The sequence below is a fragment of the Neoarius graeffei genome, chromosome 15 (genome assembly GCF_027579695.1).
Source record: "Neoarius graeffei isolate fNeoGra1 chromosome 15, fNeoGra1.pri, whole genome shotgun sequence".
Taxonomy (NCBI): Eukaryota; Metazoa; Chordata; class Actinopteri; order Siluriformes; family Ariidae; genus Neoarius; species Neoarius graeffei.
The window spans coordinates 18,833,392-18,977,570 of NC_083583.1; the positions used below are offsets into that span (position 1 = coordinate 18,833,392).

The following is a 144,179-nucleotide window of genomic DNA, read 5'->3' on the forward strand; positions in this document are numbered from 1 at the left end:
TGTCTTAGCCTAATTTAATTGTACAGCAAAGCATGTAGTCAGGGCGCGATTTGTCAAAAAAAGTGGGGTGGGGTGGTGGTTGTTAATCATGAAACAATAAGCGCTCAACAGTGGTTCGCCCTGTCTATAGTGTGTCTTCGGGCGCGCAAGTGCGCATCCGCGGCTATTCTCTGTTTTGGCCAATTGCCTAGAGCGCAAAGTGTGCCCAGGGGCGCCAAGGGCGACCAAAACCCCACCAAAAAGGAGGGATGGAGTTATTGAATGTTACCAAGTGCATCAGTGGTGTACAGTGTTTTCAACCACTGTGCTGCTGAACTCTAGTACCGCGGAACACTAGTGTGCCGTGAGAGATCACCAAGTGTACTGTGGAAAATTATAGAATGACTGTATATTGTAAATATTGGCAACAGCGTTTTAGTTTCAGTCAACATTTTCTACTGGTGATGTGCCTTGAGATTTTTTCTTTGAAAAAAGTGCGCCCTGGCTCAAAAAGGTTGAAAAACAAGTGTAGCCTACGCAGTAGTGGTCGGTGATTTCCTCTCGTCTCGTCTCGTCTTCTTCCGCTTATCCGGGACCGGGTCGTGGAGGCAGCAGTCTAAGCATGGAAGCCCAAATGTCCCTTTCCCCAGACACCTCGGCCAGCTCCTCGGGAAGAACACCGAGGCGTTCCCAGGCCAGCCGAGAGACATAGTCCTTCCAGCGTGTCCTGGGTCTTCCCCGGGGCCTCCTCCCGGGGGGACATGCCTGGAACACCTCCCCAGGGAGGCATCCAGGAGGCATCCGAAAAAGATGCCCGAGCCACCTCAGCTGATTCCTCTCGATGTGGAGGAGCAGCGGCTCTACTCCGAGCTCCTCCCGAGTGACTGTGCTTCTCACCCTATCTCTAAGGGAGCGCCCAGCCACCCTGCGAAGGAAACTCATTTCAGCCGCTTGTATCCGCGATCTTGTTCTTTCTGTCACTACCCAAAGCTCATGACCATAGGTGAGAGTTGGAACGTAGATCGACCGGTAAATTGAGAGCTTCGCCTTTTGGCTCAGCTCCTTCTTCACCACGACGGACCGGTAAAGTGACCGCATCACTGCGGAGGCTGCACCGATCCGCCTGTCGATCTCACGCTCCATCCTTCCCTCACTCATGAACAAGAGCCCGAGATACTTAAACTCCTCCACTTGAGGCAGGACTTCTCCACCAACCTGGAGAGGGCAAGCCACCCTTTTCCGGTCGAGAACCATGGCCTCGGACTTGGAGGTGCTGATTCTCATCCCAGCCGCTTCACACTTGACTGCAAACCGCCCCAGTGCATGCTGAAGGTCCTGGTTTGAAGAAGCCAACAGGACAACATCATCCGCAAAAAGCAGAGATGAAATCCTGTGGTTCCCAAACAGGATTCCTTCCGGCCCCTGGCTGCGCCTAGAAATTCTGTCCATAAAAATTATGAACAGAACCGGTGACAAAGGGCAGCCCTGCCGGAGTCCAACATGCACTGGGAACAGGTCTGACTTACTGCCGGCAATGCGAACCAGACTCCTGCTCCATTCGTACAGGGACCAGACAGCCCTTAGCAAAGAGCCCCGAACCCCATACTCCCGAAGCACCCCCCACAGAATACCACGGGGGACATGGTCGAATGCCTTCTCCAGATCCACAAAGCACATGTGGACTGGTTGGGCAAACTCCCATGAACCCTCGAGCACCCTATGAAGGGTATAGAGCTGGTCCAGTGTTCCGCGACCAGGACGAAAACCGCATTGTTCCTCCTGGATCCGAGGTTCGACTATTGGTCGAATTCTCCTCTCCAGTACCCTGGAGTAAACTTTCCCTGGGAGGCTGAGAAGTGTGATTCCCCTATAATTGGAGCACACTCTCCGGTCCCCTTTCTTAAAAAGAGGGACCACCACCCCAGTCTGCCACTCCAGAGGCACTGTCCCCGACCGCCACGTGATGTTGCAGAGGCGTGTCAACCAAGACAGCCCCACATCATCCAGAGACTTGAGATACTCAGGGCGGATCTCATCCATCCCCGGTGCCTTGCCACCGAGGAGCTTGCAAACGACCTCAGTGACTTCGGCTTGGGTAATGGACGAGTCCACCTCTGAGTCATCAGCCTCAGTCTCCTCAGTGGAAGACATGACGGTGGGATTGAGGAGATCCTCAAAGTATTCCTTCCACCGCCCGACAATGTCCCCAGTCGAGGTCAACAGCTCCCCACCCGCACCGTAAACAGTGTTGGCAGAGTACTGCTTCCCCCTCATGAGGCGCCGGACGGTTTGCCAGAATTTCTTCGAGGCCGATCGATAGTCCTTCTCCATGGCGTCCATGGTGATTTCCTTATGCCTACTAAAAATGCACAATGATAGGTTATAAGGGGGGCAGGGGGAGCGGTGTTCATCGGGGAATGAGAATGGCTATCCACTGCAAAAAGTAGCCCAGACTACAAGTGCTTAAATGAAGAAATCCAAACTCTCGGGTGCGCAAGGGCGCAAACGAAGGCTACAGGAAGAAACAAATAGAGCCAAGTATAGAGGTAAGCAGAGTGCGAATTACCCCACCATAATTGGGGGGTACCATCATGGTCCACTATTATATCAATCGCCCCCCCGGTCCTGTCCCGTCTCGTCTATGGAAGTCGGTGTCAGTAACTCAACACAATAACTCTGAACAATAATTTTTAATGTCATTAAGAAGCATGACAAACCATACAGCACTACCACAGAAGAAAAACAGCAGTACAACCTGATAACCTTCTTTGTCAGAACAAACTGGGTATCAACACTACAAATGAGTCACATACAGTATATACACACATGCAGAACAGTCCTGCTGAACGTCTTGCTCTCTTTCGTCCTGCTGTGCCTCTCCTGTCTGCTGGGAACCCATTTTCTTTATTCACATGAACAGTGTATAAAACCTAACTGCACCTACACTTGTACTGTAATTGTCTGTAGATCTTAGTGCTAATATTTACTACTTACTCTTTTAGCACCAAAAAAATGCCTGATGTCTGGCCCTTTTCTTTTCCTCATGTTTGGCCTACTGTCTCTGTGAATAAACTCAAACAGGGTACTCAGATGAAACTATGACTATCTTAAAAATAATACAAAAGGAATGTAAGTAAAAACAATAGAAAACATCCATGTACTAGGCTATTTTGCCTAGGCTAGCCTACTACCTGGCTCTTTTTATGTTGCCCCCAGTCCCCAGAGGTTCTGATTGTAATTTTACATAGGCTTAGCTCGGCCTACATCAGAAATTCTTGTGCCTTATCACACACACAGGATGGGCCTATGTGCCAAATGAATTTCAGAAGGGCACAATTTATTCATGATAAAATGAGAATGGAAACATATGGAGTTCTTCTCCTTTGAAATGAGAATCGTTTCTATACCACACTGTAATAAGCTTGATTTAAATAGAGACTTAGCTTATCTTGCTAACTAACGTTGGTAACTAACGTTAATGTCTGTCCACTGTAGCCTTCTGGCCTCAGTGGGTAAGTAATTCAATGTATAAAGATGTGACATGAGCTGAAAGAACAAATCACTTTAATAAATGAAACTTGTAAAATAACACATTTTCAACAGGCTAAAAGTTGGTTAGCAACTAACATTACCAATGCACGTCTTCTGCTGCAAACCACAGACTGTATAAATTGCTGCAAACCCATGGACTGTATCTGATGAATCAACTGAATACGGTGTGGAGTAGAAGCTGTTGCTTCTAGCGCAGGGTTTTTCAAAGTGTGGGGCGTGTCTCCCCTAGGGGGCGCCAGAGTTCTTCGGGGGGGCAACGTGAGGAAAAATAAACCAGAATAAGTTACTATTGCGGACATTTAGCGAACTTCAGCTAGCCTTTGCCAGAGACAAAATGGATCGATTTTTAGTACCTAAAGCTACAGTGAGTGAGGAGACAGAGTCTGGGCCAAGCAAAAAAAGAAGGAAGTATGACCACGATTATTTAAAGTTTGGATTTTCATGGACTGGATCTGAAGATGCTCCACTGCCACAGTGTGTTGTCTGCCAAGAGGTGCTAGTTAATGATGCTATGAGATGTTTAAAATGTGTAAAACAAGATGTTTAAAAAAAGCACAGATGTTTAAAATGTGTAAAAAAAAAGAGGTTTTCAAAAAGCACAGATGTTTAAAATGTGTAAAAAAAGATGTTTTAATAAAGCTCATATGTTTTAAATATGTAAAAAAAAAGATGCTTTCAAAAAGCACAGATGTTTAAAATGTGTAAAAGAAAAAAATAAAAATGTGTACAACACCCATTTTTTAAAATACGAATGGAACATTAAGTATAGCAACAACAAAAATTGGCGGCACGGTGGTGTAGTGGTTAGCGCTGTCGCCTCACAGCAAGAAGGTCCTGGGTTCAAGCCCCGGGGCCGGCGAGGGCCTTTCTGTGTGTTCTGTGCATGTTCTCCCCGTGTCCGCATGGGTTTCCTCCGGGTGCTCCGGTTTCCCCCACAGTCCAAAGACATGCGGGTTAGGTTAACTGGTGACTCTAAATTGACCGTAGGTGTGAATGGTTGTCTGTGTCTATGTGTCAGCCCTGTGATGACCTGGCGACTTGTCCAGGGTGTACCCCGCCTTTCGCCCGTAGTCAGCTGGGATAGGCTCCAGCTTGCCTGCGACCCTGTAGAAGGATAAAGCGGCTAGAGATAATGAGATGAGACAACAAAAATTGTAAAGGGGGGGGCTGACTCTCCCACACTTTGAAAACCCCTGTACTAGCGCATTCTAGCGCTGCCGTGACTAAAAATGGTGCGGTCCACAATAGGGGTGTCTGTCTGAAATCAATTTACATTAAAATGTTCCTACAATAAGAATGCCGAATGGGAGTTGGTTTGAATTATATATTCCTTTTCACAATATCAGAAAAAATATCGGAACCCCCCCCCCCCCCCCCCCCCCCCAAAAAAAAAAAAAAAAAAAAAACTTATATTTTTGTCTCTTTGGGGGGGTACTGGGTCTTCATTGGGGGGTATAGTACCCCCCAGTACCCCCCGTAATTCGAACTATGGAAGTCTGATCTAATCTCTCCTATCAACCATTATAGTGGCAAATTAATATTTTAGACGCCTGAATCAATGTCTGCCTAGCTAACTAGATGCAAACAGCAGTAGACTTCAATAACAAAGTACCCATAATTGCACTTTTGTTTGAAAATACAGCCCATTGATGTCCTAACAGGGTGCTTAAGTTTGCACAATTTAGAATTGTAGAATTTTTTATTCATTTAATTTGTTAATTCTTCAGAGATGACTTAACTTTTAATAGCAAAAAGGGAACTAAAAATAATTTCTTGTTTATTGTCCATGCACTACACTTTGAACAGGGTGCGGAAGAGTTTTTGCCCATTATATGGAGATATGTATTGAATTTGTGTGGTCATTTTACTTTGTGACACTTTATGTTAATAATGATAACAATAATAACAATAATGAAAAAGATAAAAATGACTTCTTGTTTATTGTCCATGCACCATACATTGTTTAATAGTAATAGAATAGAGTGATTAGATTAAAGTGTTATTTAGATGTTATTAGAGGTTTTTTTTCTTGGGGGGGGGCAAAACTCACTCTCGCCTAGGGCAGCCAAAGACCTAGAGCTGGCCCTGGGTATACCATACGTTCTTAAAAAATCAGAGTATTCATATTGTCTACCATTGGAATCAAAAAGCTACACTACCGTTCAAAAGTTTGGGGTCACCCAGACAATTTTGTGTTTTCCATGAAAAGTCACATTTTTATTTACCACCATAAGTTGTAAAATGAATAGAAAATATAGTCAAGACATTTTTCTGGCCATTTTGAGCATTTAATCGACCCCACAAATGTGATGCTCCAGAAACTCAATCTGCTCAAAGGAAGGTGAGTTTTATAGCTTCTCTAAAGAGCTCAACTGTTTTCAGCTGTGCTAACATGATTGTACAAGGGTTTTCTAATCATCCATTAGCCTTCTGAGGCAATGAGCAAACACATTGTACCATTAGAACACTGGAGTGAGAGTTGCTGGAAATGGGCCTCTATACACCTATGGAGATATTGCACCAAAAACCAGACATTTGCAGCTAGAATAGTCATTTACCACATTAGCAATGTATAGAGTGCATTTCTGATTAGTTTAAAGTGATCTTCATTGAAAAGAACAGTAAAGCAAAGGGGAGTCCCATATACGATTCGTACATTGGGGGAGTGCCTGTTAGAGAGCGCACTTGTCCTGGGCCATCGGCATAGTGAGGTAGGGTGGCCAGTTCCTTTCCTCGCCGCCTTTAACTTCCCCAGTGTTTCCACCAGGTCCCCATTCACTGCTGGGTGGACAGGGAGCGAGCCCCAGATCCCCGTCAAGCCAAGGCTCGAACCAGGGACCGTTCGCTTAGCGGTCAAGCGCTCTAACCACTTGGCCACCTGCGCTCCGAAAAGAACAGTGCTTTTCTTTCAAAAATAAGGACATTTCAAAGTGACCCCAAACTCATAGTTCGAATTACGGGGGGTACTGGGGGGTACTATACCCCCCAATGAAGACCCAGTACCCCCCAAAGAGACAAAAATATAAGTTGTTTTTTTTTTTTTTTTGGGGGGGGGGGGGGGTCCGATATTTTTTCTGATATTGTGAAAAGGAATATACCTATAATTCAAACCAACTCCCATTCGGCATTCTTATTGTAGGAACATTTTAATGTAAATTGATTTCAGACAGACACCCCTATTGTGGACCGTACCATTTTTAGTCACCGCAGCGCTAGAACGCGCTAGTACAGGGGTTTTCAAAGTGTGGGAGAGTCAGCCCCCCCCGCGTAGAGAGCAAATAAACAACAGCGCCCCCCCCCCCCCCCACAATTTTTGTTGTTGCTATACTTAATGTTCCATTCGTATTTTAAAAAATGGGTGTTGTACACATTTTTATTTTTTTCTTTTACACATTTTAAACATCTGTGCTTTTTGAAAGCATCTTTTTTTTTTTTTACATATTTAAAACATATGAGCTTTATTAAAACATCTTTTTTTTTTTACACATTTTAAACATCTGTGCTTTTTTTAAACATCTTGTTTTACACATTTTAAACATCTCATAGCATCGTTAGCTAGCACCTCTTGGCAGACAACACACTGTGGCAGTGGAGCATCTTCAGATCCAGTCCATGAAAATCCAAACTTTAAATAATCATGGTCATACTTCCTTCTTTTTTTGCTTGGCCCAGACTCTGTCTCCTCACTCACTGTAGCTTTAGGTACTAAAAATCGATCCATTTTGTCTCTGGCAAAGGCTAGCTGAAGTTCGCTAAATGTCCGCAATAGTAACTTATTCTGGTTTATTTTTCCTCACGTTGCGCCCCCCCCCCCGAAGAACTCTGGCGCCCCCTAGGGGAGACGTGCCCCACACTTTGAAAAGCCCTGCGCTAGAAGCAACAGCTTCTACTCCACACCGTATTCAGTTGATTCATCAGATACAGTCCATGGGTTTGCAGCAATTTATACAGTCTGTGGTTTGCAGCAGAAGACGTGCATTGGTAATGTTAGTTGCTAACCAACTTTTAGCCTGTTGAAAATGTGTTATTTTACAAGTTTCATTTATTAAAGTGATTTGTTCTTTCAGCTCATGTCACATCTTTATACATTGAATTACTTACCCACTGAGGCCAGAAGGCTACAGTGGACGGACATTAACGTTAGTTACCAACGTTAGTTAGCAAGATAAGCTAAGTCTCTATTTAAATCAAGCTTATTACAGTGTGGTATAGAAACGATTCTCATTTCAAAGGAGAAGAACTCCATATGTTTCCATTCTCATTTTATCATGAATAAATTGTGCCCTTCTGAAATTCATTTGGCACATAGGCCCATCCTGTGTGTGTGATTAGGCACAAGAAGTTCTGATGTAGGCCGAGCTAAGCCTATGTAAAATTACAATCAGAACCTCTGGGGACTGGGGGCAACATAAAAAGAGCCAGGTAGTAGGCTAGCCTAGGCAAAATAGCCTAGTACATGGATGTTTTCTATTGTTTTTACTTACATTCCTTTTGTATTATTTTTAAGATAGTCATAGTTTCATCTGAGTACCCTGTTTGAGTTTATTCACAGAGACAGTAGGCCAAACATGAGGAAAAGAAAAGGGCCAGACATCAGGCATTTTTTTGGTGCTAAAAGAGTAAGTAGTAAATATTAGCACTAAGATCTACAGACAATTACAGTACAAGTGTAGGTGCAGTTAGGTTTTATACACTGTTCATGTGAATAAAGAAAATGGGTTCCCAGCAGACAGGAGAGGCACAGCAGGACGAAAGAGAGCAAGACGTTCAGCAGGACTGTTCTGCATGTGTGTATATACTGTATGTGACTCATTTGTAGTGTTGATACCCAGTTTGTTCTGACAAAGAAGGTTATCAGGTTGTACTGCTGTTTTTCTTCTGTGGTAGTGCTGTATGGTTTGTCTTGCTTCTTAATGACATTAAAAATTATTGTTCAGAGTTATTGTGTTGAGTTACTGACACCGACTTCCATAGACGAGACGGGACAGGACCGGGGGGCGATTGATATAATAGTGGACCATGATGGTACCCCCCAGTTATGGTGGGGTAATTCGCACTCTGCCCAAACTTTTGAACGGTAGTGTAGCTAACTAGGGTGATGTTGTTTCTGAACCAGTTATCAAAGAATAACCTTGTTATTCCATATGTAATATCTATGCGGTGAGAAATTGTGTTTATATAGGAGAGACCAACCCAAGAGCATCTGTTTGTGAAAATTTGACATGGCGGACGTATCTACTGCCTCTTTTTTATTTATTTATTTATTTATTTATTTATTTTTATTGTCAGATAGCATTGCATACATTTTGTATAAAAAACATATATAACAGTCTGCCAGGGGTTATGGCATGGAAATAATAGTAAAACAACAACAACAACAACAACAACAACAAATAAACAGAAACAGGAAAATAAATAAATTGACATGAATGCATTGTACAGCACAAAAAGGGAATAAGACTTCACAGCTTTCTTATTAAGAGAGCAAGAGATGGACGCTATATAATGATTTACATAAATGGAGAATTCAATAAAGGTTGGCTTTACATTTTGAAATTTTGACTTGTGTATATAATGTTTGGTTAAAATGATAATGAGGTTAATTAAGTAAAACTCAGAAGTGGCATTCCTGTCTTGAGTAACAAAACCAAAGAGTACATTTTCCCCACTTCACGTATCTACTGCCTCTAACAGAACCATAGCGACAGAGTGACGTCATATTTGTGCGACGACAGTCGTCCGGGTATGACTTTTGCTATCAAGTTTCTTGGCGTTCTGTGAAGATATTTATTTTGTTTTGTTTAATTATATCAGTGGGGACAGCGGGCAGGTTCGGAATGTCTCTTCACAGGCTACTAAGATGCAAAGTAAATATCTGGAGTGACATTTATTTATGGCTGTTTGCTAGTTTGCTAGCTAGGAAGCTACAACTGTCTATGGAAGATTACTGTTAAAGGGTCGCACGTGCTTATTTATGTTTGTGCACAAAAGCCTTGTACAGATTAAATCACACATAAAAATCCTGATACTAATTTTGTGTGTTTTAGTGAGAATACACCTTCAAAATACCACCGTAAGCGCGTGTGTATATATATATATATATATATATATAACTCCATAATGGGAACTATGTTGCTGTTTTGGATATTTCAGGAGCTACTTAGCTACTTTGCATAGCAGTCAACTTGCTATAATATAAAATAATAAATTGTATATTATCAGAATCATGTTTATTGGCCAAGTTTGTTGACACACACAAGGAATTTGGTTCTAGCAGTTTGTCTCCAGAAAATACATAATATACAGTACCTACATTATATACAATATGTCTAAGATATCTGTATTAGGAGTTTCTGTGTTTATCAGTACAGTTGAATCGTTTAACCCTTGTCATCGGCACACACAGACTCTTAAGCTGTCATCGTGCAGACAGATACAGAGATCTTTTTCGACCAGCACTGAAGGAGAGGTCCGCATTACCAAAATACTGAAAGAGAAGTTTCCCCAAGCCTCATCTCTCAAAGTTGTGGATATATCTGGTAAGCATTTGCATTATTAACATCTCATCTCATTATCTCTAGCCGCTTTATCCTGTTCTACAGGGTCGCAGGCAAGCTGGAGCCTATCCCAGCTGACTACGGGCGAAAGGCGGGGTACACCCTGGACAAGTCGCCAGGTCATTACAGGGCCGACACATAGACACAGACAACCATTCTGACACACATTCACACTTATGGTCAATTTAGAGCCACCAGTTAACCTAACCTGCATGTCTTTGGACTGTGGGGGAAACCGGAACACCTGGAGGAAACCCACGCGGACACGGGGAGAACATGCAAACTCCACACAGAGAGGCCCTCGCCGGCCCCGGGGCTCGAACCCGGACCTTCTTGCTGTGAGGCGACAGCGCTAACCACTACACCACCGTGCCGCCCATCCTTATAAATATAAGGATAAATCCTTATAAGGATTTATAAATAAATATATATGCCATGTATGATTCACCATAATCGGGTGGTCCGTGCCGTCCCATTATTAACATCTATGATCTGCAATATTTTGTAATAATTTGTCTGCTTGTACCTTTGGTTGATTCCAGGTGGCTGTGGAGCGATGTATGAAATCCATATCGAGTCTGATGAATTTAGAGGGAAAAGAATAGTGCAGCAGCACCAGGTAGTGAATCAGGTATGTTCCAAATACAGATCTGAAATAGAAGTCTGTTTAAAATCAGGGGCACAAAATGTGTGTAAGCATGTCTAGTGCTGCATACAGTGTTGTCAACTTTTTTCAGGGGAAAGTAGCTAAAATATGCTCCAGAACACGTCACAAATTTGCATATTATTTGCTTCGTCATGATTATTTGCATATTAAATGTGTTGCACGAAGAAAGACAGACAGTCTTTTTCAGGATATTTTTTTTGGAAGACACTAATTTGAACAGAGTAGTTTTATTAGAATACAATACTTTATCCCGCACGCCATCAGACTGTACAACTCCTCTCTGGGGGGGAGGAGGGGTAACAGGAGGACCGAGGATGGGAAGGAGCAGTAGCCTAGCCTGATAAAAAGCAATACTGGGCAATGTGCAATATAATGTGCATTACCTCTCCTGCTAGATTTTTTTTTCATATTTTATTTTTTATGTTTGTATATCTCATCTCATTATCTCTAGCCGCTTTATCCTTCTACAGGGTCGCAGGCAAGCTGGAGCCTATCCCAGCTGACTACGGGCGAAAGGCGGGGTACACCCTGGACAAGTCGCCAGGTCATCACAGGGCTGACACATAGACACAGACAACCATTCACACTCACATTCACACCTACGGTCAATTTAGAGTCACCAGTTAACCTAACCTGCATGTCTTTGGACTGTGGGGGAAACCGGAGCACCCGGAGGAAACCCACGCGGACACGGGGAGAACATGCAAACTCCACACAGAAAGGCCCTCGCCGGCCCCGGGGCTCGAACCCAGGACCTTCTTGCTGTGAGGCGACAGCGCTAACCACTACACCACCGTGCCGCCCATGTTTGTATATGTTAATACTTTTTTAATTTATCTAGAAGTTTTTTCTATTTTCTGTTTATTTGGTAATGATGCTGCTGGAATTTTAATTTCCCTGAGGGAACCCTCCCAAAGGGATCAATAAAATTTTATCTAATCTAATAGAATAGCACTTTATTGGAAAAGAATCGTGTCTTTTCGAGTCTCATAGACTTCCATCATAATAAAATAGTTTTATTCGAATAGAATATGTTTTTATCAGATCAGAATATAGAATGTAAGTTTGGGCAAAACAGAATAGTGAATAGAACCAAACAAGCATTGATTGACTGAAGATACAAGAAGGCCATGAAAATTTCTGGCGGATGGAAGGACAGGAGGTTACATGGTCATTGTTCATCTGTGTGCAGTGTTTGGCTCCCTGAAATTTCATTAAAAGTCGCTAAATTGGCAACACTGATGTTCTGTTACTGTTGCTTTGGTCTGAGTGTGTAAGACATCCATGCCTCATTCATTTGAATATAACACATGGAAATAAAAAGAGCTGGGAAATAAAATCCCCTGAAATAAATAATGCCGCTTTTCCACTACAAACGCGGCTGAGCCGTGCCGTGCCGAGTCGAGCTGAGTCGGGCTGAGCGGGGCTGTTGGAGTTGCATTTCGACTACAACCGCGCTGAACCGTGCTGGCTGGAAGTGGGTGGACACATTGGGTGGAGTTAGCGAAAGTGGGTGGACGTCATGTGATGTCGTTAAGCAGCGCAAACAGTGACATCAGTGACAGTGGCGGAACAAGTCAGAGCCGGGCCGGGGGCGGGGCAAATGACCGGGCCCTTTATTAAAGCTTATCATAACATCATTTTAGGCTACAAAATGTCCGCAACTGCGGTGTTTACCAATTTCAACACTACCGGGTGCAACTATGTTATTTAGTACATCAAGTCCTTCAAACGAACATGTAACTCAGAAACAAAAAACATTAGGATACTGTACATGGCTCATAATAAAACATCAATAGCCTATACTGCGCACATTATTTGAAGGGCATACGAATGAGCGCTCAGAGTGGTGACAGGAAGAGTCAGAAATAAAAGGAGGGCGGTGCAAACCTCACTGAATGCACTGTGTTTACCAATTTCAACACTACGGGGTGCAACTATGTTATTTTGTACATTAAGTCCTTCAAACGAGCATGTAACTCAGAAACAAAAAAAAACATTAGGCGACATACTGTACATGGCTCATAATAAAACATCAATAGCCTACTGCGCGCATTATTTGAAGGGCATACGACGAGCCTTGCGCTCCGCGAACTCGTCCACGATGCTCTGTATTATATGTCACTGATTCAGTGAGCTTTTAAGCGGTAGTCTCACGACCCGAATAGTAAACAATAAACATGGAGGACATGGAGTCGTTAGTGTTGCTGGTCTTGGTGCTGTGGCTTGACAACGCCAACAGATACTGGCAAGAGCGTATAGATGAGGCGAGGCGCATAAGGCTTCAGAAATTCTCGTAATTCGTAATTCTTCTCCTTCCGGGTTTGCGGTGTTTACAGATCCCAGCACGCTTGCGGGGCGTGTGTGGGCATGTGAGGACACTCCTCCTCACCAATCAGTGCACAGGGGAGTGTCTGCTCACGCCCCCAACCTCAGTCAGCACGGTTTGGCTCGCTTCAGCCCCACTCCAAAACGGTGCGAGTTTTAGGGGCTAAGCAGGGCTGAAACGAGCTGAGTCGTGCTGGTTTTTGGTAGTCGAAACGCGAGCCGTGTCGGGCTGAAGCGAGCTGAAGTGAGCTGAAAAAGGGTAGTGGAAAAGGGCCATAAATGTTTTGAATTATGAAATAAATGTTCCCTGCAATAAATAAAGGTAATCCTTTGAAAAATATCATTTTTAAATAATTAAAAAAACCCTTTATTTACTGAACTATATCGACTCATTTATGTATGTATTTACATTTATTTATATATTTCTCATTTACAACCCTGATTCCAAAAAAGTTGGGACAAAGTACAAATTGTAAATAAAAACAGAATGCAATGATGTGGAAGTTTCAAAATTCCATATTTTATTCAGAATAGAACATAGATGACATATCAAATGTTTAAACTGAGAAAATGTATCATTTAAAGAGAAAAATTAGGTGATTTTTTAAATTTCATGACAACAACACATCTCAAAAAAGTTGGGACAAGGCCATGTTTACCACTGTGAGACATCCCCTTTTCTCTTTACAACAGTCTGTAAACGTCTGGGGACTGAGGAGACAAGTTGCTCAAGTTTAGGGATAGGAATGTTAACCCATTCTTGTCTAATGTAGGATTCTAGTTGCTCAACTGTCTTAGGTCTTTTTTGTCGTATCTTCCGTTTTATGATGCGCCAAATGTTTTCTATGGCTGAAAGATCTGGACTGTAGGCTGGCCAGTTCAGTACCCGGACCCTTCTTCTACGCAGCCATGATGCTGTAATTGACGCAGTATGTGGTTTAGCATTGTCATGTTGGAAAATGTAAGGCCTTCCCTGAAAGAGATGTCGTCTGGATGGGAGCATATGTTGCTCTAGAACCTGGATATACCTTTCAGCATTGATGGTGTCTTTCCAGATGTGTAAGCTGCCCATGCCACACGCACTAATGCAACCCCATACCATCAGAGATGCAGGCTTCTGAACTGAGCGCTGATAACAACTTGGGTCGTCCTTCTCCTCTTTAGTCCAAATGACACGGCGTCCCTGATTTCCATAAAGAACTTCAAATTTTGATTCGTCTGACCACAGAACAGTTTTCCACTTTGCCACAGTCCATTTTAAATGAGCCTTGGCCCAGAGAAGACGTCTGCGCTTCTGGATCATGTTTAGATACGGCTTCTTCTTTGAACTATAGAGTTTTAGCTGGCAACGGCGGATGGCACGGTGAATTGTGTTCACAGATAATGTTCTCTGGAAATATTCCTGAGCCTATTTTGTGATTTCCAATACAGAAGCATGCCTGTATGTGATGCAGTGCCGTCTAAGGGCCCGAAGATCACGGGCACCCAGTATGGTTTTGCGGCCTTGACCCTTACGCACAGAGATTCTTCCAGATCCTCTGAATCTTTTGATGATATTATGCACTGTAGATGATATGTTCAAACTCTTTGCAATTTTACACTGTCGAACTCCTTTCTGATATTGCTCCACTATTTGTCGGCGCAGAATTAGGGGGATTGGTGATCCTCTTCCCATCTTTACTTCTGAGAGCCGCTGCCACTCCAAGATGCTCTTTTTATACCCAGTCATGTTAATGACCTATTGCCAGTTGACCTAATGAGTTGCAATTTGGTCCTCCAGCTGTTCCTTTTTTGTACCTTTAACTTTTCCAGCCTCTTATTGCCCCTGTCCCAACTTTTTTGAGATGTGTTGCTGTCATGAAATTTCAAATGAGCCAATATTTGGCATGAAATTTCAAAATGTCTCACTTTCGACATTTGATATGTTGTCTATGTTCTATTGTGAATACAATATCAGTTTTTGAGATTTGTAAATTTTTGCATTCCGTTTTTATTTACAATTTGTACTTTGTCCCAACTTTTTTGGAATCGGGGTTGTATTTCATGGCCATATTTGTTTATTTCATAGGCATATTTATTTTTCTTTATTTTATATTGACTAAAATTGCATTCTGTATTATTTTTGCCCTGAACTAATAATGTCATATAAAGTTGTTAGTTATTCACTGTTGAAATGTGTTATTTACTGTAACAGGCACTCAAAGAAGAGATTAAAGGAATGCACGGACTGCGGATATTCACAGCTGTTCCCAAAAAGTAGACTCTGCACTAACGTTCTTCATCAAGATCAGATTCATCGGATCAAACCTGATTATCGCACGCATACACAAAAACTATTACACGATGATATTACATGAAAGAAGTCAGAAACATCAGGGAAACCTTTGAAAGAAAATGTTTAATGGGCCTCATTTATCAATCGTTTAATACAGCTGTGTGTAAGCCAGTTAGTCGTAAATGACCAAGTCTGCTCATGACAGAACTGATTTACAGTTAGTGATGCCCACAAAACTGCATAAAAAGTAAAGCTCACAGAGCTGAAGATGACCAAAAATGATGACTAAACGGTGAAAGATCACCTCCTGATTATGGCGTGCAGTAAATCTCCCAGTATTTCAGCTCTGCCGCTGCAGCATGTAAACACAGCACTATAAAGACACACTACACTCCCCCCTTTTATAGAGTGTCATTACTTTTGTCCTAATTGAATGGCTAGGCTTATTCGTCTTAATTTATGGATTTGTTGTAGACTGTTTTCTTTCAAATTCATTAATCTGAAGTGACTAAATATACATACACACACACTCACTGGCCACTTTATTAGGAACACTCATCCACCTGCTGTTTCGTGCAGTTATCTAATCAGCCAATCTCTTGACAGCAGCACAATGCATCAAATCATGCAGATACAAATCAAGAGCTTCAGTTAATGTTCACAATGTTCAGACATCGGAATGGGAAAAATTGTGATCTCAGAGTGTGACTTTCAATGTGGCATGGGTATTGGTTTGAGCCAGATGGACTGGTTTGAGTATTTCAGAAACTGTCAGTCTCCTGGGGTTTTCACACAAAACAATCTCTAGAATTTACACAGAATGGTGTGAAAAACAAAAAACACTGGGTGAGCGACAGTTCTGTGGGTGGACATGCTTTGGTGATAAGAGAGGTCAGAGGAAAACGGACAGTGCCGAGTTTCCCAAAAGCATCGTAGCACAAAGATCATTGTTAAATGGTAGAGCGAGCAGCATAATGAACACTCGCTCTCCTGGTTAAGATGTTCTTAGCGCTAAGAGGCTTTTGGGAAACCCACCCCAGATTGATTCAAGCTACCAGGAAGGATATAGCAACTCTTTCAACCGCAGCAAGCAGAAAAGCATCTCAGCAGGCAACAGCAGAAGACCCCATTGGGTTCCAATCCTGCCAGCCAGTAACAGGAATCTTAGAATCAAGAATAAGTTCCTATTAAAGTGGCCGGTGTGTATAAAACAACAAAAAAATTCTATATATCCAGTTTGATAAATGAGGCCCGTTGTTGTTGCTGGAATTCTACAATACGCACAAAATATGACTTGAATGCTGCACTGCGCACAAAAATGCCACGATATCTTAAAGCCACTGTTGTAACCTGGAAAGCAACTCAGAATAGCTATGTGTTATTCATAACACCAGTGATACTTGACTAAACATAAATAATTGCTTTCAAACACTTCTGTATTTATGACACTTCTATGTTTTTCTCTCTGCTTTAACGGATTATGATGATTATGAACCAAAAGCCATTAAATCCCATTTCTTTGTGATTTTCTTGATTCTTATATATGATCAAATTGTATGGATCCTGGAAAAATATAATGTGTGCACTGATAAAACATATAATCATGAACAAGCATGATGTGAATGACACGTCTATCCACTAGATGTCAGGTTTCCTTTCAAGTCCTGAAATGTTAATGTTCCTGGAATCATCTACTGAACTTATTTTCATAAGGATAAAACATTACAGAATAAATTGTATTTGGTTAAACAAGTGCACTTTTCTTCATCTCATCTCATTATCTCTAGCCGCTTTATCCTTCTACAGGGTCGCAGGCAAGCTGGAGCCTATCCCAGCTGACTACGGGCGAAAGGCGGGGTACACCCTGGACAAGTCGCCAGGTCATCACAGGGCTGACACATAGACACAGACAACCATTCACACTCACATTCACACCTACGGTCAATTTAGAGTCACCAGTTAACCTAACCTGCATGTCTTTGGACTGTGGGGGAAACCGGAGCACCCGGAGGAAACCCACGCGGACACGGGGAGAACATGCAAACTCCACACAGAAAGGCCCTCGCCGGCCACGGGGCTCGAACCCAGGACCTTCTTGCTGTGAGGCGACAGCGCTAACCACTACACCACCGTGCCGCCCCGTGCACTTTTCTTTTCAGTAGTAAAATGGAAACCTGACATAATTGGATGACTTACAACTCGGTGACCCCAAGATTCATTCATTCATTAGTGTCGTCGTCTTCTCCAGAAGGTCGACAATCATGGATCTCTATTTCTGTCTTGAGCTGTCCGGACACATTGGACATAGTTCATTTTTGTCCAGTCTGTAATTTCACTCATCCATGTCCTTCGTTGTTTCCCTCTTCTCCGCTTACCCTCTACTTTGCCTTCTAAAAGCTGCCGTTGCATCTCATCTACTCTTATGATGTGTCCAATGTATTGTATCTTCCTTTCCTTAATGTCACATACCAGCTTTCTCTTTTCTTCCACCATATCCAGGACTTCTTCATTTGTCTTTCTTTCAGTATATGAGATGCACATCGTTCTTCTGTATGTCCACATTTCAAAAGCCTCCAAATTATCTATAGTCTTCTTGTTTGCGGTCCATGTCTCTGATGCATACAATAGAGTAGATAACATGTAGCATCTGAGCATCCTCTTTTGGAGAGCTAACTTGAGCTTTCTTGATGTTAACCCATCTTTTTTTCTTGTTGAAATTTGACCCCAAGATACTACATGTTCAAATGATCCAGAAGAGAAAATCAGTGTGACCATCTCAGTCTGTGGCTTTGAACCCGATTAACTGCTCTGCATGCTTTTAAAAGGTTTCCTAGAAGTTTATGTACTGTACATGTCCAAAGGTAAGAAGGAGTTTGTGATGATGTATAGTACAGGGAGGAGTGCTTCCAGATTCTTTTCAGGTGTCTACATTCTCATTAACTAAACCAGAGGAGGCCTCGCCCGTTAGCAGGGGGAGGAGGCACGCCGCGCACTGTTCCACCGGCCACCCCGAGGCCTCTGCTGCTTGTTCAAATAGCGTGAGGAAGGCCTCGGGGTTGAGGTGAGGTGGAGTGGGCCCGCAGCGGTGGAGATGGTGGACCCCACCGACGCGAGGAGGTGCCGGAATGCCTGACGATCTTCCTGTTGCGCCAGCACAAGGGCCTCGAACCGTTGTCCTTGCTCCTTTCAGAGGGCGAGCAGCACCTGGTGCTGGCTCTATTGGGCCATGGTGAGGGCGTGGATCAGGTCTGCGAAGGGGGAGGACTCCATGGGGCTGTTCTCTTCTGTGCTTGGTCCCGAGTTTCAGCACCACTGTAGAAGTCAGAGCGGGTGGGTGGAGCACAGAAGGACAGCAGGCCAGAACTGAGCTCCAAAACACTTTTTATTTGCACTTTTCAGTACTAACATTCACTCTCCCAGCCACACACGTCATCTGGTGCGGGAGAGACCTCACTTCCTCTGCTCTCTCTCTCCTTATATAGGGTGTGGTTGCTGGGAAGACACACAAACACAGGTTAATTCACATCAGGTGTAGTGATTCTGCCACTTACCTTCCCTGACTCCGCCCTCCAGTCACAGACTGACGCTTGACCACACCCCCACTGCCACACATTGTTTTCAGTTTTAATTTCAATTTTGCAAGGTGCTGTTTTTGGAAACAAAGAAACATTCGTGTTGTCACAGTAACTCCTCATCACATTGGAACAGCACTTGTGCCATGTTTAATTCCTCACTTGTTACAACCAAAAAGATTATTTATCCAAAAGTATTGCTTTACTGGGGTGTGACACGGTGGTGTAGTGGTTAGCGCTGTCGCCTCACAGCAAGAAGGTTCTGGGTTCGAGCCCAGCGGCCGGCAAGGGCCTTTCTGTATGGAGTTTGCATGCTCTCCCTGTGTCTGCATGGGTTTCCTCTGGGTGCTCCGGTTTCCCCCAGTCCAAAGACATGCAGGTTAGGCTAACTGGTGACTCTAAATTGACTGTAGGTGTGAATGTGAGCGTGAATGGTTGTCTATGTGTTAGCCCTGCGATGACCTGGTGACTTGTCCAGGGTGTACTCTGCCTCTTGCCCGTAGTCAGCTGGGATAGGCTCCAGCTTGCCTGTGACCCTGTAGGATAGGATAAGCAGCTACAGATGATGGATGGATGGATTGTTTTACCGGGCGAGCTGACTAAATGAGGAAGCAGTGTCAATTGATTTTTTACTTTGAGGCAGCCATTAATCCAAACACTATTGATCTTAATAGAGCGAAATTAGGTGCTATTTTCTCTCCTTTCATCAGATTTATTATGGGCGATTTATTTATTTATTTGGAGAAAAGTATTTTAAGTTTTTGCTGACAGTCCACAGAACCAGGCTGTGTATAAATACGAATAGTGAGAAACCTTGAGGGAGAGTCTATCACAAGTCTGTGAAGAACATCTCATCTCATTATCTCGCTGTAAAAAAGAATAGTTGAGAATACTTGAAATTTCAAGGCAACAGTCTGCATTAATAATTTTATGTTTTGCCAACGATGTGCCCATGATAATCCAAACTATGATAACACTGTTATCTTTATTAAGAATTCTTAATTAAGTCAATTTTCAATTCCTCATTCTGCCAACATAGATTTCTCTTTTTGCTGAACAGTGGCATTCACAGTAGTACAAAAAGGCAATTGAGGTTATCACAATTTTTTGGGGGGCTTTTTTCACCTTTCACACAGGGAGAACATGCAAACTCCACACAGAAAGGCCCTTGCCGGCCCCGGGGCTCGAACCCAGGACCTTCTTGCTGTGAGGCGACAGCGCTAACCACTACACCACCGTGCCGCCTGTGAAGAACATAAGATTTCAATTATTTTTATCTCAGGCAAAGTCTATTATATGGACACGAGTGTTTTACTGGGAAATACGCCACTCATATTTTTCATACGAGCTACATCTGGGACACGGAGAACCAAAACTGTGACATAAATCTCTATGTCACTCGTGAGGAAATCAATTAATTGTTTTGATAAATTTGGATACTTTTTGTTTGTGAATGTGTTGATATAATAAAAAAAATCACATGTTGGCTTGAAGATATGAAGTTTATCCTCTTGTGTTGAAAATCTCACATTTTTCATATGAAACACATTGCGGATCTGAGTGACATATTTAAATAATATTGGCTGGCTTTTTTCATGGTATATTAGATATATTCCATTCAGCTAGCATGATATTGAACGAGTCTTTGACTCGTTCAATATCATGCTAGCTGAATGGAATATATCTGACATACCATGAAAAAAGCCAGCCAATATTATTATTATTATTATTATTATACATACACGCTCTCTTTTCCAGTTTTTCGATCTCCGTTGGTATGTTTTTCTCTTGTAAATATGCGTGAAGAATATCTAATGAAGTTTTGGTAGCCTTTCAGGTGTTCAATGTGTCTTTCTCTTTCTTGGTGAATAAAGAAATGCTTCTGCGCATGCATAGCAGAAAACTTTCTGATTGAATATTCGCATCAGTTCCGACGTGTGATGTCATGTTGTCTTGAAACCATACAATATCGGAAAGCATATTCAACGCTCATTCTCCATTGGGCAGAGTGACATAATACACATAGGATAAGCGATAAGCTAACAATATTGCATGCTATCAAACCAAATGAGTGAAACTCTCTAGAAGGGAATGGAATACATGTTTTTATTCCATTGAAAAGGTGTCCTGTATGTATAATAGTTCCTGATATTTCACTCTGATGATGTCACTACCAGTGTTTTCCTGCTGACTAGACATGTGTTGTCAAAATAGCGAACCGGTTCAAAATTAAAATTCTTTTGATTAACTTGTGTTTTTTCTTTTTGTGGATGTGTCCGTATAATATAAAGAACATTATGAATGAATAAATGAATTTATTTATTTTCGAACATGTATAAAAAATGTATGTAACTATTTGTACATACAGAAGAAAGAAAACGAGAAATAAAAAAAAACAAAGAGCTAAGACATTACAAAATACCGCACATTGTTCGAAAAAGGAGTGGGAAGAAGTACAATACTTTTTTAATTTCCCACCCCTTATTAACTACCCCGAAATCCTAACTACATTAATACACCTATAAAATATATACCATCTATACAATTCATGAATATCTATATAATTACAAAAATAAATATATACTACATACATAGCCCTGTAAATATAAATATATAAACTATCCCCATAAATAAATATATACCATATATACACTTCATGAATATCTATATAAATATACACAGCAAATTCCTCAGTGTTGAATTAACACTTTCAGAGTTAACCTGGGTCCAGTTGGACCTATATAAACACTCTGGGTGTTAATTCAACACTGGGGATTTTGCTGTGTATAATTACAAAAATAAATATATACTACATACCATATATACACTTCATAAATATCTACATAAATATATAATTACAAAAATATATACTACATACATAACCCTGTAAATATAAATATATAAACAATCCCCATAAATATATACCATATATACACTTCACAAATATCTATATAAATATATAACTACAAAAAAAATATATATATACTATATACCATATATACACTTCATGAATATCTATATAAATATATAATTACAAAAATAAATATATACTACATACATAGCCCTGTAAATATAAATATATAAACTATCCCCATAAATAAATATATACCATATATACCATATACTAAGTTAGTTCTAATATAACAATCAACCCTATTCTATTTGTAGATTTATCCCTCATCATCCTCCGTTAACATACTTCCTCTTCCATGTACTTGTTTAAAATATTTTTTGTACCTTTTTTTTAAACAGATTTATATTTGCACTTCGTTTTATTTCTGTCTCCAGTCTGTTCCATAAAGTCACCCCACAGCTCGATACACACATGCCTTTCATATTTGTTCGAACCTTTGGTTTTTTAAAATTTAGGTCTCCCCTTAGATTATATCCCCCCTTTCTCTCACTAAACATTCCTTGTATATTTTTTGGCAATAGATTATTTCTCGCTTTGTACATTATTTGTGCTGTTCTGAATTTGACCAGATCCATAAATTTCAACGTGTGATTTTATGAATAGTGGGTTTGTGTGATCTCTGTATCCTGTTTTGTTTATTGTCCTTATTGTTCTTTTCTGTATTGTACAGTGGTGCTTGAAAGTTTGTGAACCCTTTAGAATTTTCTATATTTCTGCATAAATATGACCTAAAACATCATCAGATTTTCACACAAGTCCTAAAAGTAGATAAACAGAACCCAGTTAAACAAATGAGATAAAAATATTATACTTGGTCATTTATTTATTGAGGAAAATGATCCAATATTACATATCTGTGAGTGGCAAAAGTAAGTGAACCTCTAGGATTAGCAGTTAATTTGAAGGTGAAATTAGAGTCAGGTGTTTTCAATCAATGGGATGACAATCAGGTGTGAGTGGGCACCCTGTTTTATTTAAAGAACAGGGATCTATCAAAGTCTGATCTTCACAACACGTTTGTGGAAGTGTATCATGGCACGAACAAAGGAGATTTCTGAGGACCTCAAAAAAAGCATTGTTGATGCTCATCAGGCTGGAAAAGGTTACAAAACCATCTCTAAAGAGTTTGGACTCCACCAATCCACAGTCAGACAGATTGTGTACAAATGGAGGAAATTCAAGTCCATTGTTACCCTCCCCAGGAGTGGTCGACCAACAAAGATCACTCCAAGAGTAAGGCATGTAATAGTCGGCGAGGTCACAAAGGACCCCGGGGTAACTTCTAAGCAACTGAAGGCCTCTCTCACATTGGCTAATGTTAATGTTCATGAATCCACCACCAGGAGAACACTGAACAACAGTGGTGTGCATGACAGAGTTGCAAGGAGGAAGCCACTGCTCTCCAAAAAGAACATTGCTGCTCATCTACAGTTTGCTAAAGAGCACGTGGACAAGCCAGAAGGCTATTGGAAAAATGTTTTGTGGACGGAGGAGACCAAAATAGAACTTTTGGTTTAAATGAGAAGCGTTATGTTTGGAGAAAGGAAAACACTGCATTCCAGCATAAGAACCTTATCCCATCTGTGAAACATGGTGGTGGTAATGTCATGGTTTGGGCCTGTTTTGCTGCATCTTGGCCAGGACGGCTTGACATCATTGATGGAACAATGAATTCTGAATTATACCAGCGAATTCTAAAGGAAAATGTCAGGACATCTGTCCATGAACTGAATCTCAAGAGAAGGTGGGTCATGCAGCAAGACAACGACCCTAAGCACACAAGTCGTTCTACCAAAGAATGGTTAAAGAAGAATAAAGTTAATGTTTTGGAATGGCCAAGTCAAAATCCTGACCTTAATCCAATCGAAATGTTGTGGAAGGACCTGAAGCGAGCAGTTCATGTGAGGAAACCCACCAACATCCCAGAGTTGAAGCTGTTCTGTATGGAGGAACGGGCTAAAATTCCTCCAAGCCAGTGTGCAGGACTGATCAACAGTTACCGCAAACGTTTAGTTGCAGTTATTGCTGCACAAGGGGGTCACACCAGATACTGAAAGCAAAGGTTCACATACTTTTGCCACTCATAGATATGTAATATTGGATCATTTTCCTCAATAAATAAATGACCAAGTATAATATTTTTGTCTCATTTGTTTAACTGGGTTCTGTTTATCTACTTTTAGGACTTGTGTGAAAATCTGATGATGTTTTAGGTCATATTTATGCAGAAATATAGAAAATTCTAAAGGGTTCACAAACTTTCAAGCACCACTGTACATATCGGCTGCAGAGTGGTTTTGTAGGTGTTTCCCCAGACTTCGACACAGTAAGTCAGATATGGCAAAAATAATGAGTAATATAGAGTATGCAAAGATTTGCAATCAAGAATATGTTTTGTTTTCCACAGAATTGCCGAGCACTTTGCTAGTTTTGCTGGTACGTATCCTACATGAGGTTTCCAGCAGACTTTATGATCCAAAATCACACCAAGAAATTTAATTTCCTGTACCATTTCTATCTTAGTATTGTCTATTATCAATTCTACATTACAATCTATTTTGTGTCTCCCAAACAACATGATCTTTGTTTTGCTTAGATTTAATGATAATTTATTTTTGTCAAACCATAGTTTTAGTTTATTTATTTCAGTTGTGATTGTCTCCAAAGTCTGCTGCAAATTCTCACCAGAACAAAAAATATTGCTGTCGTCTGCAAACAAAACAAATTTCAGTACTTGCGAAATTCTACATATGTCATTGATATATAATATGAATAATTTCGGACCTAATATTGACCCCTGTGGTACCCTGCATGTAATGTTCATGAAATCAGATTTATGGTCACCTATCTGCACAAACTGTTGCCTGTTTCTTAGCTCGACAGCCAGCTCCACCCAACTCCCCTAACACCACACTTTTCTCATCTCATCTCATTATCTGTAGCCGCTTTATCCTGTTCTACAGGGTCGCAGGCAAGCTGGAGCCTATCCCAGCTGACTACGGGCAAAAGGTGGGGTACACCCTGGACAAGTCGCCAGGTCATCACAGGGCTGACACATAGACACAGACAACCATTCACATTCACACCTACGGTCAATTTAGAGTCACCAGTTAACCTAACCTGCATGTCTTCGGACTGTGGGGGAAACCGGAGCACCCAGAGGAAACCCACGCGGACACGGGGAGAACATGCAAACTCCACACAGAAAGGCCCTCGCCACCAACAGGGCTCGAACCCGGACCTTCTTGCTGTGAGGCGACCGCGCTAACCACTACACCACCATGCCGCCCACCACACTTTTCTACTTAATAATGTACTGTGATCAATGGTATCGAATGCTATTTTGAGGTCCACAAATACTCCAATTGCTATTTTCTTATTGTCTACACAGTTTGTGATTTCTTCTATTAGTTCCATTAGTGCCATCGATGTTGATCTGTCCGTTCTGAATCCATACTGTCTGTAAGGAGGTTGTGTTTTTCAATGAATTTGTCCAGTCTATCTGAAAAAAGTTTTTTGAGTATTTTGGAGAATTGGGGGAGTAAAGAAACAGGCCTGTAGTTTGTGAAATGGTGTCTATCTCCGGTTTTAAACGATGCTATCACTTTTGCAATTTTCATTTTGTCTGGAAATGTACCTGATTGAAAAGATAAATTGCAGATGTGGGTGAGTGGTTTCACAATTCCCTCAATAACTGTCTTTACTGTTGACATGTCTATATCATTCCAGTCTGCAGAGGTTTTGTTTTTACATTTTCTTACAATTTGCATAATTTCTTCATCATCAGTTGCAGTTAGAAAAATTGTACTTGGATTTCTGTCCCCCATATCTTCTATGTCCCCACATTGTGTTGTCTCGGGTTCCTTTATTTTTGCCGCTAAATCTGGTCCCACATTTACAAAGAATTGGTTAAAACCATTCACCACATCCTCCATATTATTTATGGTCTTGTCATTTTCAGTGTAGTACTCCGGGCAATTTGTAGTTTTGGATCCATTTCTCACAATGCCATTTAGTACAGTCCGTATACCTTTAATATTGTTTTTATTTTTCTCCACTAATTTATTATAATAGTCTTTCTTACATATCCTTATAATATTAGTTAATTTATTTTTATATTTTTCCTCTGCCTCTATAGTTCAATGCTTTAAGAATTGTCTGTATAATATATTTTTCTTTTTGCAGGCATTTTGTAGCCCCTTGGTGACCCATGGACTATTTGTATATTTATGTATATTACTGTATTTCTTTATAGGACAATTTTTATTATATAGTTCATGAATAGGGGCAGCACGGTGGTGTAGTGGTTAGCACTGTCACCTCACAGCAAGAAGGTCCGGGTTCGAGCCCCGTGGCCGGCGAGGGCCTTTCTGTGTGGAGTTTGCATGTTGTCCACATGGGTTTGCATGTTGTCCGGGTGCTCCGGTTTCCCCCACAGTCCAACGACATGCAGGTTAGGTTAACTCAGTGGTTCCCAAACTTTTTGGCTGGGGACCCCCTTTTGGACTTCAGAATATTTTTGGGACCCCCTGACATCGACCCCCCCCCCCCCCCCCCCCCCACCACCCATTATGCAGTGTGTAGTGTAGTAATAATAACCATAATAATAATAATAATAACCAGACGGATATTAAAGTTGCTATTTTTTATTCACAGAAGAGCATTATCCACAAAAGAGCATTGCACATCATAATAAAACAGAACATTACACAGAACATCAGAATATTTTTTCAGTGACTTGTGTGTGCTTGCTTTTCAGTACAGAGTTTTTCAAATCTTGGTGATAACTGTGAGATCGCCACCCTTAGTTCGTTTTCAATGTTCAACTTTGCCCTGTATTTGGTCTTGATGGAGGCCACTGCAGAAAAGCCCACCTCACAGAGGTAGGATGTGGCAAAAGGGAGGAGTATGGCCACAGCCTTTCCACCCAACAGTGGGTAGTCTTTTTCCACCCCAATCCAAAAGGCAGACAGTGACTTGGCCCTAAACTGCTGTTTGTATCCTATGTCTGAGGTCACATCAATGAACTGTTCCTGTTCAGTAACACTGAGATGAGCAGGTGGCCTTGTATTGAAGGGGTCTGTGATCCATTCATCTCATCTCATCTCATTATCTCTAGCCGCTTTATCCTGTTCTACAGGGTCGCAGGCAAGCTGGAGCCTATCCCAGCTGACTACGGGCGAAAGGCGGGGTACACCCTGGACAAGTCGCCAGGTCATCACAGGGCTGACACATAGACACAGACAACCACTCACACTCACACCTACGGTCAATTTAGAGTCACCAGTTAACCTAACCTGCATGTCTTTGGACTGTGGGGGAAACCGGAGCACCCGGAGGAAACCCACGCGGACACGGGGAGAACATGCAAACTCCACACAGAAAGGCCCTCGCCGGCCCCGGGGCTCGAACCCAGGACCTTCTTGCTGTGAGGCGACAGCGCTAACCACTACACCACCGTGCCGCCCTGATCCATTCATAGTGTGCCAAATCCATAACAGGAAAGTACCTCTGAAAATGTTGTTGGAGGGCAAAAATGTGTGAACGAATGCATGGCATGATTGTGTTGTGACTGTTGGTGTTATGGAGAAATGAATGCAAGTTCTGAAACCAATCTGTTGTTCCGTCCTCAATCATCTTTCCCCACAGTTCCAATTTCCTTGTAAATGACTGCATTTTAGCGACAAGCTGAGGGAGATGGGTGTTGGGTCCTTGCATTTGCAGATTCAGTTCGTTCAGTTTTTGGAAAATGTCACTGAGGTAGGCAACTGTCATCAGGAACCATTCGTCGTTGTAACAGAGTGCCAGTGCATGATTCTCCTCCTCGAGAAAAATCCGTATCTCCTCTCGCAGCTCAAACACCCTGTTCAATACCTTCCCACGTGACAGCCATCGCGCTTCGCTGTGAAACAGAACTGCCGTGTGTTTGGAGCCCATTTCTTCACAGAGAGCAGCAAAGAGTTGAGCTTTAACAGGGCGCGTTTTGATATAATTGACAGTGGCGATTACGTCCGTCATCACCTTGTTCAGTTCGGGACTCAGCTGCTTCGATGCCAATGCTTCTCGCCGAATCATACAGTGGGTTCACTGCACATTGGGGGACACACGCTTTATGAGTGCTTGTAGCCCACTGCGCTTCCCAGCCATAGCCTGAGCCCCGTCCGTACACACTCCAACACAGCACTCCCACTTCAATTTTGCCTCTTGCAAATAAGTGTCAATCACTCGGAACAGTTCATCAGCAGTGGCTCGTGTTTTCACCTCCTTGCAGAATAGCAGATCCTCTCTCATGTCCTCTGTATCAACGAAACGGATGTATGTGATTAATAAACAGTCTCGGTTGCTGTCAGTGGCTTCGTCGACCTGCAGAGCAAACCGGGTGCTTGCACGTACTCGGTCGGTGAGCTGCTCCTCAATGTCGCCAGCGATGTCATGTATGTGTCTTCCAATCGTATTATTTGAGAGGGGGATCGCCCGTAACTTGTTTGCTGTTGCCTCGTCGACCATGGTCCTCACCATTTCAATGGCACAGGGCAGGATCACCTCCTCCGCTTCTGTGTGTGGCTTCTTGCTCTGCGCAAGGAGGTAGGCCACTTTGTAGGAGGCGAGCTGGGCATTGACATTGACAGACGCAACTTTAGTGAAGTTCACCCGTTGTGCCTGAAAGTTCAAAAGTTTCCGCGGAAAGAATTCAACCGGCTTGTCCTTGTGCTCGGGGTGTGCCGTGTCCAGGTGACGCTTCAGCTTGTTTGGGTTTAAACTTTCTGTCGTCAGCACCTTCAGACAGAGAACACACTGCGGTCGTTCCTCACCACCCACCAATGTGCTCGTAAAGCCCATTTCGATGTATGCATCATCATACCGCCTTATCTTTTTCGCTGCCCAAGTGCATGGGAACTCGTCCTGTGCAGCAGCCTTGCGTTTTGTAGGAAGCACACGTAGAAACTTGTCCATGTTGTCATAAAATCGCCGTCCAATGTTTTGTTCTGAATCTCAAAATAGGGACCTGTTTTATACAGTTTGTATTCACAGGAGGAGGGTTTGCTAATAACAACAACAATATCAGAGCAATCCAACAGATTGGCGGTTTAGCATAAATTGAATGGAATTAATATTCAAGGCCGGAGCGCGATTACTGAGTGAAAGGGAGCAATTGAATTCTAATGACCGTGGCAGCTATACACTGAATGAAATTCATATTCATATTATTCAAAACATTCCAATGCCCGTTTTTTTTTCTGTGTTATGCAAACAGTCCCGTCTCTCCGCGACCCCCCTGGAGTCCCTCCGCGACCCCCAAAGGGGTCGCGACCCCCACTTTGGGAACCGCTGGGTTAACTGGTGACTCTAAATTGACCGTAGGTGTGAATGTGGGTGTGAATGGTTGTCTGTGTCTATGTGTCAGCCCTGTGATGACCTGGCGACTTGTCCAGGGTGTACCCCGCCTTTCGCCCGTAGTCAGCTGGGATAGGCTCCAGCTTGCCTGCGACCCTGTAGAACAGGATAAAGCGGCTAGAGATAATGAGATGAGATGAGTTCATTGAATATTATTAAAAATTCCTCATATGCTTTATCAACATCTTTTTCTTTATAAACTACATTCCAGTCCTGTATCATTAAGTCATTTTTTAGTGCAATCATGGTTTCTTCAGTTTTCACTCTTATAATTTTTAGTATCCTTTTTCTTGCTATAATTACAGTAATGTACATTAAAAATAAGTAGGTGGTCACTGATGTCTGTTAATAGTAGTCCACTCTCTGTATTATTTTCCAGGATATTAGTAAATATATTATCTATTAAAGTGGTGCTGTGAGAAGTGATCCTGCTTGGTCTGGTAATAGTTGGATACAGTCCCATACTGAACATTGAATTAATGAACTCTTCTGTCATTTTATGTTTCTTATGATTTAAGAGGTCAATGTTAAAATCACCACAGATGTACATGACCTTCTGTGTTGATTTTATAAACATACTTTCCATCCAGTCTATAAAAACTTCTATGCTTGATCCAGGAGATCTGTATATACAGCTCACCGTTATATTTTTCATTTTTTTACAACATATTTCTACTGTAATACACTCCATCCAATCATCAACAGCTACCGTCATTTTTTTAAAATTAATTTTATATTCCAAACTATTATCAACCTATATTGCCACTCCCCCTCCTCTTTTGTTCTTTCTGTTGATATAATTAAGTTCATACCCGTTTAGCTCAAAATCTGCTCCCATCTCATCATTGATCCAAGTTTCTGATATGGCTATTATATTGAATGGAGTATTGAATTGACTGAGATATTCCTTCATTTTATGGAAATTGTCATACAGACTTCTGGTATTGAAATGAATAATTGATATCTTATTTCCTTCTCTGATCGTTGCATTGTATTGATTTTCAGTGTAATACCGGCAGCTGATATTGATGTTGCTGAAAAGATTATTTTCCGGATAAATATTATTTTCCATATCTTGTGTTTTATGCTCAGGAAAAAAAAAAGTGTCCAGTTCTTGTGTCCAGTGTCCTGTCCTTGTGTCATGATTGTAAGTTGCTTTGATTGGCTCCCTCAGAATTTGTCCAGTTCCCCAATATCTCGGATGACCAGGATCTTGGCCTCTTCTGGAGATCCCTTCAGCTTTATGAATATTTTGCAGTTTTGTGTCCAAATGCTTTGGATTTTCCCCTGTTTCCTCAGGAGTCTCGCCTTTCTTGCAATGTCTGCATTTTTTTTGGTTAAGTGCTCATTTAGAAAAAACATCTGAGCCTTTCAGTTTCCTCCCTTGCTTTAACAGTTGCATTTTATACTTTCTGTTGGCAAATCTTATTATTATAGCTGGTTTGTCTGTGTTGCTTCTCCATGGGAGAGGGTGACATGCTTCGATGTTTGTACTTTTTACCTCTATCCCTTTGGAGTGCAGGAATGCTGTCACCTGTTGCTCCACAGAGTTAGCATCCTCCTCGTTCTGCTCCTCTCCGTCTCCTCTTGCCACTGCTCCAGCATATGACCGGGGTTTAATCTGCAGTCCGGTCACAATGATGTTATTTATCTGGGTGTATTGCTCCAGATCCTCCACTTGGTTCTCGAGAAAGGCGATCCTCTTTGCCTTCTCTGTGTTCTGCAGCCACAGAACTTTGACTTCTTCCACCAGGTCCAGGATGGTCTTCTGCTGCATCCTGACAGCAGAGATTTCATCACCCAGAAAGTCGAGGGATTTTTTGATGTCCTCAATCTCCTCGACCGTAGGAGCTCTCTTCGGGGGCATTGCGTTTGTTGTTGTTACACAGCCCGCAGGTAGCTCTCAGCCCGCTCCCGTGCAGCCTCTCAGCCCGCTCTCACGCAGCCCGCACCATTACACGGTGGTGCGAAGATATGAAGTTTATCTTCTCTTGTTGAAAATCTGTTCACCACTAGAAGATAAACTTCATATCTTCGCGCAACCGTATAATATCCTCTATGGACCCTTTTCACGTGACGTCACGACAAACGCGGCCGCCATTTTGGACGTGTACTACCAGTAGTTTACCACAGCCAACATTGAGGAACGGCAGCAAAGAAAGTTTTTACTTTCAGCAAGACTTCCATCATGCCACTATATTGTTGTGCACCTGGATGTAGTAACCGTCAACAAACAAGGCAAGGTTTATCATTTTATCGGATCCCGACGGAGAAGATGGATAGCGGCCATTAACAGATTGGCAGCCCTCGGCATACCAACGCTTGTGTAGTGACCACTTTGTTGGAGGTAAGACGAATAAAATTAGCCAGAAAAGGCATTACATTGCTGTTAACATTCTGTGGCGGCGAGTGTGTAACCAAATAGGCTAAAATAACCCATTGTAACCTCTTTGTTCTTCTGTAGTAGCTATTGTTGACTAGCTAATGTCAACAAGTAGCTGGTATGTTACTGTAGCAATGTTTACGTTCAGTCATTTGGATGACTGTTAAAACCTTTCAGTCTCAAGTTTTTCCTTTACTGTATTTACTAGTTTACTGTAATTATGATCCGGCAGCTATTTACACCGGATCCAGTATAAATAGCTGCCGGAGCCAACGTCCGAGGTTCCGGAGCGCGCTCCGGCTTGCTCTCCCTCAAATTAAGCAGCGCGCGCCGGCTTGCTCCCGGAGTGCTCCGGCCGAGGTTCCGGAGCACACTCCGGCCGAGGTTGCCCTCAAATTAAGCAGCACGCTCCGGCTTGCTCCGGAGCAAGCCGGAGCGCGCTCCGTAACCTCGGCCGGAACACTCCTGGAGCAAGCCGGAGCGCGCTCCGGAACCTCGGACGTTGGTGTGTATGTGTATGGCGATGGGTTTTTAACGACATAGGTATACAGATCATGTGGGCCGAAGTCAGGTAAAGACGAGGGCTTCGTGTACTTCCGTACGTCAGTGAACAATCCTGGTGGAAGCAGGTAAACGTCGTTCTCTAAGCCTGCTAACCTCAATTTTTGCAAATACCTCTCCCTCTGCTCGCCCTGTAAATGCCCTACGTCGCTGGATAGTGAAGGTGTTTTCTGCATCTCGCTCCTTTTTCTTTTATGTTTTTCGTTTGTCGCCTTCCTCGCATTCAAACTGATTCGAGCCGAAGTCCACTACATGTCCAAAATGGCGGTCGCGTTTACGAAGGTCACGTGACTGAAAAGGGTCTATATATTATAGCCTACACCTGCTTCAAGGATTATTTTACATTGTGTTAACATACAAAGTAAAAAGAAAAAAAAGACATGGCCTCGTATCTTAATGAACTTTTTTTGGAATGAAATGCTAGCAAAAACAATGTTTTATTGAGGTGAAAGATACAGTACAGTAGGACTGCTTGTGAGGAGGCTAACACTTCAACACTTTTCACAACAGGCTTAGCCTAGCTAATAACCTACAACAACAGCTGGTTGTAAACTATTTGTTTTGGTTTCAAGACGTATTTCAAACAAACTTCGAGAAAAGGGAATAAGTTGAAAAATAATCTTTCAGTATCAGCACAGAGAGTCTGTATTCAGGTTCTATATCATTCTTTACAGAAGAAGGAGTTCAGTTTGTATAAAAAATGTATCTGTTCCTTTGTTCAGTAGAGTAAGCTAGCACTTCTGGAAAGTCTGATACTGTATGTTGCAGATGTTCTGAAGTACTTCTTGACAATAGGCTTCTGTGTTTTCTTTTAATTTTCTATTAATATTTTATGTGATGCAGTGGTTAACACTGTCGCCTCGCAACAAGAAGTTTCTGGGTTCGAACCTTATGGCTGATTGGGGCCTTTTTGTGTGGTTGTTTGCATGTTCTCCCCTCACTTTGTTGGAGGAGGTTATATGTTTTCACCTCTGTTTGTTTGTTTGTCTGTTCCCGACGTAAATCAAAAATTAGTGAACAGCTTTTTATGAAATTTTGAGGAAATTTGAGCCATGGGCCAAGGAACAACTGATTATATTTTGATGCAAATCCGGATATGTATGTGGAGCCAGGATTTTTTTTGTCTGTTCCCAACATAACTCAAAATCGTAACTCAAAACCATGTGCCCTGCTAGTTTGTCTCTGTGTTAGATTGGTGACCTGCCCAGGATGTACCCTGCCTCTCGCTCGAAGTGAAGTGGGTTTGGCTCTAGCTTTCCCCACATGAATGCTGATGGATAAGCCCATATGGTCCAATCCCACAGAAGAGCTATTGTAGCACGAAATGCTGAAAAAGTTAATGCTGACACATTTCTGTTTTAGCATTAACTTTTTACCAGCATTAACTTTTTACCAGCATTAACTTTTTCAGCAGTTTGGGCAACACAGTGGTGCAGTGGTTAGCTCTGTTGCCTCACAGCAAGAAAGTTCCGGCAATGTCATCAGCAAAGTCCAGATCTTCAAGTGATCACTTGTAACAAAATATTAGATCTTAGAAAATATGTCACAGTACCACAGTTCTTCTAAACACACCCTAACTGTTCCATTTGATTTCTTTTTTCAGCCTTGATTATGTTTTTTTTTGTCTGAAGAGTGGTCTGTTATATAAAGTATTGCTTTCTTTATTTATACACAAACATTCTTCTTGATCACTTAATTTTTGGTTGAAAAAGTAATGTTTGAAGATCTAAAATGTTTTTTTTGTACTGACTCAATAATGCAGAAGTCAGTATTCATACACTCTCAGAAAATAAAGTTCATTACTGTACCTTTAGGGGTACAGTGGTGCTTGAAAATTTGTGAACCCTTTAAGTCAAGTCAACTTAACTTTATTGTCAAATATACTATACATGCTCGACATACAGCACAGATGAAATTTCAGTCCTCTCTGACCCACGGTGCAAACAGGCAATGCAATAAATAAAAATAAAAATAGAATAATTGAAAAAACAAACTATATAAAAACAGTATAAACACTCTAGATAAGAACTAGACATAGACTAAACACTCAAACAAACAATATAAACAGTATAAACACTAGATAAGAACTAGACAGACTAAACAAACAAACAATATAAACAGTATAAACACTCTAGATAAGAACTAGACATAGACTAAACGCTCATATATACATACACTACCGTTCAAAAGTTTGGGGTCACCCAGACAATTTTGTGTTTTCCATGAAAAGTCACACTTTTATTTACCACCATAAGTTGTAAAATGAATAGAAAATATAGTCAAGACATTTTTCTGGCCATTTTGAGCATTTAATCGACCCCACAAATGTGATGCTCCAGAAACTCAATCTGCTCAAAGGAAGGTCAGTTTTATAGCTTCTCTAAAGAGCTAAACTGTTTTCAGCTGTGCTAACATGATTGTACAAGGGTTTTCTAATCATCCATTAGCCTTCTGAGGCAATGAGCAAACACATTGTACCATTAGAACACTGGAGTGAGAGTTGCTGGAAATGGGCCTCTATACACCTATGGAGATATTGCACCAAAAACCAGACATTTGCAGCTAGAATAGTCATTTACCACATTAGCAATGTATAGAGTGGATTTCTGATTAGTTTAAAGTGATCTTCATTGAAAAGGACAGTGCTTTTCTTTCAAAAATAAGGACATTTCAAAGTGACCCCAAACTTTTGAACGGTAGTGTACACACACACACGTAAATTGGTGCAAATAAACAAACAGTCAAGGGCACTTGAGGTATAGCAGGTAAACATGAAATAAGCAGTATAAACAAACTAGCAGCTGTTAAGGTGAGGTAGTGCGGAATAGTGCAAATGAGCGAGGTAAAGTGAGATGTACGGTCCCTGAGTTCAGTTGTTAATGAACGATGAGATGTATGTATGTGTGTGTTTGGGGGGGGGGAACTGTGAGGATGACATGTCAGATGCTGAAGGGGGGGCAGGGGGCAGAGGGGGGAGGGGGCCCCCCTGCCACAGATTCTGCTCGCAAACCCCCCTGCCCCCCCTTCAGCATCTGACATGTCATCCTCACAGTTTAGAATTTTCTATATTTTTGCATAAATATGACCTAAAACATCATCAGATTTTCACACAAGTCCTAAAAGTAGATAAAGAGAACCCAGTTAAACAAATGAGACAAAAATATTATACTTGGTCATTTATTTGAGGAAAATGATCCAATATTACATATCTGTGAGTGGCAAAAGTATGTGAACCTTTGCTTTCAGTATCTGGTGTGACCCACTTGTGCAGCAATAACTGCAACTAAATGTTTCCGGTAACTGTCAATCAGTCCTGCACACCGGCTTGGAGGAATTTTAGCCCATTCCTCTGTACAGAACAGCTTCAACTCTGGGATGTTGGTGGGTTTCCTCACCTGAACTGTTCACTTCAGGTCCTTCCACAACATTTCGATTGATTAAGGTCAGGACTTTGACTTGGCCATTCCAAAACATTAACTTTATTCTTCTTTAACCATTCTTTGGTAGAGCGACTTGTGTGCTTAGGGTCGTTGTCTTGCTGCATGACCCACCTTCTCTTGAGATTCAGTTCATGGACAGATATCTTGATGTTTTCCTTTAGAATTCGCTGGTATAATTCATTGTTCTATCGATGATGGCAAGCCGTCCTAGCCCAGATGCAGCGAAACAGGCCCAAACCATGATACTACCACCACCACCGTTTCATAGATGGGATAAGGTTCTTATGCTGGAATGCAGTGTTTTCGATTCTCCAAACATAACACTTCTCATTTAAACCAAAAAGTTCTATTTTGGTCTCATCCGTCCACAAAACATTTTTCCAATAGCCTTCTGGCTTGTCCACGTAATCTTTAGCAAACTGCAGACAAGCAGCAGTGTTCTTTTTGGAGAGCAGCGGCTTTCTCCTTGCAACCCTGCTATGCACACCATTGTTGTTCAGTGTTCTCCTGATGGTGGACTCATGAACATTAGCCAATGTGAGAGAGGCCTTCAGTTGCTCAGAAGTTACCCTGGGGTCCTTTGTGACCTCGCCGACTATTACATGCCTTGCTCTTGGAGTGATCTTTGTTGGTCGACCACTCCTGGGGAGGGTAACAATGGTCTTGAATTTCTACACAATCTGTCTGACTGTGGATTGGTGGAGTCCAAACTCTTTAGAGATGGTTTTGTAACCTTTTCCAGCCTGATGAGCATCAACAACACTTTTTCTGAGGTCCTCAGAAATCTCCTTTGTTCGTGCCATGATACACTTCCACAAACATGTGTTGTGAAGATCAGACTTTGATAGATCTTTAAATAAAACAGGGTGCCCACTCACACCTGATTGCCATCCCATTGATTGAAAACACCTGACTCTGATTTCACCTTCCAATTAACTGCTAATCCTAGAGGTTCACATACTTTTGCCAGTCACAGATGTGTAACATTGGATCATTTTCCTCAATAAATAAATGACCAAGTATAATATTGTTTAACTGGGTTCTCTTGATCTACTTTTAGGACTTGTGTGAAAATCTGATGATGTTTTAGGTCATATTTATACAGAAATATAGAAAATTCTAAAGGGTTCACAAACTTTCAAGCACCACTGTAGGTGAGGAATGCCCGAAAGACTTTACTGGAGGAACAAACAGAGACTGGTGGGAATTACGAATACTAATGGAAGATGTTAGATACTGAGGAGCTTTATCATATACATCCATCCATCCATTATCTCATGTCATTCTCATCTCATTATCTCTAGCCGCTTTATCCTGTTCTACAGGGTCGCAGGCAAGCTGGAGCCTATCCCAGCTGACTACGGGCGAAAGGCGGGGTACACCCTGGACAAGTCGCCAGGTCATCACAGGGCTGACATATAGACACAGACAACCATTCACACTCACATTCACACCTACGGTCAATTTAGAGTCACCAGTTAACCTAACCTGCATGTCTTTGGACTGTGGGGGAAACCGGAGCACCCGGAGGAAACCCACGCGGACACGGGGAGAACATGCAAACTCCACACAGAAGGCCCTCGCCGGCCCCGGGGCTCGAACCCGGACCTTCTTGCTGTGAGGCGACAGCGCTAACCACTACACCACCGTGCCGCCCCCATCCATTATCTGTAGCCGCTTATCCTGTCCTACAGGGTTGCAGGCAAGCTGGAGCCTATCCCCGCTGACTATGGGTGAGAGGTGGCCGGGGTACACCCTGGACAAGTCACCAGGTCATCACAGGGCTGACACATAGAGACAAATAACCATTCATACTCAATTTAGAGCCACCAATTAGCCTAACCTTTGGACTGTGGGGGAATGCAGACATGGGGAGAAAAGGCCCTCACCAGCCACTGGGCTCGAACCCAAGACCTTCTTGCTGTGAGGTGACAGTGCTAACCACTACACCACCTGATAGTTATGAGATAATCACTTCATCTCTCAGTGGTTTTAAAAAGACGAACGAGTCGCTGATCAGTTCAGTTTCAGTTGTGTGATTCATTCAACAAAAATGATTCATTCGAAAAGATTCATCCATTCGCCAGCTCTAGTCTACCGTAAATCTCGTAATAGCCCGAGCTGAGTTGGCTCGCTCCTATTGAACAGCAGAGCTAAAGTCGCCCCAGACTTGCTGAAGAAGCACAGTGAGGTGAGGACCGTCTGAGAAACAGAGATGGCGAAGGAAGGAACGGAGACGGCGGAGGAAACCGAGCAGATGATCGAGAAAAACCGAGCTAAAGAGCCGGAGAGCGCCGTTAATGCGCCAGATTCAAAGGAAATGCGCGCTGTGCTGCTTTCAGGTTTTGGGGGTTTAAACAAACTCAAAGTGACCAAGAAAGCCATGCCTGAACCCCAAGAAGGAGAAGTCAAAATTCGGGTTAAAGCATGGTACAGCATGTTTAATCATCTTCTTGTTTGTGGTTTTAAAATGGGTTTGGAGATGTGACAGGGCTGTGCGCTTTAAAGCAACATGTTGCAGTAAAACTACCATAATGAACAGCTGATTAATGATGAATGACATGAGAGCAGAAGAAATGGCATGGCATGGCATGGTTTCTAAATAGTTCTAATAATCCTGAATATTTTCTTTTACAGTCCAGAGGTGTTTGAAATATGCTGATTCATATGAACCATTTCAGTTTTCATAGGCTCCCTTATCCCTTATCCCTTATAAATATCATTAGTCTAGATAAAATGGGCTATATTTACATATAAATGAGTAGATATCCAGAGTGTGCCAAGGATTTCAGGTTAAAGTTATTGCATTGTAGCTGTTAAACACTGTCATCAGCACCATTTTGTCCACCCAAATGATATCAAAAAGACTCATTATGATTTTTACAGCGGCTTGAATTTCCTTGATCTCATGGTACGTCAAGGAAATATTGATAATCCTCCCAAAACCCCTCTCGTTCCTGGATTTGAATGTTCTGGAATAGTGGAAGCTGTGGGAGAAAATACAAAAGGCTTCGAGGTATGTGACATTGCAGACTTTCAGACACACACACACACACACACACACACACACACACACACATATATATATATGAGTGATTCCACGCTTATGGGTACTGAAATGCGGACATGAACTTATTCACCTAAAACCATTTCTTTTTTTACCATCAGGTCACAAAACATGTAATCTTTAATGAATGATGTGTTAAAAGATAACTTTAATTTTCTGAGATGTAATAAAAACCTATTTATATGCCAAAGTCAAGCCTATGAGTTCCAAAATTATGTCTGTTCCATTACTTCTGTTACGATTGTCCATCTCGCGTCTGTTACAAATTAATTACAATCTAGCTATATACCGTGTTAATCTTCTTGAAAGAATGTGTATGTTTATTCTACTACACGTTTATTAATTGTATTTGCTAAAACATCACCTTCCTATGTTTCAAAAAGTAATTCTACATTGTTAAAATTGAGAATATATATGTCCACAACACTTCTGTTACGTTCTGACTTTGGCATATAAATATGTTTTTATTACATCTCAGAAAATTAAAGTTATCTTTTAACATATCATTCATTAAAGATTACATGTTTTGTGACCTGATGGTAAAAAAAAGAAATGGTTTTAGGTGAATTTTTAAAAATAAGTTCATGTCCCCATTTCAGTACCCATAAGCGTGGAATCACTCATATATATATATATATATATATATATATATATATATATATATATATATATATATATATATATGTCGAACTGTAAACCTATAATCTATTGCTAAATGTACTTGACAATGAGAAAATTGTTCTTTAGGTTAAAAGTCTTTGCTGAAACTGATAACATGTGACGTGCTGTATTGCACAGACATATGGTTAAATCTTTAGCTCGTCTCTGTAGCAGAACCATTTGAAGACTCGTAGTAGTGGTTTTTATTTATTTATTTTTTTTAATCGGAGGGATCTCTACATAGGATTTCAAGTCGTAGAACCCTGTTAGGAAGCTTTAGGAACTCTTTACGCTGAGAAAATAAAGTACGTTATTGTACCTTTAGGGGTATAACAGCTCGTCACTGGGAAAGGACCCGCTAAGGTATGTATTTGCGACCGTTATACACTCCTTAGGAACGTTTATATGTACCTTTTTAATCCGAAAAAGGCACACATAGTTACCTCGAGGTCCAATAATGAGCCTTAGGGAGTAGTATGGATTGTACCTTGGGGGACAGAAATGGACTTCGACTATACTCCGATTTCTGACAGCGTTAAGTATTCAAAGAACCCGTGAAGAACCGTGTGTGTTACATATACTGATCCAACTTGCCACTTTATATCAGCGTTAGATGATGATGATGATGATGATGATGATCACCATGATCATTCAGCATCTGTTTTCATTCTTCATAACATCAGTAGTTTATAACGACTGAATATCTGCATCATGTTATCGTTCTACAGAATCCGTTCTCTTCGTCATACATGACGGATATGTGCATAAAATGAAATGTGTGAAATGTAATCAGTGTGAACTAGTGTTGTAAGATTCAAGACCAGTCTCAAGACCACTTTTTGAAGGTCTTGGTCTCGTCTCGGATACAATCGTATTTTTACTCGGTCTTGCCTTGGTCTCGGAAATGGAGGATTCGGGATTTTTTTTTTGAAGACCGGTCGAGAACACAACCGCAGGGATTTCACTAAATTGCCTTTACATTGTTTGATTTATTTGTTAACATTGTCACTATGATTGTATGTAAAATTTGAAAATGTGCTCATTTGAAATTTTTCTTCCTTTTAACGGCGTCGCCCCTCCCCCACCCCCTTCACACCCACTGGTCTGGTCCTGGTCTTGACTCAGTCTCGTCCTGCCTTGGTCTTTGGTCTTGACTTGATCTCAACCCCTCACAGTTTTGGTCTTGATCTGGATGCATTTTGGTCTTGGTCATGACTTGGTCTCGGTTTAGGTGGTCTCGACTACAGCACTAGCCTGAACTAGGGAAACCTTGTCTGATTTGATTACTTTGAAATCACCTACAAATACAACGTTTCTAATAATGCGTACTCTATTGAGGGTGAGAAAGCTTAAACGTTTTACAGTAGTTGAGAACCCTTGAACGTTCTCTGGAGAGAACCCTGTAACAGAAAGAGTTCAATTTAGAACCTTATTTTTTTTTGTTTGGAAGCAAAGTATTTATCCCAAGCACCTGCGAGGAACGTCTTAGAATAGATTAGATTTTAAGCGCTTATGAAAATGAGATTTCACTGACTCACCCCTCCAATTTTTTTTTCTGAATTCCTTCTACATTATTGGAGAAGTGTACATTTTTTTTTTAATTTATGATGTGCTTTCAGATCGGTGACCGGGTCATGGCCTTTACGAACTACAACGCTTGGGCCGAGGTGGTGTGCACGCTGCAGGATTGGGTTTATAAGATACCTGATGAGATGACTTTCCCTGAGGCCGCTGCTTTTTCGATGAACTTTGTGGCTGCGTACATGATGCTGTTTGAAGTGGCCAATCTCCGGGAGGGGATGTCTGTATTAGTTCACTCAGCAGGGGGAGGAGTGGTAAGCCTCTCAGCCTGGGGTTATGGTTATAAGGACAGAGAAACAGCACGAAAATGGGGGGGGGGGAACACTTTAATACTAGGATTTTCTTATTTTAATATTTTAGGCTTATACCATAATTCTTGTCGTGGTTATGGGAACATAGCGTAGCATGAAAAACTTTGAAATAAGAGTGCCCTTATTGGAGCGTTTTGCAGTTCTGCATTATGTAAGCAATAAAAAAAAATGGCCTGAAATGTTTTATTCCTATTATAGCACAGCGATTTGGGAACAATTAAAAATTCCTGTCCATCGAAAAATGACACAGTGTCTTGTAAGAGTATTCATCCCCCTTGGTGTTTGTCCGGTTTTGTCGCATTCCAAGCTGGAATTAAAATGGATTTTTGGGGGGTTAGCACCGTTTGATTTACAAAATATGCCTACCACTTTAAAGGTGAAAATTGTTGTTTTATTGTGACACAAGCAATAATTAAGTTGGAAAAAACAGAAATCTGGAGTGTGCATAGGTATTCACCCCCTTTTGTATGAAACCCCTCAATAAGAGCTGGTCCAACCAATTCACTTCATAAGTCACATAATTAACTGATTAAGACCCACCTGTGTGCAATCAAAGTGTCACATGATTTGTCACATGATGTCTGTATAAATCAACCTGTTCTGGAAGGACCCTGACTCTGCAACACTACTAAGCAAGCAACATGAAAACCAAGCAGCACTCCAAACAGGTCAGAGACAAAGTTGTGGAGAAGTATAGATCAGGGTTGGGTTATAAAAAATATCCCAAACTTTGAATATCCCACAGAGCACCATTAAATCCATTATAGCAAAATAGAAAGAATATGGCACCACTACAAACCTGACAAGAGAAGGCCACCCACCAAAACTCACAGACCGGGCAAGGAGGGCATTAATCAGAGATGCAACAAAGATACCAAAGATAACAGTGAAGGAGCTGCAAAGATCCACAGCGGAGATGGGAGTATCTGTCCATAGGACCACTTTAAGCCATACACTCCACAGAGCAGGGTTTATGGAAGAGTGGCCAGAAAAAAAAAGCCATTTTTAAAAGAAAAAGCCACTAAGAAAGCACATTTGGAGTTTGCTCAACAGCATGTGGCAGACTCCCTGAACACATGGAAGAAGATTCTCTGGTCAGATGAGACTAAAGTTTATCTTTTTGGCCATCATGGCGCAAATGCCATGTGTGGTGCAAAGCCAACACCCTGAGAACACCATTCCTACAATGAAGCATGGTGGTGGCAGCATCATGCTGTGGGGATGTTTTTCATCTGCAGGTACAGGAAAGCTGGTCAGGACTGAAAGAAAGATGGATGGCACTAAATTCAAGGCAATTCTGGAGGAAAACCTGTTTGAGTCGGCCAGAGGTTTGAGATTGGGACGAAGGTTCATGTTCCAGCAGGACAATGACCTGAAACATTGCTCAAGCTACGCTGGAGTGGTTTAAAGGGAAACATTTAAATGTCTTGGAATGGCCTAGTCAAAGCCCAGACCTCGATCCAATTGAGAATCTGTGGCATAACTTGAAGATTGCTGTACACCAACGCAACCTATCTAACTTGAAGGAGTTGGAGCAGTTTTGCCTTGAGGAATGGGCAACAATCCCAGTGGCTAGATGTGCTAAGCTAATAGAGACATACCCCAAGAGACTTGCAACTGTAATTGCAGCAAAAGGTGGCTCTAAAAAGTATTGACTTTTGGGGGGTGAATACCTATGCACACTTTAGATTTGTTTTTTTGTCTTCTTAATTATTGTTTGTGTCACAATAAAACAAAAATTTGCACCTTTTAAAGTGGTAGGCATGTTGTGTAAATCAAATGGTGCTAACCCCCCAAAAATCTATTTTAATTCCAGCTTGTAATGCGACAAAACAGGACAAACACCAAGGGGGGTGAATACTTTTTCAAGACACTGTACCGTTTAATCCACTTGTAGTTCCATTTAGTGTTGTAGAACGTCCATGAAACGACTTACTTTCTGTTATCACTTAAGTTACAGCAGCTTAAAATAGGCGTTTCCTCATACAGTATTCTCTTGAAGTTGATACGTTTTTTAAAAATGTGCCATGTTACAGAGAAAGTCTATGGAGGAAAACTTAAAGCTGCAGCTATGGCTAGGATTGTTACAAAGTGCTGACACTAGAGACTCCTTCCAAAGATGTCGAAGACCTTTAATCCGTTTACTATTCATTTTCTATCCAGTCTGAATCAAGAAATCAACAGCGCTGTCATGTAATTTCATTTATTCTATCCACATTCACTGGATATGAGCAGTTGCGTGCTCTGATTGGCTACTCTACTACTACTAGGATATCAGCTCGTATAACGTGAGTAGAGAAAAATAAAATGGCGGAGCGGTTTACTGAACCAACCGAGGACGAAATAAAAACTCTACTCGAAAACAAAACCCCAAAAAATACACACAAAAAAATCAGCAAAATGTGGAATGAAAGTATTTGATGGGAAGAACAGGGGTGATAGCGTTCCGGCGCCGCACCGGATTTCCGTCGCGCCGTGGCTGGGGGAAAAAAAAAAATCTAGTTCGCCCATTGTCCTGTGTGATTCTGAGATGCGCAGATAGACAGTAAAGGGAATGGAATTCCCTTTACTGTCTATCTGCGCATCTCAGAATGACACAGGACAATGGGCAAACTAGATTTTTTTTTTTCCCCAACCACGGCGCGCCGGAAATCCGTCGCGGCGCACCGGAACGCTATCACCCCTGGAAGAACATATATATTTCAAGAATTATCATTAGGGGTGTTCACACGGCACATATTTGCATCGATGCTGCAAAGATGTATTTTGTTGCGATATATCTTACACCGGTGTAAATTTTGTGGAGCGTTCACACGTCACAAACCTGCTTACTAGAGAGAAGCGTGTTAGCACCGGTGCAGCCCCACTTGCGTTCACACGGCAGTTTTTGCGACCGTGCTATACGATAGTAATAATGCAGAAATGAAATATGCGCATGCGTGAAAATGTACTTCCTTTTCCCGGTTGTCATGGCATCACCAAACGCCGGGAAAACAACGTGGATGAAGACACCAGTGTTGCCAGATACTGCTGACGTTTTCCAGCCCAAAATATGTTCAAATCCACCAAAATGCACTTAAAACCGCCCAATCTGGCAACACTGGAAGACACGCAGTTCTGTTGTTGTTGATATTCGCCATTTTGGAAGCGCAAAATACCAGGATGCAAATTATGCAATGCCTGTATGTAATCAACTCTCCTCACGGGAAGCGAGTCTACCCCTGTAGCGTTCAGACGTCCCATTTTATATCGGTGCTGCCTCGCAAACTAGCATTTACTCCGGAGTAAATTTCTCCCGAGCAGGGTTAGATTTGCACCGGTTTAAGCAGCTTTCAGGGGCTACACTGGTATAACTTTGTACCGTGTGAACGCTCTACCGGGGCAGCCCCGGTGCTACACTGGAGTAAAAGTTGCCGTGTGAACACCCCTATTATCATCATCGCATTTTTTCACAAATTGCACTGGTTTGTGAAAAATGGTTTCTAAGTGGAAATGATTTTGTCGGACGTTTTGTATAATTTTTTTTTTTTATTTATCAAATTTGCAAAAAAATTAAAATGCTCCGTTTCTCAAAATCCAGTGAATGTGGATAGAATAAAACAATTGTTCCACTCAGTCTCGTCGTACATGGCTTATGGCCAACTTGGTGCTACGCACCTCCTCGGCTATCAGCTCATGTACGACTCGATTTTGTGGAATAACTGTTAAATATTATTAAATAAAGTTTAAAAATCACACTCATGCAAATATCAATTAAAGATTTTTTTTTGTCTGTCAGAAAAGACATTTGGTGTATGTTGATCAAACTGATTACAGCTGGTTACAGTCCAGCTGTTTGCTGTATTGTTCCACATGTTCCCAATGCATAATTCAGTGCAGAAAATCGCATCACTTCTGTCAAGGATGTGGTAGAAATGTATAAACGTGTCATTAAATCATATCATTTTCCGTTTAGCACTGCTGATTTTTCTTGTATTGTTTTATATCCAGTTTGGCTCAGGGACTGTTTTTTAACCCTGAAGCCCTCTGGTTATTTATGCATGTTTTGTTTTCAGGGTCAAGCTGTTGCTCAGCTGTGCGCCACCGTCCCCGACGTCACAGTGTTCGGCACGGCCTCTCCCTTCAAACACGAAGCCATTCGGCACTCCGTGACTCACCTGTTTGACAGAAACCTCGACTGTGTAGCAGAAGTTCGAAAGTAAGCAGACCGGTGTCTGTGTGTGTGTGTGTGTGTGTGTGTGTGTGTGTGTGTGTGTGTGTGTGTGTGTGTGTGTGTGTGTAAGCTGTGTGCACTGTTTTTAAACCAAAGAATATTTCTGCCCCTTTTCTGATTTGTTCCAATCACTTGGTGGCATGTAGGTACCGACAAGTTGTAAAGATGGTGAGCTTAGAAAGGAACAGTGTGTGTGGATGATCAGGATATGATAATGTGAGTCACGCTCGGAGGACAGAGCTGGTCTGAGGAGGCAGACGTTTACCTTCTGTGGATCTGTGTGGCTACGGTTACCATGGCAACACTCCGCTCGGCTGTAGTGCTTTAATGGACGGAGGGGCACCAGAATGCTCTTTCGCACGCACACACACACCCACACAAGCCTTGAGCTCTTGCCCTACAGTGGATTTTCCCTAGACGTGACTTAATGTGATTTCAGATTGAAGAAGAATAACGTCATGTTTTGCCAGATTTCCTTCTGAATCATCTTACTTTGCATATTGGCAACGAGTCGACTGACAAAACTGTTCAGCATTCAACAAGTCGTTTCTGATATGCCAGACACACAGCACTCTAACGTGGAGTGATGCAATCATAGAGTAACATTAGCGCTCCATACACTCACTACGAACACGCCGAGATAAACGCTTAGCTTTAAGCGCTGATTGATATAGCTCGAATAAAGTTCTCGTGCATATTCGAGTGCTAATAAATAGAAGTAAAATGAGTCGGAGAGGGGAGATTAATACTCCTTTCATCTCCATAGCCCCACATTCCTCTCAGGATCAGGAGAAAAGCAAAATTAAACTGCTCTTTCAAGTTGGTCCTTACAATAGGTGGGACTCTGGGCATCACAAGGCCACGGTGCGGGCGGTCTGAAGAGCCGAACGGAAAAGAAAAGTCCCTGGGACCACTCCATCTTAATGACTTGCTTTTCATGCCTTTCAGCTTGTCTTGCTTGTTGGACTCGCCATTGAAAGCTGTTTGGTCTTAATCATGTACAGTTTCTGGCTTTTGTTTTGTCAGGGCAATCGTTAGTTTTCCACACAAGAGGCTGATTGTTGGACACTGAAACCCAAACGATTTTTTTTTCTCATTCATACTCATGCTGATAGACAAACGAGTAACCTACTTAGGCCAAGTTTACATTAGACCGTATCTGTCTCGTTTTCTTCGCGGATGCACTGTCCGTTTACATTAAAACGCCTGGAAACGCCGGGAAACGGGAATCCGTCAGGGTCCACGTATTCAATCCAGATCGTGTCTGGTCCGGTGCTGTGTAAACATTGAGAATACGCGGATACGCTGTGCTGAGCTCTAGCTGGCGTCGTCATTGGACAACGTCACTGTGACATCCACCTTCCTGATTCGCTGGCGTTGGTCATGTGACGCGACTGCTGAAAAACGGCGCAGACTTCCGCCTTGTATCACCTTTCATTAAAGAGTATAAAAGTATGAAAATACTGCAAATACTGATGCAAATACTGCCCATTGTGTAGTTATGATTGTCTTTAGGCTTGCCATCCTTCCACTTGCAAGTGGTAAGTGACGCGCATGCCCGATATGCACTAGGATCACACACACAGCGGCTCAGTCCCAAATCACTGCTCGTGCACTCCACTCGCGTGCTCTGTGAGCTGCGCAGGGCCGGAGTGCGCACCCTCCAGAGGGCACTCGCTGTTCAGGGCGGAGTGATTTGGAGCGCAGGATGCCTGCGGAGCCGAGCGTATCCGTGTATTGGCGTTGCTGTGTGCACGCAAATCGTGTATTGGTGTTGCTGTGTGCACACTAATCGTTTTAAAAACGTTAATCTGATGATCCGCTGATACGGTCTAATGTAAACCCCACCTTACATAGAACATTTTATTTAGCTCTGTCTAATGCTGGTTGCTGCCGTGTGCTGCTGGCGATGAACTCCTCGTGCTAAGTTTTACGGAACGACATTCAAACAGTATCTTCAAATACACAGACAGTGACATCAAGGTCGTCAAGCGTCAAGCATCAAGGTCGTTAAAACTGAGCGCAGTGCGTGATCAATTGCACCTACGAATTAAAGTAGGGTAGGTTCTGGTGAGCGAAGGGGAAACGAGTTATCAGGAGATGACAGTTCCTAAGTTGAATTGGTTGCCATGGAAATACGGAAAATTGCAGAAATTCCAAAATGTCAAAAGGCACAACTCCTCTAGTCGCTTACCATAACTTTTTGAGATTTCGTGAAAAAAAAATTCTTCATAGTTTTTTTTTTGGCTACTGCCTCATAGAAGCGAAGTGAAACAGTAGCTACTATGTCATTGTGTTGTAAGAATGAGCGTAACAATAGCACACAGCGCATGAAAGAAAGAAAAGAAAGCACAACTTTATTCATCACACACTTGTGAAATTTCTTCTCTGCATTTAACCCATCTGAAGCAGTGAACACACACACATGTGAGCAATGAGCACACACACATACCCAGAGCAGTGGGCAGCCATGCTAACAGCACCCAGGGAGCAGTTGGGAGTTCGGTGCCTCGCTCAAGGGCACCTCAGCCCAAGGCCGTCCCATATTAACCTAACCTGCATGTCTTTGGACTGTGGGGGAAACCGGAGCACCCGGAGGAAACCCACGCGGACACGGGGAGAACATGCAAACTCCACACAGAAAGGCCCTCGCCGGCCGCTGGGTTCGAACCCAGAACCTTCTTGCTGTGAGGCGACCGTGCTAACCACTACACCACCGTGCGCATACACACAAGCATTATAATCACCAGAACGGCGAATCGTGATCTCGCGATATGAACAGTTGATCTCATGTTATCAAAGGTACACAAGAACGAGTGGCGAAACCACTATATCATCGGGTTGTAAGAACGAGTGTAACAACAGCGAAACTTCGTAACCAATCAGCACTTATCCTGATCAAGTTCGATTACCCGTTCTACTTCTTGATAAACTTCGGAACCGATCAGAACCAGAAACAAAATAAGAGAAACCTCATTATAACTTCGTAGTATCGGAAGATAATCGGCAGATAAAAAGATAAATGAAATTCACCTCGTGGTTCGCCAAGGCTACTGATTCGATATCAAGTAAATGGTGTTTATTTTAAGAAAATTTACCTTTTGATTATCACAGCTTTTGTTTGGTCCTTCTGAAGGTCAAGTGAAAGGTTTTGTAAGGTTTTTTTGGAGCTTTTTGGCAGATATATTGAGAAGCCGATATCAAACTTCTGCTATTCGCTTTAATTTTTTCATAAAATTTTTTATTTTAGAGTCTTTGCACTACACTTGTGAAACAAAAATGTGCTCATTAGTACTAAATAATGCTTCTTAGACAATTCATGAACAGGTGCTTGATTTCTTACTATTTTGAAAATGGATCTAGTTCACAGCACTGTATTTTGAGCAAAACGCAGTAAACAAAATTGGGAACCAGAATACTCCAAGCCCTGATGCTGCTCACAGCTTGGTGATGCTTGCAAGAGATGAGGCGAGGAGAATTGATAACATGTATATATGCGATATTTACTGTATGGACATAGGATCAGAAAATGATTTTATTTATAAGCAGTAGCCACATGTACCCATAGGATATCTATTTTTGAGTTATGCTCTGGAAACTAAAGCGTTTACAGATGGACAGAGCGATAGTTATATCCCCCCTGCATTATATGCCGGGGGGATAAAAAGGAAGTGCATGTGTATCAGTGCTCGCAGGACTGAAGTGCTCTCTGTCATGTGTGACAGTTTCTCTGGACACTGTCTTCACTTCTCCCATGTGTGAACACATTTGTGTACACAATTCATGGTGTCTCACGCTTATTTTTGAAGGAATGCTCGCTGATAGTGTGCTGTAGTTTTTCCTCTGGATATTTGGGTTGTTTGTTCATTAACATAAAGTATTCTAGCTTTATATTACAGAGTACTGTCGTATTGAATGTTGGTGTTACAGCATTTTTTTTTTTTTTAACGAGTATGAGCACTTTTTTTAAACAGCAGATGAGCATGGTATCGGGTCAGTGATGATCTGGATTAGGTATGTAATCATTCTCCCAATTCAATTCACAATATTGGGTGGTTCTTCCTCCTTATCCAGTACTGTTGCCAGGTCGGGGTCCATGTGGACCCTATTGTTCCACATGCCATATTAATTGGAGCATAGTTTTACACCAGATGCCCTTCCTGCAGCAACCTTCCCATTTCTGGGCTTGGGACAACCATTCAGACCTATTGGCAATTTAGAGCCACCAGTTAGCCTAACCTGCATGTCTTTGGACTGTGGAGGAAACCCATGCAGACACGGGGAGAACATGCAAACTCCACACAGAAAGGCCCTCGTCAGCCACTGGGCTCAAACCCAGGACCTTCTTGCTGTGAAGCGACAGTGCTAACCACTACACCACCGTGCCACCCTAATTCACAAAATCGGGTTAATAATTTGATTTTCCTATGATATTTAAAAAAAAAGAAAGAGAAAAAAATTGTACTACTTTCCTATTTTTTTTATCAACTTAAATATTCATTCAAGATTGAAGATTCAAGAGAGCTTTACTGTCAGTATGTCCATACTCAAGTATACAGTGCATTGAAATACCGTTTCCCTCAGGCTCCCAATGGTGCATTTATAGAGAAATGGAATGGGGGAGAAAAGATTTATAAACATTTGTACTACTTTACTTTACTTCTCTTTTCTTTCTTTCAGCAGTCTGTTAAAAGAGAACTCTGATTTCTTGTTAAATCTATTTGTCCAGTCAATCACACAACAACTCTTTTTCATTTTAGATCTGTTTTTTGCATGCTTTCGTGGCATTAGAGCTGTGTTACTTCCGCCTACAGTGAAGTCATGTACGCTATTGTACCTTATACTGTCTAAACAATACATTACAGCTAGGAAAAAACTAAGATTACACAGCCTGATGATAATCACGATTCTATTTTTTTCATTGATTCGAATCGTCATAAATTTGTATCGCGATTTATCCTCGCACGATATATCATTTATATGCCTAATCTGGATGCATCTCTAGTTAAATGATTGGCTAAACAGTAATGATGATCTCTCTCTCTCTCTCTCTCTCTCTCTCTCTCTCTCTCTCTCTTTCAGGATCTCTCCTGAAGGAGTGGACATTGTTCTCGATTGCTTGTGTGGTGAGAACACAGGGAAAGGTTTGAGTCTCCTGAAACCCCTTGGCACATACATCCTTTACGGTTAGTATTTTTGAAAAATCATAGAATCATTTGAGTGCAAAAAATTTGCATTGTTTTTGAATGGAAGAAAGGCAAAATTATGGGGAAAAGTACAAAATAAAATGTGTGTGTGGCCTGCAAAAAGAGAAATATAAAGCAAATTCACTGAAACTATAGTCTGAAAAGAAGCAAAAGCAAAAAAGCTAGATTTACTGTAAGCTTCTGGCTCACGGGAAGTGATTTGAAGGCAGAGTTATAACAGCTATGCCAGAAAGAGTGGTGAAATTTTTGCCAAGGATTGGCTGGGGATCTAAAATCTGCTCTGTTGTTTGGAAAGAGGTTGAATAAAATGTTTGGCGAATGTGTTTCATGTTCAGAATGTGAAATGCACATTTTTAAACCCTTACGAATTAGTTCCTTAATATATGCCATTGGAGAATTTGTTATTTGTAACATTGAAACCTAAAACACTAAAGGTGTCGTTGCTGGAAATAAGATTTTGTGTGTGGGGATTTTTTTTTTTTTTGTCCTACGGGCATGAACACTTTTTTGTGCACCAATGCATCATTTATAGCTTGGAAAAGGAAAAATGTTAAAAATGACAAACTGCCATTTAACAAAAATAGATCCTTTAAGAAAAAAGTGTTTAATAATTTTACAATTACATTGCACATTCTCTAATAACTGATGATAAAATGGACTTGTAAAGCTGTCAGGCCTGACAAACACACTACAGATGAATTCATCATCGTGACAGCTGAGACAAGTCCATTAATGCAGAACAGTATGAAATCACATGCAGGTTATTTCTTCAAAGCAGAAGTTCTATTGAAAACTATTATTTTTACCCCTTTCCACCAACACACACTCCATAGATGCTAGTTCTGGGTTGGTGCGAGTGTTGGTTTGGAGCTGGTTCGATTTGTGAACCTTCTAAGAACCCCTTTGCTTTTCCACAGGCTAGAGAGCCACCATAGAGCGACATCACTATGCCACTGTATACGTCTGTATACGTCGAGCTCCGTTTTTCCAGCCATGCTAGCGCCAAGCACAACACCACCACCAACACCACTGGTGGACTACTAGATTAGGCAGACTAGACGTTAAAGGTAGACTGCCTTTCAGATTTTACAAGTGTAGGTCATAAAAAGAATTTTCCCCAACATTCAGTTTTGTTAAATGGACCGAAAGCTACTGAATTCGAATCACAGACTGTTTTATTAGTTTTTTTTTAAAAATAGAACAATTAATGAATTTAAGGCCACATGGCCCTAAATTCTCCACTGTTTTTTCCTGCTTCACCATGACCCAATTCAAGATACTACGTCATGCATCACGTGGTGGGCTTTCCCCATTCGTGCAAGGCATTGTGGGATACAAATTTGAAACAGGAGAGAAAAATGGAGGACGTGAGTGTGCGAATGAAACACGAAAGACCGACTACAGTCATGGAAAGCGAGAAGAAAAGATGTTATGTTGTGAAGGAAAGGAAACGCAGGACCAAACTAATAAATATCGGCGGTCAGCGAGCACCTCGGTGTGATCAGCTGTTCGTTTAGCGACAGAATGATGGAACTGTCAGTGCACGGTCAAAGGTAAACTCGCGCATGCACACACAGACTTCCTCTGTCTGCTTGACTGCACAAAGTGAGCGATTTCATGCACATTATTTGCTAGGGAATCCCCTCAAATTAAATAACTTCCCAGCCACAGAATGGCCTGATATTTTATGAGATATTACAGAAATATATGTCAGAATGACCACATTTCAGAGGGAACTAAATTTCACCGATTTTATGAAATCGAAAGGCAGTCTCGCTTTAAACTAGCTCTGGTTTTGTAAAAATGGCTGTCACAAAGTTTTCGTTGGTCTTGTTGGTCATGATAATCCCTCTCTGACAGTGCCGTCCACGATTATTTGCCCCCCTTCTAAAGGTTAGAAAAAGGGTTAGGAAAAAAAATCCACCTTTTGGTGAAGTCGCTTCATCTCGCACTGAAAAAATGAGAAAAATCCAGCCTTTAATTGAATTAAACATATTCAGAGAAAAACAAATCCCTCATCAAGAAATATATTTTCAACAAAAACACGTGCCACTATTATTGGTACCCCCGGATATTATAGTGAAAACAATGTAACTGAAGCATGTTTCCCATTAAAATTGTTCATTTTTGAGTTGATTGGGGTGTGCAGGATCTTTCAAGCTGTAATCCATGACTTTCTGATTAACTGGGGAACAAATATGAGGTGACACAGAGGCCAAATTCCCTCAACTTCAACATGGGGAAGAGAAGAGAACACACAAACCAAATGAGGGAGAAGTTTGTTGACCTTCATAAGTCAGGGAATGATTACAAAAAATAGCTACTCACCTGAAAATGTCAATTTCTACTGTTACCAACTTGCCTGGAAGAGGAGCCAAGTTTATTTTATTCCATGTACAATGATGAAGAGGGTAAGGGAGGCAAAAAAAATCCCAAAGGATCACTGTTGGTAAATTACAAGAAAAAGTAAAATCTTGGGGTTTCCAAGTCTCCAAAACCACCATCAGATGCCACCTCCATGCCAACAGATTATTTGGAAGGTCCGCCAGAAAAAAGCCTTTTCTGTCCGTTAACCACAAATGTAAGCACCTGAAGTTTGCAAAACACTTCTACAACTTTGACTGGAACCATGTTCTCTGATCTGATGGAACAAAAATGGAGTTTTTTGGCAATAAACACTCAAGGTGGGTTTGGTGTAAAAAGAAGAAAGGCTATAATGAAAAGAACCCGATCCTAACTGTAAAATATGGTGGAAGTTCTGTCATGTTTTGGGGCTGTTTTTTCCTCCAAAGGCCCTGGAAACCTTGTTAGGGTACATGGCATCATGGACTGCATGGAATACCAGGACATTTTAAATCAAAAGCTGACTGCCTCTCACGGTGGTGTAGTGGTTAGCGCTGTTGTCTCACAGCAAGAAGGTCCGGGTTCGAGCCCTGTGGCCGGCAAGGGCCTTTCTGTGCGGAGTTTGCATGTTCTCCCCGTGTCCGCGTGGGTTTCCTCTGGGTGCTCCGGTTTCCCCAACAGTCCAAAGACATGCAGGTTAGGTTAACTGGTGACTCTAAATTGACCGTAGGTGTGAATGTGAGTGTGAATGGTTGTCTGTGTCTATGTGTCAGCCCTGTGATGACCTGGCGACTTGTCCAGGGTGTACCCCGCCTTTCGCCCATAGTCAGCTGGGATAGGCTCCAGCTTGCCTGCGACCCTGTAGAACAGGATAAAGCGGCTAGAGATGATGAGATGAGAATGAGATGACTGCCTCTGCCAGGAAACTAAAACTGTGTCGTCATTGGATCTTCCAGCAGGATAATGATCCGATGTCCAAATCAACACAAAAATGGTTATCTGACCACAGAATCAAGCTTTTGCCCTGGCCATCTCAGTCCCCTGACCTGAACCCCATTGTAAACCTGTGGGGTGAGCTGAAGAGGAGAGAGCACAAGAGCGGGCCTCGGACCCTGGATGGTCTGGAGAGATTGTGTAAAGAGGAACGGTCTCAGATGCCCTACTGTGTATCTCCAACCTTATAAAATGTTACAGGAGAAGACTTGGAGCTGTTTTACTGGCAAAATGAGGTTGTACAATGTATTAAATACAGGTGTGCCAATAATTGTAGAGGGAACTCTATTCACTGACATAAGCAGTTCTTGGGTCCAGACCAGCAAGGTGGTGATGTGGTGCTGCTCTCTAATCTGTTTTCCTGGCTCAGAGCCAGTTCTTTGGCTGTTGAAATGCAAAGAACTGGTTCGAGAACTGGCACTGGCTCTGAACTGGCCCTCGAACTGTCTTCTTGGTGGAAAAAGGGTGTCGATGATTTACTTCTATGCTTGTAGGTTCTTCAAACATGGTGACAGGCGAGACGAAAAGCTTCTTCACCTTTGCCAAATCTGTAAGTGCTACTCGTCTTGTCATTTATTCCTCATTCAGTTGATTTTAAATACCACCCATGTCCCCTTGACTTGTGTACAACTTATCCTCTTGTAAAATGCTAATTTGTCTCTTGGTCTCCAGTGGTGGCAGGTGGAGAAGGTTAACCCCATAAAACTGTACGAAGAAAACAAAGTCATGGCTGGATTTTCACTGCTCAGCCTCCTCTTTAAGCAGGGCGGCTGCAGCCGAGTGAAGGTCGCCGTCAACAAACTGCTTTCGCTCTACGACGAGAAGAAGATCAAACCTCTAGTGGATTCTCTCTGGGCTCTGGAGGAGGTAAGCAGATGAATGGAAAGATGTAGGAAATCATCAAGGTCATTATTACTGTTGGATTGCAGCGGTAATTCAACATAACAGACTCTTTGGTCTGAACCTAGAGCATGTAAGTAACGGAATGTCATTATGGAAAGCCATTCAAGGCCAATAATAAATCCATAAACGTGACACTAAATCTCGGGGACTGATTGTAAAGTGAGCTGTAAGTGTAGCTGATGAGTGCTTTATCAGTTTATTCTATAGACTGTCAGTGCATTTTCTATACAGACGCATGTATTGAATAAAAAACCCCACATTTTTTTAAATTAATTTGACAAAATAAGGAATTCAGGCTTAACACATGGTATGTATGATTTTATTCTATCCACGTTCACTGGATATGAGCAATCGCGCACTCTGATTGGCTACTCTAATGCTAGGCTATCAGCTCATATACTGTGAGTAGAGAAAAACAAAATGGCAGAGCACATTAAGTCAGGTCTATCACTTTATCAAGTATTTAAAAGAAACAGAAATGGCTAAAAGAATATGTGTCTCCCCCCCCCCCCCCCCCCCCAACAAAAAAAAAACAACAAAAAACAAAACTCCACACTCCAGCCCAGTCGGTGGCAGTAATGCACCTTTTAAGATGGTTTGCCAACCGCCAAAAAAAAACCCTAAAGAAGAAGAAAATGGCGGCGCGTGTTACTGAGCTAACCGAGAACATAATAAAAACTCTACTTGAAAACAAAATCCCAAAAAATACAAAAAAAAAAGCAACAAAGTATGGAATAAAAGTATTTGATGGTAAGCATTTTTCACAAATTGCTACTGTCGTTTCGCCAATTTGTTTAGATTCTAAGGGGAAATGATTTTGTCGGACGTTTTGTATAAAGTTTGTATTTATCAAATTTTCAAAAAATAAAAATGGTCTTTTTTTTTTTTTTTCAAAATCCAGTGAATGTGGATAGAATAAAACGTTCAATCTCGTCGTACATGCCTTATAGCCAACTTGGTGCTACGCGCCTCATCTGCTGTTGGCGCATGTACAACTTGATTTTGTGGAATAACTATTAAATATGGGCGGCACGGTGGTGTAGTGGTTAGCGCTGTCGCCTCACAGCAAGAAGGTCCTGGGTTCGAGCCCCATGGCCGGCGAGGGCCTTTCTGTGCGGAGTTTGCATGTTCTCCCCGTGTCCGCGTGGGTTTCCTCCGGGTGCTCCGGTTTCCCCCCCAGTCCAAAGACATGCAGGTTAGGTTAACTGGTGACTCTAAATTGACCGTAGGTGTGAATGTGAGTGCGAATGGTTGTCTGTGTCTATGTGTCAGCCCTGTGATGACCTGGCGACTTGTCCAGGGTGTACCCCGCCTTTCGCCCGTAGTCAGCTGGGATAGGCTCCAGCTTGCCTGCGACCCTGTAGAAGGATAAAGCGGCTAGAGATAATGAGATGAGATGAGAACTATTAAATATGTTCTAGGTTATATCCCATGCACGTTATGATTTCATGACCTCGATTTAGTATCTCATGGCTTCATTAAACTGTGTGCATAATTAACTTTTGAAGAATAATGGATATGCAGCTTTAAAAAAAAATTAAATGCAAAATAATAGCATGTGCTGGATCAAGTGCTATTCTATAAGCTGCCAGTTAATGAGAGCGGAAGCTATATTGTTGAATTGAACTGACTTTGCTGGACTTATTCGATTTATTTCGGTGCTTGCCATCTTCTCATTGATGTATCATCCTATTAGTCTTTTTCATTTTTGAATTGTCTTTCTTTTCATGTTGTATTGTATTACATTTGCTGGCTAAAAAAAAGCTATTTCCTTCTTCAGTCCAGTTTTCTGACCCTGTTACAGTATTTTGGGGGTTGAGTACGAGTGGCAAGTACGTGTATATGAAAGCGGAAGTCTGGATGCTACAGCTTTTGAATAGCGCACAAGTCTGTAGATACATTTGAGGTCTGTATATTGGCGTGTACAATTTCAGTCTTAAAATCTGTTTTTAATTTTCTGTTCTCTGTAATTGCCGCTGAAAGTTTCCACCCACTTCCATAGTCATATCTCTTTGAATAATACATTTTATGTAAAATTGTTTTCTAATGAATTTTGTTGGTTTGATTTCCCAAAGTATCAACCAATTAGTAATTTAAACTAAACAATTCACCTTGATGAAGTCAGGATGACAAGTCAGCATTGAGGTCCTTTCAGTATCCCTCTAGACTCAGGGTATTGGACTAAAATTTATAGTTGTGAACGTCATAAAATTTCATGCTTACAATGGTCTGGATATCAAATTAACACAAGCGAGTGGTGATGTGATCACGTCGAGTTCGTCACCTCATTTGTCGACCTGGGATTAGAAGTCACCAACAATAGTGACCACCTTCCTCATTGAGATCAATAGGCAACATGGACTGGCGGCATACACCATGAGAAGCCTTTGGAGACCACTCTGGAGACGACGTGACTTCGCCTGACGCACCAAGCTATGGGTCTACAACGCTGTGGTTTTGTCTGTGCTGCTCTACGGCGCTAAGACCTGGCTTCTCAGCAAGACCTTGGCCACCGGTGTTCTGGGCTTCAAGACCAGTGCCCTCAGGACTATTGAGGGGGTGCGTTGGTACAACCGTGTCTCCATTGAGGAGCGCCACCAGAGGACTAACCAACCAAATATCCTCCACACCATCGCACAGTGTTCTGCTCGTTGGCTCGGACACATCCTGCGCTGCACAGACGACCACCCCACAAGAGATCTTTACGAGTTTGAGCCTCCAGTGGTAGGATGGAGACGCCCTCACAGTCGACCTTGCGGCCGACCATGCACCCATTGGAACAATGTAGTTCGTCAAGACCTCCAGCAGATTAGTTTGAGGCTGGAGGACATCCCGGCACTCAGCCAAGCCCGTGAGAGATGGCGGAGTTCGGTGGCACTGGTGGGCTCAGTGGCATACTGGCATGAGATTTAGGAGGAGGAAGGAGTGGTAACGAGTTACCCTTGAATGCTTAACTATTATTAACCATGATTAAGTTATAGCTATAAAAATGCAATTAGAAGTAGTTATATTTGGTTTCTCACAGGCGCTTCATGTTACCATTAGTGACTAGTGCCATGTACTCTGAACAGATGAGATACATTTGTTTTGAATTTGATGTGAGGAGACTTCATGTACGTCTCCGTCCATTCGTTTTTAGAAAAAGTACCGTTTTAGTCTTCCACATTTTCTCCTGAATTTTTTTCTTGGCCATTTCCTATACGTTCCCAAGTTTTCAGCATGGCCTTTCTGTCTGAAAGCCCGTTCCTGTGAGGTTTTTTGGATCCCGGTCTCGATGCACACCTCTACATACAGCAGCTTTAATCTTACCGTGAAGAAAACCGAGCACGAGTCCATTCACCTCATTTCATTCCTGCTAATTCGAGATGCATTGCTTTATCACAGTCGACAATTCTCTATTCTTCTGTCTTCCTCCAGCTGTCAGTCAGAACACTGCTTACAAACCTGCTGTCAGTCAAAGTTCCCCCGAAGCCCAAAGGTAGTTAGGTGAAATGTGGGCAGCGTCGGTATTTTAACAGGAAGTGACATGCCAAGCTTCATTTGTTCAGCAGTGCCATCAGGAGCTGTCAGTAAGAGGGCGGGATCGAATGACAGGTGTGCTTTCCAGACCCCTGTTTTTTAAGATAGATCCGGCTGTGTTTTATTTTTTTATTTTTATTTTTTTTCCCTGCCTACGCAGCCAGCCGGTCCTCCGTCACTTTTGATTAAGATTAACAGACCTGCACATGCTGTGGAACCAGCAATGATTTAATGAACTGGCTGTTATGTGTGGTTTCTTCCATTCTGCTGATTGTAGGAGCGATTTATCTTTATTTGTTGGTAAGAAATGTCGTTATGTCCTCATCTCCAGCCCTTTTTTTTTGCCCATGTTGTCATATTGGAGCTAGTTTCTTTTCTCCTTTTTTCTTTTTTTTTTGTGGAGTCGCATTAAGTATCTTTACGTCATGCTCACACACCACACACACGTACAGCCTTATGCTCGTCACTGTTTCCTCACATCCAGCTGGATGCAGCATTGATATCTCCCTGCTTTATTGCATCAACTGTGAATGTGTGTGAGTGTGGAGGCTGTGTGTGCTGGAAAAACAAACATGCATTAGCATTCTTTGTTTTTGTGCCATTTTACACCCGGTTCCTGCCAACACAGGCTTGAGATTGTCATTTCTTTTTATGTGTGTTTGTGCTTCAAAAGAGCCTCTTATACTGTAGCTGCTGGGGGAGCAGCAACAGCAGCACATGTGACATGCGAAAGTCTTTTTAGTGAGCAAATATTGAATAAGGAATAAACCGAATGGATCAAGTTTCACTCCCGCATTTCAATCCAGCTAATAAGTTTGCAATTTTGGGCTCGTACATCACTACTCAATGTGACGTCCTACTTTAACTGAAGCTGCGTGCACTCTGACCGGTCTGCGGGTTTGCGGCTCAGACCCAGTCTTCTAGCCATCACAATTTGGCCCTTGTCAAAGTCATTCAGATCCTTACACTTGCCCATTTTTCCTGCTTCCAACACATTAACTTCGAGAACAAACTCTTCACTTGCTGCCTAATATATCCCATCCCTTGGCACGTGCCACTACAATGAGCTATGTAACAGTGGGTGGTAGAAATGGGCAACTGGACTTGCTTGAAAATTCTTGAAAACGTTTCACCTCTCGTCCAAAAGGCTTCCTCTGTTCTGTCTGACTAATAGGGAGATAACCGACAAGGAACATAACTGACAAGGATGATAACAGGAACAAACACAAGAACATTGTCATTCCCTACATTTCTGGTCTATCCGAGAAACTCAGGAGGATCTTCTACAAACACAACATTCCGGTACATTTCAGACCCAGTAACACCCTGAATCAGAAACTGGTCCACACTAAGGACAGAATACCTAGACACAAACAGGACAACGTAGTGTATGCAATTCAGTGCAGTGATGATTGCACGGATTCGTATATTGAGGAGACGAAACAACCGCTATGGACCCTTTTCAGTCACGTGACCTTCGTAAACGCGACCGCCATTTTGGACATGTAGTGGACTTCGGCTCAAATCGGTTTGAATGCGAGGAAGGCGACAAACATAAAAGAAAAAGGAGCGAGATGCAGAAAACTGTATTTACTAGTTTACTGTAATTATGATCTGGCAGCTATTTACACCGGATCCAGTGTAAATAGCTGCCGGAGCCAACGTCCGAGGTTCCGGAGCGCGCGCGCCGGCTCCGGCCGGAGCCGCGAGAGCGAGCGCGCTCCGGAACCTCGGACGTTGGCTCCGGCAACTATTTACACTGGATCCGGTGTAAATAGCTGCCAGATCATAATTACAGTAAACTAGAATGGAATGTTAACAGCAATGTAATGCCTTTTCTGGCTAATTTTATTCGTCTTACCTCCAACAAAGTGGTCACTACACAAGCGTTGGTATGCCGCTATCCATCTTCTCCATCGGTCAGCATCTACCGGGATCCGATAAAATGATAACCCTTGCCTTGTTTGTTGATGGTTACTACATCCAGGTGCACAACAATATAGTGGCATGATGGAAGTCTTGGTGAAAATAAACACTTTCTTTGCTGCCGTTCCTCAATGCTGGCTGTGGTAAACTACTGGTAGTACACGTCCAAAATGGCGGCCGCGTTTGTCGTGACGTCATGTGAAAAGGGTCCATACAGGCGCTTGGCCCAACACAGGAGAGCCAGCTCCTCAGGCCAGGACTCGGCTGTCTACATTCATCTTAACAACAAAGGACACTCATTTCAGGATTGTAACGTACGCATTTTAGCCAGAGAGGATCATTGGTATGAGCGAGGAGTTAAAGAAGCCATTTTTGTCAACCTGGAACGGCCATCACTGAACAGAGGTGGGGGTCTAAGACATCATTTGTCAAACATCTACAAGGCGGTCTTGGACACTCTTCCCAGACGGCTGGGTGTACGCCAGGACCCAGCTGTTTTTGGTGACTCACAGGAGGACAGAGAGAGTCAGATTGCCATTGATCACCCTAACGGGCAATCCTTTGATCACCCTAATGACTCGCCGTTCACACCCAGCCTCCAGTGACCCACACCAACATGATGCCTCGATGACACCTTAGATGAGCTGGTCATCAGAATTCTGATTCTGATCCAGGAGAAGATAAATATCTGATACTCCCTATTAGTCAGACAGAACTGAGGAAGCCTTTTGGACGAGAGGTGAAACGTTTTCAAGAATTTTCAAGCAAGTCCAGTTGGCCATTTCTACCACCCACAGTTTACCATGACCTGGATGATTGAGAATCTTCACAGACGCGAGCTATGTAACAGTTATTCCACAAAATCGAGTCGTACATGAGCTGATAGCCAACGAGGCGCGTAGCACCGAGTTGGCTATAAGCCATGTATGACAAGATTGAGTGGAATAACTGTTTTAATCTATCCACATTCTCTGGATTTTGAGGAACAGAGCATTTTTATTTGTTGCAGATTTGATAAATAAAAACTTTATGCAAAACATCTGACAATCATTTCCACTTAGAATGTAAACAAACCGGCAGAATGACAGTAGCAGTTTGTGAAAAATGCGATAATGATTCTTGAAAAAAAAAATATATTGGCATTTTCGGGGTTTTGTTTTCGAGTAGAGTTTTTATTTTGTCCTTGGTTGGTTCAGCAACATGCGCCGCCATTTTCTGCTTCTTCTTCTCTAGGGTTGGCAAACCAATTTAAAGGTGCATTACTGCCACCGCTTGGGCTGGAGTGTGGAACAGGCGATATTGAGGGGTAAACTATATTCTTTTTGCCATTTCTGTTTCTTTTAAATACTTGACAACAAAGTGATATATCTGACTGGATGCGCGCCACCATTTTGTTTTTCTCTAATCACGGTATATGAGCTGTTAGCCTAGTAGTAGAGTAGCCAATCAGAGCGCGTGAATGCGGAGAGAATAATGTACCGAAAACAATAATGGCTAGTAGGCAGTCATTTAAAATTCCTCCTGTGGCTCAGCTCAACTCAGCTCATTTGCTTTAGCTAATCTGAATTTTACAATTTACTTGCATTTGTAGTTTACAAATATTTGTCTTTGTCCAAAGGTTGAGATCTGTCACTTTAGGCTGCTAGATTTAACTCTAACTTTTTTTTATACCCCGCTGGCTGAAAGGCCCGAAGGGGGATTATGTCGTGGCGATGTCTGTCCATCTGTCCATCCGTCCATCCCAGGAAAGGGTACTCATCTTCTGAAATCATCTCCTCTCACAATTTCTGGAGGAATTTCACAAAACTTGGCAAAAGGCTTTGTTATATGTCGGTAGTACGCATATTGTAATTTCATTCAATTCGGTCACATTTTACCAGAGTTACAGCCCTTGATTAACAACATTTATACTTTGACAATTTCGTGAGAGTGTGTTTTCCTTCTGAAATCAACTCCTCTCACAATTTTTGGAGGAATTTCACGAAACTTGGCAGAAGGCATTGTTGTATGTCAGTCGTACGCATATTGTTATTTTGTTCAATTCGGTCACATTTTACCAGAGTTGCAGCCCTTGATTAACAACCTTGTACTTTCACAATTTCATGAAGGCCCAAAGGTGGATTATGTCATGGCGATGTCCGTCCATCCGTCCCAAGAAGGGTACTCGCCTTCTGAAATCAACTCCTCTCACAATTTTTGGAGGACTTTCACGAAACTTGACAGGATTCTTTGTTATATGTCGGTAATACACATATTGAAGTTTTGTTCAATTCAGTCACGTTTTATCAGAGTCAGGGACGGACTGGGACCAAAAAACGGCCCTGGACTTTCCCCCCAAATAGGCCCACTATACTATAGTATACTATACTATAGTGGTATATTGTCTGTCGTAACAAAACCCACACAGATGAACTATTTATGATTTGTTTATTCAAGAACTCAAGAACACCTAATATTCAAGAACGACTAAACATCACTTGCATCTCCTAAACAAAAATGAACATAGACATTGTCTTGGCGGCACGGTGGTGTAGTGGTTAGCGCTGTCGCCTCATAGCAAGAAGGTCCGGGTTCGAGCCCCGTGGCCGGCGAGGGCCTTTCTGTGCGGAGTTTGCATGTTCTCCCCGTGTCCGTGTGGGTTTCCTCCGGGTGCTCCGGTTTCCCCCACAATCCAAAGACATGCAGGTTAGGTTAACTGGTGACTCTAAATTGACCGTAGGTGTGAATGTGAGTGTGAATGGTTGTCTGTGTCTATGTGTCGGCCCTGTGATGACCTGGCGACTTGTCCAGGGTGTACCCCGCCTTTCGCCCGTAGTCAGCTGGGATAGGCTCCAGCTTGCCTGCGACCCTGTAGAACAGGATAAAGCAGCTAGAGATAATGAGATGAGACATTGTCTTTTATACTGCTATTTTACAGTCACTTCTATGCTTGCATTTTAAAGAGGAAAAAAAATCTGCATCACTGATATTTGTAATTGACTTTGCCAACAATAATTACACTGAGCAGTCATTCTGAATGTTGGCTATTAAAGGTTGGTACAATTAGGTGGGGTTTACATTAGACCGTATCAGCGGATCATCAGATTAACGTTTTTAAAACGATTAGTGTGCACACAGCAACGCCAATACACGATTTGCGTGCACACAGCAACGCCAGTACACGGATACGCTCGGCTCCGCAGGCATCCTGCGCTCCAAATCACTCCGCCCTGAACAGCGAGTGCCCTCTGGAGGGTGCGCACTCCGGCCCTGCGCAGCTCACAGAGCGCGCGAGTGGAGCGCACGAGCAGTGATTTGGGACTGAGCCGCTGTGTGTGTGATCTCAGTGCATGTCGGGCATGCGCGTCACTTACTACTTGCAAGTGGAAGGATGGCAAGCCTAAAGACAATCATAACTACACAATGGGCAGTATTTGCATCAGTATTTGCAGTATTTTCATACTTTTATACTCTTTAATGAAAGGTGATACAAGGCGGAAGTCTGCGCCGTTTTTCAGCAGTCGCGTCACATGACCAACGCCAGCGAATCAGGAAGGTGGATGTCACAGTGACGTTGTCCAATGACGACGCCAGCTAGAGCTCAGCACAGCGTATCCGCGTATTCTCAATGTTTACACAGCACCGGACCAGACACGATCTGGATTGAATACGTGGACCCTGGCGGATTCCCGTTTCCCGGCGTTTCCAGGCGTTTTAATGTAAACGGACAGTGCATCCACGAAGAAAACGAGACAGATACGGTCTAATGTAAACTTGGCCTTAGTGCTGAAGGAGAAGTTGTTTCCTCAGAAGGTCACTGTTTTCTGCCACTCTGTCAATGATACAGTCGCTATCCAGGGACATGAGGATGTCTTTTTCAGTATCCATTAACATGAAGGCCTCAAGATATTATTTGGAATGACAGCCTTTAAACCTGTACTTGTACCTCAAAATTCTATTTTTAAAAACCAGCCAAAACTTTGGATAAACATAGCATTTGATACCTAGGCTACAGACAAGAAGAATAAAACAGATTTGGAGGTTTTTCCTAAATCCCAATTACATTTTTAGCCTTTTAGGTCTATTCTGTGTAAGAATTAGCCTGCTTGACACATTTTATAGTTTTAATATTATGCTGATTTTTTGGTAGGTAAGCCTGAGAAACAGATCTAAAATTAGGCTATTAACAAATTGCACAATGCAATGCTGCTGTGATTAGTTATGATACTATTCAACCAGTCATCCTTCAAACAACATTTGTAGCCTATTCCACAGACATTCCACCACGCACCACGAAAGATAAATAGTGCCAAAATGGAAAACACTTCTCGCCCTCAAACTTTTGGTTAATGATAGGCTAGAGCTTTGGTTCTCTTGAACGTAAAGAGCCTAATCTGCATGAATTATGCAGAGGTGAACATATGAAATCGCAGCCATTTGTGCTTGCCTATCTATTTATAATTGGCTTGCTTGGTAGTTACGTGTTTGTTTTGACAGCAATAAACCACATATTTCTCATCATCACACCGCAAATCCAGTCAGTAGAAGATTGGCCTACTATGAGAGGGGTCTATGAGTGGCCTTTACGTAACCTGTTTTATGCTATGGTTTTATGTCGTTGTCACTTACCAGTACCTCCTCCTCCTCTGGTGAAATTCCGTCAGCTGCCTGCTTCTCATCATGACGATTATCAGCATGTGGTTTGTCAGGTTGGATGTCCACCTGGTTCTCAGTCTCGCTCGGCGATAACGTGACATGAACGTTACTGCTGCTGCTTGCAGTTGCACTGCTGCCAAAAAGCTGTGAGCTTTCTACATTTTGAAGCATCTTCTTCAAGTGACTTCACTTTCTTTTGTTTTAACTTTTCCCATCCACCTTTCTCCTTACGTTTTCTGCTTGCCATCTTTCTGTTGACAGACACTAACGTTACTCTTCTTTGTTGGCTTTTAGGCCTATGGAATAATGATTGACGGATAAATTATCGTCTTAGCGCCACCTGTTGTTAGTTGATAGACTGAAAATTTTGGTTATTGAACAGGGCCGACGGCCGTAGACCGGACAGCCGTTCTGGACTTTTCCAGAACACGCAGATTGCCAGTCCGCCCCTGATCAGAGTTATGACATGGTTGCTAGCGGGGGATATTGTGCTCTCAGAGCACTCTTGTCTAGGAATGCAATAATGAATTCTGACTTCAATTGAGTTATCTTTTGAATAAACTGTTGGCGGCTCACGACTTAACCTTTTCTTTAAGAGCAGACCGTCTAGAAAGTCTCTTATCTTGACTTGTGCTCGGTTTCCTATTTAAAACAAAAAACGGTACCACAAGAGTTCATTGGATGGATATCAGTGCCAGGTTCCTCAAGTTCTACTCTCTTTTCCAAGTACATAGATAACCGCTTTCACAAGTAAAATGAATAAATTTCTTAATCCCTATTTTAGGCATGGAGACTACTTAAAACATGGGTTCCTCAAAGTTTTTTTTTTTTTGGATGGCTGATTTGTTTTAAAGAAGTTCTACTTGCAAGCCTTTCTGAAATGGAAACCGTCTGTGGCAGACTATATCAGATTTTTAAGGGTTACTCAGAAAGAGCAGACCATCATCTGCACCGTAGAGCGTAACTACTAATGATAACAATAACAACTGCGGATTGTATCCTTCGTTTTCATATGGAGTGAGATTCGAGGAATGTGTGATTTTAGAAATATCGCCTTGTTACACACAAGACACGACGTGTGTGGGCCTAATCACCTGACTGTGATGACGCCTTCCCCAGAGAGCGTGATCTCACTGCTTTTCCTATTAACAGAAAGTGAGAGAGGAAGAAAGAAGGAATGACATTTTGTTTGAGTGAACCAGAGAGATAAAAAGGAGCAGAGAAGGGAGAGGGGGGGATAAGAATGTGGCCTAAGGTGGGAGTCTAAGTGGAGACAGCAATGTGCTCAGCAGGAGAGCCTCGGATCTCATTACCTACAGTATGTGCAGTCCAGATGCTGTCGCTCTTTCTTTCTCTTTTTCCCCCTCCTCTCTGTGGGGTGAAGGAAGATGGCTATCAGGATGCTAAATGGAACATTGAGTTCTGTCTCTGCAATAACACTGAACACATCAGCTTCTCCTATACCACTTCGAAGGCTTTAAAAAGGATCAAGTTGTCATGCGTAAGCATTTGTAATAAGTCGTATGTCTTAATTGCACATGAAAGGAGACTGTATATGTAATATGCTGCATGAAATGTCCTGTAGACAAATTGTAACACACTTGCACTCTGTGTTTTTGCATCAAATTCAATTTTACACCGATTCGTTTTGCTCTGGGTCCCATTTCTCAAAAGCGTGCGATTCAGCTCGTCACGATCCTACTGAAGCTCCACGTCAGTGACAGCTACGTGGCAGTGCTTTTAGAAGCAACATCAGTTGCCATGCTAACCTGGGAGCTGCTCTGCTGGCTGAGTCTAGTGACCCCTGATAATGAACACTGCGCAGTCCGAGGATTAAATGAGCCCTGAGCTATTGGGATCTGCAAACGTGTCTAAAATCTTAATGCAGGTGGCATTTTGGTTGGTTAGCTAATTGATCTAGACCTGCGTAGTATTAATGGTCAGGATGAGGGCACGGTTAAAGGAATTCCTACTTGTGGAAATTCTTGAGAGTATTGTAATATTATTGTGATGATTGATGTGAAATCACACCATATTTTAGGGAATTCAGTGATTTTTACGAATGAATTCTTATAAGGTTAGTACACATTCCTGTGAGGGGTGGCACGGCGGTGCAGTGGTTAGCACTGTCACCTCACAGCAAGAAGGTCCTGGGTTCGAGCCCAGAGGCCGGCGAGGGCCTTTCTGTGTGGAGTTTGCATGTTCTCCCTGTGGATTTCCTCCAGGTGCTCTAGTTTCCCCCACAGTACAAAGACATGCAGGTTAGGCTAATTGGTGGCTCTAAATTGACCGTAGGTGTGAATGTGAGTGTGAATGGTTGTTTGTCTCTACGTGTCAGCCCTGCGATGACCTGGCGACTTGTCCAGGGTGTACCCCGCCTCTCGCCCATAGTCAGCTGGGATAGGCTTCAACTTGCCTGCGACCCTGTAGAACAGGATAAGTGGCTACAGATAATGGATGGATGGATATTCCTGTGAAATTCTGAGGAGTATTGTTGGCAATGTAGGGACAGTGGTGGATTAATGGGTTAAAGCTCTGGGTTAGTGATCAGAGGGTCTGGGGTTCGCTGCCACTGTTGGGCTCTTAACCCTATCAGCTCAACCGATCCACACAGAAAAGATGTAAAGATTTAATTTATCCATCCATCCATCCATTACCGCTTATCCTGTGCAGGGTCGTGGGCAAGGTGGAGCCTGTCCCAGCTGACTATGGATGAGAGGCGGTGTACACCCTGGACAAGTCGCCAGGTCATTGCAGGGCTGACACACAGACACAACCATTCACACCTATGGGCAATTTAGAGCCACCAGTTAGCCTAACCTGCATGCCTTTGGACTGTCTGGGAAACCAGAGCACCTGGAGGAAACCCACACAGACACGGGGAGAACGTGCAAACTCCACACAGAAAGGCCTCCGTCGGCCACTGGGCTCGAACCCAGAACCTTCTTGCTGTGAGGCGACAGTGCTAACCACTACACCACTGTGCTGCCTAGATTTAATTTATTAACTTTGCCATAGTGAGAGATACCAGGGTTTCCCATACATAGACCATTGTGTGGCGCAGCGCCACACAATGGATTCCTATCGCCACACAATCAGACTCGCGATTTTGGAAAAAAAAAAATTCCGTTACGTATCGTTCCGTTCATTCATAGTGCTCTTTCTTCTCGTTCACGCGCGCGCACACAGAGAGACGGAGAGGCATGCAAGTTGGCCTGTTAGGCTAATTAAAAATAACGCAGCCTTCCCGATTCGCCTTCCGACCCCTTATTTTAAAAGGTAGCCTACGTCGTGCTCATGATGAGCTTTATCATAGCCTTCTTGGCTTACAGGAAACGGACATCTCTGTGTCAGGCTACAAACCAATTTTGATGCATACGGTAGCAGCTTGACGCGAGGAACCGGCCTTATTGCATTATCCCGTTTATCCCGCTTCAGCAATGACTTCCCTTACGATAGGGCACTTGAGGGTTTTTTTTGTTTGTTTGTTTGTTTTTCAGGAAGCCACGCAGAATTAAATGTTCTGATAGGGCATGCATGCTTTGCACCAATTAGGGTAATGCTTTTTCATTATTGTTAGTTGCCTTGGTGTTACCTTAAGTGGTTTCTTGCATCTAATTATGATGTTTTATTATTATTATTTTGTTACATTATACTATTTATTTCATATTGGTATTGGTTGAGGTAAGTGTTGAGTTCAATATTTAAAATAAAAACCTCCAGCTTGTTTTTTGCAATTTAAAATGCCAACTAAAGAATGATTGAAAGATTGCCATCAAAAAGGCAAAAAACTAAGGTAAAAACCAGAGATGCACCGATTGACCGGCTGCCGATCGGAATCGGCCGATTTTCACGTGATCGGCCATGACCGGCGACCGGCCGGTCAAAATTAAAATATGGCGATTTTCTGCCGATCAAAACTTGTGTATCACATAGAGATGAAAGTGGAAATACTCGTAATTCGCAACTAAAAAGACTGCAGCTACACTAGCAGCTTGAACATGCTTTCTAGTGCGATTGTGTTGCGCTTGCACAGAACAGTGTCAGTCCCGCGCGCCCAACGAGCTCTGGCGCACGCGCCGTTAACAAAAAAAATTCACTATATTTGGATATGCAAATATAGTGAATTTTTTTTTGTGCCAGATATTGGATGTGAAAAGAAGAAAATGTTTGTGGTTGTGTGAATTTCCCATTACAGGAATTAATACGTTAGCCTATTACCAAACATCTAGTTAGATTTGTACAAAGAGAGAAAGAAAAAAATGTCTTTTTGTTTGTTTTACGACCTTGGTTGCACTTGATTCCATTGGAAATTACTCTACAAATACACATTTGACAAAGATGATAGAACGGCTATGGTACAAGTATGACTGGAAATTATTTTTGCATTTTGATACTGAATGAAGAAATGGGTTGTTCCATAAGGCATAAGTTTTCAGATCCAAATAGGCTTATGAAAGTGTGTTCCATAGCAGTAGGCAAATAATATATGAGGGGGAAGTTGTTTTTGTGCCAGATATTGGATGGGAAAAGAAAAAATGTTTGTGTGAATTTCCTATTTCAGGAATTAATATGTTAATACCAAACATGAAGAAAGATTTTACAAAGAACAATGTCTTTTTGTTTGTTTTCAACCTTTGAGGTGTTGAAAATTTATTACTGAAAATCTGGCAGAATGTTCTATTAAAGAAAAGATAAAAAGAAAATAGTCTTTGTGTGTGCTGTGAAGTGGTTTGAAAAAATGAAATTGGAATCGGCCAAAATCGGTATCGGCAGGTCACACTCCATGGAAAATCGGAAATCAGAATCGGCCCAAAAAATTGCAATCGGTGCATCTCTAGTAAAAGCTAAACTTTAACTTCAATTTTGGTGAGTAATTTTCATAAATTTAAAAGACAGGTTTTCCACCAACATCAAGCCCAGCAAACTAATGGCCTGCCCTGTAATGGAAAGTTGGGTCGAGGAATGAAACCAGGCAGAGTTCTGGTAAAAATTGTTTTAGCTGTCTTCTCTTAAAGAACTTAAAAGAATTTAGGTTGAACTGAATAATCTCAAATGCTTCTTGTAGCTTTAAAATAGTCCCAGCAGGTGACTCTGAAGAAAAATACTGTGTGTTTGAACACCGCCTGCTGTAAACACTTTGCATACACCCCAATGACCGACTCCACCGACCGCCACGACACCACCGCACATGATTCCCTCATCGGCACAGTGGAGCACCACAAATTGCTACCTGGTCTGTGGGAAACACTGGATACAGTACTCCCAAAGAAGATCCCAGCAAAGGAGCAGGTTCTGAAATACTCAAGCCAGCCCATTCGGCACCAACAACCGTACCACAGTTAAAGTCACAGAGATCAGACTCTCTCATTCCAACATTTGATATGAACATTAACTGAAGCTCTTGACTTGTATCTGCATGATGTTATGGACTGCACTGCTGCCACATGATTGGTTGATTTGGATAATTGCATGAATGTGCAGGGGGTACAGGCGTTCATAATGGCATGGCCCGAGAGTGTATAACAACATTCTTCATCAGAGTCGTGCAGATTAGGTACAGTGGGGCCACTGTAATTGGCACAAGCTGTAGTAGTTTCCCAGACGTTATGTATGTACAAGTACAGTACTGTGAAAAAGTCTTAGGCACATGTAAAGAAATGCTGTCAACCAAAAATGGCTTAAAGTGCATCTCATGGGTAAATTCAGGAGCAAGAGCAATGTAATTCTCCTATTTTATATTAAACTTTGGTCAAATATCTGTCACATTTTGCATTTTGCGCAATTTTTTTTACCTTGTGCAATACCAGAAAAATTCAGTTGAAATCAAGCCATCTGAGGCGAATTGGTCCACCTCTGAGAAAACTTTGCATTTGAATTTCCTGGCAAACACTGATTTTCGTGACGTCATCTGCGGGATGCCTCGCTCTGAATCCTACGCCAGCGCTGGTTTGTTTATGAGAAAACGACCTGGTAGTTTTCTGCAAATTTTTTTAACGTTATCATGTAATTATTAAAATGGTTAACAGATGTATCGTAGGAGGGTGTAGCAACACCAATCTTGATGGGATTAGTACTCATCGTTTCCCAAAAGACCGGACAATGAGAGAGAAATGGGAGCGCTTGGTCTACACAGGCTGTGCACTGAAACCGTCCAAGCTCTCGCAGCCTGCTGGTGTTTCCGCAGGTGACGTCACGAATCTGGCTCCAGACTCCCTTGGGATTTTTCCAGACGCGTTTTGTTATTTTATTTTTTTCTGCTGTAGACAGATGGCCTTGTGCAAAATTACCCTTCTGGATGAGTGTGTAAAGGGACATACTTTCATATAAAAAAAAAACCACGAAATTGGTCCAGAATATGCACTTTAAAAATAATGAAATGAAATGTTTCAACATTAAAAAAAAAATACTATAAACAGCAGTAAGCCAGGGGCAGCACGGTGGTGTAGTGGTTAGCGCTGTCGCCTCACAGCAAGAAGGTCCGGGTTCGAGCCCCGTGGTCGGCGAGGGCCTTTCTGTGCGGAGTTTGCATGTTGTCCGCGTGGGTTTCCTCCGGGTGCTCCGGTTTCCCCCACAGTCCAAAGACATGCAGGTTAGGTTAACTGGTGACTCTAAATTGACCGTAGGTGTGAATGTGAGTGTGAATGGTTGTCTGTGTCTATGTGTCAGCCCTGTGATGACCTGGCGACTTGTCCAGGGTGTACCCCGCCTTTCGCCCGTAGTCAGCTGGGATAGGCTCCAGCTTGCCTGCGACCCTGTAGAACAGGATAAAGCGACTAGAGATAATGAGATGAGATGAGATGAGCAGTAAGCCATAATAAATGGAACAAAGTCAATATTTGGTGTGAGATGAGTCTGAGCTCCAATGAGTGCAGTTTTATGTGGAAATGAGCTGTAGGTTTTACTGAGCATCTTACAGAACCAGCCACAGTTCTTCTGGCCACTTTGACTGTCACACTCGCTTCTTAATTTTGCACCAAAACCCAGTAACTTCATTATGTTTTATTTTTTCATCTGAAACGGGCTCTCTTATGTAATATGTTGCCCAAACTTTTTTTTTTTTCCTGTAATATTTAATTTTGTGCTGGAAAACAAATGTTTGGACTCTAAAATGTTTTTGTAATGTCTTGACTCGATAATGTAGAAGTCATAAGAGAGAAATCTATAACAAAGTCTGTATGGAAAAAAAAAAATAGGGTGCCTAAGACTTTTGCACAGTACTATATGTATAAATTCAAACACTTCCTCTGCTGACAAATTAGTATTTTCTTCTCTGAGTACAGTAAATCATAATGCAGGTGCGCTTTTTATTTTTTGGCTATAATTAAACCCTGATCCATATTATTATTTATTTGTTCTGATGTTTCTCCAGCTTCATCACACTTGTAATTAACATCAGGTTTTGTGTGACCACGGACCAGATGTGCATGTAATTGCCACCATCATCAACACAACCCCATGCCATGATGCATTAACCAGCGGTACATGGTTTGTGTGGCTTGGTCTGTGATTACAGTGGAAAATGCTTTCGTGACCCGTCTACTATAATTGTTGCTTACACCATTCATTCAGTCATTGCATCCGTTTTCGATTTTCTCTTACTGACATTTTCTCATTCTGCCGCATATTACGGTACGTGTAATAAAATCAGTCCCATCTATGATCTATAAAATTCAGTTAAGTCTCTATTGCTTTTTGTTTTAATCGAATTACTCCGTTCCTCATACGTTATTCACCACGGAATAAAACCTGTCGAGGGTGAAATGACTAGTGAGGTTTCTAATAGTGTGTCAGTATGGTGAGGTTGGCAAGCCATTTTTCACTGATTTTCTTTCAGTGCTACATTGTTTGTGAAAGGAACACACAGTGGAACTGAACAAGAGGAATCTGACCTTATGTAGCACTGCAGAGATTTTATTATCTGTGCAAACTCATTTCCTGAACCTATGTAGGCTGGGTCTTAAATAAAGGATGCTTTTTTGAAATATTGATTTGATTTTTAGTCATGTGACACGACCAGACCAGTAACCTCAATTCAATTTGATGTAACAATAGAAATTGTCACAAAGCTGCTCTACAGAAATCTGGAAGTAGATTTAGATTTCCTGTGAACAAGCCAGATAAGACCAAAAAAAAAAAAAAATCCCTGAAACATGAGGTTGAAACCTTGAGAGAACCCACACTCAAATAGACTCCATAAGAGTCTTGGGATGAGTATAGGACAGTCTTTAGGATTACAGTAGCAGCTCTTAGGAACAAATCTGCAGTATCCAGGTGAGATTATCCCCTGACACCTAGGTGGAAAATGGGACATCTTTTATCTTCAGGTTGTCTTCTGATTAATTTGCTGTTGAATGATGTCATCACTCCAGAAACCAAGAAAATATTACCATTGATGGATAGGATATTGAGCTTGTTGACGAGTTCTTTTACTTGGAGTCCTGGAGGAATGCACAGACCTGTACATTGGGGAAATGAAACAACCACTTCACAAGCACATGACTCAAAACAGGAGAGCCTGTTCCTCAGGCCAGGATTCTGCAGTCTATCTTCATCTCAGTAACAAAGGACACTCATTTCAGGACTGCAATCTATGCATTCTAACCAGAGAAGACCGGTGGTTTGAAAGAGGAGTAAAAGAAGCCATCTTCGTCAACCTGGAACAGCAATCACTGAACAGAGGAGGTGGTCCGAGACACCACTTATCAGCCACCTACAATGCAGTTCTTGGCATGCTTCCCAGAAAACTGAATACACATCCACACCAAGACTCAGCTGACTTCAATGACTCACATGATGGCAGAGAGAGCCAACAACCCACAGATCACCTTAACGACCCTCTAGGCTGCTAACACCATTCACACTCGGCCTCCAGAGACCCTAACAACCTACAGGATGGCTGAGGCCCTGTCCACACGGCAACGGATTCAGGTGAATCCGATACAATTGTTTATCGTTTCGGCCTGGCGTCCACACGGCACCAGCGTTTTGGGTGCCCCAAAACGCAATCTTTTGAGAACGGGTTCCAGAGTGGAAAGATCTGGCAACATTGCCGTTGCGAAGTCGTCTGGATGAGTAGAACGGATTTGTTTACGATGACGTCACAACCACATGACTGTGAGTGCTTCACGCCGGGTAGAAGTGTAACGAACTCGATGCGAGTTGTCAACAAATCCTATAACTTGGTTCATGAAACGCGCTTACAAAATATTTTCACTGTGAATATTTATTGTGTAATGGTGCAAAGTGAGAGAGAGAGAGAGAAAGAGTCAATCCCGCCAGCAAAAATAGGGAAAAAAAGGAGCGATCTCACCTCTTCAGATGTTGGTTTAAGTCCTACAATACATTCCTCAAAAAGGACGTAGAAGAATAAATTAATCCATCAACGTGTAGCATTCAATTTATTCCGGACCATTAAAGACGCCGCCTTCCGCGTAGAATCATACGTCATCCTTGCCGCCATATTGGATAGGTCAAAGCGGAGAATAAAGATGCCTCATTCATGTGCTGCGTTTAACTGTACCAACAGGTTTACTGTCCAAACGAGATCACATGGGATTACCTTTCACAGGTGAGACTGGAAAAATACTTTTCATTGTATTTGGTCATTATAATGTAATTTTACGAACAGATTTTTCTGACTTTGTGGCTAATATGAAGTCTCGCACATAATAGTTTATGCGCATGCGTCCTTACTTCTTCTATTGTTCTGGTGTCTCCGAAGGGACCATCTTACAGCGCCCCTAGAGGTGTGGCATGTGTATTGCATCGTTTTCAGCAAGCGTTGCGTTGCCATATGGACCTGATATTTTACTGATCGTTGCCCATTTGGACGCAATATTTTTTTAAATAACATCTCGTTGCCGTTGTCGTGTGGATGTAGCCTGAGAGGGTCAATGACCCATGTGACCTCAACGACTCTCATTAGGGTTGCTTTGGTCCACTAGAGAATAAATACCTGGAACTCCCCACTAGTCAGACAGAACCAAAGAAGCCTTTTAGATGAGAGGTGAAACGTCTTCATGGATTTCAAGCAAGTCCAGGTGCTTTCTTTAGCACCTATGGATAAGAAAGGAGGTGGCATGAAGGACCTGAAGAACAGACTATCAAAAGCCAGGGGCGCATTTGTAAGATTGATGGGAATCTGGAGGTCAAGAACCATCTCTAAAGCTGGGCATACACTGTGCGATTTTTTTCAATCGCGGTATTCAGCTGCTGCCCACACTGTACGAGTGAATCGCAGGGGTAAACAGCACGCAGCTTACAATTCCTGTTCTCACACTATACGATCCGATGCTCGGATGCGATGCTTGGATGCGATGCTCAGGATTTCAAACAGGTTTGATTTTCATCCGATCGATCAGGAGGAGGTCATGAGGTGTTAATCGCTTGTCGTTACCCCATGTATACTACACGATCCGAGACGCAAGATTGAGCCAAAACTCGGCCCGATCTCCAAAATAGTCGCACGAGTGAAAATCGTGTCAAAATCGGGCCAAAAATCGCACAGTGTATGCCCAGCTTAAAAGAACTAAACTCAAGTTGTATAAGATCCTGGTAGTGCCAGTCTTGCTATATTGGTGCAAGACGTGGAAGATGAATAAGGGGGATGACGAGGCAGTAGATGTGTTTCAGAATAAGTGCCTGCGAAGAATTCTACAAAGCCAATGGCAGGATCATGTTAGCATGGAAGAGTTACTGGGGAAAGGGATATGAAGCCACTGAGCGAAGAAGTAAAATCACGAAGATGGAAGATGACTGGCCACGTACCAAGACGGGACCGGGATAGCCATGATAAGAGCCCGGTCCTACAACACTGATAACTATACTTATAGCTCCAGTCTGGAGCAGTCACACCACAACTATAATCCCGACTATAATATCACTTGGTCCTGCCGCTCAGGTAAATAAATGCATGCAACTTAGGAATAGTTATGGAAGTTTTTTCCAAGTAGTAGCACATTATTCCGGGTCATACTGTACAGCTTGGACTTCAGAACAACCCATGCACATACTCCAGTGGTTGATAAAATACAGAGCGGTCACCGACTATGGAAATATAATAAAAAAGGATACAAAATATGGAGTGGTTATGGATTTTAACATGGATGCATCACTGATGATGATAATTTTACAGCTTGGTCACGGACACTTCAGTACATTATGGATTGGTTACCAATTTCATACGGATGATGCATCACGGATAAAAAATTTAAGAAGTCTAAAACATCTCATCTCATTATCTCTAGCCGCTTTATCCTTCTACAGGGTCGCAGGCAAGCTGGAGCCTATCCCAGCTGACTACGGGCGAAAGGCGGGGTACACCCTGGACAAATCGCCAGGTCATCACAGGGCTGACACATAGACACAGACAACCATTCACACTCACATTCACACCTACGGTCAATTTACAGGGAGTGCAGAATTATTAGGCAAATGAGTATGTTGACCACATTACCCTCTCTATGCATGTTGGCCTACTCCAAGCTGCATAGGCTTGAAAGCCTCCTACCAATTAAGCATACCAGGTGATGTGCATCTCTGTAATGAAAAGGGGTGTGGTCTAATGACATCAACACCCTATATCAGGTGTGCAAAATTATTAGGCAACTTCCTTTCCTTTGGCAAAATGGGTCAGAAGAGGGATTTGACGGACTCAGAAAAGTCAAAAATAGTGACATATATTGCAAAGGGATGGAGCACTCTTAAAATTGCCCAGCTTTTGAAGCGTGACCATCGAACAATCAAGCGCTTCATTCAAAATAGTCAACAGGGTTGCAAGAAGCGCGTTGAAAAAAAAAGGCGCAAACTAACTGCCCGTGAACTGAGGAAAGTCAAGCGTGAAGCTGCCAAGATGCCACTCGCCACCAGTTTTGCCATATTTCAGAGCTGCAACATCACTGGAGTGTCAAAAAGCACAAGGTGTGCAATACTCAGGGACACGGCCAAGGTAACAAAGGCTGAAAAACGACCACCACTGAACAAGACACACAAGATGAAACGTCAAGACTGGGCCAAGAAGTATCACAAGACTGATTTTTCTAAGGTCTTATGGACAGATGAAATGAGAGTGAGTCTTGATGGGCCAGATGGATGGGCTCGTGGCTGGATCAGCAAAGGGCAGAGAGCTCCAGTCCGACTCAGACGCCAGCAAGGTGGAGGTGGGGTACTGGTATGGGCTGGTATCATCAAAGATGAGCTTGTGGGACCTTTTCGGGTTGAGGATGGCGTCAAGCTCAACTCCCAGTCCTATTGTCAGTTTTTGGAAGACACCTTCTTCAAGCAGTGGTACAGGAAGAAGTCAGCATCCTTCAAGAAAAACATGATTTTCATGCAGGACAATGCTCCATCACACGCATCCAAGTACTCCACAGCATGGCTGGCCAGAAAGGGTCTAAAGGAAGAAAGATTAATGACGTGGCCTCCTTGTTCACCTGATCTGAACCCCATAGAAAACCTGTGGTCCCTCATCAAATGTGAGATCTACAAGGAGGGGAAACAGTACACATCTCTGAACAGTGTCTGGGAGGCTGTGGTTGCTGCTGCACGCAATGTTGATCGCAAACAAATCAAAACACTGACCGAATCCATGGATGGCAGGCTTTTGAGTGTCCTTGTAAAGAAAGGCGGCTATATTAGTCACTGATTTGTTTGTTTTTTTTTGTTTTTGAATGCCAGCAATGTATATTAGTGAATGTTGAGTTGTTATATTGGTTTCCCTGGTGAAAATAAATGAGTGAAATGGGTATATGTTTGTTTTTTGTTAAGTTGCCTAATAATTATGCACAGTTATAGTCACCTGCACACACAGATATCCTCCTAAGATAGCTAAAACTAAGAAAGCCCTACTCCAACTTCCAAAAATACTCAGCTTTGATATTTATGAGTCTTTTGGGTTCATCAAGAACATAGCTGTTTTTCAATAATAAAACTAATCCTCAAAAATACAACTTGCCTAATAATTCTGCACTCCCTGTAGAGTCACCAGTTAACCTAACCTGCATGTCTTTGGGGGAAACCGGAGCACCCGGAGGAAACCCACGCGGACAACATGCAAACTCCACACAGAAAGGCCCTCGCCGGCCCCGGGGCTCGAACCCAGGACCTTCTTGCTGTGAGGCGACAGCGCTAACCACTACACCACCGTGCCGTGCCACTGTGCCAAGTCTAAAACAATTACTGTAAATGTTTGCACTTCCAAAGTTCATAATTAAAATATCTTACCTGCCTTTATATGTTTACTTCATTAATTTACTGTTGATATTTCATGGAAAATCAGATAACCGTAAATAAAAGATCCATGCTTTATATTTTATATTTTTTTATTTTCTGTGAATCCGTATTCCGTGACTTCATGATGCAACAAGGATGTACAAAGATGCCCCGGGGAAAAATAGCACATGCTCAGACAATGTCACATGTAAACAATTACCTGATTTGTTAGATGTTTTATCGGATCAGGTTCAGGTCTGGAAAAATTGCTCCAGAAGCAATCTCACCGATATGGATAAACCCAGGCCTGGGCTATAGGTATCGTTATCGGTCTGATGCGACCAACAACCACATAAACTGCAGGGGACTGATTTTATTTATAGTTATCAGTGTTGTGGCCTTAATATCTGCTGTATATCAGCTTTAATATAGCAGTGACTTGGGAGCCGGAGGGGAAACGAAAGGGAGGACGGCCCAAGACCACCTGGAGGCTCACTGTAGAGAAAGAGAGGAAGGTGGCAGGTTGGAAAACATGAGATGGAGTGCGAGCTGTGGCGGCTAATTGGGAGAAGTGGAGAGACTCTGTGAAGGTCTTATGTGCCACGAGGCACAAAGCAGATGGGCAGCAGGTAGCAGGAATGATGTTACCAGGAAAAAATTATGCCAGAGGTGGACAGGATTGAATCCTAGAAAGGTCATGGTGCAGGCTCGCAAATAGTTTTTATTGGCAGAGAAGAAGAGCTCTCGGAATTCTTCCTAAAAGACTTTTTATAAATAATTTGAATGCACTATCGGAGGAAATGGTACCAATAAACGCCCCATTATTGGAGGATAAAATGTCAATTACAGAGTCAGTTTCCTCTCAGCGTTAAGTCATGTACTGTTTTAAGTCATTATGGTGTATCTTTTATTTTTTATTTTTTTAACTTGGAGGAAGTTGGGGTAGTATTTTAAGAACCAATTATTTTCTGCGAAAGTTCAAAAAGTTGCGAGACGTTTCTAGAAATGACGCCATATGAAGAAGGATTTCTGAAATCAAAGAATTATTTTATCAGAATAGAAAACAATAGCATGGAACTTATTTCTCACAGGAAGTAGTCGCCTTTGGTCATGGCACTACAAACTAAATACTCATCTCATCTCATTATCTCTAGCCGCTTTATCCTGTTCTACAGGGTCGCAGGCAAGCTGGAGCCTATCCCAGCTGACTATGGGCGAAAGGCGGGGTACACCCTGGACAAGTCGCCAGGTCATCACAGGGCTGACACATAGACACAGACAACCATTCACACTCACATTCACACCTACGGTCAATTTAGAGTCACCAGTTAACCTAACCTGCATGTCTTTGGACTGTGGGGGAAACCGGAGCACCCGGAGGAAACCCACGCGGACACGGGGAGAACATGCAAACTCCGCACAGAAAGGCCCTCGCCGGCCACGGGGCTCGAACCCGGACCTTCTTGCTGTGAGGCGACAGCGCTAACCACTACACCACCGTGCCGCCCCCAAACTAAATACTGTACTTGCGTATTTGAAAAATACTAAGTTACCAAGCGGGGCGGCATGGTGGTGTAGTGATTAGCACTGTCACCTCACAGCAAGAAGGTTCTGGGTTCGAACCTCATAGCTGATAGGGGCCTTTCTCTGTGGAGTTTGCATGTTCTCCCTGTGTCTGTATGGGTTTCCTCCGGGTGCTCCGGTTTTCCCCACAGTCCAAAGGCATGCAGGTTGGGTAAAATACCCAGCCACTGGGGTTATACAGTCAAATATGTAGAACAGATCCGCTGTGGCGACCCCAAACGAACGGGAGCAGCCGAAAAAGACGACTAACTGTTACCAAGAAATCCAGCAACAAATGTGCTAAGGTGGAAAAACTGGAACTCCACAAGTCACTGCACTTTATTGTACTTTTTACTATGAATATTAATTACCGTATAAGGCTATTTTTTCATAACCTTGTTCCAAGCCTAGTAAGACATGGAAGAAAAATGGACCAGCTCATTACCAGGTTCCGAGGACTTTTTCTTCAGGAACCTGCCCTTTTTAGTCATTCATCCATCAAATGTTTGATTTTTAAACATTTAATGTGAACAAAATAGTAATTTTACTCAAGGTTTGTTCTGTTCTACTAAGAATGTGCTGGTTTAATTTAAAATATAGATGAGGTCAGTCCTTCATAACATGTAAGGTTAGGTGACAAAAGTTGCCAGCTTGTTCGTGAGAATGAAAGGACATAACGCAAACTGAAGCTGGTTATGAATTTGAACTGTTGAAGAATTATTGTTCAGCCAAATTTAACAACCATTAGACAAGCTCTGAATGAAACTGGACCTTCTTTTACACTGCTGGCTCATGACCTTTCATGCATGATGGCCTTTGATTTTTGATTACATCACTGTGAGAATTGCGGCTGGGGAAAAAAAAAACAACCACCAGATGCTTGTGGGAGAAACTTTGACCCCAGCATTTGACTCATCAGCACCTCCGCTCCTGGTGGTGTGAACAGACTTGAATAAATGTGGCTTCACTGCTGAGGAAAAATGTTTATCTTCATGCACCAGAATGAGTTTTGACTCTATTTCTCTGGAGCACCAACTTTTCAATAAGCCAATTAAATTCTGATGGAGAAAAACGAAAGCTGTACCTGCCCAAATAGTAAGTGAGTCAGATAATTTGGTTGAGCTCACCCATAAGAGTTTGACTCCCAAACAGCTTAGTGAATTTATTTTCAACAACTGGACATAGTGGGCGGCACGGTGGTGTAGTGGTTAGCGCTGTCGCCTCACAGCAAGAAGGTCCGGGTTCGAGCCCCGTGGCTGGCGAGGGCCTTTCTGTGCGGAGTTTGCATGTTCTCCCTGTGTCCGCGTGGGTTTCCTCCGGGTGCTCCGGTTTCCCCCACAGTCCAAAGACATGCAGGTCAGGTTAACTGGTGACTCTAAATTGACCGTAGGTGTGAATGTGAGTGTGAATGGTTGTCTGTGTCTATGTGTCAGCCCTGTGATGACCTGGCGACTTGTCCAGGGTGTACCCCGCCTTTCGCCCGTAGTCAGCTGGGATAGGCTCCAGCTTGCCTGCGACCCTGTAGAACAGGACAAAGCGGCTAGAGATAATGAGATGAGATGAGAACTGGACATAGTTTATTATTAGCTCATCCGGCCGACAGGCGACGAGCTTATGCCATCATGTGTCGTCCGGCGTCATCCACGTTTCACAAAAATAGCTTCTTCTCTCCCAATTTTTCACCTATTTATTTATTTATTTATTTATTTATTTTTGGCAGGAAGGTGGGTCTGCCTGGGGTGCATAAAGCTTCTATCCAAATTTGCATAATTGCAATTGAAGATACGGAGTAATTAAGCCCTAACAAGCAGTTTCCACACACATCGCCTTTTCTCCCTCAGTTCTTCACCAATTTTGATTCCTTCTGGCATGAAGGTAGGGGTACCGAGGATGCGTGTAACTTTTACCCAGATTTGCTTAATTACAATTATTAATGAAGTTATGGACTAATTAAGCCTTAATTAGCAATTAAACAAAAATTGCTTCGAAAGCCTGGCGCACACGGGTAACTTCACAAGCGTATTGCGATTTTTGGATGCAAGTTTCCCCTCTCGGGTAGCTGTGTATGCATGTTATCTGCGGCCAGTGGGCGATTTGGAGAGGGGGATGCAAGTGACGTGGAAATCACGTGACTACTTTGCAGGCGGGGATTGGCTTAGCCTTTGGAGGTGATCGCTTCGTTATCACAAAGACACGCACATGCGGCAATATCTCTGCAACAATTGAATTTACAAAATCAGGTCAAGATCAAATAAGACATTTCCATTCAAATAAAGCATTTGCACTCATGAAGCCTCGAAACAATGGGATCAAAAAGTTGCATGACCAAGTGACGGAAAATCACCTGTGTGCGCCGGGCTTTAGTCAATTCCTCACTGTTTTGGCTTCTTTCTGGCAAATAGGTAGGTCAAGTTTGTTTGTATAGCGCTTTTAACAACCGACATTGTCACAAAGCAGCTTTACAGAAAATTCAAGACTAAACATGAGCTAATTTTATCCCTAATTTATCCCCAATAAGCAAGTTTGTGGTGACGGTGGCAAGAGAAAAACTCCCTCAGACAACATGAGGAAGAAACCTCGAGAGGAACCGGACTCAATAGAGAACCCATCCTCATTTGGGTGATAACAGATATTGTGATTATAAACGACTCGCTTCTGTAATAGTGTCCTATAAAGTCACAAAGTATAACTGTGTAACCAGGAAATTTCATTATAGTTTAACATGAAGTCTGTTTTGTTGAAGTTATAAACTGTTCATTGATGGAAACTTGAGTGCAAAACTGTTCGTGACAACGGCAGTCCTAAAGTTAGCAAGCCAGCTATAGTCCTCAGGCATTGCTGTAAGTGTCCAGAGTGTCTTCCAAGTGCGACTTTCGACTGTCCGTATGGGGCCGTCCTCCATAGGAGCGATGAGATGAGACTCCAGCCAGAAGTAGGGCATCAGGATGGATCAGGCGAGTCTGAGGAGCAGAAGAGATCAGCAACTTACCGGTGTCTCAGGACTGACATGTAACTCAGAGAGGGACAGACAGCAGTAAGAGATGGGGGAGGGGAAGAGTGAGAGAAAACACAGATTGTTAAATATGCCCAATGTCACCTAATGAGTAAGAACAGTGCTGGGGCTGGAGTGAGCTCCGCGGTCATGGACGATCTCGTTATTATATTTACAATAGCAGTGAAAGTGGTTCTTTGCCTGAACTATGGCTCAAAGGCAGTCATTTATGGTATGTAGGGTGTAAAAGATGTATTCTTCTTATTAGAAGTCCTTGAAATTAGATTACCTTGTAGTCCTTGAAATTAGAAGTCCTTGTAATTAGATTACCAAAGACTATCATAAAAATGGTACCTACTGCTGTCTGGTGAGGCACACCACAATACAGATGCAAGTAGGGAGTCAAACTCTCGCGGTTATCAGAGGACCAGCCCCCCACTGTAACTCTAGCTATGTGATAAGTGAGAGGCCATGGACTGTAGAAATGGAGATTGGCGCTGCTTGATTGTGCTTTAAGGGCCTAGCTAGTACTTGAATGGGAGACTACATGGGAAGACCAGGTGTTACCACAGGAAGGACTTTGAGATGGAATTTAGAGTTTGGGGCAATGCCCTGTGTTTCAAAAAAGGTGGTGTGGCACCAGTAGATAGCTACCTTGAAATACAGAACACGTATTCATGTAAATAACATAAATGTCAAGATAAATAAGGCTAATATGTAGCTACAAACACATTCAGGCAACAGAACATCCTCAGACCCCTTCATTTAACAAGTTATTATTAGCTTTAGTAATATTTGAAGCTAGCTTGTGAACAAACGCGACAGATTCATGTATTGTATATCGGAGAATGTTCCTGGTATCACTTACTGTTTGCTAGCTAAGGGTAGCTAGATGGAAATGTGGCTAGCTAGACTCCTTGCACATAAGTGGTTCAACAATGGGACTCGATGAGACAGTCAATCAGTACGTTTACATGCACATCCAAATCGAGCTGCTGTCGGTAATCGAGCAAAGGGTCCCAGCAGGGGTGCCAGAGAAATCCAATCCTACATGCACACAAGGAAATCAAGCTATTGTGTGAGGTACATTGTGCACCCGAGCCACAGGTGGCGCTACACGCCCCATCGTGTTGGTACACTTCCGGTTGTCGTCATGAAGAAGAGCTATTCAAGAGTGTAAACAAAGTTATCAGTTCCGTGTTCTCCATTGCATGTTTTTCTCCCGTCCATGAATTTTAATATATTCAACTCCTTAAGCTGAATGAGCATGAACTCTGTCTCCTCATTGCTCCAGAAGTGCACGTTTCTGCTTGCCATTTTCTCTTCTTCGTTTGTTCCTCCTGACCTCTTCTGCTGCTCGCTACTATTGTTGTCATGCCGACCGAGGCTGTCGTGTTTCCCGCTTGTGGTCTCGTCACTCGTCACTTCCGGAAGGGGCAGTGCTGAAGTAAGTAGCTCGACTACGTAGCTCGATAGGGTATACATGCACTAAGTAGCTCGGCAAAAATCGCATAATCTAGGTAGTGTAGCTCGATTACGAGAAATCAAGTTCGGTTCAATTTCAGCCTAGCTAAGGTGTATCCATGGCATTTAGAACTTCGATTTCAGTCGAGCAACGGCAGAAATTCGATTTTCTCTATGTGCATGTAAACGCACTCAATGAGTGCAAATGCCTCTTCTGAAAAAACCCGTCTGGGGTATGGGAGTCACCGGTCACCTACAGTTTGACAATGTCTTTAGAAAATGGAAAATATGTTGTAGACTCTGGAAGCAAGAATATCGATGATTGTAATTTAATAAGAGCTCAGTGTGATTTTCATTCTCATTTTTAAAATCTATTATAATCGTGTCTTTAATAAGAAAGGTTCTGAATGTAAATTTGCTTTTTCCATTCAAGAAGAATGTAGCCACTGGCTCTGTAAGGTTATTCCAGTGAGCCTGCAGCTCATTGTAAATCAGCCAAGAAGAGAAGATGATGGTTCATGATGATGTGTCTCGTGAAAAGTTAATGATCCCGTAAGCTGTTGGAAAGCTTGGTACAGGCTGGTACCTCTCAGCAGGGAGCATGTTAATGCACAGTCTCTCTGTTCCTCAGGTTCGAAAATAGATTTGCTGGAATCAGTTTCTTGGTTACCGAATGTGCCGAGTTGAATCCAAAGGTCAACTGTGTAATCATTTTACTAATTTTTGTAACGGCGTCTTTGCAGAAAATCCTGATGGTTTTTAAACATACAATACTGTGCAAAAGTCTTAAAGTGCCATTCCACCATTGGATGTATTCTTTGGCATCAAATACAATATATTTTGACAACATATATAAATGGTATCACTAGACAGAGAAATCTTTTAGCTTCAAAATGATATATCAAACATAATTTTTTGACAACGACAAGTATATTAATTTTGCGACCAAAGTCACCTACCCTTTTAATTTCCACGCGTGATGTCATCGGCAGGTTCCCCTTCTTGTGTACTACGTGACGTGTGACATGGCACATATTATCAGCAATGGCGGATAGAACGTGATAAAAATAATACCAATAAATCTAGCTAATACCAATAAATCTAGCTAACTGAAAGATTAACTCAAAATTTTTCGCAATTTTTTTGGCCCCCATATACGAGGAGAAATGACTCTCTCACTTTGGGGGTTTCCTGGTCTAAAAATAGACCGACACGTGGTACACAAGAAGGGGAACCTGCCGATGACATCACGTTTCACTACCGCGCGGAAATTAAAAGGGTAGGTGACTTTGGTCGCAAAATTAATATACTTGTCGTTGTCAAAAAATTGTTTGATATATCATTTTGAAGCTAAAAGATTTCTCTGTCTAGTCATGTTGTCGTAAAATATATTGTATTTTATGCCAAAGAATACATCCAATGGTGGAATGGCACTTTAAGGTACCCTGTTTCTTTTTCATACAAACGTTGTTATAGATTTCTATTTTATGACTTCGACATTATCGAATCAGTACAAAAACAGTTCCAAACATTCGTTTTCCAGCACAAAATTAAATGTTACAGAGAAGAAAAGAAAAGTTTGTATCTGAGCAGCATATTTCATAAGAGACCACTTTTCGGATTAAAAAAAGAAAACATAATGAAGGCTGGTGAGTTTTTGTGCAAAATTAAGAAGCGAGTGTGACAAAGTGTCCAGAAGAACTGTGGCTGGTTCTGTAAGATGCTCAGTAAAACCTACAGCTCATTTCCTTATCAAACTGCACTCAATGGACCTGAGACTACCATTTTTTTTTTTAAAGCAAAGGATCATCTCACACCAAATATTGACTTTTTTTTCATTTATTATGGCTTACTGTTTATAGTATTTTTTTTAAAGGTTGAAACATTTTATTTCATTATGTTTTAAGTTATTTGGTCTTCAGTATTTCTTTACATGTGCCTAAGACTCTTGCACTGTACTGTATCTATATTTCATGTACCCTTTTAGTTGAAAATGTAAATAGTGAAGACTTTTGTTAGTCACTGCCATGGAGCCAGTGTTTCTTCTAGTTCAAGTGTGTAGGGGGAAAGATTGACTCTTCGCTAAACTATGCTGAGCTTCTTTGGTACAAGCTGCCAATTTCTACTGAGATAAGAGTTCCTGAGTGGTGCAGTAGAACAGAGTCTGGAAATCACAAGTGACTGGTGAATAAGTTTCATAAGGATATAGGTTCCTGATTTAATTGCTGTTCTGTATTATTTTGTTTGGTGGAATTAATAGTGGAAAGTCAACAACGGAAGCCATGGCCTAATGGTCCTAATGGTTAAAGAAGCAGCTTTGGAACAAAAAGGTTACTGGTTAGATTCCCTGAACCAGCAGGAATGGATGAAGTGCCCTTGAGCAAGGCACCTAACCCCCAGGCTGCTCTGGATAAGAGCGTCTGCGAAATGCCATTAATATAATGTCATGTAGTGATTTGAGTAAGGAATAATTCCATGACTGGGACAAATTGCTGAGACTAGAGTTTCCTTCCATAAAATGTTTAAAGAAATATCTCTGAAAAGAAAACTTCACCAAATCAATGATTATATGCTTCTTTGTTAAGTAACAACAGGTTTTATTCATTCTTTGATCATATAATAGGAAAATAGGGCTGTGTAAGTGGTTAGCACAGTCGCCTCACAGCAAGAAGGTTCTGGGTTTGAGCCCAGCAGCCAGCGGGGGTCTTTCTGTGTGGAGTTTGCATGTTCTCCCCGTGTCTGTGTGGGTTTCCTCCGGGTGTTTTTGAATGAAAGTTGGTGTACAGCTTTAGTATTATCCTCAGTTCAAGTGATTTTGATGTTGATAACTTGTAGCTTGGTGGAGGTATGCACTCTACCGAGTGCCTTTCTGGTTAATTTATTAATTCAGAACACATCATGCTTTTTTTTTTTTTTTTTTTAAATAGCTTGTAGATATATTTAATGCTATGGAATGCCTCGGAGACAAGTTAGTTCCTGTTTGGACTTGTGTTATAACAGTTATAAACAGGTGTTTACTCACCAGCCTCTCTTTTCTCTCTCTCTCTCTCTCTCTCTCTCTCAGTTTGTCATGTTACAGAAAAACCCGAAACCATAAAGTCTTCTCTTCAAACATTTTCCTGTGTTACTAAACTCGCTGATCATTACAATGCGTTGACACTGGAATGAACATGTCCTAACAGAACTATACCACGTCAGTGATATATACACAATTGTGCAAAAGTCTTAGGCACCCTATTTTTTTCCATACAAACTTTGTTCCAGATTTCTATTTTATGACTTCTATATTATCGAGTGGGTGGCACAGTGGTGTAGTGGTTAGCGCTGTCGCCTCACAGCAAGAAGGTCCGGGTTCGAGCCCCGTGGCCTGCGAGGGCCTTTCTGTGTGGAGTTTGCATGTTCTCCCCGTGTCCGCGTGGGTTTCCTCCGGGTGCTCCGGTTTCCCCCACAGTCCAAAGACATGCAGGTTAGGTTAACTGGTGACTCTAAATTGACGGTAGGTGTGAATGTGAGTGTGAATGGTTGTCTGTGTCTATGTGTCAGCCCTGTGATGACCTGGCGACTTGTCCAGGGTGTACCCCGCCTTTCGCCCGTAGTCAGCTGGGATAGGCTCCAGCTTGCCTGCGACCCTGTAGAACAGGATAAAGCGGCTAGAGATAATGAGATGAGATGAGATATTATCGAGTCAGTACAAAAACATTTTAGAGTTCCAAACGTTCATTTTCCAGCACAAAATTACAGAGGGAAAAAAAATGTTTGTATCTGAGCAGCATATTCCATAAGCGACCACTTTTCAGATTAAAAAAGAAAACATAATGAAGGCTCCCGGGTTTTGGTGCAAAATTTAAGAAGCGAGTGTGACAGTCAAAGTGTCCAGAAGAACTGTGGCTGGCTCTGTAAGATGCTCAGTAAAACCTACAGCTCATTTCCTTATCAAACTGCACTCATTGGACCTGAGACTTTTTTAAAGCAAAGGGTCGTCTCACACCAAATATCGATGTTGTTTCATTCATTATGGCTTACTGATGTTTTATTTATTTTATTTTTTAAATGTTGAAACATTTTCATTATTTTTAAGCCATTTTTTGATAGACAGCATTTCTTTACATGTGCTTAAGACTTCTGCACAGTACTGTGTGTCTATATATTTTTGGTCTGTTGAATAACGTGTTTTCTTTATCCTTAGATTATGTGATGCCCTCTTTAGAAGTCCTGTGAATGAATTGTTACTATAGAAACAATAGCATATTAGAAACAGCGCATTAATATATTATGGCTGAATGTATTCTCAGAGATGCTGTTATAGAAAATTAATCAACAGTTTCTGATTCAAGAATCTAACAGCACTTTGGTAAAAACTGTAAACTCCAGGGGTCCAAGCAAAAGTGAAAAGTTGCCATGAATGTGTCAATGTGTGTTACACATTTTCAAGATAATCCGTGATGATAATTCTGTTTTATGATCTTGGCAAAGAAATATTTCGTAATTATATCCCTTCCACTCTTACCCAGCTAACAGGGGACATAATCGTTCAGCAGTATGGTCTGAGAAGGTTAGACTGTCATGCTACAAAAATAAAGTTCTTGCAATCTTCTGGGGAAAAAAAAAGATTAAATAATGATGCTCACAATGTTCTTATAATGTTTGGTGCATTCAAAAGACAGTCTGCTCGCCGATTAAGTAGGGAGAACACCGTTACTAGGCAACTGGGAAATATGGACACCAAGAATAATCTGGCTAATGAGTCAGGCTAATGATTGAGCTAGCTAGTAAGTGTACAGTGACGACAAGTGAAGTTTAAAAAAAAAAAGACAAGACACAACTGTTGGGAACATCAACATTTTCCTCAGATGTGAAGTTATATTACCAGCAAAATACTTTTGTTTATTTACCCAGTTTGTGTTTGTTTGATTTTAATCTGTGTATTTTGTTCTTCAGTTTGGAACAAGCCGGATAGCATTAGCATGCTAGCTCAAAAATACTCCTGCTGCTAGCTACTATCCAGCACTTCTCCAGTTTAGAGAATAAACAAACATGTTCAGTAGCAACAACAAGATAAACATCCATTAGGATCCATCCTGGATAGTTTTTCTCTTTCATTTTCTGGTTGTTTATTCTCTCTCTCTTTCTCTGTGTCACCATGAAGTCAGATTTATTTCTGCGTAAAGCTGATGGTTTCAAGCTGATGTATATGTACACCGTATTACAGGATTGTGAGGGTGACTCATAGCAACACATGAACATTGTATTATAAATTATTTTGCCCCCGACTCCGTAACCACATGCTTTTTCATTTAACAAAAAAATATTTGTTACACACTGTAGCTTTAAAAATGTCGTATCATTTAGGCTGAAAAAGGATTTTTGCTGAGGTTTTAGGTCACGGGTGGGCAAACTTTTTGGCTCAGGGGCAACGTTGACTTTTGAAATTTGCCAGGCGGGCTGGGCCGGGCCAGCACCAAATTCATACATTTCGAACATAAACTGGAAAAGCTTTAGTGTTATTGTAAGGCCTTCACTGACAGAGACCCAAATGCAGATCAGATTGACATTTATTTTAGTTCTCAGTCAACAAAGGCAGAGCAGAAAAATGTTTGCAGTTCAATAGATTGGCACTGGATCCATCCAGAAAAGTAATACACACACACACACACACACACACACACACACACACACACACACACACACACACACACACACACACACACGTGACAATAAGAAAAGTAGCACACTTAATTCTTAAATTACATCTTTGAGTTGCCAGGATGAGTAGGATGCCAGTGTATTTGTATATTTGTATCATTTTATACATACAACTAAATTGCACATCATTAAACTGAACTAAATTACATATCAGTACATATCATTTTTGTACATTTCACTGAACTCGTAGATTTACACTAGCCTGGGAAATCCCATGCTGCTTTGCACAATCGTTCCGATCTGAAAAGACAGCATGGAAACTATGGTCTAAAGGCTCGCCTGAGTTAGGGAGCCAATCAGAGAGTGGGGAGGGGTGGAAAGACGGTGACGCGTACTACTCGACAAACGGAAGCTTGTAGTTTATTTGGGACTGTTTACGGATCACATTTAACATGGCGGCAAGCGATACGAACCAAACTTTCGATCAAGCTTTTAGACACTGTTCTGAATAGTTTAGAGCGAAAGTTTGTTTTAAAAAAAGAACAGCGTTTTCATATTTTTGTTTTGCCTTCTCTTTCTCTTTCCTTCTCTTCGTCTTCTTCGTCGCTCTAAATACGTCACCGGGTACGACTGCCATGATTGGCCATGGGCTACGGATACGCCAAATGATAGACATTCGCAACGTCCAATAAACGGCCATTGACAATCGTAAACCACACCTCCCCTACGAGAAATTCAATAGGCGGATTCCAGACCATATTTCACTTGTGATATGGTCTGGTGTTAACCAGACTAGATTTACACCGGAGTGTATTTTTTTTTTTAACCATCCACTTCCAGCCTGCAAGTACAACCAACCACCATTAGTAGGAGAGGTACCACACCATTCCAAAATGTTTGCAGTTCAACAGTTTGGGTACCACACCATGCCAACATGTTTGCAGTTCAATGGTTTGGCACTGGATCCATCCAGCCCACAAAATCAAACAAAACAGCTCAAGAAAGCAAGAAACTCCAAACTGGTTTTCAGGTTCAAAGTCACTCACTGAAATATTTCCAGTCCTCAAAAAATCTAAACACAGGTTCCAAACAGGTTTTCATATTCCAAAAGGCCACTCATAGATCAGAATAACCTCCACAGGCAAAAGTCCAGGAACAGATATAAGCAGAAGCAAGGTCAGCTGCTCATAATACACCTATAATAGCAGACAGGGACATAAATGAGGGGCGGAGCAGACACCCAAAAGCACATGGTACTTAAAAACAAACACCAGCACTACAGCAGCCACCCACGACAACCAAAATTACTAAGAGTTATACTTTTTATATTATTATGTCTGTAAACATGTGACTACCATCTTATTACAGCTCCAACATAGTTTTAAAAAGAGAAAGTGTTAATACTCACATTCACTTTTAGTGGGAGCAGTGTTGTTGATCACCCTTCTTTGCCAGCGCATCAAAGTCTGGTGTTAGTTTTGTTGTGGCAAGTCTCAGAACAGATCTGAGGTGTTCATCACTCAGCTGGGATCTGTGGGGTGCTTTGTTTATGTTCATCACACTGAAAGTTTGCTCACACACATACGTGGAGCCAAACAACACCAGCATCCTCTGCGCCATCCTTAGGATGTTTGGAAATGTGTCTGCACTCAGTGAAGCATAAAACTCACGCAGTGTAACTGAGTTGAACTTTTCTTTCAAGACGGGGTCACTCTGAAAATCAATGAGTTCTAGCTGTAACTCCTGTGACGCCGTTTCGGGATTCTGTGTGAAGGGACATGACACCATCTGAAGCGACTTGTCAATTTTGTTGAAGTCAGAGAACCGACGACAGAATTCTTTATGCAGGTCGTCCAGTAATCCCGTGTATTTCTTCACACGTCGAGGGGCCTCTGTCAACGTAGCCAGTGTGGGGAAATGAGTGAATGACTTCTTTGACATTTGTTTTGAGAATAAATCAAGCTTGGTTTTGAAGGCTATGACGTTTCGGTGCATTTCATGAACAAACTGCTCTTTCCCTTGTAGCTTCACGTTCAGGTCATTTATGTGAGTCAGTATGTCCACAGCAATAGCGAAATCACAAAGCCAAGCTGTGTCACTCAGCTCAGGAAAGTTGTCAGAATTCCCATGCAGCTCCAAAAACGAGATGATCTCCTGTTTGAGCTCCCGTACATGTTGGCATACCTTCTCCAAACTTAACCAGCGGACGTTGGAGTGGTACAGCAAATCCTGGTGATTGGCGTCAGTTTCTTCCAGAAACGCAATGAACTGACGATGCTGAAGTCCCCTCGCTCGAATGAAGTTGACAAGTTTGACAACTGGCTTCACTACGTGGTCAAGCTGCAGTACAGATTTGCACAATGCTTCCTGGTGGATAATGCAATGAAGGAAAATAACTTCTTGCTCAGGATTATCCGCTTTTACTTTGTCCTGAATTCTTTTTAGCAGTCCTGTGTTTTTTTCCGTTAGGTTTGGTGATCCGTCTGTGGTAACGTTGGCGAGCTTACTCCACGGTAGCTTGAGCCTTTCGATGACCCCCGACCCACTGCCATACAGGTCCTCTCCTCGCGTTGTCCCTTTTAGCGATTCCATGGCCAAAAACTCTTCTGTAATCTCAAACTGGTCGTCAATCCCTCTGATGAAAACTAACAACTGAGCGGTGTCTCTCACGTCATTGCTCTCGTCTAAGGCCAGGGAATATAATGTGAATGACTCCACTTTCTTATTCAGCATGCTAGCCAAGTCATCGTCAATCTGTTCAATGTGGCGAGTCACTGTCCTGCGTGATAAACTGATTTTTTCAAATTTGTCCTTGCTCTCAGGACACAAGATGCCTGCTGTCTCGATCATACATTCTTTAATAAACTCCCCTTCGGAGAAAGGCTTGCTGGATTTGGCCAATTTAAATGCAAGTAAATAACTTGCCTTTGTGCTTGATTCTTGAATGGCAGTTTGTTGGATGAAGGTGTTTTGCTGAGCCTGCAAACCAGCTAGCAACTGCTGAGCTGTATTTGTCCGTTCTTGCGCTGACTGGTTGTTAGCATAATTAGCATGCTTGGAGGAAAAGTGCCATTTGATGTTATATTCCTTTAAAACTGCAACGGTTTCTTTGCAAATAAGGCATACAGCCTTTGATCGGACTTCAGCAAAAAAATATTTAGTTGTCCATTCTTTTTTGAACACCCTGCACTCACTGTCCACTTTTCTTTTTTTAGGACCACTCATTGTAAAGTTTTATCCTGTGTTCTCGAGATCAGTAGCACGGGCGCCAGAATGACTTCCATGGCACGCGCTGCACCACTCTGCAAATGTAATTTCGCGTGAATATGACTGACTGGAAAGACAGATCTCTAGAACACCTGTCTACGTGATAACACTGAAGCTTATATATATTAAATATAGATCTGCTCAATCGCGTTTATATGATTGTCTTCCGCGGGCCGGATTAAAAACGCCAATGGGCCGGATGTGGCCCGCGGGCCGTAGTTTGCCCACCTCTATTTTAGGTTAAGTCTGATGTCAGTGTCTGAAGGGGCATTTGGCCCCAGAAATAATGTTGCCAACGTAGAGACTTTTGTCGCTAGATTTGGTGATTTGACCATTTTTGCAACTTAAGGCTTTAAGTTAAGGCTTAAGGCTTAACTTAAGGCTTTTTTTTAAATTAGTGACATGTTTCTTGACTTTTTCATCACACATTAGTGATTGTCTTGAACTTGATATGGCTCTCCAGCCAGATACATTATAAGGACTTTGCCTCCAGCTCATATCACAGCTGCCGTTATACGAGTTTAGAAAGCAGTTTCACTCGACTGACAGTTAGCCCTTTTCCAGGGCTAACTGTGACCGGAGACCAGAGGTTTAAGCTGAGATACATGAAAAGTAGGGTGAACACGACGCATGGTGAGTGGTAATGCCAGTCTAACAGAACATGGGTTGATTACCTTCTTGATGAGGAAGGGTCCAAGGAACCTGGGTGCTAGCTTGCAAGAGACGGTCCTAAGTGGCAGGTGGCGCGTGGAGAGCATAGCTCGTTGGCCTACTCAGTAGGTGGGTGCCTTGGAGCGACGTTTGTCGGCCTGCCTCTTGGATGCGAGTATGGAGCGAATGAGTCTTCTCTGGGCCAATGCCCACATCCTCCTGCAGTGGCGTATAAAAAGCTGGGCTGAGGGTACGGTGACCTCCTCTTCGCTGGGGAACAGTGGTGGTTGGTAACCTAGTGAGCACTGGAACAGAGAGAGACCTGTGGCAGAGGAAGGGAGAGTGTTATGGGCATATTCAATCCAGGGTAGGTACTTGCTCCAAGAACTGGCCCTCCAGAACTGTTCAGTGAACTGAGGACCCCAGTTGGAGACGATGTCAATGGGGAGTCCGTGTATGCGGAAAATATGGAGGATGAGTAATTCAGCGGCTTCTTTAGCTGTGGGAAGCTTGGGCAGAGGGATGAAATGGACTGTCTTGGAGAAATGGTTGATAACTATGAGGATGCATGTGTTTGCCACCTGAGTTGGGGAGTCCTGTGACGAAGTCCAGGGCGATGTGAGACTAGGGTCGATGAGGACTCGGGAGGGGTCTTAGCAAGCCGGCAGGGGGTTGATTGGCTGTCTTGTTCTGGGCACATGTGTCACAGGCTGCCACAAACTCCTGGACATCTTCCTTGATGGATGGCCACCAGAAGCGCTGTTGGACGAGCAACAGGGACGTGTCATGTGCCAGAGTGTGAAGTTGAACTGGGAGAAGAAGAGAGACCAGCGAACTTGATGGGAATTGAGACGTTTGGCAGACTTGAGGTACTCCAGGTTCTTATGGTCGGTCCAGACTAGGAAGGGGAGATCCAACCCCTCGAGCCAGTGCCTCCACTCCTCCAAGGCTAGCTTGATGGCCAACAACTCCTTGTTGCCGATGTTGTAATTATGTTCAGCAGGGGACAGCTGGCAAGAGAAGAAGGAGCAGGGGTGGACCTTGTTATCGCTGGCCCTCTAGGAGAGAATGGCTCCGACCCCGGACTCGGAAGCGTCAACCTCCATGATGAACCATTTGGTCGGATCGGGTGTGGTGAGAATGGGTGCTGTGGTGAACTTGCACTTGAGCATGGAGAAGGCTTTCTCTGCTTCCTTCCCCCACTCGATCTTGGTCTTAATCGAGGTCAAGGCAGTGAGACGTCCAGCCACCGTGCTGAGGTGAGGAGCGTGATTGTATATGCTACCTAGGAGCGTTCTGTGGGGAAGGCCAGAGGTTGCAGTTCTAGGCTTAAAGAGCATTGAGACAGAAATGATCTGTAAGTACCTGGTTCTCCATCGTAGGGCTGAGGCGCTGGAAGTCTCGGTTCGCGGAGAAGAGCAGTGGCAGGAGCTGAAGTAGGAGACGGCTGGGCAGGGGTAGGCACGGCTTGATAGTGCTGCATCTGTGTGGTGAGGAGGTTGAGTGAGTTGGACAGGGTGGCAAGGTTCTGGGTGATCTGCTGGAGGTCTTGTTGATGGGTCCCAAGGAGAGTCCCTTGCTGCTGGATGGCCATTCTCAGACGGGTGAGTTCCGCTGGATCCATGCTGGCCAGAACGTACTGTTAGGGGTGGTGAGATTAGGATCCAGAAGCAGAACACACAGGCAGTAATCCCAATAAATAATGAGATTTAATCCAGGGAAAGGGCATGGCAAAAAAGGTAAACAAACAAATGGCAAAAATAGTCCAGGTAAAAAGAGACAAAAAAACTTGACAAAAACACGAGACCGACAAGGGCAAAAATGCTAGAGCAAAAAAAAAAACATAAACAAGAAAAAACCCTAAGTGCAAAAACCATGAACTAGAAAAAAAAAACCTTAGACTACGTTCAGACTGCACCCTGAAACGACCCATTTCTGATTTTTTTTGCCCATATGCGACCTGTATCCGATTTGTTATTGACAATCTGAATGACACAGATCCGATTTTTTCACATGCGACCCAGGCCGCTTGGATATGTGGTCCTAATTCCGATGGATATCCGTTATTTTCACATGCGACTGCAGTCTGACTGGACAGGTCGCATTCATGCGACCTACACGTCATCAACAAGAGACAAACGTCACTATTCTGCATTGGCTAATCCCGCCTCTTTGGTGGAAAACAACAACATTTGTACAGTTTTCAGAATTTAAATAGACTTTTATAGAATTGATCAAGCTAATCAGGGCTTAATTTGAGGGGGAGCAAGCCGGAGCGCGCTCCGGAACCTCGGACGTTGGCTCCGGCAGCTATTTACACTGGATCCGGTGATCTGCCACCTCTCTTGACTATGTAACAAAATAAATAAAAAAAACCCCAAATAATTAAATAAATAAATGCAAGTTTATTTAGTGTTAATGTCTGATTTTGATATCTGTCTTGTTGGTGATTTCTCTCATGAAACGACATCCACAAAATATCTGTTTGTATATTACGGAAAAGGAGGGTGCACACTTCCGTGGCCGCGGGAGGAAGACGCGCTGTTCGGGGAAAAAGAAGTGGAAGCACTCTGCCAGCAGTTTTGCATCAATGACCCACGACATGTCATCAGGGCATTCAGGGAATTCAGGGAAAGTAATATTATAAGATTGTTCTAGAAATTTCCAGTAATTTGACACCTTCGGTCTCATTAGTCTGCTGCCCACATTAATCAGATTATTGTGTGAGTTCCGCCGCCGCCACAAAAACCACATCGCCAGGTCTCGCCTCATCTCCATGCTTTACTTGCAAACTTGAAGAGTGCGCTTTTTTTTTGTTTACGTATTACGTAGATGTGCTTATATTACGTGTCAATTTGCGCATGCGGGACACTTTTGGGTCGTTTTCCGTTCATATTGGAGATCGCATACAAGTCTCATATAATTGGTAATGTGAACGGCCTAACAAAAAAATCGGATTTCACAACAAATCGGATATGGGTCGTTTCAGGTTGCAGTCTGAACGTAGTGTTAGTGCAAAAACCATGAACTAGAAAAATAGCTTGAGCAAAAACCATGAAACGCAATAAAGGCATGGAAACGGCTAGAATAGCAAAATGAGACGTTCTGGCAAAGTCAGGGTCTGAGAACAGCTTATTTATACACAGCAGAGAGAACCAGGAAGTGAAATGCAGGCTAGATGGAATTCCTGTCCCGGATCCGGATTAGCGCTGACCTGGGAGATAAGTAATCTCCAGAGTGGAAGTCAGGGGCGGAGCATGACCGTCGCAAAAACGCGTAAATACGACTGACACCTGTAAACGAAGCAGCAACTGGCTGCAGTTTAAAGATATTGGGAATAGCAGTCCATCCCACAGTGCAGTTGGAGGAGAGAGGGCAAGCTGGCTCAACGTCTACTGACTCTGGTGTGTCTGGTCCCAAACCAACAACTGCTGCAGCAGCTACTAGTAGTGCAAGTATAACCCCTCCTACTGCAACTCAAAGCAAAATAAGTCAGTTTATACCAAAGCAGTTAGCGCTGTCGCCTCACAGCAAGAAGGTCCTGGGTTCGAGCCCCGGGGCCGGCGAGGGCCTTTCTGTGTGGAGTTTGCATGTTCTCCCCGTGTCCGCGTGGGTTTCCTCCGGGTGCTCCGGTTTCCCCCACAGTCCAAAGACATGCAGGTTAGGTTAACTGGTGACTCTAAATTGACCGTAGGTGTGAATGTGAGTGTGAATGGTTGTCCGTGTCTATGTGTCAGCCCTGTGATGACCTGGTGACTTGTCCAGGGTGTACCCCGCCTTTCTCCCGTAGTCAGCTGGGATAGGCTCCAGCTTGCCTGCGACCCTGTAGAAGGATAAAGCGGCTAGAGATAATGAGATGAGATGAGATACCAAAGCAGATGACCCCATCCAAACAGCACAATATTGATGAGGAGTTGGCTAAAATGATTGCCACTGATTTCCAGCCCTTTTCCATTGTGGAGGACAAAGATTTTAAAAGTTTTGTCAAAGCCTTAAATCCCACGTACACTCTACCCAGTAGAAAAACACTGTCCCTAACAATGATCCCCAAACTATATGACACAGAACGTGCATTATGGCAAGACAGGGTGAAAAAGCTCCATCAGTTTGCCTGACAACTGACTGCTGGACCTCTAGAACCACCTGCTCTTTCATGTCCATCACTTGCCACTTTATTGAAAATTACAAGATGACATCTTGCCTGCTGGACTGCTTTGAGTTCACTGACAGACGCACTGATGTTATAATGGAGATGCGATGTTATCTTGAGGAGCCCCTCATCCAATGAGCAGAAGACCCACTGAGCTGGTGGCAGGCCAAGGCCTCAGTCTTCCCACACCTGGTGAAGGTGATGGAGGGGAGACTGTGTATTGTGGCAATATCTGTTCCTTCGGAGAGAGTCTTCTCAAAAACAGGGCAGATACTAACTGAGAGGAGAAACCGCATTAGCCCATCCAAGCTGAGGCATTTGATTTTTTTTTGAATGCCAACCTGCACTGAGGACATACTGTTTGGTTACTGAGTTTGGTTCTGTTCTGTTCTGTTCTGTGGCTTTGTTTGCAGTGTTTTGTTCATTTGTTTTTGTGTTAAATTAAAATTAAAAGTTTGATTAAAATATTAAACAAAAGTAAGAATGCCTCCTTTTGTAACAGAACAAATACACAAAATTAGGCAATTATAAGGCTTCTCATAAAAACACTAAATGCAAAAGGGTTTATCAACACACAAAGCATTCATATTTGCCAAGTAAGGCTAAAATACGAGGCTACAGATGATGATAAATTAGCCGTTTGGAAGCCGAAAGAGCCGGCTCTTCTTTGGGAGCCGTGCCACAAAAGCCAGCTCTCTGAAAAGAGCCGAACTTCCCATCACTACTGAGAACGGCCTTTTTATACACAGCAGAGCAAACCAGGAAGTGAATGCCGGCAAGATGAAAGTCCCATCCCAGATCCGGATTAGCGCTGAACTGGGAGATGATAAATCTCCGGAGTGAAAGTCTGGGGCGGAGCATGACATTCATGGCAATTGCATAGGGGTTTTTTTTGTTTGGTGTTTTTTTTTTTTTTTTGAGCGCAGATCTAGTCAAACGACGAGGGACCCAGCACTACACCATGTTGAGAAGACGAGACTCGGTCCCAGAAATAGTCGTTACATCATGGCTTAACAAGCTGATACTCTTATACTGCAATGATATTGAATGCTTGATTCTGATTGTCCAGAAATGTTGATGAATTTTAATGCCATCTAATTCATATCGCATGTTTATATTCATGCATTCGTATATACGCATTCGGTAATGCGTATATTCAGGGTGCGATTTGTCAAAAAACCAGAAGGGGGGATGTTTTTTTTTAATCATGAAACGTCACAAAATTAAGGTAACAATAGGCTAACAGCTCAATAACATCCGATGATATCAAATGAATAACACTAAATGAAAACGAACACTAAACCAGAGATAGTAAATTCATCTTCCTATCTCTCTGACTAAATACACGAACACTAACACAACAAAGTTCGCATTGCTTGTCGCGTTGCTGTGATGTTTCTCTCCCTTCGGATTAAATGGACAGTGACTCGAAAATCACTAAAATACATGAATACTAAATGAACAGTTTGCTCTGATGGCGCAGTTCACATTGTGCCCAGCTTTCCGATTTAAACTGTTTTTTTCTCATCCTTATACTTCCTGTTTCATGGACTGTAACGGATTTGCTTATTTAGTAATTTTAATACAGAATTTACTTTGAAATTATAATCAGACACTCCAACGCCCCCTCTAAAAAAAAAAATCGGCCGTGAAAAAGGCGGCATCCGCCAAAAGGCGCGCTGTTTGCATCCCTGCATAGAACGCAAAGATATTGTTATTATCTACAATGTATCTATTTGCTGGGGACGTTCGTGAATATCAAAGCTGCCACTTCGGGTCATTTTGAAAGTGAGTGCAATGTAGACCATAGAAAACTGTGTCACAACATGGCTGTCATGTCAACTTTTTTTTTGGTTTGTTTGTTTTATTGACGGGGTTGTCCCCGAGGATTTTTTTTCAGCAGAGATAAAAACCAGAGGGGGGGGATGATCCCCACCATCCCCCCCAGCAAATCGCGCCCAGTGTATATTGCAATTTTGTTCCATTCAGTTATGGCACAGTTGCCAGTGGGGCGATATTGTGCTCTCAGAGCACTCTTGTTTTCTTGTTTTATGGACTACAAAATGGAGAAAAACGAATGCGATTATGGCTGTAATAGCATAAGCAAAACAGGAACTAACTTGTTTCATGGATGTTCTTGGACAAGCTATAAACTTTTGGTGTTATCATTGCTGTGGCATACGAGGAATAAAAGACTGATGGTTGTCCACTTATAGGAAATGAATCGACTTTAGGGTTGGAACATTAACTCCGCTTTGCATCAGTGATCACACCACCCCATCAGTGATTAATCTCATCTTTTATTCCTGACAAAACAGAGGTTAACAAGAAGGCTGAATTATTAATGCTCTTCTCCAAACTAAGTGCACTGATTGATTTCCTCGCTTGCCAAAAACAAAGCTGAGCTACCATCAAGGTCACATAAGAGCGAGGAAGCTTTAAGAAATGAACCTGGCGCAGCCAACTAGCCGTATTCCCAGAGACCGCCAAGTCAAACGTGCACTTGAACGACGACACAGCCGGGGAGCAAGACCAAGCTCGCGATACTAAAAAGCAAGTTTTGCACTGCAAATTACATCCCTCGATTCAGGTTATCGCTTTAAATCAGGCACACTATGATGCAGTGTGGGTGCAGCACACAAAATATGCTTTTTGTCCATGAAACACTGGAGAGACTCATCAGCGTTATTCAGCAGTGAATAATGAGTCATGATTTCTTCCAGAACAACAAGCCAGCTTTTCTTCTGTCAAAAACAGATATGACCCAGTGTTTCATTATAAAAATCAATATGCTTGGTTTTTATACGCCCAGAGAATTATATATCATAGATGTATATAAAACCTTATGATAAAATGATGACATCGTATGAAGGGTCAGTGTTGTGTTTTTGTGTGAATTATTCGCCTGAAGAGCTGGAAGCATTTTATCGTTCCTGTCACAGTGGCTTCATTCCAAAGCAATCAGCCCTTCTTTGCAGTGCCACTGAGATGGCCCTGGGTTTGAGTCAGCGATGCTGGAGACATTGCTGTTCATGGTTTATGGGGCGAATGATACTCGGAGGAGGATGAGTGGTGAAAAACTGAGTATGGTTTGGCAGCATGCTCTGAGCTGCTATTAGAGCTGAAACACACTGTGCGCCCTGTTTACAGGCTGCATCTGCTGTAAGAAACGCCGAATAAGGATTATGAGGACAGTCCTGATTATAGCCTGTACACAGTAGAAACGGATGCCAAAGAATAGGAAAAAATAACACACTTTATCAAGCATTATTTGCAGTACCGACACAAAGGTTGGGGTGAAAACCTTTCAATACCTTTTAAAGGATATAAAAATATGTTGATGTTGTGCTTGGTGATCCTGATGCTAAATGGTTCTGGGGTTTTTTTTGTTTGTTTTGTTTTTTTAAAATGTAATCTTGTGAGAGGCGGCACGGTGGTGTAGTGGTTAGCGCTGTCGCCTCACAGCAAGAAGGTCCTGGGTTCGAGCCCCGGGGCCGGCGAGGGCCTTTCTGTGCGGAGTTTGCATGTTCTCCCCGTGTCCGCGTGGGTTTCCTCCGGGTGCTCCGGTTTCCCCCACAGTCCAAAGACATGCAGGTTAGGTTAACTGGTGACTCTAAATTGACCATAGGTGTGAATGGTTGTCTGTGTCTGTGTGTCAGCCCTGTGATGACCTGGCGACTTGTCCAGGGTGTACCCCGCCTTTCGCCCGTAGTCAGCTGGGATAGGCTCCAGCTTGCCTGCGACCCTGTGGAAGGATAAAGCGGCTAGAGATGATGAGATGAGAATCTTGTGAGAAGTTAGTGGTCGTGATCAAGAGACATCAGGAGTGCAGTTGCAGTAGGAGGGGAAAAAATAACGTTTAATAATTCTTTAATAATAATAAAGAAATAATTGCAGCATGATGGCGCAGTGGTTTGGCACTGTTGCCTCACAGCAAGAAGGTTCTGGGCTCGAACCTCATGGCTGTCGGGGGCCTTTCTGTGTGGAGTTTGCATGTTCTGCCTGGGTAGTTGAACTTGTTGTATGTCACTCTGAACAAGAGCATCTGCTCAGTGCCTGTAATGTAAAGTTTCCCTCCTAAAACAAAAGAGCAATAGATTGAAACTGGTGAGCCAGAAAAGAACGTTATATTAATGAAAAAATACAGCGAGGAAGCAGTAGAGACAGCAAATTTCCAGAGACCCGACTCGGCTTGTTAGCAATCTACGACATGGCGAGCTTGATGGAGTTCGTAACAGTCCTATCCTGTCCAACTCCTGGTAGGTTACACCTGCCAGTTACAAAGCCCTCTTTTTCAGCAGTTTGTGCTACAATAGCTCTTCTGTGGGATTGGACCATATAGGCTAGCCTTCGTGCTCCATGCGAATCAATGAGCCTTCAACACCCATGACCCTGTCGCCGGTTCTTCTTCCTTGGACCACTTTTGGTAGGTACTAACCACTGCATACCAGGAACACCCCACAAGATGTGCTATTTTGGAGATGCTCAGACCCAGTCATCTAGCCATCACAATTTGGCCCTTGTCAAAGTCACTCAGATCTTTACGCTTGGCCATTTTTCCTGCTTCCAATACATCAACTTCAAGAACTGACTGTTCTCTTGCTGCCTAATATATCCCACCCCTTGACAGGTGCCACTGTAATGAGATAATCAATGTTATTCACTTCACCTGTCAGTGGTCATAATGTTGTAGCTGATTGGTGTGTGTGTTTTGTTTTTGTTTATTTATAGTAATACCAATAGTGTGCAAAGCATTATCAAAGTAAACACTGGCTACTTTGAAGAATCTAAAATATGAAACATTTTGGAGGGGGCTTAACACTTTTTATCCCCCGCCGGCCGAAAGGCCCGAAGCGGGATTATATCATGGCGATGTCCATCTATCCGTCCGTCCTGGGAAGGGTGCTGACCTTCTGAAATCCATTCCTCTCTCAGTTTTTGGAGGAATTTCATGAAACTTGGCACGATTCTTTGTTATATGTCGGTAATACACGTACTGGAATTTTGTTAAATTCGGTCACATTTTACCAGAGTTACAACCCTTGATTAACAAAATTATACTTTGACAATTTCGTGAGAGTGTGTTTTCCTTCTGAAATCAACTCCTCTCGCAATTTTTGGAGGAATTTCACCAAACTTGGTAAAAGGCTTTGTTATATGTCAGTATATAACTCGTATTGTTATTTTGTTCAATTCGGTCGCATTTTACCAGAGTTGTGGCCCTTGATTAACAACCTTGTACTTTCACAATTTCATGAAGGTGTGCTCGCCTTCTGACATCAACTTCTCTCACAATTTTTGGATGAATTTCTCGAAGCTTGGCAAAAGGCCTTGTTATATGATGGTAATACGCATATTGCGATTTAATTTAGTTTGTGGAAATTTTCCCAGAGTTTTGACTCTTGATTAAATAACTTTGACAATTTCATGAGGGTGTACATTCTTCTGAAATCAACTCCTCTCACAATTTGTGGAGGAATTTCACCAAACTTAGCAAAAGGCTTTGTTATGTGACAGTTTTACGCATATTGAAATTTCGTTTAATTTGGGCAACTTTTACCAGAGTTATGGCGTAGTTGCCAGTGGGGGATAACGTGCTCTCAGAGCACTCTTAAGTTTTTTTTTGTTTTGTTTTTGTTTGTTTGTTTTTACCACATTATTCCATATATGTTTCAGATGTTATTTCATAGTTTTGATGTCTTCAGTATTGTTGTACAATGTAGAAAATAGTCAAAATACAGAAAAACCTACGAATGAGTAGAGTAGGGGTGTACAAACTTTAGACTGGTACTGTGTGTGTGTATATATACTGTATGTATGTATTGAGAGTGAGAGAGAGAGAGATTTGTGAATGAAATTAATCATTTGTTGGATGTTCAAATCATAATTCTATTTCTATTCTATGTGAACTCTACTGCCACCATCAGTGGACTTCATATCACTGGAAACCATTTGTTAGCTCATCTGGTCATAAGGCCGATTGCTGTGGCGTGGCGTCCGTCATCTGCAATTCAATTAAATCGTATCTCCTCCGTCAGTTCTCCATGGATTTCCATTCCAGTTGTTTTATTTGAAAGAACTCGTCACTCCGCACAAAACTTGGTGGTTGTTTTGTCAAATTTTTTGCTAATGAGTTAGACCAAATTTATGAATTTTCCACACTGCTCACTAGAATTGTATCTCCTCTCTGATTTCTCATCTGATTCCAGTTCTGATTGATGTTTTGGGTCGATCTTCCCTTGAGGAACAAAACTTGGTTGGTTGGTTTTGTTGCTTTTCTTGTTGTAAACAGTTTGTTTACAGCTTTGTTTATTTTCACTTAAATCGTATCTCCTCCCTCAGTTCTCAATGGATTTCAGTTCTGATTGTTTCATTTGAAAGAACTAGACCTTCTGCACAAAACCTGGTCATTGTATTGTCTATTTTTTGCTAACAAACTGCTGATTAGGTCGACTTTACGAGTTTTGGGACGTCTCATTAGAATTGTATCTCCTCTCGCAGTTCTCACCCGATTTCAGTTCTGATCCATGTTTTGGGTCGATCTTCCCTCGGGGAACAAAACTTGGTCGTTTGTTTGTTAATTTTCCTGTTGTAAACAATTTGTTTTCAGTTAAATTGTGTCTCCTCCCTCAGTTCTCAATGGATTTCAGTTCTGATTTGTTTTATTTGAAAGAACTAGACCTTCTGCACAAAACTTGGATTGTCAATTCTTTGCTAACAAATTAGTAATTAGGTCAACTTAACACATTTTCTTCTGACTAGACTTGTATCTCCTCTCTCATTTATCATGCGAATTCAGTTCTGATCGACGTTTTGGGTCGATCTTCCCTCGGGGAACAAAATCTAGTCCTTTATTGAGCTTCCTGTTGTGAACAATTTTGTTGTGGAGGTTGGTCCTCTCTCACATTTCAGTTATGTTTGATGTTTTGGTCGTCATGGTTGTTTTGATGGCAGGCCAGATGAGCTCCTATGTTCTTGATGTTCTGCTTAAGCTTTTCAGTCATAGAGTCCACACTTCTGTACAATCAACTAAAAAAAAATGTCCAAGACTCTATTGAACACGTAAGCTCATTTAAAACTCATTTTTTTGTTTTGATAAATCTCTGAAATCTCATGCAACAGTCAAGAATAGTACTAGATTTTGTTAAAAATTATAACCAAAATGATATTTTCTATCTGGTTTAATATTTTAGATGTGAATGTCAACTATAAACCAGCATTTTATTTCAGGTTTACTTTTTGAGAGAGATTTAGGAAAAAAAGTACAATTCCACGTGACATGCGATTATACGCAATAAAAACCATCTGAAGAATCTGAATATGTTTTTAAATCCTTTCCACATAAAAGGGTTAAGCTCAGAGTTGTTGCTTAGGTACAGGAATGAATTTGTAAGACGGGTGTGTGTTCTTTTTACCCCAGGTGAAGGAGGCCATGCAGCGAATCCACGACAGAGGAAACATCGGAAAGCTGATTCTGGACGTGGAAAAGTCTCCCACTCCTTTAGTGAGTAACACAGAAAAGCGTATTGTATATCTGTATTCAGGTTTGTAGAAGCATACATGTGAAATATCAGTGATTTTTGTAAACTATGATCAATTCTGGTAGGTTTCTCCAAACCAGTGAACAAGAACAGCTGCTGAAATCAGGGCCCAAGGGAGTATTGAACTGCACCTGTGCTGTGCTGACGACAGCGAGAAAGAAAAGCCAGAAAAAAAGAAAAACAACTTGACAGTGATTGAGAAATTCTAGGACTTGGTTTCCATGGAGATCTGTCAGTATGATGCTGAGGGAGTCGGCACAAATAATGGTTTATGAAAGCACAAGAACATTTTACCTCTTTCTGTTACAATTTGACCCGACGTTCGTGGGAATTTTCCTGAGATTAGGTTATAAGGTGTCCACCACCACCTCGTTCCAGAGGTACTGCCTTTATTCCCAAACTCCAGTGCACATGTGCTCTTGCTGATGGAGATCCTTGTGCAAGGTGATGAAAGCAATTATGAAGTTAAATAAAGAAAAATTGGGGAGAAAAGAAAGGCTTTTATTTACTATTTCCTGTTATTGCTGAATCCTTCCAGTTGTTTTTTTAAGGCTTAATTTGAAAAAGCTTAATTTGAAAGGGTAAATGTTTACAAGTGAAAACAATGGAAGGAAGAAAGCAAGCAAGAAAGAAAGAATAGTTAAATTTTTTAATTTGATGTTCTCAAAAGCTTACAGTTTTTAAGAGGAAATCATTGATTAAAGAAAAGGAAAGAAGGAAAGCAAGTGAGAAAGAAGGAAAGTGAGAAGGAGAGAAGGAAGGAAAGTGAGAAGGAGAGAAGGAAGGAAAGTGAGAAGGAGAGAAGGAAGGAAAGTGAGAAGGAATAGTTAAAAATGTAAAATTTGATGTTCTCAAAAGCTTACAATTTTTAAGAGGAAATCATTCTGATTAAAGAGAAGGAAAGCAAGCAAGAAAGAAGGAGAGAAAGAAGGAAAGTGAGGAGGAGAGAAAGAAGGAAAGCAAGCAAGAAGGAAAATGAGAAGGAGAGAAAGAAGGGGAAATAAAGAAAGAAAGAAAGAAAGAAAGGAGAGAAGGAAAGCAAGGAGGAGAGAAAGAAGGAAAGCAAGGAGGAGAGAAGGAAAGCAAGAAGGAAAGCAGGAGAGAGAGAGAAGGAAAGCAAGCAGGAAGGAAAATGAGAAGGAGAGAAAGAAGGAAAGCAAGCAAGAAAGAAGGAGAGAAGGAAAGCAAGAAAGAGGAGAGAAGGAAAGCAAGAAAGAGGAGAGAAAGAAGGAAAGCAAGAAAGAAAGCAGGAGAGAGAGAGAAGGAAAGCAAGGAGACAAAGAAAGAAAGCAAGAAAGAGACAAAGCAAGAAAGAGAAGGAGAGAAAGAAGGAAAGCAAGAAAGAAGGAAAGCAAGCAAGAAAGAATAGTTAAATTTTTAAATGTAATATTCTCAAAAGCTTACAATTTTTAAGAGGAAATCATTCTGGTTTAAAGAAAATGAAAAAAGGAAAGCAAGAAGAAAGCAAGAAAGTGAGAAGGAGAGAAAGAAGGAATGTAAGAAAGAATGAATCGTTAAAAATTAAAAATGTAATATTCTTAGAAGCTTGCAATTTTAAGAGGAAATCATTCTGATTAAAGAAAAGGAAAGAAAGACAGAGAAACAGATTAAAGCTGTACTGCCTTTTAGATTCTTCAAGTCTAGGTCATAAAAAGAATTTTTCCCGACACCCAATTATTTTTGTTTAATGGACCGAAAGCTACAGAATTCAAATCACAGACTTCCAATTTTATTAGTTTTTTTTAATTAAAATAGAGCAATTAATTAATTTAGGGCCACATGGCCCTAAATCCACCGCTATTTTTTTCCTGCTTCACCATGACCCGATTCAAGATACTATATCATGCATCACGTGGTGGGCTTTCCCTGGTCACGCAAGGCATTGTGGAATACAAATTTGAAACAGGAGAGAAAATTGGAGGATGCGAGTGTGCGAATGAAATGTGAAAGACCGACTACAGTAACGGAAAGCGAGAAAAAAGACGTTATGTTATATATGAAGGAAAGGAAACGCAGGACCAAACTAATAAATATCAGCGGTCAGCGAGCACCTCGGTGTGATCAGCTGTTCGTTTAGCAACAGAATGATGAAACTGTCAGTGCACGGTCAAAGGTAAACCTGTAGATGGCAGTAATGCAACACTGTGGATGCCAGCTGCCGTAAAACCCAAAAGAAGAAGATGGTAAACCTGCGTATGCGCACATGGACTTCCTCTGTCTGCTTGACTGCATGAAGCAAGCGATTTTCATGCACATTATTTGCTCGGGAATCCCCTCAAATTAAATAACTTCCCAGCCACAGAATGGCCTGGGTTTTTTTGTTTTTGTTTTTTTTTTATATATTTTTTTAAAAGATGTTACAGAAATAAACATATCACAATGACCAAATTTCAGAGGGAACTAAATTTCACCTATTTTATGAACTCAAATGGCCGTCTAATTTTCAGCTGAAACATTTACTAGTATAAATGTTTTTATAATTTGAATTATAGATAGAATCATTTCTAAAACTCTAACAAATGTAAAAATGTAAATGGTTATTTGTGAACATATTAGAAAGAAAGAAAGAAAGAAAGAAAGAAAGAAAGAAAGAAAGAAAGAAAGAAAGAAAGAAAGAAAGAAAGATTCAGGAAAAATGTGAAACTGTTTTGAAGGCTTTCAAAAGCTGAATCTAAAACTAAATGTTTATAACTGAAATTAGAGAAAGAAAGAAAGAAAGAAAGAAAGAAAGAAAGAAAGAAAGAAAGAAAGAAAGAAAGAAAATAAACATTTACAAGTATAAAAAAAATTATTGAGAAGTTGGGGGTGTAATATTCCGCGAAAAACCTCAGAATTTCAGGATTAAAGTAATAGATTTGTGAGGAGCAAAAAAGTCACAGATTTACAAGAAAACCTGTTGCAGATTTATGAGAACCAAGCCTCTGAAAAGTGTTTTTTGTCAAGGAACCACATCAACTACAAAGACTGTGTTTCCTTTACCGCTCGACTCAGCCGTTGTAAAGTAACAGATTTGGGTAAATGAGGAAAAATCCACACAATGAAAGTAACAGGAAACTGCTCTTGCATGATAATTATACATTTAGAAACAGCTAAGACAAAATAAAGAAAGCCCTGTGGTTTATAGATGATCTCCATTTGCATCCAGGAAACAACCATCACGTACAGTGGTGCTTGAAAGTTTGTGAACCCTTTAGAATTTTCTATATTTCTGCATAACTATGACCTAAAACATCATCAGATTTTCACACAAGTCTTAAAAGTAGATAAAGAGAACCCAGTTAAACAAATGAGACAAAAATATTATACTTGGTCATTTATTTATTGAGGAAAATGATCCAATATTACATATCTGTGAGTGGCAAAAGTATGTGAACCTCTGGCATTAGCAGTTAATTTGAAGGTGAAATTAGAGTCAGGTGTTTTCAGTCAATGGGATGACAAGCAGGTGTGAGTGGGCACCCTGTTTTATTTAAAGAACAGGGATCTATCACAGTCTGATCTTCACAACACATGTTTGTGGAAGTATATCATGGCACGAACAAAGGAGATTTCTGAGGACGTCAGAAAAAGCATTGTTGATGCTCATCAGGCTGGAAAAGGTTACAAAACCATCTCTAAAGAGTTTGGATTCCACCAATCCACAGTCAGACAGATTGTGTACAAATGGAGGAAATTCAAGACCATTGTTACCCTCCCCAGGAGTGGTCGACCAACAAAGATCACTCCAAGAGCAAGGCGTGTAATAGTCGGTGAGGTCACAAAGGACCCCAGGGTAACTTCTGAGCAACTGAAGGCCTCTCACATTGGCTAATGTTAATGTTCATGAGTCCACCATCAGGAGAACACTGAACAACAATGGTGTGCATGGCAGGGTTGCAAGGAGAAAGCCACTGCTCTCCAAAAAGAACATTGCTGCTTGTCTGCAGTTTGCTAAAGAGCATGTGGACAAGCTAGAAGGGTATTGGGAAAATGTTTTGTGCACAGATGAGACCAAAATAGAACTTTTTGGTTTAAATGAGAAGCGTTATGTTTGGAGAAAGGAAAACACTGCATTCCAGCATAAGAACCTTATCCCATCTGTGAAACATGGTGGTGGTAGCATCATGGTTTGGGCCTGTTTTGCTGCATCTGGGCCAGGACGGCTTGCCATCATCAATGGAACAATGAATTCTGAATGATACCAGCGAATTCTAAAGGAAAATGTCAGGACATCTGTCCATGAACTGAATCTCAAGAGAAGGTGGGGCATGCAGCAAGACAACGACCCTAAGCACACAAGTCGTTCTACCAAAGAATGGTTAAAGAAGAATAAAGTTAATGTTTTGGAATGGCCAAGACAAAGTCCTGACCTTAATCCAATCGAAATGTTGTGGAAGGACCTGAAGTGAGCAGTTCATGTGAGGAAACCCACCAACATCCCAGAGTTGAAACTGTTCTGTATGGAGGAATGGGCTAAAATTCCTCCAAGCCGGTGTGCAGGACTGATCAACAGCTACCAGAAACGTTTATTTGCAGTTATTGCTGCACAAGGGGGTCACACCAGATACTGAAAGCAAAGGTTCACATACTTTTGCCACTCACAGATATGTAATATTGGATCATTTTCCTCAATAAATAAATGATTAAGTATAATATTTTTGTCTCATTTGTTTAACTGGGTTCTCTTTATCTACTATTAGGACTTGTGTGTAAATCTGATGATGTTTTAGGTCATATTTATGCAGAAATATAGACAATTCTAAAGGGTTCACAAACTTTCAAGCACCACTGTAATTCCCGGCTGCAGTGCATTCTGGGGAATGTAGTTGGAAATCTTTATCGCTTTATTCTTTTATATTGATTGATTGATTGATTGATTGATTGATTGAGCAGGAAAGACTGCATTTTTTGAGAACTCTCGGCTCAGCCACGGCATCTGTGGTGTGATGACATACTGTTTGTCCCAGTTTTGTTTCTCAAAATAATATACGAGAAGAAAACGAAGATACTGATGCAGATTATAGCTACACGTATAACAATGAGCAGATCAGGAAGATTGTTGGTACTTAAACTGTGAGCAGCTTCATTGATGCATAATACCTTAAATATATTGCTCAGCTGAGAATACATCTATCACAAAGATGATGATGTTTGCCAAACCAACCAGGAGCCATTATTGAGATCCATGGATCAAAATATCAAAACTATTAATTGGAATATTAACTGAGCGAGCGAAAAGACTTGCACAATTAAGGAACGAGTTTGCCGAGATAGTCCAGAAGTGTACTCTCTCATCTCCGTGATGACAACAGTCATCAATGGAGGATTCTTCAGGTACAGGTCGCAAATTTACAATTTTACAATCTCAGAGAAAATCTGAGGTTTTTTTTTTCTTGTAAATTTATGACAGAAATTCTTTGTGTGCAACCGCGTGACAAAATAGTGTGACACATGCATCTGCTGCCATGTTGGATGATGAATAAATACAAAATGCCGTCTCATGTGAACAATAACTGTGATGCATCTTCGACTTTCTCGAAATATTATGATTCTCTGGAGTCCTCTGCCAAGTCAAGATTCAGAGAAAAAGTTGAAATTTGTGGCTCTGAGGATGTAGGGAGAGAAGGAAGGATGGACTGAATGGAAAGAAGGCTGTAAGGATGGATGGATGGATGGATGGATGGATGGATGGATGGATGGATGGATGGGTGAAAGGGAAGGATGGAAGGGATGGATGGAAGGAAGGATGGATGGATTAAATAGAAGGAAGGCTGTAAGGATGGATGGAAGGAAGGAATGGAAGGAAGGATGGATTGAATGGAAGGAAGGCTGTAAAGATGCAAAGATGGATGGAGGGAGGGAAGGACTCGTTTAGTTGCGGACGGATGGATGAAAGGGAGGGAGGGAAGGAAGGCTGTAAGGATGCATGGATGGAAGGGATGGATGGATTAAATAGAAGGAAGGCTGTAAGGATGGATGGAAGGGATAGATGGATGGAAGGAAGAAAGGATGGATTGAATGGAAGGAAGGCTGTAAAGATGCAAAGATGGATGGATGGACAGATGGAAGGGCAAGGATGGATTGAATGGAAGGAAGGCTGTAAGGATGGAAGGAAGGATGGATGGATTGAATGGAAGGAAGGTAAAGATGCAAGGATGGCTAGATGGCTGGAAGGCTAGAAGGCTGGATTGAATGGAAGGAAGGCTAGAAGGATGCAAGGATGGATGGAAGGACAGATGGATGGAAGGCTGTAAGGAAGGATGGATTTAATGGAAGGAAGGCTGTAAGGATGGATGGAAAAAGTTGAAATTTGTGGCTTTGGGCTGTATATGTTAAAGCCGTCCAATTATACAGAGGATTTAGCCTCATTACCAGCGATTGAATACCCGGATATTGTGAATCATCTCATTCTACAAAAAAAAAAAGTGCATAAGTAAAATGAAGTTTACTGGGTTACTGGAACGGCATCACGAATATCTCACCTGGCAAAGTCGACCCACATTGTTCTCCTCATGTGTCCAAACTCGTTCAGGTTTGCGCTGCTTCTAATCTGGTTTTCTTGGCAGATCTTTCATTTCTCCTGTTGCTTCTCGATACTGGGACATGAGTTTTTGTCTTGATCTCATCGTGTCCTAATTTGAGTGTCGGTGCCCAATCTGGATTTATTTTATCGCGTAGGTTTGCCGGTCCTCCTGCAAGGTGAGAAGCAAAGTGTTCATGTTAAAGCTCAAAAGTTCAATTTAATCAGCAGAAAACACAGCTTTAATTAGCAATGAACTCTTAGCAGATATAGGCCCTGTTTACATTATTTAGAATCAGCGGATCATCAGATTAACGTTTTTAAAACGATTCGCGTACACACACAAAATTTCTGTGCCCGCAACAAAACCGTTCCCCGTGCACACAGCAACGCCAATACACGGATATGCTAATCACATGACTAATTAGACGGCACGTCACATGATCCCAGTGCATATCGGGCATGCGCAAGTCACTCACCACTTGCAAGTGGAAGGATGTCGTTGTAAAAAATGAAGTATGCCAGTCTGTTATCGGCGGTACTGGTACTACAATGACGCCTTTTTTACACCGTGTATGGCCTTCGTGTTTATGCTAGAAGGATCTAACAGTGTTCGCTACACTCTTCACCTCGCAGAACGGCCGTTTTTTGCGATTACAACAAGACTATTTAGTGCTACAGTAACCAACACACTTCCTGTATTGCTCATTCACTTAATGACTTCCTCAACACACTTCCTGTATTGCTCATTCACATGACCAACGTGGCATGACCAACGCCAGCGAATCAGGAAGGTGGATGTCACAGTGACGTTGTCCAGTGACGACGTCAGCTAGAGCTCAGCACTGCGTATCCTCGTTCCTCAATGTTTACACAGCACCGGATCAGATACGTACTGGGTTGAATACGTGGGCGCTGGTGGATTCAAACTGTTCCGCCTGTGGAGTCGTTTTCCAGCGTTTTAATGTGCACGGACAGTGCATCTGCAACGAAAACGAGACGGATACGGTCTAATGTAAACACCACCATAAAGTGGTCACCACACCGGGTGTTCTCTGGACAGGTCTTCATCTGTTTTGTCACTGTTTTTAATTATTTTGGGAATTCTGAAGAACCATTTCTCTTTGCCACGAGTAGCATTATTACCGCTATTAAAATATTACTGCACACAAAGGAGGCACTGTCTTTCTTCAAAGGCAACGAAATCAAAAGAAAATCACGAAGCATTGCAACAGCTCACACATGAAGCGCCACTATCTTGGGTGTTATCATCATCCAACATGGTGGACTTCCGGTTTGAAAAATAAGTGTGACGTCACGTGCACACAAAGAATTCTGAGTTTCCCTTGGAATATTTTACCCTCCCCAGTCATTTACAATGACCCTAATATGCCGTCGTATGCAACTTGAACAAATGTAAAATGTACATGTTTATAAGTGAATATACCGAAGGGATGGAGGAAATAAAAAACTACTGTTTAGGCTTTCAAAAGCTGGATGCAAAACTTGGTGTTTCATTCATCTCATTATCTCTAGCCGCTTTATCCTGTTCTACAGGGTCGCAGGCAAGCTGGAGCCTATCCCAGCTGACTACGGGCGAAAGGCGGGGTACACCCTGGACAAGTCGCCAGGTCATCACAGGGCTGACACATAGACACAGACAACCATTCACACTCACATTCACACCTACGGTCAATTTAGAGTCACCAGTTAACCTAACCTGCATGTCTTTGGACTGTGGGGGAAACCGGAGCACCCGGAGGAAACCCACGCGGACACGGGGAGAACATGCAAACTCCACACAGAAAGGCCCTCGCCGGCCACGGGGCTTGAACCCAGACCTTCTTGCTGTGAGGCGACAGCGCTAACCACTACACCACCATGCCGCCCAACTTGGTGTTTTATAAATGAAATTATGTAATGAAAGGAAGTTTAATAAGAATAAGACTTTAAATTTAAAAAAAAAGTTTATGTCCTGCCACTTTTTTTTCCTTGTGCAAAGCAACAATCGTTATGTTGATTGACCATGTGTTTTCAAACCGTGGCTGATCCAAAAGGCTATAAATTGATGGAAAATCAATAAGATCAACCGATTTTCACGGAATCTGACGAAGCTGATCCGGAAAATCCCGAAGGTGTGCGTGACGTCACGCATGTAACAAGGATCCAGGTGTCTGTTTCGTTCACGTGTGCAGCAGTGGTTAGACCAGTCTCGATATGGCATCACGTTTTGGAGAGAATTCTGATAGTGATTGGGATTCTTATATGTCGGATGAAGGGGCAGAAGATTATCAATGATATTCCGGAGTAAATGGTTATCTTTTCAAGCCGCCAAGATGAGAGACAGATGCCAGTTCACTCGGTTCACGATAGTCCCACTCACCGCCAATAGCGCACCACCACACTGCAAAAAATGGCCTTTCAAAAATAAGAAATAAAAGATTAAAACAAAGCATATTTGCTTGAATCAGGTGAAAAAAAAATCTGCCAATGGAACTAGTCAAATTTGACTTGGTAAGATGAAAAATCTAACCTGTTTTTAGATTAAATAATTCCAAAATAAGATTGGGGAACTTATTATGCGAGATCTGATTAACTCAAAATAATCAAAATAGTTCTTATAACAAGATCGTACTTCTTACATTTAGCCATTCAAGTCATTTTTATTTATTTCATTTTAAGGGTATTTCACTTAAATTCATGACAAAGTCTTAGCAGTAAAAACTGAATTTAGGATAAATATACTAATATTAGGATTGTTAAATTCTACAACTAAGTATTGCCAGCTTAAAAGATTCTCCTTTTGTGACCTGTAATTAGTAAAATACTCTAGATATGAGACCAGAGACTATCTTGAATCAAGTTGACGACACGTGTAGCATTGCAACAAGTTTTTTTTTTTTTTCCCATTTCAACGTCTCATCTCATCTCATTATCTCTAGCCGCTTTATCCTTCTACAGGGTCGCAGGCAAGCTGGAGCCTATCCCAGCTGACTACGGGCGAAAGGCGGGGTACACCCTGGACAAGTCACCAGGTCATCACAGGGCTGACACAGAGACACAGACAACCATTCACACTCACATTCACACCTACGGTCAATTTAGAGTCACCAGTTAACCTAACCTGCATGTCTTTGGACTGTGGGGGAAACCGGAGCACCCGGAGGAAACCCACGCAGACACGGGGAGAACATGCAAACTCCGCACAGAAAGGCCCTCGCCGGCCCCGGGGCTCGAACCCAGGACCTTCTTGCTGTGAGGCGACAGCGCTAACCACTACACCACCGTGCCGCCCCCCATTTCAACATTCAAACATTAAAACATCTCTTAAGATTCCACTTCCCCAGGACCTCAGGCACCAAAAAATAATAATAATAATAATAATAAAAAAGTCTATGCATTTTGACTTACAGTGGTTACACAATGCCAAAGCAACAGTGCATTTTGGGGGCACTGACTATTCATGTGTACGAGGGGTTTACAAGATCAGGCACAAAAAAAACCCAAACAAACAAAAACACTGAACTTAACTCGCAGCATTCCAAAAAGCCCTCACTAAAACGCCCTCCGCTCACTCATAGCCTTTTTGAAGGCTCTTGTCTGGTCTAGAGTCTGTACAGCATCTAGAAGGAGCTCACTCTGAATGACTGAGAAAACAGTCGCAGTAAACTTAGGATCTGTAAGGTAGAGTTGAATTGTAATGAAAGATTCCAAAGATTTCAGTAAAGTTCATTTATTCCCAAAACAAGCATACTTTGGGTTTTTTTCTTGAAACAAGATGAACCGCATTTGACAAATGTCCAAAATGTACTTACTTGTTTAAAAAAAAACTTGTTTTATTTTCAAAGGTGCTCCAAATAAGACTTTTTCAAGACATTTTGTCTATACAAGATTTTCAAGACGGACTGTCTAAAAACTAGCCTTTCTAGCTAAATGAGGTTTTGCTTGTTGGGCAATTATGTCTTATAATAAGGGTGGCTAGATGTTTTGACTTGAAAATAGACAAATAAACTTGCTAAGATTTTTATTTTTTGCAGTGCGGCCAGAAAGAATTGGAAACGCAGACTGGTTTGTGGAATTTTATTCTAAACTGGCCGCTGCAAACTACAGGGAAAATATTTACATGTATCTCAATAAATGCAGAAATGTAATCATTAAAGCGTACACTTATTCAGTGTGTCAGGGGATAGGTAGGAGACGGATGTAAGTGCAGAAGTACGTTTTATTAATAAAAAGTGACAAACAGGCAAACAATCCAAAACGGCAGGCAAGATCATAAGGGCGAGGCACAGAGTATCGCTGGCACAGACCAAAAACGGAAACTAGCGACAGGGATCGGAAAACCAAGGGAGCAACACAGAGAAAAAAGCCTCGGCAGAGTGTACAAACATCACATAATACTTCGCACCGAGTGTGCATTGAGACAGTCCTTTTATAGGCACACTGATGCGTCTTAATCACGCGCAGGTGTGCATAATTAACAGTGCACGTGTAAGCGTCTGCTTGGCGCGCGTGCAGTCTAGAGCACGCCCGAGAGTCCTTCTGGTGCGCACACCAAAGTGTGCAGGACGACAGTGTAATTACTGAAAGAAAATATGAAGTGGGCAATAATAGGGGAATTGACGAACTGTCCAAATATCAGATCAAATGTCATTTATTAATTTTTTTTTCCCTTTCCAATAATTCTCTGGTTGTGATTCTGTCTTGATTTGGATAGATGCAGTGGCATGGTGCAACAGCTGGCAAATTTAATTAGATTTGTATAAATCGTGCACAAGTGCATGTACCACTGTATGTACTAAAACATGTCTCATCTCATCTCATTATCTCTAGCCGCTTTATCCTGTTCTACAGGGTCGCAGGCAAGCTGGAGCCTATCCCAGCTGACTACGGGCGAAAGGCGGGGTACACCCTGGACAAGTCGCCAGGTCATCACAGGGCTGACACATAGACACAGACAACCATTCACACTCACATTCACACCTACGGTCAATTTAGAGTCACCAGTTAACCTAACCTGCATGTCTTTGGACTGTGGGGGAAACCGGAGCACCCGGAGGAAACCCACGCGGACACGGGGAGAACATGCAAACTCCACACAGAAAGGCCCTCGCCGGCCACGGGGCTCGAACCCAGACCTTCTTGTTGTGAGGCGACAGCGCTAACCACTACACCACCGTGCCGCCCCTAAAACATATCGTAATTATAATTTTATAATAGATAGAAATATGAAAATATTAGTGTCCATCATTTCGTGCCTTGACTCTAACACCAATGTAAATATATTCTAACCAATCTAGATCATTAGCTGGTGGTTATTTACTGATGATCTGGGTGCGATTTGCTGGGGGGGATGGTGGGGATCATCCCCCCCCTCTAGTTTTTATCTCTGCTGAAAAAAAATCCTCGGGGACAACCCCGTCAATAAAACAAACAAACCAAAAAAAAGTTGACATGACAGGCATGTTGTGAGACAGTTTTCTATGGTCTACATTGCACTCACTTTCAAAATGACCCGAAGTGGCAGCTTTGATGTTCACGAACGTCCCCAGCAAATAGATACATTGTAGATAATAACAATATCCAGAGTGTGAACGTGGATTTAGCGCCATGAATCACATCCTTACTGATGAGCGCAACAGAATGAATGTGTATCCACACTGACAGCCTTCTTTTCCTCACTGTCAATGGGCCAGACGTGCGTTCCTTCCCTGCTGAGAAATTCGCAGAAATGTGGATTAAAGAAGGGCGAAACGCGGCGGAGAGCGCACCGACGGGAAAGCAGAAAAGGCCACATGAACTGCGCCATCAGAGCAAACTGTTCCTTTAGTATTCATGTATTTTAGTGATTTTCGAGTCACTGTCCATTTAATCCGGAGGGAGAGAAACATCACAGCAACGCGACAAGCAATGCGAACTTTGTTGTGTGTTAGTGTTCGTGTATTTAGTCAGAGAGATAGGAAGATGAATTTACTATCTCTGGTTTAGTGTTCGTTTTCATTTAGTGTTATTCATTTGATATCATTGGATGCTATTGAGCTGTTAGCCTGTTGTTACCTTAATTTTGTGACGTTTCATGATTAAAAAAAAAAACATCCCCCCTTCTGTTTTTTTGACAAATCGCACCCTGCTGATGATAATAAAAAAGATGCATATTTACACGGGCTGTCATTAACTTGTCCACAGCCCTCCTTGTCTTGACAGGGGGTGTAAGTTTCGTTTGCACAAACCTCACCCACTGTCGCTGTAAATTAGGGTCTTTTCTCAGAAATTCGTGAACTGAATGTCCTGTTGAATATGGATTTGAACATCTAAACACAACACAGCGCTTCCCCATCGTTATTTTTGTAAGATTCCATCAACAATATCCAATTTTGTCGAGTAAACAAGCACAGAGTCAGATAAACTGAAATGACCCAGATAACCGTGGTTCCACACGTGACGTCATGAGATTAGCCCTGGGGCAAGGCTGCCTTTTTCTGGGATCCGGACGCTGCGATTTATGGATAGTTTTGTGCTTTGATAATAAAATAAAATCTCATCTCATCATCTCTAGCCGCTTTATCCTGTTCTACAGGGTCGCAGGCAAGCTGGAGCCTATCCCAGCTGACTACGGGCAAAAGGCGGGGTACACCCTGGACAAGTCGCCAGGTCATCACAGGGCTGACACATAGACACAGACAACCATTCACACTCACATTCACACCTACGGTCAATTTAGAGTCACCAGTTAACCTAACCTGCATGTCTTTGGACTGTGGGGGAAACCGGAGCACCCGGAGGAAACCCACGCCGACACGGGGAGAACATGCAAACTCCGCACAGAAAGGCCCTCGCCGGCCACGGGGCTCGAACCCGGACCTTCTTGCTGTGAGGCGACAGCGCTAACCACTACACCACCGTGCCGCCCATAAAATAAAATAACAAATACTTAAAAATAATTAAAATTATTTTTCCCCCTGCTTTATTAATTAATTTTGGTTGTTACTTATGATGTATATTCATTTTAAAGCATTACAAAAAGGTATTACGTTCACTTTAAGCAAATTGAATAAGAATGAAAGAAAGAAGGATGGAGGTGCGACGTTGAGTGACGGTTTGTATTAATGGGCCTGTGCTGCTCTTGCAGATGGCGAGCGACAGCACAGAGACGAGCGAGGCAGGTGAGGAAGAGGAGGAGCATGAAGGAGACAGTGATAATAAGGAGCGAATGCCCTTCATCCAGTAGACCGCAGCGATGACCCCCAGTGGAAGGAGAGACTGTGACGGAACGAGTCTCCAGTGTTCCCCCACGCTGTAGTGAAATGTGTGAGTGTAATGCGTCTGAAAATATCCTTCTTGCCAACTGTCCAACTCAAGTGCCATTCCCAGCAGTGCTGAAGTGTTCCAGTGTTTTCTCACCATGTGTGCTCTTCTTCTTTACTGCTCTGTGGATGTTTTGAATGTATATAGTTCTGTTGTATTAGTGACTGAGGAAAGCAGTGCTCAGTGTCCGCTGTGTCCCTTCAGGTTTCCCACAGCCTGGAGGCCATAGTGTTGGTTTCTAAGGCAAAGAAAAAAAATCAGCAATTTAAGTTAACAGAAATAAAATAAAGACTCAGTGTTCCTTCAAAGACAGATTCGGGGCACCACACGCATCACACAGCAAGAGCAAAGAAAATAACTTTCTTCAATTAAAATTCACACACAATTGATTTGAGATTTTCACTAAAAGCTGAACAGCAGCATGAAAGAAAAGCAGTGGATGTGAATTTCTGACTTCTGTTGGCTTTGTGATGCTGCATGTGTGTGTGATTACATGTTGTGTTTACACTCTGGTGCCTGTACCGAGTTGTTGTTGTTTCAAAAAGTATATTTTTGCAAGAGTGTAATGTGTGTAGACAGAACCGTACCAGTATCTGTATCTGTACCTGTCCAGATTGTATAACTGAACCCTGTTCTGTGCCTGTTTCACATGTACTGTACCCTGAAAGAACGAAACGACATGCATCATATCTACCTAATAGTCATATATATATATATATATATATATATATATATATATATATATATATATATATGATTATCATAAATATTTACTCTAATAATCTGACTTTAAATTCTGTCCTTTTTCCAAATCATCGTCAACCTTTTATTCATGCGGTTTTGATTCAACAGACGCCATCTTTCAGGGCATTTATCAAGAGGAAGGAAGGATGGATGGGAGGAAGGAAGGATGGATGTAACAATGGATGGATTGGATGAATGTAAGGATGGAAGGGAGGAAGGATGGATGTAATGATGAATGGATTGAAGGAAGGATGAATGGATGGGAGGGAGGGAGGAAAATGGAAGGATGGATGGATTGATGGAAGGATGGATTGAAGGAAGGAAGGATGGATGAATGTAAGGTTGGGAGGGAGGAAGGATGGATGTATTGATGGATGGATTGAAGGAAGGATGGATGGATGAATGTAAGGAAGGAAAGAAGTCTGGATGGAAGGAAGGGTGGATAGATGAATGGAAGGATGGATGGGAGGGAGGAAAATGGATGGATTGATGGAAGGATGGATAGAAGGAAGGATGGATAGAAGGAAGGATGGATGAATGTAAGGTTGGGAGGGAGGAAGGATGGATGTAATGATGGATGGATGGATTGAAGGAAGGATGGAAGGAAGGAAGTCTGGATGGAAGGAAGGGTGGATGGATGAATGTAAGGATGGATGGGAGGGAGGAAAGTGGATGGAAGGAAGGCTGGATGGATGTAACAATGGATGGATTGAAGGATGGATGGATGAATGTAAGGAAGGCTGGATGGGAGGAAGGATGGATGGATGGATGGATTGAAGGAAGGATGGATGGATGGATGGAAGGAAGGGTGATGGGAGGGAGGAAGGATGGATGTAAAGATGGATGGATTGATGGAAGGAAGGCTGTAAGGATGGATGGGAGGGAGGAAGGATGGATGGATGGATGGATGGATGGAAGGAAGGAAGGAAGGTGCTGTACTTTCTTTTGTGCCAGTTTGTGCTAAAGGAAATGTGAAATTATTTTTATACTCTCGAAGCCTTATCTTTTGAAAATCTAAATGAGAAAGAAGATGGAAGAGAAGCTCTTATTGATTTCTAAATCTCTCATAAAAGGAAGAAGGAAAGAAAAGGATTTCAAAGTGTATACTTTAAAAAAAGTTAGATTTTAAGAGTATGACTGTTTATTTGAAGGAAGTAAGAAAGGAAATGTAAAATTATTTTTATACTCTCAAAGCCTTAACTTTTGAAAATGTTCATGGTAATGACTGAAATTGTGGGGAAAATGGACGCAAAAGAAGATGGATGAGAATGTTTATTGATATGTTAATGTTTAAGATGGATGAGAATGTAATCACTCAAAAAAGAAAGAAGGAAAAGAAAAAGACAAAGTGTATCGCTTAAAAAATCATGAATGAAAGAAAATCTAAAAACTGCTTTTAAAACCAAATGTTAAAGAAAGAAACAAAGGGACGATGATATTAAATTGTTTTAATTATTAAAGCTCTCTGACTTTGAGCTCGTATAAAATGCCTCTCATAATCATACAGCTCTGATAATAAAAGATGAACATTTGGATGAAGGACAGAAATAAAAAAAAAACTGAAGCTACTAATAATGACCTTATTTGACAAGAAACTAGAAATCTCTCATCTTCATTGCACTTTCATCGACACAAAAGTGAAACTGATGAGGAGTGAAGAGGTCAGTGATGCGCTACATTCCAGTCTCCATAACTCCAGTGTGTTGTGTGGAATTACAAACCCAGGGTATAAAATGCCTTTTCCTGTTGGTTATTTTCCTAATGTGTCTCAAATGTGTGAAAGCTCAATGACTTGCCTTAAAAAGTAAAACCTTTCATGCTTGGTAATTGTGTCTAGAGTCATTCCAGGCAGAAAATGGAGTAATGTTTAGATGTAGTGTAGCTGATAGTGCTTTTACTATGTTGTGCGTAGAAATTCAGAGTTACAGAAATAAAAAGACCTGCCGAGCATTGGTGTGCACGCTTTTTCTTTTTGTGTTGGATTTACATCCGAAAGGCATCCAAATCGAATTGGGAAAATCAGCTGCCCAGAACAAGAACATGTCATATTTTATTCATAGCTCACGGCAGACATTTTTAAAACCAGAGAACAAACACCCTACTACAGACTTTCACAAAACCAACATTTTCATTTTCCTGGTTGTGAGTGGAGAAATTCAAGTTACAACTTTGCCTCGAACCCAGCAAAATTTCCAAGCTCTGTGCATTCAAGCTACAAAGTGGGAGAAAATACATGGATGCTTTCATTTTCATTTTTTGTTAGCAACGAACTAAGCATTTAACTGATGAATAAGGTCATACATTTATGAGAAAATATCTTGGAAATTCCCAGATTAAAAAGTTACAAGTTTGTGAGGAAAAAAATCAGGAAAATAATGTCAACTCCAGCAAGGAAGCATGAGAGGGCCCCCCCCAATCAACTTATGCCTTCTTAATCTTGGAATTTCTGAGTTTTTCTCTTGCAGATTTATGACTTTAAAATATTACATTATATCACATAGCATTTAGCAGACGCTCTTGTCCAGAGTGACGTACAAGTGCAAAAGTCAGGTACACGAAGTGCTGAACTTCTAGACAAGAAAATTATTGTGCCAACTGAACAAGTGACAGAATAACACAGTGTAATATTCTGTTGAAGTACCAACACTCAGCAAACAGCCAAGGAAACAAACCAACCATACAAAGTGCAACTAAATAGAGAACTAAAATGGTTAACCCCAGGCTAAACAGTACACAGCCCAGGACATAGCTAGTTATAGAAGCAAATTATTTATAATCACACGATCTGTCATCACCCAAATGAGGATGGGTTCCCTTTTGAGTCTGGTTCCTCTTGAGGTTTCTTCCTCATGTTGTCTGAGGGAGTTTTTCCTTGCCACCGTCACCACGTTGGGGATAAAGTAGGGATAAAATTAACTCGTTTAAAATCTTTAATTCTCTATAAAACTGCTTTGTGACAAGGTCTGTTGTTAAAAGCACTAATATAGAGATTTAGGCACTGCCTAAAAGCGGAGCGCCCATCTGTTTCTGGGTTGTAGAATTTTCTTATATCATAGCCAGCCTCTTTTGTTTTATTTCTTTACCGGCTAGCATTGGCCACTAGGAGGTGTGTATGACTGGTAATTACTAACATTGGCCACTAGCTGGTGTGTCTCATCTCATCTCATTATCTCTAGCCACTTTATCCTGTTCTACAGGGTCGCAGGGAAGCTGGAGCCTATCCCAGCTGACTACGGGCAAAAAGTGGGGTACACCCTGGACAAGTCGCCAGGTCATCACAGGGCTGACACATAGACAGATAACCATTCACACCTACGGTCAATTTAGAGTCACCAGTTAACCTAACCTACATACATGTCTTTGGACTGTGGGGGAAACCCGCACGGACACGGGGAGAACATGCAAACTCCGCACAGAAAGGCCCTCGTCGGCCATAGGGCTCGAGCCCGGACCTTCTTGCTGTGAAGAGACAGCGCTAACCACTACACCACCGGGCTGCCCTAGGTGGTGTGTATGACTGGTAATTACTAACACTGTCCACTAGGCAGTGTGTATGACTGGTAATTACTCACTGTCCACTAGGCGGTGTGTATGACTGGTAATTACTAACACTGGCCACTAGGCGGTGTGTATGACTGGTAATTACTCACTGTCCACTAGGTGGTGTGTATGACTGGTAATTACTAACACTGGCCACTAGGCGGTGTGTATGACTGGTAATTACTAACACTGGCCACTAGGCGGTGTGTGTGACTGGTAATTACTAACACTGGCCACTAGGCGGTGTGTCTCATCTCATCTCATCTCATCTCATTATCTCTAGCCGCTTTATCCTGTTCTACAGGGTCGCAGGCAAGCTGGAGCCTATCCCAGCTGACTACGGGTGAAAGGCGGGGTACACCCTGGACAAGTCGCCAGGTCATCACAGGGCTGACACATAGACACAGACAACCATTCACACTCACATTCACACCTACGGTCAATTTAGAGTCACCAGTTAACCTAACCTGCATGTCTTTGGACTGTGGGGGAAACCGGAGCACCCGGAGGAAACCCACGCGGACACGGGGAGAACATGCAAACTCCGCACAGAAAGGCCCTCGTCGGCCATAGGGCTCGAACCCGGACCTTCTTGCTGTGAGGCAACAGTGCTAACCACTACACCACCGGGCCACCCTAGGTGGTGTGTATGACTGGTAATTACTAACACTGGCCACTAGGCGGTGTGTATGACTGGTAATTACTAACACTGGCCACTAGGCGGTGTGTATGACTGGTAATTACTAACACTGGCCACTAGGCGGTGTGTATGACTGGTAATTACTAACACTGGCCACTAGGCGGTGTGTCTCATCTCATCTCATCTCATTATCTCTAGCCGCTTTATCCTGTTCTACAGGGTCGCAGGCAAGCTGGAGCCTATCCCAGCTGACTACGGGCGAAAGGCGGGGTACACCCTGGACAAGTCGCCAGGTCATCACAGGGCTGACACAGAGACACAGACAACCATTCACACCTACGGTCAATTTAGAGTCACCAGTTAATCTAACCTGCATGTCTTTGGACTGTGGGGGAAACCGAAGCACCCAGAGGAAACCCACGCGGACACGGGGAGAACATGCAAACTCCGCACAGAAAGGCCCTCGTCGGCCATAGGGCTCGAACCCGGACCTTCTTGCTGTGAGGCAACAGTGCTAACCACTACACCACCGGGCCACCCTAGGTGGTGTGTATGACTGGTAATTACTAACACTGGCCACTAGGCGGTGTGTATGACTGGTAATTACTAACACTGGCCACTAGTCGGTGTGTATGACTGGCAATTACTAACACTGGCCACTAGGCAGTGTGTATAACTGGCAATTACTAACACTGGCCACTAGGCGATGTGTATGACTGGTAATTACTAACACTGGCCACTAGGCAGTGTGTATAACTGGCAATTACTAACACTGGCCACTAGGCGGTGTGTATGACTGGTAATTACTAACACTGGCCACTAGGTGGTGTGTATGACTGGCAATTACTAATACTGGCCACTAGGCAGTGTGTATAAATAGCAATTACTAACACTGGCCACTAGGCGGTGTGTATGACTGATAATTACTAACACTGGCCACTAGGCGGTGTGTATAACTGGCAATTACTAACACTGGACACTAGGCGGTGTGTATGACTGGTAATTACTAACACTGGCCACTAGGCAGTGTGTATGACTGGTAATTACTAACACTGGCCATTAGGCGGTGTGTATAACTAGCAATTACTAACACTGGACACTAGGCGGTGTGTCTCATCTCATTCTCATTATCTCTAGCCGCTTTATCCTTCTACAGGGTCGCAGGCAAGCTGGAGCCTATCCCAGCTGACTACGGGCGAAAGGCGGGGTACACCCTGGACAAGTCGCCAGGCCATCACAGGGCTGACACATAGACACAGACAACCATTCACACTCACATTCACACCTACGGTCAATTTAGAGTCACCAGTTAACCTAACCTGCATGTCTTTGGACTGTGGGGGAAACCAGAGCACCCGGAGAAAACCCACGTGGACACGGGGAGAACATGCAAACTCCACACAGAAAGGCCCTCGCCGGCCCCGGGGCTCGAACCCAGGACCTTCTTGCTCTGAGGCGACAGCGCTAACCACTTAGGCGGTGTGTATGACTGGTAATTACTAACACTGGCCATTAGGCGGTGTGTATAACTGGCAATTACTAACACTGGACACTAGGCGGTGTGTATGACTGGTAATTACTAACACTGGCCACTAGGCGGTGTGTATGACTGGTAATTACTAACACTGGCCACTAGGTGGTGTGTATGACTGGTAATTACTAACACTGGCCATTAGGCAGTGTGTATGACTGGTAATTACTAACACTGGCCACTAGGCGGTGTGTATGACTGGTAATTACTAACACTGGCCACTAGGCGGTGTGTATGACTGGTAATTACTAACACTGGCCATTAGGTGGTGTGTATGACTGGTAATTACTAACACTGGCCACTAGGCAGTGTGTATGACTGGTAATTACTAACACTGGCCACTAGGCGGTGTTTAGGACTGGTAATTACCTCTGCCAAGGAGGTTATGTTTTCCGTAGCGTTGGTTGGTTTGTTTGTTGGTTGGTTGGTTTGTCTGTTAGCAACATTACGGGAAAAGTTATGAACGGATTGCTCCGAAATTTTTTCCAGAGGTGTGACTGGGCACAAGTAACAATCCATTAAATTTTGGCGGTGATCCGGATCACCTTCTGGATCCCGGATTTTTTTAAAGGATTCTTGGCGGAGGTCTGCGCTCTCCGAGCGCTTTTCTAGTTATATTATAACACTGGAGGTGGAGGCACGCACAGGACCGAAACCATCAGAAAACAACTTGATGGGTTTCTTTATGTATCCACACTCGCCTATGGGGCTCCGCTCGCCCAGGCCGAGCTCCACTATAAAAATAAACTTGACTTGACTTAAATATCACGCCTGCTAATAAACACTCTACCTGCACTAAGATCCATCTACCGCCATCTATCTTGTAGTGTCCTGATCCCCAGATGTTTAACCCAGCCACATATAAAAACTTGTACTCCTCCATGCTCTTTCAGGTTTTCACCTGTGTGTCCACGTAGAACGATGGCTGCAGCACTAGGTAGTTTGAAATGTCGGGGAAATCAATGGATGGATAATTTTCCAACTCGGAGGAAAAAATCCTTCTTTGTTCGCATGTAAGGATCTAATCCCACTGAGTGGTTTCTATATCCACTTCTTTTGAGTGTACTTCTTGGTTTTAATAACTTGCTTGTTTTCTGTACACAAATATGGCAATAAGTTCTTGTGTTAATGGACCAGACACCACTTTTGGATCATTAATCCCTTCTGACTGAGAATGCCCTGCATGCATGGTTTTATGTTGGCTTCTGACACAGCCATACAGTTTTAAATACAATACCTACAATTAAAAACAGTTTGTTTTTATTGCATTTATTTAATTCTTGGGCTCCCATCAGTAACGAGGAGTGATGTCACATCCCATGAATACACTTTACAATAGATTATTAGATTCTAATAGAATAGACAAGCCAAAATTGTTGGGGATCTTTTTTTAATGGGCCCCGGCTCATTACAAATATGAATAAGTGGGCCTTAAAGCAGAAAAGGTTGAGAACCCCTGGTCTAGACCGATACACAGTTACATAGGCGGCAAGCTATATGGAAAGTGTAGTGAGCTAAGCTACCAGTTACTCTGCAATAAATGAAGTTTCACTGCACAGAAGCTACCACCCAGAAAAAGTAGTAGGCCAAGTTACACAAAAATGGCAAAAGTAGTTCACTACATGAGAAGTTACTTCAAGTTGAACCAACTTCACATGGCAATCAACATGAGAATACTTGCTTACTGTAAGTTGAACCAACTTCATGCCAAGTCAATTCTATTGTGGTTATCAATATGCCTGCCAACTTTAGTTAAATCCAAGACAAAAGATTGTTGGAATGCATTTAATTTCTTTATTAGGTCCTCCATTAACAAGGAAACATTTTCCAAGATGGTCAAACAATGCCTGCAGTAATAATGTAGGCTAAGTATAAACACAGCTGGAGAGGTCAAGCCATCCTGTAGATCAAAAATAATGTCACTGTGAAATAAAGCTCCTCTTAAAAGAAAAAGGCTTGCCTAATTTTTCAAAATATTGACTTGGTTTACAAACTATCCAGTTACTATACTATGACATAAAAACTCATCTTGAAAGAAAAAGGCAACACAAAACATATTTGGTTAACAAAGTAACCATTTACTAAATTAATACAAACAGTAAAATTGCAAAAAAAACCAAACCCTCATCTAAATAACATTGTGTGTGTGTGTGTGTGTGAGGGCAGTATGTGGGCTAACTCATCTCACAAGAGGTGTTTATATTTACCCTACACAAGAGACGTTTCTGGGCGGTACGGTGGTGTGGTGGTTAGCGCTGTCGCCTCACAGCAAGAAGGTCCGGGTTCGAGCCCCGTGGCCGGCGAGGGCCTTTCTGTGCGGAGTTTGCATGTTCTCCCCGTGTCCGCGTGGGTTTCCTCCGGGTGCTCCGGTTTCCCCCACAGTCCAAAGACATGCAGGTTAGGTTAACTGGTGACTCTAAATTGACCGTAGGTGTGAATGTGAGTGTGAATGGTTGTCTGTGTCTATGTGTCAGCCCTGTGATGACCTGGCGACTTGTCCAGGGTGTACCCCGCCTTTCGCCCGTAGTCAGCTGGGATAGGCTCCAGCTTGCCTGCGACCCTGTAGAACAGGATAAAGCGGCTAGAGATGATGAGATGAGAAGAGACGTTTCTCAAAGTTCACATCTGAGAGGTGGTTTCTCTTTGGCAGGGGTGGACAGTAACGAAGTACATTTACTTGAGTACTGTACTTAAGTACACTCTGAGTATCTGTACTTTACTTGAGTAGTTTTTTTTTTGTGGAAACTTCCGACTCTAACTTCACTACATTTGAAAGGCAAATATCGTACTTTTCACTCCACTACATTTCTATCAAGGTACTCGTTACTATGAAGCAGCTTTGAAAGTGGATGTTTTTTTCTTTTCTTTTCTAAAGCGTGATTGTTTTTTTTCACAGGTGACACTGAGACAGTAATCGCTAGGGTCACATAACGTCCATAGACATTATGTGGTATAAAATCAAGTTTAGTGATTTCTCAGCAGCGTTATTTAACACGATCAGTTGATGGCAGAATGCAAGGAGGCGGTTCTTCTGGGGAATGCACGCACTCATGGCCCATGAACCCATGTTTCAGTTTTCTGAAAGGATTAAAGATTTGTTTCGTTTTAAATGTTTCCTTTGTTTGCCTAAAATAAATCACATCACGGCCTACAAAAACTGCCCATCCGAACTGCGGAAGAATACTGAGGTATGTAAACGTTTTATTCCAAGAGAAAGCTTGCGATGAAGTTGTCTGTGCTTTTAGAGCTAGCGATAACGTTGCAATAGCTATGCAGTCTGATGAGTCAAAGGAATTTCTATAGATTTGCCCTCCAAGTTGCCATCGCCTTCTCCATGGCTAACGTTAACACATAGCTAGTTAACTTGGACACTGTTAGTTAGCACGTAAAAATGGAGTTACGCTAACATGAATAACGTTAACTTATCTGAAGTCCTTTCAGAAATATGTTTTAGCATAATCTTGCCAAATAAACAGAATATAGAAATTTTTCTTTTCTAGTAACGTTAGCTACCCAATATGATTTGAGTTTGAAAAGAGTTTGCTAGCGTGTCAGGTGGAGCTTCACTGACTAGCTAGCTTAACGTTAAACCACCAAGATGGCACCGCATGCGTTCATTTTGTGAATTCACATTTCTGTCTTTGGTAACAGCATTCGGTACTGTAAGCATTGTGGCAATAATACAATGATGCGTTGACAGAAAATGTACTTTTAATACTTAAGTATTTTTGAAAGCAAGTACTTCAGTACTTTAACTTAAGTAAAAATTAGACTGGACAACTTTCACTTGTATCAGAGTAACATTTGACCAGCGGGATCTGTACTTTGACTTCAGTAATGAAGTTGGGTACTTTGTCCACCTCTGTTCTTTGGTTGGAAAATATCTTGCCCTACACTAAAGAGATGCTCACAGGCTGCACTCGCAGGGAATCCTGTATTGTATTTCAGAAAGATTTTCTTCATCAATGGCAGCTATCGGAATGCACTGATGAGGTTGGATTCACCCGACTGCAAGTAGATGTCCACTTCATTCTGCTCTGTTGTTCTCAGTGATGGGAAGTATCCAGTTACCTCATCATGATCTTCGCTCTGATCCTCACCTTCTGTCTGCATGTGATCAAGGGTGTTTTCACACCTGGTCCCCTTTAAAGGAACCAGACTCAGTCCTCTTTAAGTGGACCAAAAAGTGGACCAACAGAAAAAGAACTCAGTTCTTTTTGTGTTCACACTGTGAATTTATTACAAAGAGGACTGGGTTCTCTTTCTGGTCCAGTTAAGCTTTGATGGGGCCTCAGTCCTCTTTCTGTTCACACCAGGTCCTCTAGAGCCCTCAGACCCCCAGTGCACGGAATTCTGGGTAATTTTCTCTTGAATCAAAATGTCTGCTGCCATGCTTGCCCTGCTGTATTCTTTGATCAAAATAGTGCGGATTAAGGAAAATAAATTTATTCCAGCTATCTATGAGCACAAAACACGGCTGGTAAGTTCCAAAAGGAAGTTGAGTTTCCCTGCTACAGTCACGTGACTAACTACGGCAAACGAAGAAGGTTAAACAACAGTGAAAAAGGCGAAATGAACCCGGTGCGCTTTTTGTTCACAATGCGCAGATTAGGCGAACCGTACCGTTGATTTTTAGCGAACCGTACTGAGACCACCTCCTGAGGTGGTCTCAGTTCGGTTCACTTTAAAGGGGTCTGGGTACGGTTGGAGTGTTCACATATGTGCAAAAAATGCTGAGTCATCGATCTGAGTTCGGTTAGATGGCTGAAAGGGACCAAGTGTGAAAACACCCCAAGAGACTGAGTTTGTAGTATGTTTACCTCTGCTTTGTCCATAGCCTTATAATGCATCACTCGAGTGGAAGTGAGTAGGGGGAGGGCGAAGTAATTAGGTGGGGTTTACATTAGACCGTATCAGCGGATCATCAGATTAACGTTTTTAAAATGATTAGCGTGCACACAGCAACACCAATACACGATTCGCGTGCACACAGCAACGCCAATACACGGATACGCTCGGCTCCGCAGGCATCCTGCGCTCCAAATCACTCCGCCCTGAACAGCGAGTGCCCTCTGGAGGGTGCGCACTCTGGCCCTGCGCAGATCACAGAGCGTGCGAGTGAAGTGCACGAGCAGTGATTCGGGACTGAGCCGCTGTGTGTGTGATCTCAGTGCATATCGGGCATGCGCGTCACTTACCACTTGCAAGTGGAAGGATGGCAAGCCTAAAGACAATCATAACTACACAATGGGCAGTATTTGCATCAGTATTTGCAGTATTTTCATACTTTTATACTCTTTAATGAAAGGTGATACAAGGCGGAAGTCTGCGCCGTTTTTCAGCAGTTGCGTCACATGACCAACGCCAGCGAATCAGGAAGGTGGATGTCACAGTGACGTTGTCCAATGACGACGCCAGCTAGAGCTCAGCACAGCGTATCCGCGTATTCTCAATGTTTACACAGCACCGGACCAGACACGATCTGGATTGAATACGTGGACCCTGGCGGATTCCCATTTCCCGGCGTTTCCAGGCGTTTCCAGGCATTTTAATGTAAACGGACAGTGCATCCGTGAAGAAAACGAGACAGATACGGTCTAATGTAAACTTGGCCATAGTTTCAGAAAGGGCCATAGAGTGCTTCCGCTGGCGATGCACACAGCTGTGTGCATGTTTCGCTGTCCCACAGACCATTTGCACTTACATCATGAATCTCCCATGATGCTCTCTGATTTTGTTGTGTCCGCCATCTTTGTGGTATAGCATCCATGGCAACCGAAGAGAGTACATTGGCGAACTGTAATTTTTTGCATATGTGTCACAAATTGAGTAATAGTGACAAGGTCAGATACAGGGAAAAGATAAAAGAACGTTCAGGGGTGGGTCCGTACAGCAATGTTGTAGAGTATGAAGACGATGTATGGATGTGGCCGAGTGTGAATTACACAGACATCGTGAATTACCTGGTGTTAACTACTAGCTTCGTCACTGGTACCAACTGATGTACGCTATCATTTACTGTTTAGCGCAAGTTTACTGTAAGGATCTAGTAGGTTCCTGATGTGGGCAAATGTTACACAAAAAACAACCTGATTGTTGACGTCTTCTAAGGCAACATTTTACAGAGCTCAGCTACCTACATCTTACTGGGGCTTTGTGCTATGCATTTGTAACTGCAATATAAATTGGAGTAACGTTTACATGTATATCACTTACAGTATGTCACATCTTTATATTTATTTTATCTATGGTTCACATAAATGGTAGAAATATAAACTTACCCTTTATGAAATGATCTGCACATATTCGTACATATTTGTAGCTGGTCTCTTTTATGTCTGATCTGTTCAGATTTGCAAGCTACTATCTCTGTTGTCTACGGGTTAGAGCTTCCATGCATTTTAACAGTGGGTAAACTAAAGAATCTGACTCCAGCCTTAACAGAATTGTTCAAGCAGCCGATAACCGTGCAAATTTGCGGTATTTTGTATTAAGGTACTTGTTGCTACGCATGTGTTATTCCACAAAGATGGCGGACATGGCTAAATCAGAGAGGATCATGGGAAGTGTGACGTCATGTACAAACGGTCTATACAATCCTGAGTGCTTGTGTCGCGGGGATATTTTTTAGACTGCAGGCGGCTGCTCCGCTGTGTTTAGCACGGAAATATCCAGTAAAAAAACAGTAGCTTGTGTGGCCGTTACCATGCTACTTGATCAATAAAAGAGTTAAGCTACTGAAAAGCTATTTGATTCAGGAAATAGTGACGTTACCGCCAAGCTACTGAGAAATGTAGTTAAGTTACTAACGACGCTACTTGTAGCGACACTACTGCCTAACACTGATAGTGGGCAGCATATCCGAGTATTTTTCCTTGTTAAATGTATGACTAATCTTGCAAATTCTGAGGTTTTTTTTCTTTGAATATTAACACCCCCCAACACACACACACACACACACACAGATCAGCTTCCTTTTTTTTTATTGTAATGGCCCTAATATGCCCTCATAATGTTATAGATTTAACAGTTGAATATATTCTGTATGTACATTACAGGCATTTAGCAGATGCTGTTATCCAGAGCCATGTACAATGAGCACAAACACACACATATACACACACCCAGTGCCTGGGGAGCAGTTGGGGGTTCAGTGCCTTGGATTTTCCTGCTAGTCCTGGGAATCGAACTAGCGACCCTTTGGGCCCAAGGCTGCTTCTTGAACCTTTAGGCCTTAGGCTGCCCCATGTCAGTTCGGTTTGAAGTTAACCAAAACATGGGACTGGAAAACACATTAGAGCTTTGACTTGAGCAAGAGCTGCGCTGCTAATGAATAGACCTCCTTGGACTCAAGATCACTCGATCTAAAATGGGTAAACACAAATCCAAAATGGCGGTCGCTAATAATAGCTCTACCAGTGCAGCCAGTGATACAGTTTGTACAAAAAAAAACCTCGATAAAATGACAAAAGTGTCCATGATTACTATCATCTACATAATCATCTTTCAAAGTGTGTCAAACGAAGGTTTCAATGCTACAGCGCACACAATGACCAAACAATGCAAATTCATTTGTAAATTTAATAATTTCTTACCTCCTGAAATCTTTTATCGCTCGGAAAAGAATGAAATGATAGACTACTCTCAGTTGAATTGTTATTGCAGCCATAAGCTGTGCAATAATGCACCATTTTGAGCTATATCTCAGACTTTGTAGTTCATGAATACAGATAATCCATACAAACACATGAGGTGTGTTGGTGTTTGTTTGCCCATTTCAAACCACGTGAGAAAGAAGTTTGGATTCAGATCAACTCATTCTCATCATCTCTAGCCGCTTTATCCTGTTCTACAGGGTCGCAGGCAAGCTGGAGCCTATCCCAGCTGACTACAGGCGAAAGGCGGGGTTCACCCTGGACAAGTCGCCAGGTCATCACAGGGCTGACACATAGACACAGACAACCATTCACACTCACATTCACACCTACGGTCAATTTAGAGTCACCAGTTAACCTAACCTGCATGTCTTTGGACTGTGGGGGAAACCGGAGCACCCGGAGGAAACCCATGCGGACACGGGGAGAACATGCAAACTCCGCACAGAAAGGCCCTCGCCGGCCACGGGGCTCGAACCCGGACCTTCTTGCTGTGAGACGACAGTGCTAACCACTACACCACCGTGCCGCCCGGATTCAGATCATATCAAATGAAAACCCACTTCATTGCAGTCACTGTCTTTTCTTGCACTATTACCATATACTGTCTGTTCTTTCACGGCACTGCTTTTCATGGAGGCCAAGAGACGTTGTAAGGTCATGAGAGATTTTTCTTCTTTGCTAAGTAGCTCAGAAATGCATGGGATATGACAATGCTATCTATGGTTAAAAAGAAGCCCTTTCGACCTACAGAAATATCAGCCGCTGACCTTTTCACCCACTTTGCTATAAATGTATTATTATGACTAAAATACAGTGCAAGCATTTTCCTCAGAAACTCTAGGATTTCAGCATAATTTCCGGCTTTTTCATCTTTTTGAAGCCTAAAACTTTATTTTGAATATACCCTCACCAGCTGCATTATAAGGAGCATCTGTACTTGTGCTCATTCATTCTACAATTATCCAAACAGCCAATGGCATGACAGTGATACAATGCATAAAATCATGCAGCTTCAGGTCACGAGCTTCACATCAAGCATCAGAATGTGGAAAAAAGTGGGATCTCAATGGATGACTTGACCATGGTATGATTACTGGTGCCAGATCGGCTGGTTTGATCATTTCAGATGTTGCTGATCTCCTGGGATTTTACCCACAACGTTGTCTAGAGTTTACACAGTATGGTGGGAAAAACAAAAAACATTCACTGAGCATCAGTTCTGCAGTTCTTGCTGATGAGTGAGGTCAGAAGAGAATGGCGAATATTGCCTCAGATTCCTTTTTTTGGTTGACAAAATTCAAACCTGAAGTGATTTTTGGAACTGGTTGTTGTAGTCTATTTGCTTCAAAAGGGAAACCATGGCCTAATGGTTAGAGAAGCAGCTTTGGGACCAAAAGGTCGCTGGTTTGATTCCCTGGACCTGCAGGAATGGCTGACGTGCCCTTGAGCAAGGCGCCTAACCCCCAACTGCTCCCAAGCTTGCTCTGGGTACGTTGTATGTCTCTCTGGATAAGAGTGTCTGCTAAATGCCTGTAATGTAATGTAAAAGTGCAGGCATTTAGCACCTAACCCCCAACTGCTCCCAAGCTGCTCTGGGTACGTTATACGTCTCTCTGGATAAGAGTGTCTACTAAATGCCTGTAATGTAATGTACCGTAAAAGTTGATGTGCATTCTGAGATGCTTTTCTGTACACCATGATTGTAAAGAGTGGTTATTTGAGTTACTGTAGCCTTTCTGTCAGCTCAAGCCATTCTGGTCATTATCTTCTGACCTCTCACATCAAGTGGTTTCCACCTGCAGAACTGCTACTGACTTTTTTTATTTTATTTTTACACTGTAAAACTTTGAGCGGGTGGGTGGAGCACAGAAGTACGGCAGGCCAGAACTGAGTTTCCAAAACTCTTTATTTTTACACTTTTCAGTGCTATTGCAATCTCCCAGCCACACAGACATGCACACACACATCAGTCGTCTGGTTGGGGAGAGAGCTCCCTTCCTCTGCTCTCTCTCTCCTTATATAGGGCGCAGTCACTGGGGAAGACACACAAACACAGGTTAACTGACATCAGGTGCAGTGATTCTGCCACTTACCTTCCCTGACTCTGCCCTCCGGTCACAGACCAACGCTTGACCACGCCCCCACTGCCACATACACATTTTGTTTAAACTCTAGAAATCAGCAGTTTCTGAAAAGCTTCAACCAGCACATATGGCGCTGATAACCATCTCTCAACCTATGCATGATTTTATATATAACATGGCTGCCACTTGTTGGCTGGTTGGATACATGCATGAATATGCAGGTGTCATCATCATTATCATCATCATCCATCAACCATGAAGGGGGTCGGGGTCAGTCCCTGCACAACCTCACCCCAGATGTCACAGTTCTCCTTAGCCACCTTCAAGTCTGCATACTCGATTCCAGTGTTGCGAGACAAGACTTCGGTGAATGTGAGTTTCCTGGAAAAAACTCTACCCGCAGGTTTCCAGAGGAAGACAGATGATACAACTTCATCTTTGGCTTGCTGACAATGCCTAGCAAACTGAACTCGTCTTTGAGCTACTCTCTGAGATATGGGTGAGAGCTTCCCATAGATTGTTTTCAGGGTTGCGTGCTGTCCCCAGCTGATGTTTTGTGCTCTGTGTAGTAAGTTGGTGTATGTTCCATCCAGTCTAGATTGAAGATGTGTTGTCGAGGTTCGAGTTTCTGCACCATAAAGCAAGATGGGCTCCACTGTACTGTGAAAGAGTTGGATTTTAATGTCATTACTTATGTTGGAATGCCAAATATGGTCCAACTTGTTACAGGTATTCCATGCCATTGCTTTTCTAGTTCTAAAATCTTTCTCAGAGTCCATTACATTACATCACATGGCATTTTGTAGACTCTCTTGTCCAGAGCAATTTACAAGAAGTGCAGAAGTCAGGTACACAAAGTGCTGAACTTCTAGACAAGAAAGTTATAGTGTCAACTGAACAAGTTACAGAATGATACTTAGTGTAATATGCTGTTGAAGTACCAACACTCAGCAAACAGCCAAGGGCAGGAATGCAGGGGAGAGGTGCAGCCTGAAGAGGTGAGTCTTCAGTCTGTGCTTGAAGGTGGTCAGGGAGTCAGCAGTTCTGACCTCAATGGGAAGGTCATTCCACCAACGGGGAACCAGGACAGACAGTGGTCTTGAGTGGGCTGGGCAGGAGCTGAGAGGAGGAGGGGCCAGGCGACCAGTCGTAGTCCATGATTCAAGAGCCCAAGTGTACAGGTGTTCCTAGTGGTCATGAATGTATACTTGAATGTAATATACCTAATACATCCATATCATTGAATTTTATATGAGGTTGACCATTTATAATTGGTCTTTTGAAAATGCATGTCTATTTGAGGTAAATGTACTTTATATATCTGATATGATTAATGCCATTTTACATCAGTAATCCTATAAGGATTTCATAGAGAAACAGTGTGTATGTGTGTGAGAGATGGTCCATGGGGACCCAAATATCAGCCTTTTTTCCATTCTTCTTTCCACTCCCTCCACATGTCTCACAGCATCAGGGGCTAAAAATATTCCTGTCAGAACACACAGCAATAAACTGGACTTTCTCACCAGTCTCTCTGACTGTATAGCCCAAGCAAATACAAACATACACTGTTCCTTTCAGACCTGCCTCGGTTTTGGTTGTGAGTTGGCACATTACAGTGCCTTGCATAAGTATCCCCCCCCCCCCCCCCCCCGAACCTTTCCACATTTTCTTGTGTTACAACCTGGATTTGTAATTGACTTTTACAATTTACACGTTGTGTTTAAAGGGGAACTGAAAGCAAATTTTTTATTATCAAAATTCTATTTATCTCATTTTATTAAATATAGGAATGCATTTTGATAGCTATTTTGTCACTGCTGTAGCAAGTTATGAGTGTTTGAAATATGGTATGTAATATATCAGTCCATATGTCAAAGCAATGGCCGTAAACGAGATTTGTTGAGACCTGTGCGAGACATCGTAGGACAGAAGTAAAACGTACAGCGGAAATCAAAGTGACCAACATCTGCCAACGTTGTCAAAAGACTCGCGGGCCCTCTTTCGAATGCTGATGTAATCAAGCTGGAAGTTTTGTTTGTTTTGATAGTAATCAGGAAAGTTTGAAAAAAGTAGGCAGTAATCGTCATTTAAACTCGTTTTTGTGCAATATTTCGTTTGGAAAACAGTTTTCAAAATGGCGGCACTGACACCTGGCTGACACTTCACATTTCGAAGTCTCGCACAAGTCTCGTGAAGATCACGCGGATAAGTGACACCTGCCGTGGACCAAACAAACTAAATTCAACATGGCTAAAAACCAAATAGGCCCATATTTAATTGCAATTAGTTGCCAATACGAGTCACGATATAAGGTTACTAAAACTGAAAACATAATTGAATAACACGTTAATTAAGAAATAAAGCAAGTTTAAAAATGACTTCAGTTCTCTTTTAACATTTAACGTTAGCAAAACAAAACTTCTTTTTCTTTCAGCTGCTACTGTACGTTCGGGGTCACCACAGCGGATCTGTTCCGCATATTTGATTTGGCATACGTTTTACACCAGATGCTCTTCCTGACACAACCCTCTCCAATCTATCCAGGCTTGAGACCGACACTAAGTATACACTGTCTTGTGCACTCCAAGTGTCTGGGTATTTTACCTCTTTAACCATTCACACACACATTCACCCTTATGGACAATTTAGAGTAGCCAGTAACTGCGTGTCTTTGGACTGTGGGGGAAACTGGAGCACCAGGGGAAACCCTTACAGACGGGGCAAACATGCAAACTCCACACAGAAAGGCCCCCATTGGCCACTGGGCTCGAACCCAGAATCTTCTAAGTAAAAAAACAAAACAAAAAAACCCAGGCATTCATTGATTGCATAAGTATTCAAACCCTAGGTTGAGCCTACAGCAAAGGTAGAGCCACCTTTGGCTGCAGTTCCAGCTAGTCTTTTGAAAAACGTCTCTACGCTTCAAAGAAAAAAAGACATTTTAGCAAGTTAGAATATCTTGAATATAGTTGAAACAATCTAGCATTTCCTATTAGAAGAATACAAGACACCAAGTCTGAGATTATTTAAACCTAGCTCTAGATTGTAACCAACTTATTACAAGATGTCTTGTCAAGTAAAATTATCTGTCCGTGCAGCAAGATAGTTGCATGAGTATTAAGTAATTTTCTCCTCAAATTCAGTTATCAATCTTTTGCAGTGTACCATCTTTGCACCTCTGGATCCTGATATTCTTCTTGGCAAAACTGCTCAATCCAATGGATTAAAGGGTCTGACTCACGCTTCCCAGAAGCCTCTGCACTAAGTAGTGAATCACCATTTTTCCACTTTTTGAAAATCAATCTGCAATAACGTGGTGACATCCTAAGCCATAGGTTTTCCATTTGTCAGTCCGGTGAGGCATTCTGTCACTAAGGTGAAATATACTGGGATGCAGGTAAATGGGAGTGGAGACGGATGTATGTGCAGAAGAGAGTCTTTATTAAAAAAGAAACCAGAAACAGACTGTGGCAGCGGGGGCGTGGTCAAGCGCCAGTCTGTGACCGGAGGGCGGAGTCAGGGAAGGTAAGTGGCAGAATCACTACACCTGATGTCAGTTAACGTGTGTTTGTGTGTCTTCCCCAGTGACCGCGCCCGATATAAGGAGAGAGAGAGAGCAGAGGAAGAGAGCTCTCTCCCCAACCAGATGACCTGTGTGTGTGTGTGTGTGTGTGTGTGTGTGTGTGTGTGTGTGTGTGTGTGGCTGGGAGAGTGTAAAAATCACAGAAAAGTGACAATAAAGAGGGTTTTTTTTAACTCAGTTCTGGCCTGCCGTCCTTCTGTGCTCCACCCACCCGTCCAAATTTCTACAGTGGTGCCGAAACCCTGGAGTCGGAGCACGGAGAAGAACAACCCCATGGAGTCCTCCCCCTTCACGGATATGGTCCACGCCCTTGCCATGGCCCAGCAGAGCCAGCACGAGGCGCTAGTCGCCCTCCGGAAGGAGCAGGAGCAAAGGTTCGCGTCCCTGGTGCTGGCACAGCAGGAAGATTGTCAGGCGTTCTGGCACCTCCTCGCGTCGGCGGGGTCCACCACCTCCACCGCCGCGGGCCCTCCCCACCTCACCCTAACAAAGATGGGCCCGCATGATGACCCCGAGGCCTTCCTCACATTCTTTGAACAAGCAGCAGAGGCCTCGGGCTGGCCGGTGGAACAGTGCGCGGTGTGCCTCCTCCCCCTTCTAACGGGCGAGGCGCAGCTGGCCGTGCTACAGCTCCCCGCTGACAGCCGGCTGGTCTACGCAGACCTCCGCCGGGCCGTCCTCCAGCGTGTGGGGTGCACCCCAGAACAACATTGACAGCGCTTCCGCGCTCTGCACCTGGAGGAGGTCGGCTGGCCGTTCGCATTTGGCCAGCAACTCCGGGACGCCTACCGGTGGTGGCTGAGGGCTGACAACCGCGACACCGAGGGAATCGTCGATCTGGTGGTACTGGAACAGTTCATCGCCCGACTACCTGAAGGGACTGCGGAGTGGGTCCAGTGCCATCACCCGGCGTCACTGGATCAGGCCATCAAGCTGGCGGAGGGCCATTTGGCAGCTGTTCCGATGGCAGGACAGCAGATCTCCTCTTCTCCCCTCTCCACTCTCTCTCTCTCTCTCTCTCTTTCTCTCTCTCTCCCCCCTCCCCTTCTGTGTCTCGTCCTCGCCCCATTCCCCCACCGCGGAGGCGGGGGCCGGCTCCACCCCAGCCGGCCCGCCGCACCCGCGGTGCCCTCCCGTTTCCCACTTCTGTGTCTGTCTCTTCCCCCCCTCAGGTGAGTGAGTCCCAGAGTGCCGGTGCAGAGAGACAGCCCAGGCCGGTTTGCTAGAGCTGTGTGGAGCCGGGCCACCTCCAGCAGCAGTGCTCGGCAATGGAGGTGGGCATGGTGGTCCAGATCCCCGACGCACCATGAACCACCCTTGATCGGGCTGGCATGTATCACATACCGGTGAGTGTCCAAGGGGATACATATCAGGCTCTGGTGGACTCTGGCTGTAATCAGACCTCAATCCACCAAAGCCTGGTGCAAGATGAGGAATTGGGGGGAGCACAATTGGTGAAGGTGTTGTGTGTGCACGGGGATGTTCACAACTACCCTTTAGTGTCGGTCCACATTCTTTTTCGAGGGGAAAAATTTAGTGTAAAGGTTGCGGTTAATCCTCGGCTTACTCACTCGCTAATTTTGGGGACTGATTGGCCGGGATTTCGGGAATTAATGACTCATTTAGTGAAGCGTGGGTCCTGCCGTAGTTCAGCAGGGGGAGGTCCCAGTGTGGCATTGGCGGGAGCAGCTATCACAGAGCCATCTACATCATCACCGCGTCACAGCGAGGAGCCGCAGGCTCCTCCTCCCTCTCTCGGGGAATCCCTCGTGGATTTCCCGTTAGAACAGTCGCTGGACGAAACTCTGCGGCATGTGTTTGACCAAGTGAGAGTAATTGATGGTCAAATGCTCCAGCCAAACGCCACCCTGAGGGATAGGTTATACCGAGTGATGCAGGACACTCAGACTAAGGAGCCGATTACACAACTTTTGATTCCAAAGAGCCGCCGGGAATTGGTATTCCAGGCAGCTCACTTTAATCCCATAGCTGGACACTTGAGGCAGGATAAGACACTAGCTCGAATAATGGCCCGGTTCTATTGGCCAGGGATTCGCGGCGATGTCCGTAGGTGGTGTACGGCATGCCGCGAATGCCAGTTAGTAAATCCAGCAGCCATTCCAAAAGCGCCTTTGCGCCCTCTACCATTAATCGCGACCCCGTTCGAAAGAATTGGGATGGATCTCGTCAGGCCATTAGATCGGTCAACACGAGGGTATTGCTTTATTTTAGTTCTGGTGGACTATGCAACGCAATACCCAGAAGCAGTGCCTCTTCGCAATATCTCAGCACGCAGTATTGCGGAAGCGCTCTTCCGCGTCATCTCCCGAGTCGGAATCCCCAAAGAGATTCTGACTGATCAAGGCACACTCGTTTATGTCACGCACACTGAGCGAACTGTATGGGTTATTGGGAATTAAGCCGATCCACACCAGCGTATATCACCCACAAACGGACGGTTTAGTCAAACGGTTCAATCACACACTCAAGAATATAATTAAAAAGTTTGTTGGCGAGGATGCATGCAATTGGGATAAATGGCTTGAACCCCTGTTATTTGCAGTGCGAGAGGTCCCACAAGCCTCCACAGGGTTCTCCCCATTTGAATTATTATATTGGCGTAAGCTGCACGGCATCCTAGTTGTACTGCGGGAAAATTGGGAGGAGGGACCTTCACTGAGCAAAAATGAAATCCAATATGTTATTGACCTGCGCGCAAAACTCCACACACTCACGCACCTAACCGAGGAGAATTTGCGGCAGGCACAAGAACGGCAAACCCGCCTGTACAACAGGGGTACGCGCCTTCGGGAGTTCACACCAGGAGGTAAAGTACTCATACTGTTGCCCACGTCGAGCTCCAAATTGGTCGCCAAGTGGCAAGGACCCTTTGAGGTCACACGGCGAGTCGGGGATGTTGACTATGAGGTGAGGCGAACGGACAGGAGCAGGGTGCTACAGATTTACCACCTCAATCTGCTCAAACTCTGGAATGAGGAGGTCCCCGTGGCGTTGGTGTCGTTGGTTCTGGAGAAGGTGGAGCTGGGGCTGGAGGTTCAAAAAGGGACATTGACATCGCTTACCTCTCCGGTCCCCTGTGGAGACCACCTCTCCCCAACCCAACTCACGGAGGTTGCCCAGTTCCAGACCGAATTTTCAGACGTGTTCTCGCCCCTGCCCGGCCACACCTGCCTCATAGAACACCACTTTGAGACGCCCCCGGGGGTGGTAGTGCGCAGCCGCCCTTACAGGCTACCCGAACACAAGAAAAAAGTGGTTCGGGAAGAACTCGAGGCCATGCTCAAAATAGGCATCATTGAAGAGTCCCACAGTGACTGGAGCAGCCCAGTGGTCTTGGTTCCCAAGGCCAACGGGTCGGTCCGGTTCTGTGTAGACTATAGAAAAGTCAACACGGTGTCTAAATTCGATGCTTACCCAATGCCTCTTATTGATGAGTTGCTGGATCGACTAGGCACAGCTCACTTTTATTTGGATTTAACAAAGGAATATTGGCAGATCCCCTTGACTCCACTATCCCAGGAAAAAACGGCCTTTTCCACACCGTTTGGCTTACACCAATTTGTCACACTTCCTTTTGGGCTGTTCGGGGCGCCCACTATGTTCCAGTGGCTTATGGACAGGGTCCTCCGCCCCCACCCCACCTACACAGCTGCATACTTAGACGATCTTATAATCTATAGTAACGACTGGCCTACAACACCTACAACACCTGAGGGCTGTCCTCGGGTCGCTGAGGTGAGCGGGTCTCACGGCCAACCCGAAGAAGTGTGCGATTGGGCGGGTGGAAGTACGGTATCTGGGCTTCCACTTGGGCAATAGGCAGGTGCGTCCCCAAATTAATAAGACCTGCCTGGCCTGCCAGAGGCCCAAGACCAAAAAGGGGGTGAGACAGTTCCTGGGGCTGGCTGGCTACTATCGTAGGTTCATACCTAATTATTCGGACATCACCAGCCCGCTGACTGATCTCACTTAGAAGGGGGCACCAGATCCGGTCCAGTGGACGGAGCAATGCCAGCGGGCTTTCTCTGAGGTGAAGGCTGCACTGTGTGGTGGGCCACTGTTACACTCCCCTGACTTTTCTCTCCCCTTTATGTTGCAGACGGATGCGTCAGACAGAGGGCTGGGGGCTGTTCTGTCCCAGGAGGTGGGGGGGGGGATCGCCCCATGCTGTACATCAGCAGAAAGCTGTCGGTGCTTGAGGGGCGCTACGGCACAATAGAGAAAGAGTGCCTAGCCATCAAGTGGGCAGTCCTCACCCTCCGCTACTACCTGCTGGGACTCCCTTTCACCCTCTGTTCGGACCACGTGCCCCTCCAGTGGCTCCACCGCATGAAGGATGGCAACGCGCGGCTCACCCGTTAGTATCTGGCACTCCAGCCCTTTAACTTCAAGGTGATCCAGAGGCTGGGGGCACAGATGGTCCTGGCGGACCTTTGGGGGGGGAGTCGTCTGCAGGCCGGACGGCTGCCCGACCTGAGTCGGGCGGTGGGGGTATGTGGTAGCAGGGTCGTGGTCAAGCGCCGGTCTGTGACCGGAGGGCAGAGTCAGGGAAGGTAAGTGGCAACACCTGATGTCAGTTAACATGTGTTTGTGTGTCTTCCCCAGTGACCGCGCCCTATATAAGGAGAGAGAGAGCAGAGGAAGAGAGCTCTCTCCCCAACCAGACGACCCGTGTGTGTGCGTGTGTGGCTGGGAGAGTGTAAAAATCACTGAAAAGTGACAATAAAGAGTTTTTTTTAACTCAGTTCTGGCCTGCCGTCCTTCTGTGCTCCACCCACTCGTCCGAATTTCTACACAGACATACAATCCAAAATAGAAGGCAGCAGTTGTAACGAGGGACAGGCAAAACATTGGGCAAGGCATAAACAGGGCTAGACAAAATCAAACTCATGGAACAGGAATAAAAAAAACCAAGGAAGGTTCCATGATAACAACACTCGGTAAAGGTGACTCGCAACCAGAGGTGGACAAAGTACCCGACTTTATGACTTAAGTCAGAGTACAGATCCCACTGGTCCAATGTTACTCCGATACAAGTGAAAGTTGTCCAGTCAATTTTTTTACTTAAGTTAAAGTACTGAATCACTTGCTTTTAAAAATACTTAAG

General features: G+C 42.7%; 2 protein-coding genes across 2 annotated transcripts; both read left to right on the plus strand.

Annotated features, from left to right (window-relative positions):
- Positions 1–9,251: 9,251 nt before the first annotated feature.
- Positions 9,252–16,883, plus strand: bola3 (bolA family member 3). The gene is made up of 4 exons (XM_060940436.1): positions 9,252–9,398; positions 9,938–10,070; positions 10,631–10,719; positions 15,278–16,883. Exons 1-4 carry the CDS (start codon positions 9,369–9,371, stop codon positions 15,341–15,343), a joined length of 318 nt encoding a protein of 105 aa, XP_060796419.1. The 5' UTR covers positions 9,252–9,368; the 3' UTR covers positions 15,344–16,883.
- A 20,928-nt stretch (positions 16,884–37,811) lies between these two features.
- vat1l (vesicle amine transport 1-like) lies at positions 37,812–119,946 on the plus strand. The gene is made up of 9 exons (XM_060940437.1): positions 37,812–38,053; positions 38,510–38,639; positions 40,970–41,185; positions 45,298–45,440; positions 50,538–50,641; positions 54,493–54,548; positions 54,671–54,865; positions 105,344–105,427; positions 119,093–119,946. The coding sequence occupies exons 1-9, from the start codon at positions 37,839–37,841 to the stop codon at positions 119,189–119,191; spliced, it is 1,242 nt and encodes a 413-aa protein (XP_060796420.1). The 5' UTR covers positions 37,812–37,838; the 3' UTR covers positions 119,192–119,946.
- Positions 119,947–144,179: the final 24,233 nt, after the last annotated feature.

Bases quoted from the DNA above. Each gene is read 5' to 3' on its own strand.
- bola3 (XM_060940436.1), top strand. From the start codon at position 9,369: ATGTCTCTTCACAGGCTACTAAGATGCAAA. The intron at 9,399-9,937 runs GTAAATATCTGG...CGGCACACACAG, and splicing joins ACAGGCTACTAAGATGCAAA to ACTCTTAAGCTGTCATCGTG. The intron at 10,071-10,630 runs GTAAGCATTTGC...GGTTGATTCCAG, and splicing joins CAAAGTTGTGGATATATCTG to GTGGCTGTGGAGCGATGTAT.
- vat1l (XM_060940437.1), top strand. From the start codon at position 37,839: ATGGCGAAGGAAGGAACGGAGACGGCGGAGGAAACCGAGCAGATGATC. The intron at 50,642-54,492 runs GTTAGTATTTTT...CTATGCTTGTAG, and splicing joins TGGCACATACATCCTTTACG to GTTCTTCAAACATGGTGACA. The intron at 54,866-105,343 runs GTAAGCAGATGA...TTTTTACCCCAG, and splicing joins CTCTCTGGGCTCTGGAGGAG to GTGAAGGAGGCCATGCAGCG.